This window comes from Puma concolor, chromosome A1 (assembly GCF_028749965.1).
Source record: "Puma concolor isolate L17-30 chromosome A1, mPumCon1.1.hap2, whole genome shotgun sequence".
Taxonomy (NCBI): domain Eukaryota; kingdom Metazoa; phylum Chordata; class Mammalia; order Carnivora; family Felidae; genus Puma; species Puma concolor.
The window spans coordinates 16,832,566-16,976,744 of NC_141667.1; the positions used below are offsets into that span (position 1 = coordinate 16,832,566).

The 144,179-nt window shown below is 35.6% G+C and overlaps 1 long non-coding RNA gene across 1 annotated transcript in view; it reads right to left on the bottom strand.

The window, feature by feature from the left end:
- Positions 1–139,875: 139,875 nt before the first annotated feature.
- LOC147584038 (uncharacterized) overlaps positions 139,876–144,179 on the bottom strand; it is a 6,716-nt gene continuing 2,412 nt past the window's right edge. Inside the window, exon 3 of the long non-coding RNA XR_015255103.1 lies at positions 139,876–140,098. This is a non-coding gene — a long non-coding RNA (uncharacterized LOC147584038). The remainder of the gene's footprint in view (positions 140,099–144,179) is intronic.

Below are 144,179 nucleotides of genomic sequence, written 5' to 3' on the forward strand. Positions count from 1 at the left end.
CTAACTCTAGAGCATAATCATTAAAATCTTAATACTGGAAAATAAAGTCTCTAAAATCATGTTCCCAAAATAGAAAAAATATTGTAGATACAATTATATCTCGTTAAATAAAGTTGTAAAATTAAGTGGACGTTGAGAGACTCATGTCACTCATTTTAATGTATTGATGAATATTTTTGATTTTCACTGGATGACAACTGAAATGGAGTGCAGATTTTTTGAAAGGGGTATAGAATGCAAACAGGTAGGACCATGGAGATAAATAATCTAACAATTATGTTTGTATTATGCCTAATCTTCTCTAAGGAAGCTAGTACAGGTTGTCAGATCTTGTTTCAAAAAATAATTCTCCCCAAAGGACACAAAGTTTCAAAATCACTTTGACAAGTTTTTGAAATGACTTGAAATAAATAAGATGCTTTCCGTCCCTTTCCATATTGCTTCTAATCCCTCTGAGGCTGTTGGTTCAAAGGCTCACATAAAGAATGATATAACAGCATCAGCCTATAATTATAATCACTCTTACTTTTCAATAATTTGATATTTCAAGATGCTACTGCCTCATTATCGAGTGTTCTCATTATTATAAGCTTAGTTGGTCTCCGACGGTAATCTTTTACTTTTAACAGCAATGGTTTTAGTCTTAGGAAGAGCAATTTTGCTAGATTTTTTTAAATGTTCAAAATTAATAAATAAGTCAGAAGTAAAATCTATTTATTTTGACTAAATTAATGTATCTCCTCAATTTACTTGGTGATATGACTATTTCGAAGCCAGCGACTATGCTTCAGTTCCTCTTGACTTGCTGCAATGATTTATGTGTATGCTAACACTAATTCATGTCCCAAAGTGACAGCTTGAAAGACTGCAAATGTTGCCCAGGTGGTTGATTATCAGAAAAGTTATTGAAATACATGAAGTTAGATATTCAGTGGGTGGTACCAGCAGGTCAGATACAATTTATCACAACTGATAAAAATGTCCTTGGCTAGATCTAGCTACATTTGTAGCGTCGGCCAATGAATTCCATATTAATGTGAAAAACAGGTGGAAGGCATTATTTCTCTGCTTTTGACCTTGGCTATCTGCTGCCCTGGTTGTCATTTTGTGAGTCTATGGTACTATCTCTTTCATTTTGGGGATATGTTTTGAATTGCAAAAGTTTTTAATATATTTCTCAAGTTTTCCATGATTATCAAACATTCACCAGCTTTGAGGTGAATATGTAAAGGGGATTTGGGGATTGAGTGATGAAGTGGAACATTGTCCTGCATAGATAATAATTTCATTTCTAGAAGATCACTTTTATAGTTAAAACCTACTTCGGGCCATGGCTAGATGTTTATTAAATCATAAGAAGGAGCAGTGTCCACATCTTCACGAGTTTGGATAGCCCGCTTTATGAGAGAACATGGGATCAGGTATCATGAGATGGTCCGTGCTTAATATTCAGAGGTATAACAAATCAGAAATTGTTTCGTGACCAGAAATTCTCTGAACTTATTCAAACCCTTCTTCATTCTTGCACTGATAATCCTGATTTCATTCAAGAGTAAAGGTTAACCATTTTCCAGTTTGTTGGCTGCCGACTATGACAAAAAGTTACTTTCTCAGGACCAGGAGAGACCATTTTCTGCTTGTGGCCGAAATATGTGACTGGGGCAGTATGGGGGGAAGAATTCTAAGATGGCCCACAGGATTCCTGCCCCTGGTGCAGGACCTACCCATGAGTGTAAGCTGGACACAAAAATGAGAGATAGTCACTCTGGTGATGATGGTATGTTATAGAAGACGCCATCTTAGCTGACTGAACAGAGAGAGATTTTCTTGCTGGTTTTGTAGAAGTAAGCTGCCATGTTCTGGGCCAAATGTCAAGGGACTATGGGTAGCTTCCAGAAGCTAAGAACATTCCCCAGGAGACAGAGAAAGAAAATGGGGCTATTGGTCCTATAGCCAGAAGGAACTGAATTCTGCCAACAACCTTGTAAGCCTAGAAGAGGTCCCCCAGGCCTTAGGAGAAAAAGAAAGACCCAGTTGACATCTTGATGTTAACATTGTAAGGAACCAAATGGATGATTAGCTAAAATGTGGGAGGCTCCTGCCCCAAGACAATTGTGAGATAATAAATATGTACTTTTCAAAGCTGCTAAATGTGGCATTTTGTTACTCAATAATAGCACACTAGTATAGGCAGAGACAGTAGTTCCACTTAGTAACTGGAGAACTAGTTAGGCTTATGAGAAAAAAAAAGTGTACAATGTTTTTACAACTTCAGGGAGTGCCAAGAGAGTCCGAAGTTAGTCTGACTTCTTAAATTCAAAGTTAAGAAATGCATACATAATTCTAGAAGAAAAGGTTGAAGGGAAGATTGTATTTTAAAGTTGGTCATCATAAATGTGTGTGAGCATGATATATATCACAGCGAAATTATTTTTGCACATTTTAATACAATTTGTAAAGGCTCATTGACCAAAATATTTTAACTGGATGCTACAATTAAAATAATTTACAGGCTTTGCTTGATTTAAGGCTACACTAATGCAAGGTCATTAATTCTTATAATTATGCTCAATACCATTTTTTATTACAAAAGAGAATACATATAGCACATGACTGTATGCAATTATTCTTTAAATTACTATAAAGAACATTTCACCAATGAGAGGCTGCTGTTTTATATTACTTGTATAATGAACAGGGTAACAAAAATAGTTTGTAATATTAAATAAATCAAGAAGATGTAAACTTAAAATGCTTGTGCTTTTAATTGTGTTTTCTATGTTTCCTTTTCTATATATGATTCCAGGAGCAGGTGCCAATGCAGGATTTATGCGTGAATACATTGTTCAAATCGTAGCCTCAATCAGAAAGGAAAGGGAACAACGATGCTGTATCGTCCAGTGGAAGAAAGAGCTAAAAAATCGACATCTAGAACTGATCTCCTATATGTTTTGAGGAAAAAATGTTTCCTTCAATTTTCTTCATGTATCCAATATCTGCGAGAGTTGCTAATCCATGCATGGAAATGCTTCATTTTGACTGAGCACTGTTTTGATTAGTTGTGAGTAGAATTCCACATTACTCAACAACTTCCAAGAAGGAAGATATACAAATCTTCGGGGAAATACTTTTCTCATTATATAGGAATTGCATGCAAAGCAGCATTTGTAACAGAAAGATCAGGTGCTAATACAATGTAAGGAAAACCTGTGCACATACCCTCCTGTTTAATAATTGAATACACTGTTCCTTTGAAGATTCCTTCTAACTATTCTCTTACACACTACATACCGAATTTCCCATTGCTTTTCTTTATAAATTTACTGTCCACATTTTGTATAGTATAATGCTTAGTTTTACATGTAGTTGGACTTTATGAATGGGATCATAATACATTTTATATGTATTTTTTTTTCAACCAAAAGTAGGTAGGACAAAAAAAAAAGTAGGAAGGAACAAGGTGAAATATCTAGCAAACATGATTGAATCAGAAGGATGTTCTGTTTGTCATCACGGCAATGAGGTTAAATCCTTGAAGCCCCAACTTCCTACCTTGGAGAGAGTTGTGGTAATCAGTCAAAATATAGCTCTCTCTCTACATCATCTATTTTTTATGTCTTTACAATTGACCTACTAAAGAAAGTTTTATTTTTTTATCAAAGTCAACAGAAAAAAAAAAAGCCATAAAGTAAACCATAAAAAGAAAAAAAAAAGTTAAAAAAAAAAGGAAGAAAGAAAAAAAAAAAAAGCCAATAGAGTAAATTAGGTTACTGCCCAGCATGTTTGGGTGGTGCAATGTTACTCCTTTGTATAGACAACTATGGATGACTCAAACCTGGGTTTTAGTTTCATGCTTAGATTTTAAAAAGCAACCCGATTTTCAAGTTCATCGAACTGGGTAAGTGGAAAAATCAACTCAAAGTAATCATCCATAGAGTCTTTAAACACATAAAAACTTTATTCATTTACTCTATAAATATCCATGTGTTCAGCATTGGCTAGATACTTAGGTTATACCGATGAAAAGTCACATTCCTGTCCTCAGGTAGGTTCCAACATAGAGTAGAAGTTGGTGAAATATGGCCCCTGGGTCAAATCCAGCCCATCACGTCTTTTTGGAAATGATATATTATTGTAAGCATCGATGATCATTCAACACATTATCTATGTCTGCTTTTGTCCTATAATGACTAGTTGAGTAGTTGTGACAGAGCTAATTTGGTCTGCAAAACCTGAACTATTCACTGGCCCTTTACTGAACATATTTTCTGACTCCTGATATAGAGTATAATCACTGATTAAATAAATATTCAAAATTCAGTTGATGTAATGTAGGTGTTTGAATGTGTTGATGGTCTAACTTTCCCACAAAACTGATGATTTCTTAGATTATCTCCCAACAAACTACTTATATTTAAATTCCTGTCTCAGGGTTGATTTTGGGAAAACCTAAACAAAGAGAGTAGGTATTAAGGTGGTTCTCTAGCCAACAGATTCTTCTGTGATTCAAATAGTGTGTCATTCTCTGATCAGGAATGGTAATGTGAGGGAGTAAAAACTCAACCTAATAAGCATGTGAAGTATTAAGACCCTCAGATATTGTGAATTTGGATGCAGTATAGGAAGATGGGTTTCTCTTTGGCCGTATTGAGCAGTATTGGAAAATGACAATTATAAATCATTATAAGGAGTGAGGATATAATCAGAAGATTCTAACTAAAATCAAAACCTTAAAAGAAAAAAAAAATGTGACAGGCTCAAGTTAGGCCAACTATCAAGTCACAGAATGTTGCTGTCCTATTTAAAGAGAGTTCCCTCTTACAAGTTAGCCACTTATAAAAGCAGATAAAATTTCAGCCCGGGGGAACATTTTACACTAAGGTGTTCACAGTGATAGAAAGAGGTGAGATCCTGAGACCTGAGGCAGGGATAAATGGGCAGATGCTTTTAAGAAACTTGAACCCACAAATTTGTTTGACTTCTCCAGGCAACAGAAGTGATGCCTCCACCTTGCTGTATAATAAAGACTTCCCTTTATCTGGGAAAAAGAAGATGCAACGAACTCAGAGGAAGTGCATGCATTACTAGATAATGTTTGCCCTCGGCAGTGTTTGTCTCACCCTATTATGTGTGCACACATCACCTGGACAGATGGCTCACATTAACTATCTCATTTCGCATCCCCAGTAATTCTGATTTACTAAATTGAGGTGCATTATAAATATGCATTCTAACAAGCTAATAGGTGGTAATGCTACGGATTCAAAGATAACGCTGTAAGCTACACCACCCTATACCAATACCTTGGATCAAGTCTCGGCATGGCTCCATAAACACTGGCCTTGCTATTCTAACAAAGGGATTATTCACCAAAGGAATTGCAGTACCTTCAGATGTATCGGCAGGCAAGAAGAGAGGTCTGCAAATGGATCATGAGGATCTTGGACCAGGGAGGGGGAGGATATTTTAAACTGATTAGGGGAGAGTTTGTTGACACCCAGGGGTACTCTCCCCATATTCAGGGTTCTGCCTTCTGTCAATGAGCTGATTCTACTGTGCTGCTAAAGCCGACAAAGATAGTCTTAACCTCCCCTTCATATTTTTTTTCTTTCTCTCTCTCTCCTTTTTCTTGTCAACCACTTTATTGAGGTATGATTGACATACCAAAAGTTGTACACATTTAATGTTTGGAGCTTGAAAAGTTTGGAGATAAGTATATTTCTGTGAAAATAGCATCACAATCTATGCCGTAAAAGTAGAGGCCTCCTTTAGGCAACAGGCTTGAACAATGGAAACCTGAGTAAGGTGACAGGGCCCACAGTGACCACTGGGCTGAATGCAAACAGGCTTATTAGGCGACTCACCTCGAAATATCTATAAGCCATAGCCGACCAATGGGCTACTTACAGCTGGGCACACGTGCCAAAAAAGTAAAATTCCATAGATTCCCATACATTCTCACTGCCCCCTTTAAATACAGCACCCACCCCCCCTCCCGTCGCCCCTGACTCGTGGCAGACAGTCTCTCCTTTGCTGTCCTGCCCACTGCTTCCTTACATTGTATTCAATAAACTTCTATCTCCTTTATTTTGCTTTGGGTGAATTTTTTCACCACCCACACTGGCCTGCACTCATTAGGTTCCCCCACAATAAACATATCTGTCACCTTTAGAAGCTTACTCTCACCCTATTATTATTATTATTATTATTATTATTATTCATGTCTGTGCTAAGAATACTTAGATGCAGAGAAAATATTTGGCAAAATGCAACCCTTTTTCTGATTAAAAAAAAAGAAAATAAACTGTCAACAAATTAGGTGTAGAAGAAACTTATGCACTACAATAAGAGCTGTATGTGAAAAGCTCCCAACTATCATCATACTCAATGATGGGACACTGAAATTTTTTCTTCTAAGACCTGGAACAAAAAAGCAGGGATGCCCACTCTCACCACTTCTATTTAACATTGTATGAAAATCCTAGCCAGAACAGTCAAGAAAAAGAAATAAAAGCATCCAAATTGGAAAAGACATAAACTATCTGTGTTTACAGATGACATAATCTTGCATGCAGAAAATCCTGAAGACTGCACAGAAGACAAGATAAAAACCGTTAGAACTAATACTTAAATTCATTAAAGTTGCAGGGTACATCAACATAAAAATCAGTTGCGTTTCTACACACAGTGAACAATTTGAAAAGGAAATTAAGAAAATGGCCCCATTTAAAACGGCATCAGAAGAATAAAATACTTAGGAATCAATTTAACTCCCCATCTCGATTTAACATAAGATAAGCTTCTTCCAGACTACAGGTCCCTGACCTAGCTTTTCTTAGGGCACATTTAAAAACCAGTTGAAAATTCATTCTTTGCCCCTTTGAGATCTAAATCATTTTGAAAGCTTCTTGACAGTTCTAAGATCCAGAACTGCCTTTTTTAAGGACCTGGGAGCTATCCCTTTGAATTATAATCATCAAGAAAGATAATGCTCCCCCCAACCTCTAAGTTTTTCCGTTTCTTTTTTTCTTCTTTTAGATTTACCCTCTTAGCAATGTTCAGGTATGCAATGCAGTTTTATTCACTATATTTGTCATGCTGTACATAACATCCCATGATTTATTTTATAACTGGAAATTTGAATCTTTTGATATAACTCCCCTTTTTCCCAGTCCCTAAGGAAGGGAGGAAACCTAATTTCCTGTAGTGGGCACCTTGCTCCAAAATATAAAACTGCCCCCAGTCATTAAGATGCAGTGTATCCTTTGAGTACGACCAATTAGCAAACACAAGTGGCCTAAGACCCTCCACCACTTCCCAGCTCTGAAAAACTCTCTCTTCCTTTGTTTCCATGCAGTTGAACTCAGACTGCATTTTAGTCTTATGCTCCATTGTGGCACCATTGAGTAAAGCCTTCCTCACCTGGTTAGCTTTTCCCAGGGCAATTTTGTTTTAACAAAGCTTAGAAAACTTAATAGCTACCGGCAAATTAGGTAGAGATTCCAAAACAGTCTAGAGTATTGAGGATGTGTTCAAAAGGCTCACCATGCTGGACATACTAAATGGATTAATTATAGAAGAACAGAGAATCTACCAGCTATCCCCCAAAGAACTCAGAGGATATTCCCTTCACCGAAGTAATGAGAATATGCTACCAATATGCAGGAGGGTTAAATCCCAGGAAAAAGTCAGGCTGCTGTTATGAGAAAGAAAGAAGAAAGGAAAGAAAGAAAGGAAAGAAAGAAAGAAAGAAAGAAAGAAAGAAAGAAAGAAAGAAAGAAGAAAGAAAGAAAGAAAGAAAGAAAGAAAGAAAGAAAGAAGAAAGAAAGAAAGAAAGAAAGAAAGAAAGAAAGAAAGAAAGAAAAAGAAAGAAGACAGAAAGAAAAAGTGAGTGTTGGTTATGAAACACAACCAATCTAATTTATTTTACCTTTGATTTTGAGCATTCCTGTGAACTCTATTTAAATATTTCACAATGAATGAAACTATAACTAAATATAAATAAAATTAATATTATTTTTTATATTTGTATTTTACTTATTTCTAACGGAGGCATAGCTTAGTGCAAATTTTTGAAAAATCGATGAAAACATAATCATGATTACATTGTGAAAGAATATTTTTTATACTAAAGATAAAAATTAGGATACATGACAAGAAAAAGACAATCATACTAGAGATAAAGGTTCGCATAGTTTCTATGACAAAATGTAAAATAGCTGTGAGCATCTTTCCAGCCAGCCTAAGAGATTGTCATGGGTCATGTTGTATTTGTTATGCAAAGTATGAAGTACATTATCTCCTGTGGGTGAGGGTATTCGTTCTCTATTGCTGTGGTAGTAAATTGCTACAAATATATTGTTTAAAATGACAAAAATATACTAACTCTGTAGGTTCGAAGTCCTAGTGGGCTGACTGGTGGTAAGTCTCCCAAGGCCTACCTTGTGTTAGGTGCCGGGAGCTCTTACCTCCAGGCCCTGAGGGGAAATCCACTTCCAAGATCATTCAGGATGTTTGCACAATTCTTGCAGTTTTTATTTTATTTATTTATTTATTTATTTATTTATTTATTTATTTATTTATTTTCTGGCTAAGTTCCTTGTTGAGTATCATCCAGGAAATTCCTTCTAACCATCTGCATTCCTGACCACTTCACCCTCTCTATCTCCAAACCAGCAGTGAGAGGTTAAGATCTCATGCTTTGAGTGCCTCGTAACTTGTCTTTGGCTGAATTTCTTTTGCTCTGCCTGAAGACAGTTCTCCATTTTGAAGAACCCTTGTGATTAGTTTGGGCCTAAGTATTTGTTCCAGGTTAATCTTATTTTAAGATCTTCAACTTTAATTACAACTGCAAAGTTCTATTTCCCCAGGAATTTAATGCATTCCAGGGGGGGCGCATTAATAAAGATTAAGCATCAAATTCTTGATTTTGGCTCAGGTTGGGATCTCTTGAGGCTTGAGAGAGAGCCTGCCTCAGGCTCCACACTGGGATTCTCCCTCTTCCTCCCCTCCCCCTCCTCCTCCCCCTCCCCTTCCCTGTCCACTCTTACCCCACTCATGGTCTCTGTCTCAAAATAAATAAACATTAAAATAAATGCATCCATGTTTTTTGGGGATTAGGGAGTGGACACATTTCAGGGGCCATTCTGCCTACCAGCGGGAGGAACTTTAGCAGAACAGAAAACTTTTCAAATGTGACTTCAGTGGAGTGAGTCGTCATAATCCCAGAAATAATGTCCTCACTATCTCTTATACTCTTCATGCAAAATTCATTTCCTTCTCCAAGTGCAACTTCCCATACAGTTTGATTTCATAACACTCCAGTGTTTGGTGAAGGAAGGGGTCTAGGGCCTTTAAGAAGTAAATTGTCTCAAGATGTGGCTGTCTGGTATACCTAGTCTTTAGAGCATTATCCTGAAATACTATTTTCGCCAACTAAACTTTTGATAGAAGCTACAATTAGGTAGTTGTCTTGAAAGTTTCTAAGGGCCTTGAATTGTGTTAATTCAGTATTAGATGATAGATAGATAATAGACAGATAAATAGATTTGCAAAATAGGTAAGTGGAAAATGAGCTTAAGCCTTTTCTGCCTTCCTTTGTCAAGAGACTCATGTAGCTTCTACGCCTCAAATATCAGGTGAGCTGAAAACAATGTCTTCTATATTTAAATTTGTTGCATTAATTCATGTATCTAAAGTACTTGCAGATCAGCTAATATTTTCCTTGAAATGATGAAGATGCCTCATTTTCATTCTTTCTAAATGTACTTCAGTTGAGGAGAGAATTTAGTATGCTGGGTGATATTTGTGGCCTTTCAGCAAATCAAGCTTATCCTGAATGCAATGATAATACCTACCCAGCAGGTATTTCTAAGTGAATACAAACAAAATTAACTGGGTGCAAATGTTCATATAATTATGGTTTGACATGATGTGAGATACAACTTCTTTTTCCTTGCTATTAATAGGCAGATTGCAGACCAGTTTACTGATTTCAAACGCACAATTAATTTTTTAAGCATTAAAGCAACCAAATTGGGTACTGGGTAGCTCATTTGGTTTAGCGACCAAATCTTGATCTCGGCTCAGGTCATGAGCTCACGGTTCTTAACATCGAGCCTCGAGTAGGGTTCTGTTCTGATAGTGCCTGAGCCTGCTTGGATTCTCTCCCTACCTCTTTCTTTCTGCCTCTCTCCAGCTGGCTCTCTCTCTCTCTCTCTCTCTCAATATAAATAAATAAACTTAAAAAAAATCCAAACAATGGGGCGCCTGGGTCGCTCAGTCGGTTGAGCGTCCGACTTCAGCTCAGGTCATGATCTCCAGGTTCCTGAGTTCAAGCCCCGTGTCTGGCTCTGTGCTGACAGCTCGGAGCCTGGAGCCTGCTTTGGATTCTGTGTCTCCCTCTCTCTCTGCCCCTCCCCTGCTCACATTCTGTTTCTCTCTCTCTCTCTCTCAAAAATAAATAAAGATTAAAAAAAATAAAAAAATCCAACGAAATCAATGTTTGAGAATGTACCTTTACATGTTTTGAAAGGAAATCTTTAATTTTTATTTTTGCATTTTTATTTTCCTTTGTGTACTAGCAATACAGTTTGAAATATTTCTTCTTCTGTTTAAATATATATTTTAATCCACATTTTGGTATTCTTATATTTATTTTTAAAATAATAAGGAGGGGCACCTGGGTGGCTCAGTCACTTAAGCATCTGACTCTTGGCTTCGGCTCAAGTCATGATCTCACAGTTTGGTGAGTTTGGGACCCACAACAGGGTCTGTGCTGGCAACACAGAGCCTGCCTGGGATTCTGTCTCTCCCTCTCTCTCTGCCACCTCCCCCCACTTGTGCTGTCTCTCTCTCAAAATAAATAAACTTAAAAAAATAAATAAGGAAACAATCTTGTACTTCCTGTGAAAATAGTGTATCAAATTATTAAATATATACACATTTATATGTGTATCTTTTTCAATATTTTCTGATACGCCAAATCTCATGACTCAGAATGAACTGAAAAATAAAAGCCGTTGATTACCATAGTTCCTTATTTCTACTTGCAAATTTGCAAACAGCAACGTCTCTCAGATATTTATTGGCTCCAAGAATGAATAAATACAGAATGTTAAGCTCCTGTAACTCACTTCATGTCCCAGCCACCCCAGCAGCTGTCATCTGTTACTCACAACTCAAGAATTCTAGCGTAAGTTTCTATGAACTGGATGCTTGTGTTGTATAAAATAATCGATGGAAAGAGCCCAGAGATGGTAATTCAAATATGTTAGGGTCTCATCTCAGCCCCTGACAAATGGGCTTCATTTTCCCCTTCCTCGCTGCAAGTAACAAAAGTATCCTTCAGGGAGTTGGGTTAAATGCTGCCTCTGGTCATACATTGGTGTGTACTGAGCAACTGCAAGGGAACAGCAACCTTATCTGCAGATGTGATTTCATGTTTTTAATGTGTTTGCTTCTTATTCATGTGTGCAAAGTCGCATTTGCACTCAAATGCATCTTTAGTTCTCATGATGAATATGGAGGCGTAGAAGCAGGATACTTGTCATAGTCCTTTTTTTTTTAATTATAAGGAAAATTTACGGTAGTATTTATTTGATTATTTATTTGTTTAGTATTTGTCTCTCATTTGGGATTTAGAAAGATAATGAGGCAGAATCAATAAGATTATATTTTTGAGGGAAAATGTTAATACATAATTTTTTTTTAATGTAGAAGCCAAAGTTTGGACTTGAAGTAAAATGTATTATTTGCATTACCTGGTTTCTGTATGAAAACACAGTACTAATCAAAGCTGTCATTTAATTGATCATTTAATTGATTGTCATTTAATTGATCACCTCTCCCCTGGTCTCAGTTTCACATCCATAAGTGTTGCTTGGGTCTATTTGATACATATGCAACTATTAACAATTCAAGAAGGGGGTTGATTAAAGCTTTGGGTTTAATAAAACAGTGAAATGAGTCATAATTGGCAACAAGTTTCATGTAACTAATAAGTTAAAAAACATAATGTATACATACATATATATGCATGTGTAATATAAATACATTATAAGATGGACTTACAAATGTCATTACAGTGTGAGACTAGATTGTAACTGTTTTTTGCCAAAAAAAAAAAAAAAGTAATAAAAAATTCAAGAATTTGGGAAGTCATGGGCCAGAGTATCACTCTCTTCTAAAGTCTCACTGCCATCTTTTTCCCATCACTCTCATTTGTATTCCTGCTCTGGTGCAGAGATTGTGCTAATCCAGTATATTATTAGTATGTTGACCAAATCTTTATTTCATAGTTTTTTTAATGGTGCAGTTTTCACACCAGCTACATTTTCTGAATGTTCATTCTGCAAAACATGAAGGATTCATGTCTATTTATCTTGATCTAGCCCTTTCTGTCTCTCTAGTACTGAGTAAACTTATAAAAATGCAGAATTTTGAAGATATGCTTTTCTTCAAATATGAATCCATCCTTCTAAAGACTGCCAAAATGACATTTTCTTTAGCATTTTTTCCCTGATGGATATAGTGTCTAAATCCCCCTGATTTTAAATGGAGAAAAATAACTATAAGTTAAATATTAACTGAGAGAAGCTCTTAAATTTATGGTTTCCTGGCTTTAATTCTGTTGAGATGTCTCTGGTGTTTCAATATTTAACAGTTTGAGTCACATAAAAGCATTAGGACAGACTCCAGATATATCTCACCCATTTCCCTTGTAATTTCTCCGAAACCTCAAGTTTAGGAAAAACTGTCAATAAAAGTGATATCATCCCCAACATTGTAAGTATTTTCTGACGGGTATGTGCATAGTTCAGCTCAACTCAGCAAGATGTATTATTGACTGTGCCCTACCAGTCAGGTGGGTGATAATTAGAGAACACAGAGAAAATTAGCTATACTTATTAGTCTTGATTTGTAGTTGGGAGGTGGAAATGTAGCCGCATAAATATGACGTATACGTCACTTTATGGGTGTATTTGCTAAATGTTATAGTGGTGGAAGAGGAAGTTTTAAATTTGCCCTAGGCTGTGAGGATATTAGTATTGGTATCTGAACAAGCACCAGGGAGTTTTCAGCTGGTTATGGCGAGGGTGATGCTGGCAGAAGAAACAGTACTGTCAGAGAGCTTTCCAAATGCACAGATCCTTGTGATCTGTCATACACATATAAGAGGAATGAGAAAACTAGTCTGGAGTCAGACTCAGATCTATTTATACACCTGAACAAAAGAGTTTCTAAGGAGAGGCACAACAGTGTAATTTGTTTTAGAAAGAATTAGGGATCTTGAGTTGGAAGATAAACACTTTGGATTGGAAGGCTATTGTAATAGTCTAGCATAGGGATAATGACATGACCTTGGGCGGAAGTTGTGAGAAAAGAGAGATACGTGTACATGCGTACCCTTATATACAGACACTCACACGTTGTTTTATATGATTTAAAGATTCTTTTGGGGGTGGGATGCAACTCCCTGGCACTGCATAGATGAAAGCAGAGCTCCTTATAATTCAGAAGAAGAGAAAGCTGCCAGGCAGGGCCACCCGGGAGGCTGTGCCTAGGCACGGGGCAGTAGAGGCAGCTTACATATGGCAAGTGGAGTGGCCTCGGCGAGGTTTCTCAGGCTTCCCGTGGATTGGCTAGTTTGAGTAATTGTGTGGGTTCCAGGGCACAGGGGCTGGGTTTGGCACTGGGCAGGTGCACGGTGTGGCTCAAAGGGGGAGGATAAGAGAAGTGTTTGGGGTGTGGACTTAATAGCTGCTCAAGGAAGACCAGCCTCTAAGGCCGACCCTCCAAACTAGATCAAGACGGCATTTAGAAAACAAAAGAAAACTAGATTATGCTCCTCATGAATATTTCCCAACACATCTATGTCTTGTCTTCTACGTCCAAATTTCTACAATCATCTTCATTCCTGGAGCAGTCGTTTACAGACAATATTTCTGAAATTCTGGGGCTAAGAAGGTTCAAACGTCTTTATTACGGGGATTTATGGGCACTGTACCCACTAGATCATATTTAAGTAATTTCATTTTCTCATGGAAAATGTATTCACGTTCATCACACAAAGTTTTGAAAATTCACATTGGCATGAAGAAGAAAAGAGAAGTCACTAGTAATCATAGTATCAAAAATAACTCATGTTAGCGTTTGTGTATCTTAAACCAATAACTTGTGTATCTTTTGGGTTTTATACTTAAATATATAATTTATCTGTATGTCAGTTCTACCTCAAATGAGAACCTTACTAACATCAGGTTTTATAATTTACCTTTATCGCTTAATGATACATCATGAATATCTGTTCATATCCCTCAATATTACCTTCCTACCTAATTTTAATGGGTGTTTAATACAGGAATGGGTCATAATTTATATAATCTTGTGTTGTAAATTCTCCCACAGGTATCTCTGAACATTCTTCTATGAGTAAATGCCTGCATTAAAATAGTTTCTCTTTCAAAATAAGGTCTTTGTAGATGATCAAATTAAGATGATGTCATTAGAGTGAGGACTAATCCCTATGACTGATATCTTTATAAAAGGGAAATGTTGGGGCACCTGGGTGGCTCAATCAGTTAAGCATCCAACTTCAGCTCAGGTCATGATCTTGCCGTTCATGAGTTTGAGCCTCAAGTCAGGCTCTGTGCTGACAGCTCAGAGCCTGGGGCCTGCTTCAGATTCTGTGTCTCCCTCTGCTTCTTCACCTCCCCTGCTTGCACTCTGTCCCTCTCCCTCTCAAAATAAATAAACATTAAAATCAATTTAAAAAGGGGGGGATGTAGACACAGGGAGAATGCCAGATGAAAATGGGAATAAACAGTCACAAACCAGGGAGCGCCAACCATTGTGGGCAACCCATTGGAAGTTGGAAGAGTATCATGAAACAGATTCTCCTTCACAGGTCTCAGAAGGAATCAACGCCACCTTGATTCGGGACTTTGTAGTCTCCAGAAATGTGAGAAAACAAATTTCTGTATCAACCACCTACTAGTACTCTGTTACACTAGCCCTATGAAACAAATACAGGGGCTCCTGGGTGGCTCAGTTGGTTGTGTCCGACTTCAGCTCAGGTCATGATCTCTCGGTTTGTGGGGTTTGAGACCCGTGTCAGGCTGTGTTGCTGACAGCCTGGGGCCTGCAGCCTGCTTTGGATTCCGTATCTCCCTCTATCTCTGCCTTTCCCCTATTAGTGCTCTCTCTCTCAAAAATAAGCATTAGAAACTAAATAAGTAAACAAAAATGAAACCAACACACCTTATTTCTCATGTTTTCATCTATCAGCATTCTCTACAAAGGGGACCAACTCCCTTACATTTCTGGGTTGCATTATTGGCCCCATGGAGGCTACTCAGAAAGTTGAACTTCAGGGCATGAAGTGAGACATGTCACCTAAGCTTGGAAGTTGTAAGGACATTTTGCTAGGCCACTCACAGACTGATACATAAGAGATAAATGGAGGACTTCAAGGTAATTGAAGAAGGCACCCAAAATATGAGTCCAATTCAAAGTCTAAATAGAGCTGATAAGGAACACATGGAAGGCAGTTTATTTAAGAATATTTTAGGGAATGTTAACACTGTTCTTATTGTCCTCTCCATTTTTTCTTTGAGTAGTATTAATCATGTATAAACAAAGATCTTGTAATGTATTCAAAACTTTGGAAAATGAGGAAAAAGCTTTCTGATTGAAATAATTCACCTCACACCCAAACTCTCCAGTATAGATATGATCACTAACTGATCATTTTGTCCAATGAGGAGTAATAACTTAAATTAGATTTCAAAAACTAATCAATAATTAGATTTCAAAAAATTAGATTTCAAATGTAAATTTTAAAAAGTTTACATTAACAAATTTGTCCAAGTTGTCATAATTCAGCTCTTTAATTAGAGATACAAATGATTTTAATAGCCAACTAAAAGAAATAATATTTATCAGGAGGCATTGCTTCATAAAAGATAACAGTTCATCTATTCAAATATTTTATTTTATTTGTGAGACTATCACTGTAGAAAATCTCACATTTTCATCATACAAGACAATGCAGTCTTGTTTTCCCTGAAGGACCATGTAAATTTTCACTACTTTATAATATATACGGTCATATGTTTTTGTTTTCTTTTTTGTTTGTTTGGTTTTGTTTTGTTTTTGAAATTTGAGAATAAAATTAGAGCAAAATATTAAAAAAAATATTTAACTTCTCTTTAGGTACTCTTAATAGTGTAAAGTATTTTGCAAATCTAAATTTTAGATATCACATGTGACAATTCATATTTGTTTTTATTCCTTCATAGTTTTCTTCCGTATTGTTAATTATACTGAATGACATAATGCAGAACTTATAAAATCGATATATATTTGGCAAACACAATATTGATTACCCAATTTAATTAATTTTTCAGAAGTTATCATGATTGTAATCATAACCTTTGCCTTCAGAGTAAAAGAAATATTATAATTTCTAAAATATGTATTTCTTATATGAATGTAATGATGATGTTTCATTTAATATTACTATTTCCATTATAGTATGGTTTTCTTACAAAGTTTACATATGTCATTTCTTTAAAACAGCTCTATTTATTATTAATATCACAACACTTTAAGTCAATAATCTTATTTGTTAATATTGGTTTATTTCTAGCAGCATCCATCACTGTTTAACAGTCTGTTGGAATGCTGCAAATTTATGAATTTATATTATAATAACTCCTTTTGACAACAGAAAATTCTTTTTTTTTAATTTTTTTTTAATATTTATATGAGAGAAAGAGAGAGAGAGAGAGACAGACAATGCATGAGCAGGACAGGGGCAGAGAGAGAGAGGGATGGAGACAGAATCTGAAGCAGGCTCCAGGCTCTGAGCTGTCACCACAGAGCCCGACCTGGGACTCTAACTCACAAGCCTTGAGATCATGACCTGAGCTGAAGTCGGACACTCAACCAACTGAGACACTCAGGAGCCGCTGGAAACAGATAATTCTTAAGGTGATGCTTTGTTACCTATCATACAATAGAATTTTTACCTACCATTTAAGATTTACATTATTGTTTTGAGATCAATTTGAAAATAGTATATACCATATACATATACATATATACACATATACAAGTATATGTGTATGTACATACATACAAATATATATATATACATATACACATATATACATATATATGTATATATGATCTTTTATAGCGATTCTTTTTTTATTTTTTCTTTCTTATTTTTTATTAGTTTTAATTTTATTTAAATTCAAGTTAGTTAACAGTGTGATAACAGTTTAAGGAGCAGAATTTAGTGATTCATCACTTATATATAACACCCAGTGATCATCCCAACAAGTGCCCTCCTTAATGCCCACCACCCATTTAGCCCATCCCCCAACCAGTACCCCCTCTGGCAACCCTCAGTTTGTATAGTTTGATATTCATTGATCTTTACACAGTAATGTAGGTTATCTTGCATTTACAGGTGGGTATATGTGTATGTGCGTATGAATGTGTGATTTACCATGAATGCATGTTCTATAATTGCAAAGACAGTATCAAAATATATGGATTGGGTTTTGAAGCATGGGGGAAGTGAAATTGTAATAGCAAGTAATGTTCACTAAATAGTCAAATATCAGCTCTCTGACTTCTGAACATACAATAGAATTGTACTTCCTAATTCCCATGAGAATGAGTGTGGCCACATGATGAATTCTGATTTAAAAGTTATAAGTGACTAGAACATCTCACTTACAGGACAAAGCATTTACTACATGCATGCATGCATTTACAACATGCAAAGCATATACCATAGTATCTGGCAGAATTTGCGATGTGGTGGCTATATAAGTTCAAATCCCTAAATTACTTCAATGAACAGAGCTACCAGCTGATTCATCCAACGGACAATGGTTTTGTGGCATGAGAAAGAAAGAACATTTGTCATGTTAAGAAATTACTGTTTTATTCAGAGATTGTTTATTATTATCGAATAACCTCTCCCATCCAAACTTATATAATAATGTTTATCGTTTTCATATGTAAATAGTGCATCATTAATATGGCTATTTCCTATGAAAAAAGTAGTTCAAAATTTAATGTGGTATTCTTCAGTTCTAAAAAATAGAATTAAAAACCATACATTGGCCTAACAAAACATTGCTCACTTTTTTTGTGTTGACTCTGGAAAAATATCGTCAGTCCCTTTATGTCCCAAAATAACAAGGTGAAAAGGGACTTGGTGCCTCTGGAATTAGCTCATGAAAATGCAGAAAAAAACATAAGGGTTACACGAATGAGGACACCATCCTTTTAAGACATGACACAGACAGGGGCGCCTGGGTGGCTCAGTTGGTTGAGCGTCCTACTTCAGCTCAGGTCATGATCCTGCACTTTGTGGATTTGAGCCCTGAGTTGGGCTGTGTGCTGAGAGCTCAGAGCCTGGAGCTGCTTCAGATTCTGTGCCCCCCTCTATCTTTGCCCATCCCCCACTCGCTATCTGTCTCCCTCTCAAAAATAAATAAACATTAAAAACTATTTTTAAAGAAATAACACACACAGTCCCAGTAAAATTATAATGATGTTGCTAGTAATTCTGAAACCAAAATTTATATTTATTAATATTTAATATGTGCCTGTCTCTCTAAGTGATATACAAGTTGCATCTCATTTGATTTGATTTTTACAACAACCTTGTCATATAAGTACTCATATTGTCCCTATTTTTCAGGTAATACAAGTAAGGTTTAGAGAGGTGTTATGGGCTGAATTGTGTCCCCCTCAACTCCATATGTTGGCATCCCAAACCTAGTATCTCAGAATGTGACTGTTGTCTGGAGATCAGGGCTTTAAAAAGGTGATCAAGTTAAAATGAGAGTCAGGGTACAGCTCTTATCCAATATGACCTTCGTCCTCATAAGAAAAGAAGAACCACTGGGGATGTAGGCACACAGAGTAAAATGCCATGCGCGGAGACCATGAAAAGACCTCTAGCTGCAAGCCGAAGAGAGAGGATTCAGGAGAAATCAAATCTACAGACACCTTGATCTTGGACTTTTATCCTCCAGAACTTGAAGAAAGTAAATTGTTGTTTAAGCCACTCAGGGTGTGGTATTTTGTTCTGGCAGTCCTAGTAAACCGATATAAGAAGTAAAGGTGATTTGCCCAAAAGTCACAAAAATTTGAAGTGACAGAGACATTGCTAACATCGGAAGTGTTAATGTCAGAGTTTGTATTTTTCTGCTCTGCATTTTTTTTTCCTCTGTAACAATTGTTGGTCAACAAAATAATTGCCATAAGCCTGTTCCCCCACGTTACAATTTCCAATTTAGATCACTAATTCATCCCGGACATTTGCTGAAAACACAGTGGACATCTGAATTTGAATGACTTAAGTAGCCTGGTTTATTTAATACAGGATCATCCGTGTTACTCTTCCAAATGGATAAAAATTCCGTTAAATGAGGAGAGTAAGCCACTGAAAACTCAAAACAGCATACATGGAGAGTTTCCAAAGATGATTAATTTTCATGTAAATTTATAAAATTTAGAGCATTAATATTTCTGTTCCAGTGAAGAGTCGGCTCTCGGTTTCAAATCGCTTACCTGACAACCTCCAAACTAAGATGACCAAATTACTACATATAAGCAGTTAAAATAGAATCTTACATTGAGGGTCATTGCTTTTAGTTCCTGTCTAATGTTAGCACATCTACAATAATTTGAAAGTCTTTGGTTACATGATATATCATTAATAATAAAGAGTGTGTGAGAGCTCAATGACAATTACAAATATTTCAAATTTATATTCTAATTTTGTATTACTGATAGCTACATGCTATTGGATCCATTTATGTTATTGATGTTTGGTTCATCATTTTTGTCATAAAGTAGAGCTAAAGGAAAGCAAAGAGTCACTCTACCGTGAAAATATTTTCACCATTCCCTTATAATTGAGTATCTGTCAAAAGCAATTTTGTGTATACAGGAAGCTACTGTAACAAAAATTTACTTTTGGTTATCCATACATAAACCACTGTTCCAGTAAATAAATATAAAAGAAACATAGCAATTTCCTAGAAGGGCAAATATACCACAAATTTAGATATTGGATATTGTTGGGAATATTGTGTCATTAATTAATTTAGAACCCCAGCCGTCTGTCAAATGAATTTGAAGATGTATTATTACTTACAAGTTATTGAAAATTCAAAATTCTTGTACTGAAGGTGATTTCCTGGCAGTAGCAGCAGACTAGGGAAGGGAGATTCTTAGTGTGTTCTCTTTCTTTTACTCTTCCTTCCATTTGGCTTTGGACCTGCAGGGAGAAAAGAGATTCACACGCTATTTATCACCTCCCTAATGCTTAGGAAAGTAATGGCAAAATCATGAGAAGACAATGTTAACAAGATGCTTTCAAAATATAAAACAAGGCTCAAATTTTTGCTAGTATGTTTTTTGTCTCTTTGTTCTTGGCCTTTTCCACTTCTTCTAGAGGAGTTCATTCTAGAGAAAGACAAAAACGCTATGATACCACATAAATGTATGACATAGTATATTATAGAAAGAATTCTTTCATATTTTGTACTTTATTTGAAGAGGAATCAAATGATAGACGGGTAATGATATATGTGTGATCATGCTATGTCATATTTACATGGGCAAAATAAACTTCATTTTTTGTTGTCTTTACCTTTCACATTTAGGTGCTTATATTTATTTGTTGCTAATTTCTAAATATTAGATGACTAAAACATGAAAATCATCTCAAAACTATAGCGAACAAGTAAAACTGGTTAAAAGAGAAATGTGAGATTTTTTTTATTATTTTTTTTTAACGTTTATTTATTTTTGGGACAGAGAGAGACAGAGCATGAACGGGGGAGGGGCAGAGAGAGAGGGAGACACAGAATCGGAAACAGGCTCCAGGCTCTGAGCTGTCAGCCCAGAGCCTGACGCGGGGCTCGAACTCACGGACCGTGAGATTGCGACCTGAGCTGAAGTCGGAAGCCCAACCGACTGAGCCACCCAGGCGCCCCGAGAAACGTGAGATTTAAAAGACCAATTGACTTTCCTCCTTTCTCTCGTTAGCACTTTCTTTTCCATGAGTAAAGCAAGACCGATAGCTGGTATATATCAGTGGTTCTCAAGAGGGGACAATTCTGTCCCCCAGGGTACATTTGGAGACATTTTTTTGTTCCTACAACTGGAGGGGATAAAGGCTGCTATCGATTTCTAGGTTGTTGAAGCCAGAGATGTTTAATATCCTGTACTGCACAGGGCAACCTCATAACAAATTATTGTCTAATCCAAACCCTGCTATACAACCCTCCATTCTTTCTTTCCAGCTACTGCATGCATACATTTGCACATAAATGTTTTGTTCATCGCTGCACATCCAGATATAAAGAGGTATCCGGCACATGGCAGGTGTATTATACCTAATTATATTCTATCTGTATGAATGCTACTCAATCTTTAAGATTGAAAAGATTATTATATTTTCTGGGCACTAAAGCTACTTAACTAAATGCCTCTTTTGAAAAGAAAAGAAAGGAAGAAAGAAAGAAAGAAAGAAAGAAAGAAAGAAAGAAAGAAAGAAAGAAAGAAAGAAGAAAGAAAAAGAAAGAAAGAAAGAAAGAAAGAAAGAAAGAAAGAAAGAAAGAAAGGGAGAAAGAAAGAAAGGGAGAAAGAAAGAAAAAAGAAAATAAACAACAAAAAAACCTCAAGTCAATTTTGTAAAATAGTTATCTCAGCTTTTTAGGCATTCAACATAGCGAAAAGACTCAATAGATTTTAATTTTTTATAAAAAAGACTCAGCTTTGCTGTGATTTCTGAATTGCTCTGTCAGTTCTGAAATGTGTCAGATATATGGCTCACACTAGATCATTTCTGCCGGGTTCCAATAGTATTGTACTCTGTAATCAGAATGCCTGAATTCCACAGTATTCATTAATAACCCTCTCCACCTCAAGAACTTGAGAGAGATGACAGACATCTCATGAGAATGTTGTATTGCCCTGAACAGGGGCACGATACATGGGGAATACACGAATGGAAATAGAAAGAACAGAGAATTGTTTTTGGATCTGATGGATGCTCTGGTTATAGCTCATGTGCTTTCTCATAACAAACTAATAAAGCTTATTTTAAGAAACCTGCGGTTCAAAATTCTGTTTTGTTTTGTTTTGTTTTTGTTGTGTTTTGTTTTGTTTTACCTTCACACTTTAGTTTCAGTCCTGTGAGTACCTCCTATAATATTCAGTAAAAAGCTAACTTATATTTTCACATTAGAACTATTGTTTGCAATGTACAGTTATAATCATTTTTTTGTTTCCATCAACATTCCATATGTACTGAATTTGACACATGGGAAATCATGCCTTTTTCATTTTTTAATTAATGACCTTTCCAGACAAAAAGTAAGGACTTTTGACTAATTATAATTACATTTCAATTACACATTTTTAATCTGCTATATAGTACACATCTTTCATGGCCTGAACCTGCAAGAAAAAAGAAAGAAAGAAAGAAAGAAAGAAAGAAAGAAAGAAAGAAAGAAAGAAAGAAAGAAAAGGAAAGAAAGAAAGAAAGAAAGAAAGAAAGAAAGAAAGAAAGAAAGAAAGAAAGAAAGAGAGAGGAAGGGAGGGAGGGAGGGAGGGAGGAAAGAGGGAAGGAAAGAAGAAATAGAAGAAGGAAGAAACGGAGGAAGAAGGGAAGAGAGGGAAGGAGGGAAACAGAAGAAAATATATTTAATGAGAAAGAGAAGGTAACAGAAGCATATATATACATATGCACACATCTCAACACTGGTAACATTTTGAGCTGCGTGTGGTATTAAGTTTTGAAATGTACATCTTGTTCTCAAAGAACAGTAGCATTTCAGCAGTTATTACTGTTGGCCAAAGGCTTAAATACAGCTATTTCTTGCTGAATCACAACTTCCAATGTGTGTCACTAAATCCATTTGATAGCAATTTAGTGGTCTAATAGTTTCTACTCATGGTTACCAACTGCCTGATGTGTGATGGAGGTAGACCATGAATAAAATTTTACCCATCACCATGAAAGAAGAAAATGAGGACAAAATCACAAGATTCCCGTGAAGCCAAAATGTTTAATTTGGAGCTAATAGTTTTACCTGCTTTTACTCTTTTGACATTTTATAATACCGAAACGTCTTGTATATCATTGGTGTGTTGGTATTCTACTGTGTGTACTTGTGAAAAACATAGATTGCATACCTGTATTGGTTCTTTTTTCTCTTTAATGTTTATTTTTGAGAGAGAGACAGAGAGGGAGACACAGAATCCGAAGCAGGCTCCAGGCTCTGAGCTGTCAGCAGAGAGCTCGATATGGGGCTCGAACCCAGGAACCATGAGATCATGACCTGAGCCAAAGTCAGACGCTTAACTGACTGAGCCACCCAGGTGCCCCCATACCTGTATTGGTTCTTACAACTCTTGAAAAATTATGCTTTGTGATACTTAATAATCCATTAGGCCATAGTTTCTCGGTAAAATATTCCAGGACACTATTTTACACCTCATTTTTGTCTCAATTACGTACCATGTGTGAATCTCACTGTATTTGAATAGATTTATTCAGCCATTGCAGTTCTAAAGAAATGACCCAATTTATAGTGCTCATTTTTAATACGAGTGACAGCAAAAGAAAAATAGTAGACCGTGTTATAATTCTATTCTGTTCATTAATGCAGGCTCATGATATAATTAGTATTCTGAGCATTATTAATTAAGTAGATGCTGGATCCTGGGCTCAGATTTGAGTTGAGGTACTAGGAGAAGAGAAGGTAACTTTATAAATAATAGTACTAAATAATATTCACAGGAAGTAATTTTACTAAGGTATTCCTGAAATACAACTTGTACTTTTCTAAGACATTTATTTCCTATATCACGCTCACCACTCCAATTCTCTACTTTCCTCTTGAGTAGCTGAGCTATATTTAAAATATTAATATTATCAGATTTTTACAATTACTTAAAAAGTGGTATTATGTTCTGTTATATAAGGGAGCCAAAGATGGCCTCTTTGTATTGATCCGAACCAATATTGGTCCTTTCTTTCTTTCCGGTAGGCTAAGACTCATTTGCTCAAAAGACTACTGCTACCAAAGTATATAATTTTTATGCGTGCAAATATCTCAAAAACGGTTCAAACAAGTTGATTTACAACTATTTAGATCCCGCCTGTTTGCATATCCCATAAAATCTCAGTGTCTGCTGACCCTCACCCGAGACTGTCCTTTGGAGCTCTCTGACCCAAATTCTCCCTGATCTTGTGCTGAATACATCACCTAGACATAGTAGCCTCCTGTCTGGTTCCCCTCTCCCCCAGAATTCTCTCACCCTCTTCCCCTTCTGGGTGAACCCCTCCCCATTTCTAGTCTCTGGTTTGTCTCATACTCTTAGTAATATCTCCTCTCATGCAACCCTGTCCAAAACAGGTTTTTGTTTGTTTGTTTGTTTGTTTGTTTGTTTGTTTTTTGTTATTCTCTCTCCCAAAAAAGTGTCTACAGTACTTGCTATTGTGGTCACAGTTTTGTCTTTGATCAGCCCTTAAATACCTTGAACTCAAACCCCCTACATCTTCATAATTTACACTTTGCAAAACACGAGGCAGTAAAACATAAAGAATAAAGAAACATATGAGCTTTGCAGAAAGTGAGATCATTTGTTAGATTTTAGAATCTCTGAGCCTCAACTGACACCGATTTTTTTCTTAAAGGAGCAGGCATTAAAATAATGAATGAATCAGGGTCTTGTGAAGATTACATGAATCTCAATTAGGGAATGTATTTTTCAAGTATTTATGTGTGAAGTGTGTGGTACACAAATGGTTTACAAATGTATAATTTAATTTAATCTCTATCCTAAATTTGCCTCTTATATATTCAACTTGTTATTCAACATATTCATTTCTATATTGAATAGGCATTTCAAACTTTGGATAAACAGAATTGAATCCCTGCTTTGCATTCCTGTTCAGTCAGCTTTTTTTTTCTTTGTAGTCTTAACAATTTCTGAAAATTATATCTTGCACAAGGTAAAATGTCGGTGTTATTCTTGACTCCTTTGTCACACCGCAATTAGCCAATCTTGCTTATTCAAAAGGTAATCAGAACAGGACCCTTCTGAGTAAATGCACTTTTAATATCCTTCTAACATCATTTCTCACATGGTGTATTAGGTCCTTATTGCTACTGTAACAAATTACCACAAACTTAGTGACAAAAGTAACAGATGCATTATCTTACAGTTATGGGGCTCTCTGGAGGCTCCGGGGAGAATCTGTTTCTTTCAATTTTCCAGTTTCTAAGGTCACCTCTATTCCTTGGCCCCTTCCACCATCTTTAGAGCACATTATTCCAACATCTGCTTCCATCATCAACCTGTCCTCTCACAGACTTGAATTTCTTGTTTTTCCTGTCGTTATAAGGACCCTTGTGATTACATTGGGCTCACCCAGATAATTCATGTTCATCTTCATTTCTCAGCATCTTTAACTTAATCACACCTGCAAAGCCCATTTGTCCACACAGAGCAACATGCACAGGCTTCACACATAAGGACATGAACACTCTGGGGCCTGTTATTCAGCCTGCCACACGCGGATGTTTTAATAGTTCCCATATGTTCTTTCACCTCCTATCATTGTCTCCTATAGTCTCGTCTCTTTATGGCAGTGATAATGATGCTTTTAAATTACAATCATGCTATGGGGCACCTGGGTGGCTTAGTCGGTTAAGCATCCAGCTCTTGATTTCAGCTCAGGTCATGATCTCCTGGTTCTTGAGATCGAGCCTCCGTCGGGCTCAATGCTGATAGCAGGGAGCCTGCTGGGGATTCTCTCTCTCTCTCTCTCTCTCTCTCTCTCTCTCTCTCTCTGCCCCTCCCCACTCTCCTGCATGTGCTTGCTCTCTCTTAAAATAACAACTTAAAAAAATCACAATCACGTAATTCCACAGTGTTCAAATAATAACAACTCCTTCTCAGCTAAGTTGAAATAAGCTAAGATTCTTACCATGGCTAAGGCCCTGCTCCTCACCATCTCCCTGTGCTCGCATAGTGGTCTACTCCTCACTCTACTCCAGCCACACTTGAAGCCACCTCTTCTCCAAACTAGGGACACTTTCTCTTCTCCCTTCCTACAGTCCTCTTCCAGACTGACACGTGATTGAGCCCTCAACTGTCACCATTTCAAAGAGAACCTTCCTTACCTAAAATAGCAACACATCTCCATTCTTGGACTGCTTCGTGATGCCTTTGACTTCTTGATGCCTTTCCCAGGATATTTAACTCCATAACACTTATCACCAGTTAAAACATAGTTGTTGTTATTTTTGTTGATTTTGCATTTGCTTATTGTCAGTCTTTCCAGCTTCCTCATCGTAGGAGAAACATTGTCAATACTGTTCACTGCTGTATCCCAAGCACTTAGAACAGGCTTGGCATAGAAAGACACTTGATGAATATTAGTTGAATGACCGAAACATTATTTATTCCGTTCTTAATATCTACACGGCCCAAGTACTTAAATGCAATCGCGTTGGTACAATGTATTCTAAAACCCAATATGGTAAGAAATAGGAATTATTGAGCAACCACTCATTACTCTAATATCTCATATCCAAACATTCCTCGTGATGATATTAGCTTCCTAGGGCTGCCCTGATAAAGTCCCACAAACTTGGTAACTTAAAACAATAAAATTTATTCTCTCACATTTCTGAAGGCTAGAAGTACAAAACCAAGCAGACCCATGCTCTTTCTGAATCATGTGCGGGGATTTGTCCTTGTCTCCTTATGTCTCTAGTGGTGGCTGTTAATTCTTATTGTTCCTTGGATTGTGACTGCATCACAATCTCAGCCTTTGTCATCACATGTCCTTATCTTCCACGTCTCCATCTTCTGCCTTATTATAAAAATAGAAGCTATAATAGGTTAGGGGCCAACCCTACTTCAGTAGGTCCTCACCTTAATTAATTATACCTGCAACAATCCTTACTCCAAATAAGGTCAAATGTGAGGTATGGGGAGTTAGGACTTCAACATATCTTTTTGGGGGGGAGACAATCAACCCATAGCAGTGGTTTTAGTGATTCTCAGTGTATAAACCACTATTTTTAAAATTTTTTTTAATGTTTATTTATTTTTGAGACAGAGACAGAGCATGAACGGGAGGAGTGTCAGAGACAGAGGGAGACACAGAATCTGAAGCAGGCTCCACTCTCCCAGCTGTCAGCACAGAGCTCGATGCGGGGCTCGAACTCGTGAACCTGAGCTGAAGTCGGACATTCAACCGACTGAGCCACCCAGGCGCCCCATATAAACCACTATTTAATATATACCAACTCTGCATATTTTATCTAATTAGATATTAAAAAATTGTTCTTTTTATTTTTATCTATATTTATAGTGTCATATTTAGGAAAAGATATTGAATATTGAGTATGGTTCCAGTCATTTAAGTTATTAAAGATGTTAATATTATAAAGTCATCTATCTATGATAAAATGCATTGCATGCTAATGATAATCTAATTTATGTCCATTCACTACTGCTAAAACCAAATAGATCTTTTTTAAACTTTATGCTAATAGCAATTTAATAATGAAATGATTGTTGCAATTAATAAATATGAGGTATTTAGAAGTAAAAGAATTGCAAATGTATGACATTTTTGTACATGAATTTGGAGAGTAAAGATTATATCTATATCTATATCTATATCTATATCTATATCTATATCTATATCTATCTATCTATAATTGTATTCTAAATGTAACAACTTATCTGAGGAAAAAAAATCATCATTACTAATTTTTTTTTTATTTGCCTTAGGTTCACATAAGCAGGAATCTCTGTGGTTCTTTATCAAAGGCCTTGGCTTTGCTTGTGATGGTTATAACAATAATCAGTATATTTTTAAATTAGTTTTTTATTGCCTGATATTTGTATACAGGTTGAGTCAGCATAAAAAAAAAGAAGTAGCAAAGTTTAGTCATGATCTTAATGACTAAAATGATTGCAATTTAATCCACGAGTATAACATATTATTATAATAATTTGAACCAACTATTTTATTCTCTTCCAGTGAATTTTAGTCATACGAAAATGAAGAAAGATATACACATCAAAACAATTAATAAAATAGGACTTTGCTCTAATAGTATGCTACATCTAAAATTCTAGTCTCATAGACCCATTCTATTTCTCTTCTCTTCAAGCTGCCTCTTGCTCTTTTCATTTGCAGTAAAATCAGGCACCTTATTTCCAAACAGTTCTTGTGATTCACTCATTGACCAAACAAAAGGAATACTCTTAATAAGCTGGTAGGGGAGCAAGGGGTCATGAGTCCTTGAAAAGATACATGATATAAAACTATGCTGCACATATATTCACTAATGATTTGGAAGACACAGGGGACTTACTTATTTGATTTGTGAAGGTTTGAAACTGAGAGGATATAAATATTCTGTAAAATAGAATTGGCTTCTAAAAATATCTGAATAGGTTAGTATGAGAAGATGTGTTTTAATAAGAGTAACCTAAAATAGACTTACATGAAAGGTGGTAAACAGTATTCTTGAAATTAAAATCCTAAAGAAGTAATTATGTATGAGTTGTGAGAAGAGAAGAGATACTTAAGTGAAAAGGCCATCCGATTCTTGACTATTTGTTTAAAGGAATAATGGTAACATTGTATTTTGTGATTAAGGTAGAGACATAAGTTAAATGAATGACAATACTTTATAAGAGAAGGAAGGAAGGAGTGGAAATAAATGTAACAAGGTAACTGCACCAATGTGAAGAAGTATAATTAATATGAAGATAGATTTGGATGAACTAAAAATGTACATTGGAAATTGTAGGCAAATTAACATTTTTTTTTCTTTAAAGCATCATTGATACCCTACGGGAACAGGTAAAGTAAAAACATGTAAAATGCTCAATTAAAACCCAATAAGTCATGGGGCACCTGGGTGCCTCAGTTGGTTAAGCATTTGACTCTTGATTTCAGCTCAGGTCATGATCTCACTGTTTGTGGGTACGAGCCCCACATCAGGTTCTGTGCCAACAGCGTGGAACCTGCTTGGAATTCTCTCTCTCCCTCTCTTTCTGCCTCTCCCCCATTCATACTTGCTCACTCTTTCTCAAAAAAAATAAATGTTAAAAAAAAAAACTTAAAAAAAATCCCAATAAGTCAGAGCAAGAAAGGGATCGAAGAATAACAAAGAGCTAGTGCAGGGGCGCCTGGGTGGCACAGTCGGTTAAGCGTCCGACTTCAGCCAGGTCACGATCTCGCGGTCCGTGAGTTCGAGCCCCGCGTCGGGCTCTGGGCTGATGGCTCAGAGCCTGGAGCCTGTTTCCGATTCTGTGTCTCCCTCTCTCTCTGCCCCTCCCCCGTTCATGCTCTGTCTCTCTCTGTCCCAAAAATGAATAAACGTTGAAAAAAAAAAAATTAAAAAAAAAAAAAAGAGCTAGTGCAAAGGGAAGAAAACGATTATTAAAATGTTAAGTTTTTTTTTTTTTTTTTCCAACGTTTATTTATTTATTTTTGGGACAGAGAGAGGCAGAGCATGAACGGGGGAGGGGCAGAGAGAGAGGGAGACACAGAATCGGAAACAGGCTCCAGGCTCTGAGCCATCAGCTCAGAGCCCGACGCGGGGCTCGAACTCGCGGACCGCGAGATCGTGACCTGGCTGAAGTCGGACGCTTAACCGACTACGCCACCCAGGCGCCCCAAAATGTTAAGTTTTAAAACAATTATATCAAGAGTTACTTTAAGTAGAAATGGTCTAAATGTCTAAATCAAAAGATAGAGCTGCCTGCCTTCATAAGTCCTTCAGATACACCAAAAAAACAAAAAAACAAAAAAAACCCAAAAACCTGCAACAAACCTTCCCTAATTAAGTAAAAATGGTTTCAGCCTAGATACTAGTTATTTGTGCTCCTCTCTTGACTCATTGATAACGTAAACGGTTATTTTTGGTATCATGTCATCTGCAAATAATAGCTTTACTTCTTTCTTACCAATAAATAAAATGCCTTTTATTTTTTGTTTTCTGATTGCTGCGGTTAAGACTTTCAGTACCATGTCGAATAAAAGTGGTGAGTGGACATCCCTGTCGTATTCCTGATCTCAGAAGAAAAGTTCTCAGCTTTTTGTCATCAAGTATGATGGTAGCTGTGGCTTTTGCTTATCATGCTGAGGCATCCAAGTTGGTAAAGAAGTACAACATTGTTTGCGGATGGCATGACAGTATATATAAAAAACCCTAAAGACTCCAGGAAACATTGGATGAACTTACAAATAAATTTAGTAAAGTTGCAGGATACAAAATTAATATGCAGAACTCTACAGCATTTCTATATTCTAATAATGAAGTCGCTGAAGGAGAGATTAAGAAAACAATCCCATTTACAATTGGGACTACACCAAAATAAAAAGCTTTTACACAGCAAAGGAAACCATCAACAAAACCAGAAGGCAACCTGCTGAGTGGAAGAAGATAGTTGCAAATAATATATCCAATAAGGAGATAATATCCAAAATCTATAAAAAAAATTATATAACTAAACACCAACTGCCCCTAAATAATCCAACGAAAAAGGGCAAAGGACCTGAATAGAAGTTTTTCAAAAGAAGACATATAAATGGTCAACAGATAAATGAAAACATACTCAACACACTAATCATCAGGGAAATGCAAACCAAAACCACAATGAGATATTCCCTCACACCTGTCAGAATGGTTAAAAGCAAAAACAAAAGAAACAAGGGTTGGCAAGAATGTGTAGAAAGAGGAAACTCCATGCATGCCATGTATCATTGGTGAGAATGCAAATTGGTGCAAAAAAGTGGAAAACAGTATGGAGGGTCATAAAAATTTTTAAATGGAATTACCATATGATCCAGTATTTCCACAATAAGTATTTACCTGAGGAAAACAAAAACACTAATTTGAAAAGATATGTGTACCCTTATGTTTATTGCAGCATATTGACAATAACTAAATTATGGAAGCAACCAAAGTTGCATATATCTATGTGTATATGTGTGTGTGTGTGTGCGCGCGTGTGCACACACACACGTGCGCGCGCACACACACACACACACACACAGTGTTCAACCATAAAAAAGAATTAAATTTTGTCTTTAGCAACATGGATTGACCTAGAAGGTATAATGTTGAGTGAAATGAGTCAGTCAGAGAAAGACAAATAAGTGTAATTTAAGAAACAAAACAAATGAACAAAGAAAATAAGAGACAAATACTAAGAAAAAAACAGACTCTTAACTATAAAGAACAAACTATTGGTTTCCAGAGAGGAGGTGGATGGGGGGAATGGATGAAATAGATGAAGGGGATTAAAAGTACCCTTATCTTGATGAGCAACAACCAATGTATGGAATATGAAAAATAAATTATGGTTAGGAAACAGATTTCCAAATTTAATGGTGTTCAGGAATTTTAGGTCTAGACATTAGTACTATCTTTTATTATTCTTAGATTGCCATTGTGCTTCTGGACTAATATGCTATATTTGGTGATACAGGGTCTCCTTAATTAACACTTCTGATTATTTTAAACTTTTGTATAATTTACAGTGTTGCCTTTGGTAATTAATTTCAAGTGACAATATTCAGCAACATGAAAAATACATGCATGATCGTTGGATCTTTTATCTGTTGGATGGGTTAAATGTAAAAGCAATCTCTTGACTAATCCCATTATAGAGAGAAATAAGAGATATACGTTTATTGTGTGTAGAAGATAATGGGAAATGGTACTTATTTTGAAATTTTTATGAATCTGCAATATTCACAAAGCATAACATATTGAAATTTCAAATGGAATATTTGAATAGAATTGAGTAAAATGATTACTAGAGGGACTTCATTTTCTAAAGTGTGAGTCACAAAGGGTGATATGTCAGAACATGAAAAATCACAGTGTACTTCAAAATATCCAAATATTGAATGTTAAAAATAATAAATTTATAATTTCTTTGAATTTAAATGTTTTTTTTTTGTTATTTAGAGAGAAACATTTTTCATTTATTTGGATCATGTTACTACATGATATTTTTGTAAAATCGCAAAGAACAAACTTTTGGGGACATTGTTGTTATTCAGGTTAAGATAGTAAATATCCAGTCCTTAGCTGTAGTTGCCAGAATTTTCTTAGATTACTTGTTGTGAAGAAATTCTTACAATTATTTGTTGATACGTGTTAAAACAATATATATCTGTCTTTTTATTTGGATTATTTTTGGACAAATGCAATACTTAACCTCAAAAAATAAATGAAGATAATGGATTAATTGGTATCATGATATTGAATATTAATCTTTCATTAATAAATGACAAAGATACTTATACTTCTTTAGCACTAGTTAAATAAAAATCTCCACTAACCCAACCATAGTTAATGATGATGGAAAGATAACATGCAAGCAAGAGATTTCTGTATGCATTCTTTCTAGAAGCTAATAAGCTGTTCCATAAAGAACCTGGAAAGCAATTTTAGCAAGCTTCCAAACAGCAAACAAAATTAAATTTCATTGTTATATTTCACTAAAATAAAGAAATATTTATGAGTATATTATGTCTTTTATACTAATCTCTTAGTCAATAAGTATTCTAGCTTAGTGGAAAAAAATAAACCACATAAAATCTCCATGCTGCATGGAATTCACTAGACACATAACCTGATGTTAATTTTTAAATTTTCATAATGATTATAATAATACAAAGCATGCAATAAAACAAATACCTACAATCTGACTTTCAAAAATAAAGTGCCTGCATTTAAATGAGAAAATTAAACTGTTTGAAAAGAATATTCACTGTTTCTTTTGAACTGTGTTTTGTCAGGAGAGTTAGGTGAGAAACAAGTTTTTAACTATAGCTAACACTTACCATCTCTAACTCTGTGTGTGACCTTCTCTTGCTTTTCTTTTGTACATCTACAAACTCATTAAATATTCCTAACTGTATGATGTAAATACTTTCCATCTATTTCACAGCTGAGAAAACTGAGACCCAGAGAGGCTAACTAACTTGCCAAAGATGATGGGCCTGGTGAGTGTTAGGACTGAGCATGCAGATGTGTTTTCAAATTTTTTAATAAGGAATGCATGAAGTTTATTATTAAATTATTATAGAGTTTATTATTAAAGTATAATATTAATGTATTATTAAATTAAATCACAACAATTAAATGGAAATGTTCATGCCCACATCATAAAAATGACCTTTCTACACACACTAATAAATGATACAAGAACTAGATGCAATTTTATATTAATAGTCAAAACCATCTATCTAAGCATTGTTCATGTGACTTCCAAAACTATTGCATCTAAAACATTTTGTGATTGAAATCCACCAAAATCATATTCAGTAATGACCAGAAAAATCAGAACACTAATATATCATTAGCATAATCAGTAAGAAACTAGATTACCCAAGTATTCAGTATCTAATGCAATGTCTTCTGATTTTATATATTAAAAAATCTGGAATTTGATGCTACTTGAATCCTGTTTTTTGGTAAGTAGTTCTGATTACTGAAACATCTCTGAACTTCTATATCCTTATCTATAAAGTGGATTTATTAAGACATACAATATAGGATTGTGAGAGGATTTAAAGGGCTTTAGAAAAACACCTTTAGCAGTTCATGATGCATATCACTTGGTCAATAAATGCTACCTTCATTTATAGCCTTGGTCTGGACAGTAAAGGAAGCATCTCTATTCATAAGGAAACAAGCCCGAATTTTCACAAATATTCTCAACATCTATCTAACTACTTACTTTAATATTAATTTAGTTTCTATTACATTTTAGATAACCATTTCACTTATATCACAAATATATTTAAGGTATTAATTCTTCAAAGAAAAAAAAGATAAAAATTCAATACATTTACAACTTTAATTGCAATTATATTATAAATGTTTTGTTTACTGGATTGTCTTTTCTTATGAAATCACTTGCTAAATAATATTTTTAAAAACATTAAAATAAAAATTCCAGATCTCATCAACCTAACACAACCAGGAAAGATCACAAATGCTTATGTCAAATATACTTGAATTCACTTGTAAGATTCCATCACTAATGACGGGCAACAGAGCCCAGTGCACAAAAGTGCAGACTCTGGAGCGCTGGGCTGTGTGTGTGCAACCATATCTCCACTGTTAACCAGATGACCATAACCAAGTTGCTTGAACTCTCTTCCCCTCAATCTATTCAACTTTTACACCAGCCATAATCAAGGCAACTATTTTTTTTTTTTTTTTTTTCGTTAACGTTTATTCATTTTTTTGGGACAGAGAGAGACAGAGCATGAACGGGGGAGGGGCAGAGAGAGAGGGAGACACAGAACCGGAAACAGGCTCCAGGCTCTGAGCCATCAGCCCAGAGCCCGATGCGGGGCTCGAACTCACGGACCGCGAGATCGTGACCTGGCTGAAGTCGGACGCTTAACCGACTGCGCCACCCAGGCGCCCCTCAAGGCAACTATTAAGAATATTTTGAGGTGGGGCGCCTGGGTGGCTCAGTCCGTTAAGCATCCGACTTCAGCTCAGGTCACGATCTCGCGGTCCGTGAGTTCGAGCCCCGCCTCAGGCTCTGGGCTGATGGCTCAGAGCCTGGAGCCTGCTTCCGATTCTGTGTCTCCCTCTCTCTCTGCCCCTCCCCTGTTCATGCTCTGTCTCTCTCTGTCCCAAAAATAAATAAACATTGAAAAAAAAAAAGAATATTTTGAGGTTGAATAACATCCATGAGGAACATGAAATAGTTTTTATAGGGAAATAAAAATGCAATAAGTTTAAGTTAGTATCCAACTGGCATGTGTCATTGGGTATGCTATCTACATGATCTAATTTTCATTTTTCTTCAAGTTCCATGTGTGTGGAAAACTGTTCCTTCCCCAAAAAAGTTGTTTCACATAAAAGAAAGATCGTTTTTCACTGCACTTCTTGCTTTGGAAGAGAAACAGAGCGGTAATTCAGGCAACAAGCAATTGTTATTATTTTTCTACTGTCTTTAAAGTACTGGATTCACCATGTGAGGATCGAAAAGTTTTCCTTAAGATCATCACAGTCCAGTTGCAAAGGCAAAACATGTGTACATAATAATTAAATAGCAATACGAATGCTTAGTTAAAATGTGACATTATACAAGCTAATAAAAATAATTGCCAAGTAATAAATAATTGGGAAGAAATTTGTTATTCTCCTGTAAATCCATCATGAATTGAAATTAATAAGGAAAGCTTCACAGAAAAATTTGTATCCAAATAATAGACAAAGAGACGTTGATTTTTAGTTTTACATGTAACATGAACCATATTTGATATGAATTTTCTATTTTTTTTAATTTTTTAATGTTTATTTGCTTATTTTGAGAGAGAAAGAGACAGAGCAAAAGAAAAGGAGGCAGAGAGAGAAAAGGAGAGAGAATCCCAAGCAGGATCTGTGTTGTCAGTACAGAGCCAAACATGGGGCTCAATCTCACAAATGGCGAGATCATGAATTGAGCTGAAATCAAGAGCTGGATGCTTGCCTGACTGAGCCACCTAGGCCTTCCTTTCTTAATTCATCAAAAGTTTGTTCACTATTAACACTTGAAGAGATGGAAAATAAAATGACATGTGAAAATACTCTTGGGGATCGAATTTCAAGTATAAACTGGTGTTGGGGCAATCTTTAGATTGAATTGAATCCTCTAAATCATGGGATTCGATGGGTTAACCCTTTATGATTTTATTTTATTATCATAATAGAGACCTATTAAGCCACTATACTTAGAATCACAAATAATTGAATAAAACTCATTATGCTTCAAAGTAAGTAAACGTAAGTACTCCTTCCTGATTTGTATTTTTATACACATACCAGGAGAACAATGGTCTTGTTCAAACAACCCATTCTGGGAAAGCCTTTGATAGATCCGTTACTTATTGTTTGATGGATTAAGCCTCAAAGATACATTTATTAAAACCATACTAGGTGCCACATAAGGACCAAGGAAAGCCATTTTTTTGGTCATAAATAAAATGTTTCCCTCCTTATAATTCTCACTTGGTATCTTCTGTCTTCCTTCTCACATCATCTGCTTCAGTAAGTGGTACGTGAATAATCATTTAAGCAAAAGCATTTATATTACTGGAGGCTGAAGAATAGATTTGAGTGTATTAATTATCAATTATGATTTCCATTGCTGAAAAAAGATTTAAAGTAAACTCTAAAAGAAAGCTTTCAGATTATATTTTCTTCTTACATAGCATATCATTTAAATCATATTCCTTGATTCAGTGAAAGGACTAAAGATAAGCAGATTATCTTGTGACTCATTGAAGGGTATTCAGGTTAAGTATTTTTCTGATTTGTACGTAAATACGCACAAAGTCATGTTTTATAAGTAGTGCTTTGAAAATGATTGCTATTTTAATGCATTGAATGTTTTCCATTACATATTTGTAAGCTTATGTTTACATATACAAAATGTATATGCATATATTTGTACATATGCATGCATTTTATTTAAGAAAGGCAGTATTTATTTATGATTTATACATGAATTTGATATAATCTATGGCAAAGTTCATTTTAAACTTTTCCAAATGTGTAACACAATGGAAGTGATCCAGAGAAAATCTATACTCATTCATATATAAATCATGGAGCTGCCAATAAAAGTCAAAATGTGGGTGGAAAAAGTGCACTTCTCACTGTAGAAAAGATTTATTCAGGATCTCTAGGGCACATTATAAACCACACATTCTTCTTGTCATGTGTATGTAATATACCATATTATATATGAAATTTATATATATATATGCATATATAAGGTTTTATATGTAAATGATATATAGGTTTGCTCTTTTATCTGACAGGTAGCATTTATAGAATTAAAACTCCACAAGGGCAGAGATATTTGTCTATTTAGTTCAATGATGCCTAGGACAATACTTGGAATATGGTCTAACTCAATAAATACTTGTTGAATGAATTAATGATGAAATATGAGAATATGCCTTGCTGATTCCTAAACAGTACAAAATAATCTGGTGTCATAAAATTTGGGAAAGGAAGAGAGGGATAGCCACCATTGTATTCAAATATTGTAGCGTTCTCTCTAATGTATTAAAAACCAAAGAAACTGGTAGTTTTCTGTGGGAGTGCCAGAAAATGCAAGGTTTTAACTCTGATAGGACTTTAAGGACTTTGTAAAAAATGGATGGTAAGAAAAGAAAAGCTACCATTCTTACAAATCTCATAAGCATAGAACATGAATATTTTATTTCTTTATATTTTATTTTTTAATGTTTACTTCTTTTAGAAGAGAGAGAGAGACAGAGTGTGAACAGGGTAGGGGCAGAAGGAGAGGGAAACACAAGATGTGAAGTGGCTCCAGGCTTTGAGCTGTCAGCACAGAGCCCGACGCGGGGCACAAACTCATGAACTGTGAGATCATGACCTGAGCCAAAGTCAGATGCTTAACCGACTGAGCCACCCAGGTGCCCCAGAACATGAATATTTAAAAAAAAAAAAAACTTGTTAGAATTGAAAAATAAAGTGGTTTGAAAATTATAAAGCTTTAATGTTTTTAAACAAAGCTCTATATGTTTGACTTCTTGAATTTAAGACAAGCCTATGTATTAATTTATTAAAGTACAATTGAATTCTTACTCTTCGTTGATACTTATAAAATAGTAAGAAACACAATTGACTATAAAAGGAAAAGTAATTAACATAAAATAAAAAGAAACAAAACATTACTTTACACAGACTATATTTACATAGGTTATCACCTGGTGAATCCATGTAAATTTTTTCCTCACTTTCTATTGGTTTCACCATAAGATAAGCGCATTTTATGGTACTATATCAAATTTGTGTATATGTGTGTATAGGAAAGGGCTGTGTGGTTTACGTAGAGAAAGCACCAGAGGTGAAGAGGTCAACGTTTGTCTTTCAACTCAAGAGCTGAAGTTGCTGTTTTCTTCTCCCTATTATCCCAAGATTCCTTTTCTGACACAATCCTGATGAATGACACAAGTATATCAAGAATATTAGCCCTCTGGTAGTTCAGGCCTACATGAACCTGGACCTAGGCTCAGACTTAGATTGCACCTGGCCCCTCACTTCCCTTTCAGTTCTGGCTTGAATCCCTCTATATGCCTGGGCTACTCTTTTACTCCAGAGAATTGAGCACGTCTCTGAACTTTAGACTATGTGAGAAAGTTATTGAAATTCCAGCAAGTTTTTATCTCTTCCCTCTCTTAGATTGTTTTTTTTTTAAGTTTATTTATTTATTTTGATAGAAAGAGAGAGTAAGTGTGGGGGGGGGGCAGAGAGGGGGGGGAGAAAGAGAATCCAAAGCAGGCTCTATGCTGTCAGTGCCAAGGCTGATGTGGGGCTTGCACTCACAAACCATGAGATCATGACCTGAAATGAAATCAAGAGTCTGTCTCTTAATGGACTGAGCCCCCCAGGTGCCCTTAGATTCTTGATGACTATTCTTATATTCCCAGGACCTGGTTGTTTTGTATAGAATGCATTCTTAAAAACATTACTACTGGCATACATTTATAAATCATTCATAAATTCTACCTATTTGGTTTACCCACACTGATAACAGATCTTAGGAAAAATCAAAGTGGTGTTTGAATGTTGGATTTCCTGACTTTAGGCTATAAAACCAAGCCTGGTAGGTTTTATCATCCTGCTTGCCACCCCCCCCCACCCCCTTTTCCTTCTCTACCCTAAGGCTTGTTACTGAGTTTAATCCATACTTTGAACATGAGAAAACTCAAGACATGAAAAGGCATGAAGCTTATCAAAAGGAAAGAAAACACAGCACTTGATTAGAGAATGCATATGCGTGTACACATAAGGAGCAATATAAATTGGATGGGATAGAGATAGAATAATAAAGACAATTTTTAAATAGCCCAAATTGTATCCTATCAGCTGATAATTTATAAGTATTTTAGGTTCTGGAATGAAAGAGTAACTTGGGTAAAATATTTTTCTCTACTCACTGCATTTTCAAAAAGTAAATAAGCAGACATTTTTTGAGCAGAAGGACCAGATGGAAAAGGAAATGGCTGGAGATAAAAATATCAAGTAGGAGAGAATGATATCAATCCCCAGTATCAAGCAATCGATTTTGAGTAGAATGGTTCCTCTTGATTTAGGTACGGATATATAATTCTAAAAGGCATATAGTAGCTGGTAGCCTGATAAAGGAAATGGCAAAGTAAATAGAATTAGCAAATACTGCTCCATTGTTCCTAGAGTAAAAAACAGGGTTAATATCCTGCAAGCTCTGGTCACATTTTTGTTAACCAATCAATATATAAACTTGTTTATGTGTGTCTCTGTTATGAGAGACCTTACTTAATATATAGTTCTTATAAATAATTAATTGGATACAGTGTTTCCTTATAATAATACAACATAACCTTTCTCTTCTAACATTTTCCTGACCCACTAAACTTTTTAAATTAGTTATCACTTTGTGAAGTCACAAATATAGAGAGTCAAATATTTTCCTCTGAGAGTGATTTAAAAGAGATATTTTTTCCACAAAAATTGGAAATTTTGCTTTAAAAATCCCAGAATCTATCTTTTCCACAGCTTTATCATGTACTGTAGATGCTACTTTAGCATTTTCTAGAGCAGCCTTATATACAGATCAGCAAATCTCCTTCCTTCTTTCCTTCCTTCCTCCCTCCCTCTCTCCCGCTTTAGTTCTTTTCTTTTTTCTTTTCTTTTCTGTTCTTTTTTTTCCTCCTTCTTTCCTTTCTTCTTTTCTTGCTTTCTTGCTTTCTTCTACTTTTTCATGTCATCGATTCATTATCATTTAGCTCACAGCCAACAGCATGGTAAATAATGCCTAAAGCATCTTATCTAACACACATCTTTTCTCCATAAAGCACACCACAGTCTTCTTCTGCTTAGGAAAACACAAGACTTTAGCAGTATGCTTGAGGGTCATTTTAAACAGCAAAGTCACCAATAAAAATCAGAAAAATATGGGAAAGTGGCATTAAATAGATCACAAGAAGGACACTTTGTTTATAGCATGAGAGTTGAAACAAGAAGAGAGAGGGTTGCCTCCCTGGGAGTGAGGACTTAGAGAGACTCTGAGTTTTTGTTTCTGTCTGTATGTCCTCAAATGACTATGAAAGGTCTATTAATATTGATTTAAGGTTTAGGGGAGCCTGGGTGGCTCAGTCGGTTAAGGGGCTGACTCTAGATTTCTGTCCAGGTCATGATCTCATGGTTCGTGGGTTCCAGCACATCCGGCTCTACGCTGACAGTGCAGAGCCTGCTTCGGATTCTTTCTCTCCCTCTCTCTCTCTCTCTCTCTCTCTCTCCTTCTCCTCAGCTCATGCTTTCTCTCTCTCCTCTCTCTCTCTCTCTCTCTCAAAATAAATAAATAAACTAAAAAAAGAAATAAATTTTTGCAAATAGGGAACTCACAAACGGTGAAGATTGACTGTAAATCAATCCGTATAAAAGATGGCTGGCTGAGACACACGACTTGGCAGCGTTTCCAAGGTGCTGTCCTGCATGAACACCTGCTTATGGTTAGCTTCCAATTTTTAGGGAAAAGTCTTCATTATCAGTGTAAAGACATCATTTGTACTGTGTCATTTGTTATCTTGAATTTTTGTCATTCTTTCTTTTGATTTATGAATGCCAGTTAGATTAATTTCATCTTTATAGACCTAATTTGTTGTGAATTATTTGGCAAGCCACTTGATGACAGTGATATGTATGTATATACAGAGTGTTTTTACTGTAATTTTCCAGTAATTAGGCTTTGAGACATTTATTTATTGCAATTCACAAGTGAATGGCCCTCATTATTTTCTCTGTGTTGTAAAATGTATTAGTTATGTGCTTTCTGGAACAATGTTATTTTAAGAACTAGCATGTTACTTATTAATGCAATTATATAAACTCAATGTATTTTAGAGCATTACTTCAAGGCATAAAATTAAATACACCTAGTCAATTGCTTACTTTATAAAGTGAGCATATGTTGTTAGAAACTTGCTTGTTGTATATTATTTTGCTTCTTTCTAATTTATGATAGTCCTTCGTTTGCTTCAGTAAAATTTTAGAAAAAAAAGTAGTAGAGTATGTACATTGTCTACAGCTGATGAGACCACTATTAGATCTTTGATGTAAGTCTGTCCAATAGAAATATCATTACCTTAGATTTTAAACTAGTCAATATCCCCCAAAGTGATATTGATCTGTCTTTATTGAATGCTGGCATGGTTATATGTGGCCAAAACATATTAAAAAAGCAGACAAAGCCGAAGTATATAGAAAAAAAAAAAAAAACAGACAAGAATATACAGAGGCAGATGTGAGAAAAAATAATAACTTGAAAGAGTAGGTACCTTTTATTGTATATTGAGTGTATACTTAATAGTAATTACGTATTCTAATTACTTTGGAAATATCAACTCACTTAATACTCATAATGGCAATATGAAATAGTTCTATATAACTTCCATTATACAGATAAAAAACAAAATACAGAGCACTAAAAGTTTGGGTAGCTTGCCTGACATCACAGCCCTAGTAAGTGGCAGAGTCAGAGTTCAAGACCTTGAAAATCTACCTGCAGAATCTGTCATGAAACATTATATCAGGCTGCCAGCTATTAATCCCTCAGGTCTTAGTTTTATCCTCTGTTACTCATATATGCTTGTTTGACCTAGAGTCTTCCAAATTCCGGAAAACTTATGTTTCATTACTAGGGATTTCCTTAAAAACAAAACAGAAACCTTTATTTTCTTATGGTAAAGAGAAGCACCGCCTTCCTCCAACATGGAAAAAGAGGGAAAAGTACAGAGCACATTGACCATATTTTATAAGATATAAGATTACAAGGTACCTTTTGACTCTGTTAGTGAATATTCACCATTGAATACTATGGAAGAGAAATAGCATGATTTATTTAGAAATATAGATTTTGTATCTGTTTTTTTGTTTCCTTTTGGTTTCAGGAAGAGAATTCAGAGAATCATCACTTACATGTAACATCCAGTACTCATCACAACAAGTGTCATCCTTAATACCCATCACCCATTTAGCCCATCCCGCTACCCCCTCCCCTCCAGCAAACCTGTTTGTTTTCTATAGTTAACAGTCTCTTAGGGTTTGCCTCCTTTTTTCTTCCTGTCCCCTATGTTTATCTATTTTGTTTCTTAAATTCTACATATGAGTGAAATCATGGTATTTTTCTTTCTCTGACTGACTTATTTTGCTAGTAGTCTCTAGCTCATCCACCTAATTGCAAATGGCAAAATTCATTCTTTTTGATGGCTGAGTCATACTCCATTATATACATACCACATCTTCTTTGCCTATTCATCAGTCAATAGACATTTGGGCTCTTTCCATAATTTGGCTATTTGCTAATGCTGCTATAAACATCAGGGTGCATGTCCTCCTTCAAATTGGTATTTTTGTATCTTTTCATTAGTTTTATTTTTAACTTTTTGAGGAAACTCCATGCTGTTTTCCAGAGTGGTTGCACTAATTTGCATTCCCATCAACAGTGAAAAAGGGTTCTCCTTTCTACGCATCCTCACCAACATTTGTTATTTCCTGTGTTGTTAATTTTAGCCGTTGTGACATGTGTGAGATATCCTATTGTAATTTTGATTTGTATTTCCTTGGTGATGAGTCACATTGACCATCTTTTCATGCATCTGTTAGCCATTTGTATGTCTACTTTGTAAAAATGTCTATTCATGTATTTTGCTCATTTCTTAACTGCGTTATTTGGTTTTGTGTGCTGAGTTTGAAAAGTTCTTTATAGATTTTGCGTACTAACCTTTTATCAGATATGTCATTTGCAAATACCTTCTCCAATGCTTTGGGTTGCCTTTTATCTTTGTTGATTGTTTCATTACCTGTGCAGAAGCTTTTTATCTTAATGAAGTCCCAATAGTTCATTTCTGTTTTTGTTTCCCTAGCCTCCCGGATGTATCTAGTAAGAAGTTGGTATGGCAGATGCCAAAGAATTTGCTGCCTGTATGCTCCTCTAGGATTTTGATGGTTTTCTGTCTCACATTTAGGTCTTTCCTCCATTTAGAATTTATTTTTGTGTATGGTGTAAGAAAGTAGTTCAGTTTCATTCGTCTGCACATTGTTGTCCAGTTCTCCCAACACTTTTTATTGAAGATATTGTCTTTTTTCCATTGGATATTCTTTCCTGCTTTGTTGAAGATTATATATTGGCCATATAATTGTGGGTCTCTTTTTGGGGTTCCTATTCTGTTCCATTGATCTATGTGTCTGTTTTTGTTCCAGTACCATATTGCCTTGATGACTACAGTATCAGTTTTTAAGACATAAATAGTTCATTCCTGTTTCCTAAGTAAAATAAGTTGCTGAAAAAATGTCCATGTATGAAGAGGTTGATTATAGCCTAAGTGTAAAATAATCATCTTTCTAAATCTAAAGTCATGTGGACTGTCTTTATCCTATTATTGTAAAGGGAGTTAATTTTGGAATACTTTTTTTTAGGAGAATATAGAAACCAGTATGCTTCTGCAAGGTATTAACTGGAAGTTTCCATGATTTTACTTAAAAGAACATATAGGCTATTTTTATAGAATAAGAAATGATTTGAGCAATCTGCGGTATTTCTCACTCTAATTATATTTGTGTTGCAAAAAAAAAAAAGTGAATAGTAGAGCAAAACAATTGAATTATCTGCATTATCTTACCCTTAGGAAAGGGCCAATTTGTAGTTCAGTGATTTTTTTTTCCTACACTGTTTAATAAACAGCGTGCACCCTCAATGTTAATGTTTAGTATTTCTGAGGGGTGAAACCGAATACATATTCCAAGAATTTTAAATTCACTACCTTTTATTTCCTGATAAAGATCCTAAGTAGAAAGTTCATCTTACAGTACATAAAATGATTAGTGAAAATATGCATTAATTCGAAATATCTAATGCTTCATGATTCCATGGTTAGATCAGATCGACAGAATTTGGAATATATGAGGATCATTAAAACTCAGAAATTACTTTTTATCTAAAATGTCCACAGACAGAAATCTAAAGCCCCTTACCAACTGAAGGCAGGTTGAATACCAATTTATGACTTGATTCTGTCACTGATGTTTGTAATCCAATTTTTTTTTTTTTTTTCGTCAAAGACAAGAATAAACAACTACTGGGTTCTTTGTTCTGCCCTATGCCTTTAGGCTCCATCTTTGAATACATATTTAGAGCTGAAAAGCTTTCAAAATCACCTTCAAAACTAGCCTAAGATGGATCTTACGCTGGTAAAATAACACCCTCATTTTCTCTAATTTCATTCTTTGTGCCTCTTAACTGCTAAATTTCCAAAAACAAAAACAAAAACAAAAATCTCATTACTTTTATATCCTTGAACTTCAACTAGGCCATTTCAAACACTGAGAGGTCCTGTGCTTAAGTTTTCATTGCTATTCATCTCAACTCTTGCAGCACTGGGTATGCAGAAATGTTCATACACAGGGTGTTTCTGCACCATACTCTCTTACTTCTCTGGCCATCTCATTCCACCGAACTGCTCAAGGGAATGATTGATTGTCTTTCAAGTAACCAAAACCTATTTGATGTGCTTAAGCAAAAAGTGAATTATAGAGGAAAATGAGGAAAATCATCTTCTTCTGATTATCACTGATTATCACTTACACAATGGTCACATAAAAGTCTCTTGAATGACTTAACTGGTAAATATTAAAAAAAAATTGGAACAATTGAAATTTCTTAAATAATAACCTTTCATTTATTCTTTTTTTTTCCTATTTGATTTGTAATTTCCTTCTCTGAGAATTACTTTTCCCTGAATATGTGTGTTATTTCCTCTGATTGATCTATCACCCCCTCTCAAAGTGATTTGCTCATGTTGGAGGTTATTATTCTTTGTTTCTATATCAGCTCAAATGGCCTTAGGTGTGGTTTTTGGCATATGCCCCTACACCCCCATGAATTTCAATTTACTCCATATTGGAATCAACTGGGGAGATTTTTTAAAAATCCCAATGTCTAGGCTTTTTATACCTACTAAATTGGAATTTCCATGGCCTGGGATGGAGTGGTGAGAGGAAATGGGAATATACATATATCTAACTCTTTAGGTAACGCCACCATTTGGCAAAGTTTAAAACTAGCTCCCTTTGTGGTCACAGTTCTATAAGTAATTAAAGGTAAATTATCTTTCTTCCAGAGAACAAGTATTGCCAAAGAAAGCAGGGTATCAGATCACTGTTGATGTACCTGGAGGAATTTTTTTTTTCCATTTGTAGGTCTCAGCCTCAGAGAGCAGTAAAAATAAAAACATTTTTTCATGCTGTTGGTCATTTGTTTGGTGATTTTGAGATGTAGGAGATTGGACATACTAATATAGAGCCTATACACTCACTCACCTACTTGAGAACATAGGTCTCTTCAGATAAATGTCTTATAGATTCTTCCACTTCCTGATTCTCCCATCTGGTCTCTCTTAAACTCTTCTCCAGAAATTCATGTGACCATTTGAGATCCTTAGAACAATGACTGCTTTACAGTAAGCCTCCCATATGCCTCACATCCGTTGGACTTAGAGAGTGATAGATCTTAGAAGACAGTGGAATGGAAGGGAATCAAGTTCTTTTCACCATTTTCCCAGAAATCATTTCCACTGCTGTATTTAATATCTAAAATTAATTGAAGGCATTTTACAAATACCAAATCAAGTATTTTGTTCAAAAGTATGCTATTAATACAAAAGTAAAAATGCAAATCACTGTTTGATGGAATTAAAATAACCAAGCTCAGTTTGGTGATCAATTTGATGATCTCCAAGCCAATGATATTCTGCATTGTGGAGGATTATATGGCTGTCTATAGCACACAATATTTATTCCATAAGATGTTTTCTTTGTCCGGTGATGTCACCTTATTGAAATTTATGACATTTTTGCTTGGTCAATTAATGGATGTACAGTGTCTGGGTAACCTATACAATTTTTTAGAATATATATTAATAATCACTTATAATTTTATGTCAATGGATAACTTTGAAACTCAAAAGGCTTTGCAAATTTAAAGCAATATATATCAGATGTTAATGTGAGTATTTTTATGCTTGAAATTAATTCAATGGTGCAAAGAAATGTAACTAGGTAAGTTCAATTTATACGCAAATGTTGAGTTACCAGAGTTTTGAATGGGAATGATCAAATTTGAACATATATCTAATTAGCAATGGCCAATTCCCTGGCATCACTAAATCTTAAAAAGTAATGTGGGTATTAGAATAATGTAGTGTAGTTGGTAAAGTTTCAACTTGAAATATATAATTGTGATTGCATTCCAAAAATAAATAAATGAAAAGAAACCATGGAAAAAATAAATCCTATTAATAGTTATTTCCCAAATTCAAATATTGCAAGCAAACAAAAATCTGTCCAATGACTTTCTTCTCATTTTAAAACCTTTAGAGTGGATTGTAAGATTGATTGTTAATCATTTAATTATTGCCTTTTACAAATATATTTTATAAAACTTATTTTAAATAAATATAAAAATTTATTAAATATATATCTTACATACCATTATATCTTACATTAGTTTAGGATTAATAGAAATCTTCAAGTCCTTGAATTAAGATAAAAATAGTTTAAAACTCTTAAAAATTTGGCTTTAGGACAAGAGTCTCAGTCTTTCACTTGATGAGTATATTATTTAAGTTAATCTATTTGTCTTGCATTCCTTCTTTAAGATAGTTTATGTGTTTTGAAAAGTGATCAGCAGTAGCCAATTGTTTGAACTTAATTTAATTTTAACAGATCATTAATTTTTTAATTTTATTTTACCCCTTATATCGAATTGATATTTATAATACATGATCTAGTTTTGAATTATAAATAAAAGGGCTCATTTTCATAATTTTTATTTGAATTAGCTCTAAGAATATTGATTTCATTCTTATATCTCATTGTGTATTGCTTATAGAATATTGACTACCTCTAATGGCATGGCTTAGTGTATCAAATATTTTTAACACTTTTGGTATGCTATTAATTAATAAATGCAGGAAGCATATTAATATAGTGGCATATATATTCTGGGATCAGGTTTATTGGTGTATTATATACTATTTAAAATTTATGCTTCTGACAGAGAATATTAGGTTCCTGAGGCACTAATACAGGTACTATTATATGTAGAATAGTAAAATTATTTTAGTGAATTTGGATATATAGGTTATGAAATTGGGAGAATGAATTTTTTAATGTATTTATTTTTGTTGAGAGAGAGAGAGAGAGAGAGAGAGAGAGAGAGCATGAGCAGGAGAGGGGCAAAGAGAGAGGGAGAGAGACTCATGAATGTGGGGCTCAATCACATGAACGCTGAGATCATGATCTGAGCCCAAATCAAGAGTAGGACACTTAACTGAATGAGCCATCCAGATGCCCCAGGAAGAATGAAAATTTTCACCTCCAATTGTTTGGCAGCCAAAAGAGCTCATGCATGTAATGATGCTAAACTAGCGCAGCCCTTTGTAGTTGATTTAGGATTACGCCAGTATTTACATAAATATATGCAAAGAAAATAAACTAATGACAGGATATATTTAGAATATTACTAAGGGTGATGAATGAATTTATGAAATAGTGCAATCTTTATAATAATTATTTTCTTTGATACGTTCACATATTATATAATAAAGTACATTTATATGATTGTAACACCTATGGAGAATTATCAGTGAAGAATATAAGAGTGACTAGATTTGCATTTTAGAAACTTATCTTAATAAAAGTCGAAGGGAATAACTGGGGCCTGGGAATGCTCTAGAAAAGAACATCTATTCAGAAATTTTGCCTGCTTTCTAGGCAAAAAAAAAAAAAAAAGATTAAGGATGTACAATAAGACAAGGACAGTTATTTATTTTTAATAGCTACAGCCAACAACACTGGTGTTTGGAAGAATATAAGAGAGGAAAGATACCGTGATTGCCTAAGGTTTTCTATTAATTGGAAGTAGATTCAGCATGAAATGTGTTGAATTAAAATATCTATCAAATACATAGGTTTTAAAGTATTTACTATAATTTTAAGATTGTTTTATGTTTTGTATTCCAATAGCATAATTAAACCTACCTTCAGCTATTTATCCAGCTCAAGCAAAAGGATTATTTTAGTATATACAGATTCATTATTGAGTTCAGATGAAAGAGAAACAAAAGACTCTACATGTACAGCAAAATAATGCCCATAATTGTCAACATTTCCTGACCTTAGATGAAAACACAGTTCTGTATCTATTCTCTTGAAATTTCTCTAATGAAAAATTGTCCATACTTTGTATCACTGCCAAAGATCCTAGTTCAACAAAATATTTTTAACTGCCACCTAGGCCTGGTTATTATCTGCTAATCTCTTCTTAAATTAGGTATCAGAACCAATTCACTATCCTTTACATACTTTATTCTAGCTCAATTACTTGCTTGTCTCTTATCGTATTAACTTAAAAGCCACTTCCTATAATTCATTAACTAATATACTTGGGAAATGCTGCATTTTAAAATCTTGTCTTAGAGATTCACCTTACATAGTGCCACATAGTAGCATGGGAAAGAATCTGTTGAGTGATTTTTTTTTTTAATTTTCTTATTGTAAAAATTTTAACTTTCTACATCAATGCATTTTTATATATGCATACCCTTATATAACCAATACTGGACCAAGCTATAGAGAATTTCCTGAACTCTAGAAAGTTCCCTAGTCCTCCGTCAGTTGGTGTTATCGCTCCCTCCCTTCCAGAAGGTCAGCCATCATTCAGACTTTTATTATCTTAGATTGAGTTTGCTTGTTTTGAATTGCATATAAATAAAATCATGCTGCTTTGATTCTTCTATCTCTGATTCTTTTTATTGTTACGTATAGGAGATGGAGATTAATTTATACTGTGGCAATGAAATTTCCCATTCTAATGTATATGATGAACATTTGGGTTGGTTCAAATTTGGCTGTTAAACACTTTGCCGTGGACTTTTTTGTGATTTTGGCGGACTAGTCTGCATTAGTTTCTCTTATGCATATATCCAGGAGTACGATTGCTGAATCATAGCTAAGGTTATAGGTAAGCTTGGGTTTGGTAAATTCTGCATTGGATTTATTAATAACTTTTTTTTAATGTTTATTTTTGAGAGATAGAGAGAGACAAGAGTGTGAGTGGGGGAGGGGCAGAGAGAAAGGGAGACACAGAATCTAAAGCAGAATCTGATACAGAGCTGTCAGCACAGAACCTGATAGGAGGTTCTAAGTCAGGAACCGTAAGGTCATGACCTGAGAGGATGTTGGATGCTTAACTGAGCCACGCAGATGCCCCTGCATTGGATTTATAAATCAATTTGGAAAGAACAAAATTCTTACTGATATTGAGATTTCTTATGCATATTAATAGTGTATTTATTCTGTTTAGTTCTTCTATTTTTCTTCAGTGAACTTTGTAATCTTCCATTTAGAGGTCCTGAAGATATTTTGTTAAATTTATTGTATTTGTTTTTTTAATAATTTTTTTGTTTTTAATTTTTTTAATGTTTATATATTTTTGAAGGAGAGAGAGAGAGAGAGAGAGCGAGCATGATCGGGGGGAGGGACAGAGAGAGAAGGAGACACAGAATCTGAAGCAGGCTCCAGGTTCTGAACTGTCAGCACAGAGTCCAATATGGGGATCAAACTCAGGAACTGCAAGATCTTGACCTGAGCTAAAGTTGGTTGCTTAACTGACTGAGAGACCCAGGTGCTCCTGATTGTCTTTCATTTCAAGATCAGATTGCAAATGAAAAGTAGACTTAGCACTATGAGGTCACTAAATAAGAATCCTCAATGGCCAATACCCAACCCATTGCAATGAGATATCCAGTGACCAATCATGTCACTGTGATTGGATCATATCCAGTGACCCTGCACAGGAAACCTCTTAATTCCTCATCAATAAAATTCCCATAGAAAATTCATTATCTATTATTTTTTTTTTACATTATTCTTTATCCTCCATTGTCGTTTATTCTTTATGGTGGGTATTATCATTCATGTGGAGAGTTTGAATTAAAGAAAAAAAAAAAAAAAGGAAAGTCTCACTTTATGAGCCCGACAGAACACGGCAGAGGCAACTGAAAATTGTCCATTAATGTAAGCATGAATGGATATGTTGTCACTATAATACATACTATATTCTAAGTGTCTATATATTTTAGTTCTCTTTTTAGCATTATAATATATTGAGCTGTTTTGTTTAAGTGCATAAGATGGGGCAGAAAGTTAACTTAATTTTCTTAAGCATGTAGCCAGTTAAATCAATAGAATTCATTGAGTATATTATTGATATGAAGTTATAATATCTACTTTATGCCAATTTCCCAACAATATAGACATTTGTGTCTGAACTTTAATGCTATTTTTATTAGTATGTTTTAAAATATATCTTGACAAGGGTGTCTGGGTGCCTTAGTCAGTTAAGCTTCTAATTCTTGATTTTGGCTCAGGTCATGACTTCATGGTTGTGAGATCGAGCCCCTCATTGGGCATTGAGCTGATATGGAGCCTGCTTGGGATTCTCTCTCTCCTCTATTTCTGCTCCTCCTCTACTCACTCTCATTCAAGTTTTCTCTAAAAAAATACACAAATAAATAAATAACCATTTAAAAATAAACAAAAGAAATATATTTTGATAATTGTAAGGAAACCCTTTCCTCATTGAGTGCTTTTATTGCTAAAGATAAAATGAAATTTTCTAAACTCCAATGAATTTTTCAACAGACTTAAGTTACTGTGTCTATATGGTATTTCATTTGAAGGCCCTATTTACGTTGAGATGCATAGCTCTTTAAAAATCAGATAAAGTAAAAATTTTAAAAAAGAAGTTAAAAAAATAGATGAAGAATCTTACGGATTATGAGGTTTTTTCCAGAGAATATTATAGACAATACTGAATAGTATAATCTTGCTCTGATTTACTCGACTGATATGTTGTAATTAGTTCATCTCTGTGGTCTGAGAATTGGCCAATGTCTTCACTGTATCAGCTACTAAAGGCCTCTCTGGTATTTATACCTGGGTGCTTTCGCATAAGCCCCCAGGGTGTTGGTTCTTCTCCCTGAATTTACTAATTGTCTATGGGAAATGAGGACCCTCTAAGATTTATGCACCACCTCCATTTTGGTCACCAGCTTTGATCCGTCTGCCTCTTATCTATGGAATCACCTCACCATGCACTGCAGCAATCCCAAGGCCAACGCCAAGATTCTTCATTCTCAGATGACTTCAGATCCCTATCCCTCATGCCCCCTCTCCCCAAGTTTATTATATAAGAACTTCTAGATCATGTCTATACTTTGTACAGGGCATGAGAAAACAATTAAGGACATTAATTTAAGTTTTTCTATCAGACCTTCTGCTCCAAGTAGGAAGTAGAACTAAAGTTTCTCTACTTTTCACAATTCCCCACCAGTAACCAGCAGGTGTGTTTGTACCTCTCCATGTTTTCCCCTCAACCAAACTGAACATCCAGAAAGTAGACATGTTAAATCTCTGGAAAAGGACCTTTGTTTTCCCTTTCCAACTTTCTCCCCTCCACCGGGCCACCAGAAAAACATTTTATCCCCACTTCCTTTCCCATGGAAAAGACCTCTATGCCACACTCTTCTGCTTCCCTAGTGATATCTACCTTATGCTTGCCTTGGGCAATGATGGTCCAAGGCCTCCAAGGACTAAAACTTTTGCCAAAAGAAAAAAGAAATGCATTAGAAATTACTTCAAAAATTAAATTACCATTATTCCTAAAAAAATGAAATCTCAGTACTTTTTAGAATTGATGGGTTCAAAGTGATAAGGGAAATATAAAAAGAGCAATTTAAGGGTCACCTGGGTGGCTTGGTCCATTAAGCATCCAACCTTGGCTCAGGTCATGATCTCACAGCTCATGGGTTTGAGCCCCGCATCAGGCTCACTCTCTCTCTCTCAAAAATAAATAAATAATAATTTTTTTTTTAAAAAAAGGAACAATTTGAAGCAATTTTCACAATGTCACAGTCACTCATTTCATTCCTTTTACACGTCCACTTTGATTTCTATTTTATAATGTTTCCTTCTCATTATTTCTGTATTATCTTGAATTAATTATTCAGATTAGTGTATTGAAAGCTAGTATGAGAAAATATTGCAGGCCAAGAAAAGTGTAATTAAATGGTATTGTAAAATATGAGATTAAAGCCACTTCTCAAAATGATCAAGTTATTTCAGATATATGATTTTATTTATTGTGATTTATCAGGTGATATGTAGTTGCTCTGATTGATTGATTGATTGATATTAGGGTGTTAAGGTAATAGAGAAAGAAACAGTAAGTTGATATTTGTAGAACCTCAGTTAAAATACTTGTGGAAACTCAGTTGAATTTTTTTTTACTCACATTCCAAAATACATTCTAGATATTAAATGATAAATATAAATATTAAAGCAAATATATACAGTTATATGATCTTGACTAGAAAGTGGTTGCTAAGCAGAAGATAACAGATAAATTAAGATAAGAAATACATTACAGATATAAATAATATTGAAAATGCATTTTATATCAAATGAGGCATAATCAGCATAAAAGAAAACAATATATAATATATATTATAGACAAACACATATATATATTATATATATAATATATATAGTATTTATTTAAATATTTAGCTTTTTTTTAGCATTTATTCATTTTTGAGAGACAGAGAGAGTCAGATTGTGAAGGGGTGGGGAAGGGCAGCGAGGGAGAGAGACTGAAGCAGGCTCCAGGCTCTGAACTGTCAGCACAGAGCCCTATGTAGGGCTCGAACTCACTGACCATGAGATCATGACCTGAGCAGAAGTCAGATGCTCAACTGACTGAGGCACCCAGGCGTCGCTGTATTTATTTAAAAGTTAAAAATCACATTATATTCCCCAGTAGAAAAATCACTTAATTTTATGAACACAGAGATGCAAAAAAAACAGCCAAATTAATACAAAAGATATAAAAAATTCACCAGTAATTATAGACAGTATGATGGCAGAGATAGTAAAATTCTCTCAAGACACTGAAAATATGAGAAATAAGATAATTTTAGGATATTAAGCTAAAGTGCTAACAGATAGCTTTAAAACAAAAAGAAACAAACAAACAAAAACAGTTGGACCTGGTCTATATTGGATGTATTTACATACATAAAGACAAGAGTATATTATAAAAGCGGCTACTTAGCTATTGTAGAAAAGACAAGGAAATTTATAGAGCCAAATATTGATAGTATCAATACAAGTCTTCCTAAGAAGAGAATGATGTTCTGTATACCTGATATGTTTACATCTTTTATTATCTCAGGTTATGAAAATGTCAGAAACATTGCCAATAAAAGAGGGATTAAATCAGGTCCTATTAATTTGAATTCCTACTCAATTTGCAATCTGCATCAAATTAGGTTACACATATAGAATGTCTACATGGGGTCAAATGCCTTGTTGAGCTGCTGTCACTGTCTAGTATGTTCGATAGTTCTAGGTCTGGCAAATTATTAAATTGACATCCGTAGGTGGAATATCGTAGAGAGACTCCTTGGCACACTAGAATCCCATGTCTAATAAGTTCAATGACACTACTTGGATTGATTCTCTGAGTCAGTAGCTAAGGGCTTAACCCAGTGTAGGGTTGATGTACCAAGATAAATGCACCCTTGGCGGAAGTGGTCAAGACAATCAATCACTTAATCACCTCTCCTGCTCTGCAGAGTGTTCTTAGAGTAGGCGAAAAGCATGCTCTTTCAGACATCCCACTAGACATGGTTACTAGGAAAAGTGTGGTGAAAGAGGCAGTCTCATCCGTGCCCTTGGGAGGAAAATTATTGGGAGAAAATTCTCCATAAGTGTCTTATATTCCTGGACATCTTGTGAAGAGGGATTGACAGAGTGAAACAGTACACAAGAGTCAGAGAGGGAAAGTATTGACAGAATGAAACAATACACGAGAGTCAGAGAGGAAAAGAGAGAGAAGGGTTTGGAGCCAAGATGGCTGCCAGAAAATTGTAGCTTACCAGTTGTTGCAAAGTGGCGGAAGGCAGATTCTCTAAAAGCAGACAGGTAATTAAAACACCAGATGTGGATGTGTGTGGCTCCTCCTTACAAGACGTCTTTCTGTGTGCATTTTTGTTTTTTGTGCATTTCTTGATGTCTCAGCCCAGCTGGATGTATACAGTTTACTTCATTCACCTAGTGTTTCTCACAGATGAAGTCACACATAAACATGCAAAATCTGTATTATGCTCGAATTGGCTGATATATTAATTGGTAAAAAAAAATTGTTTTTCAAAACAAGTTTTCTAGCAAAAGAAGTGTTGAAATGTCATCAGACAAAAAGGATCAAGAAAAGAATGTTGATATACTTGTACAAAACCTTCACCATTGCTGAAAGGAGGTATATTCTGAGTGGATATTAAATCAAGGTGGATGCTTCTGGTAAGGTAAAACTGAGGGGATCTGAACAACTAAAAGCAGTAGCACATTCCAGAGCAATATTGTTCATAGAGCCTGAGATGGAGAAGCCAGCCGCACTTTAATAAACAACATTCATTTTGTACTTTTCTATTTAACTACCATGGTGGAGAGGAAGGTTAAGATGAATAAACTGCACCATTTTGTTTAAAATTTGGAAGGAAATTATATACAAGAGTTAATATTGCAATAAGTTAAAGTCATATGATATTCACTCAGAACTGTCATTTATTTTTTATTAAACAATATTTATAACACTAAGCCAAATTAAATTTCTCAATGATTAGCATGGATACAGAAATGTAATTTCTGCTGCTCGTTGTTTTTCAAGGTACACAAATAATCTCTGAGTTCATGTCTGTTTCAGATTTAAAGTAAATACCAAATTTCTGATAACTTTAATGTGTTAATTCAAGGATCTTAATTTGTCAGTTAATAATCATCTAACACATAAATTGATAAAACAGAAGCTACAAAAGAGAAAAGAAAAAAAGAAAACTGAATGTGATACCGTGACTCATGATAATTTTGGCTATCTCTACCATCAACACTAATTTTAACCTAAAAAATCTATAGTTGACATCCGCTTAATTCAACAGTTAGTACCAGCCTTTTTTTTTTTTTTTTTTTTTTTTTTATTTACTTAACAGTGTCCAGTTGTCCTCAAATACTCTGTGAGATTAACTCCTGTTGTAAATCTGCTGAGATTATATAATGTGAAGCCTGCTGTTTCAGTTAACAATCACTTGCGGGGCGGGGGGATATTGGCACTGGTTTTGGTCGTTCACACCTAGTACATTTCACTTCAGTTTCAATTTCGTTTGGATCTGCGTGAGTTTCAAACCAGGTAAAAAATCATTTCATTATGGCCCAGCAGGGACACAAAATAATTTCACTGTAGCCCAGCTGGTTTGAAAAATGCAATGACTGGAAATCAGGTAAGTTTAACATGTGGGCAACTTTGGAAATCAAAGCTTCACACATTTCTGATTACATTTAAATTAGGATTCACAGTAAGGTCACAAGCTGTACTCAATTTTAATGATCATACTGTAATTCTGGAATGATCTCAAACTTATTGTTAGTAGTACTGGTTTGCCAGCGTTACTTTCCATCAGCCTTACCTGTTGGGAATTAGGGGGCGGCGTAGCTTTTCATGGTCCATATTCTTAAATCTTGAGCACAAAACATGGAGAGTACAATCCATTATTGGCCATGTCACTCACAAATGCTCCCTCAGTATATGTTGATGGCCTGATGTCTTCACTCTAAACTTAACAAAATGTTAATAGCTGTGAGATTTTGATTATTTTTCTTGTTTTACAAGTTTGTGATTAGGGCCACAGCCCTTGAAACAAATATCTTTGTCTTCCCTCTCTTCTTTTTTCCCTCTACTGCTTTCCAAATCATATGAAAATCACGATGATAAAATTAAACACACATTTAACATAAATCCACAATTAATACACACTTTTATACACTATTAAGTCCCCATTGTATTTAAAGGAGTAAACAAACTGATGTTAATTTAATTTGACCTACCTTTCCTCTTTTGGGGAGTAAGAGATAAACATATTAATTTCATGGATCCTGTAACAGGCATAATTGCTAGCTAGATTTACATTTCCCAAAAGCATTGAAAATTAAGATGACGGTGGGAGAATCTAGGACTATCATTTTTATTCACTTTGTTTTTCTAAATTTATACTAATTCATTAAAAGAGCTAAACCAAGCATTGTCTTTAAACCAATTATTTGAAACTCATTTTATAATGTGTTTTACACACAAACCATAATTGAAGAAAGCAATTTTCTACTTAAGAAAGGCAAAATATGTCCCCTGTTATCTAACTATAATAAAGGTCACAATCTATTTGTTTTTAGCCCATTCATATCACCAAGCTGCCTTAGACTATTTTCCAGGTCTTTATGTATCTGTCTCACACTTCATAATCTCCAAACTCTTAAATTTTAATTGTTACGTGGATTATTCTGTAAAATTACCAAATTTTCAGCTAGTCTATTTTGTCAAATCCAAGTCTTAACTTTTTAAGAGTAAATATTCTCTGTAAAATTCTCAACTGCTTTTTACCCTTACTGTGAATCAAAATCTCGCTTGTTAATATTTCCTTGTCTCTTCCTGCTTCAACATTAATTCAAGACATATCCATTCAGGGCCTACTGGGTTTCAAGCACAGTTATTAAGTGTTGGACAAACAGATGAATATTATAAGTCCCTGTCCTCAAGAACATAACATCTGGGTGGGGACAGAGTGGGAATCATGTGTCATACGGTGTCATATGGAAGATAATTTTAGCACTGAGTTGAAAAAAGACTGTCACCTTCAGGAGCGACTTTCTTATCTGCAGAAATGAACTGCATTTTACACTGGAATCTCTGAGTGACCAGTCCCTTCCTAATTAACTCATTCAGGTCCTTGCTCTTTCCAAGAAAATGTCAGCACTTTAAAATTTGACATTTTCAAGGAACCAGAGCATTTTGACATCATATCAAATTTATGTTAATTAAAATTAGTACCCAAAATGTCACAAAGATAAGTGGGAAAGAAGTATCTACTTTTTTCCCTCAGTTGCAACAAATGGTTTAATAAAAAAAAAAAAACTAAATAAATAACTGTGGATAAGAGATTGTCAGTCACTGTCTTTCATTTCCTTAAGGATAGGAATGGAGGAGGCTAGGGCTGCTAGGGTATCTTTAATGGATCAGCATAAATTAAAAATAAATTTCGAAATATAATATACAATTGCTACTTTTGACTTTTACCTGGAAAGAACGTACTAAATCACAAAAGAAACGCATAAACAAACAAAAAGGCTATATCTCAAAGTCAGCCTGAATATCGAAAGAAAAAGATTAGAAGGTCATAATGTCAAAATGATCAGCTGGTTTATAAATTGGATGCATTTATTTGAATGACAAACCCATTATATTTTTCTTATTTCACTTCAGACATGTGAAAATATATTCAAAACCCAGCAACAAATGGCATATTAGGATTGAGGAACTCTTATTTAGACCATGAGATAAACTATGTCAGCAATGGAGGTGGGAAAATAAGGGACGAGGATTTTGAAAACTACCCATCCATAGGGCTGTGGTTAATTGAGTCATTGTTGTTTTCATGCAAGAAAGTTTCATTTTATGTTCCTTTCACATACATCTGCCCTTATAAGGTTTGGAGATACGTACACACGTGCACAGACACATACACATACACACATATGGCACTGTTTTGGAATAACTAGATCATAATCTCAGCAGAAACCAAAACTGTCTGGCACTACATTTTAGTCTAAATTATATGATCTCTGTCAGAGTATGATTACTATCCACACTTTATATCTTCTTTTTTTTTTTAATAATTTATTTTCAAGTTCACACTTTATATCTTAATGAATTAACCTAATGTTTCTCATTTTTTCTCACTGACTCACATATATTCACTTATTCATCCTTCAAAATATGTCAAAATAATTTTCAAGATTGCCTTGCTTTGAGATAGGGAAATTTCTTCATCTTTCAGAAACTGATACTAAGAAAAAATAAAAGGGGACTGTAATAACTCTTGCAAAGAAATCGAATATGATAAACTTACATGAATAAACAAAGGAGATATAACAACATCTATGAGTTATTCATAACTGGATTTGCAGTCAGCATGATAGGTGGAAAGAGGAAAGTTCATTAGTAAGAAATAAGGGTCTTATGTCATGCCGTTATTTGCAAAATACCCCATAATTTAACATAGTGAAACATCATAGGATGGCCATGCAGATTGACTGACAAAGTGCTATTTCACAGATATGTCACTTGACATTGATAGAACCTGTACCTTAAAGAGACGCATTGGTATAAGATAATGAAATGAAGAAAAAGATGAGGCTTCTAGATAGGCCAAGCCAATGAAATACCCCAACAATGTCTTTCATAATGTAAAAAGCATGTGGAATTATCTAATTGTGTATTTCATAAATTACAGAGAACACATTACTGAATGTAGCTTTGTTAGAAGACCAGAGCTATTCCCGCCACATGTACATCTACTGGACAAGGCAGAACACTCAGTATAAAGTTCATAATCTCTTGATTTCAAAATAAAATAAAACCTGAATAGGATTCAGGTCTGTATAATCTAGCACAGATACTAACTCTCTATGGAACTTAACCACTTTGCGTTCCCTTTTGCCATTCTCTCTTCTATTACTGTTCCTCTTTCTTTCTTTCTTTCTTTCTTTCTTTCTTTCTTTCCTTCCTTTTCTTTCTTTTCTTTCTTTCTTTCTTTCTTTCTTTCTTTCTTTCTTTCTTTCTTTCCTACTTTTCTTTCTTTCTTTCTTTCTTCTTTCTTTCTTTCTTTCTTTCTTTCTTTCTTTCTTTCTTTCTTTCTTTCTTTCTTTCTTCTTTCCTTCTCTTTCTTCTCTTTCATTAGGGATCATCCTCTTTCTACTCCACTGTCTCCCCTGGATCCACAATCTCACCCATGAGACCCTGACTAATTTTGGGAATGGTAGTCCCCTAGTGAAGGATTGACATTGATATTTTATTGGTACACTGGTGTATTACATGGACTATCATGATGGGTGTTGACTATGAAATGATAGTGATATTTGGGAATGTGAACAAAAGTCTAGATTCCCATCATCAACCATTATAACTTAAGGCAGTTTTTGTTTGATTTACACAGCTATTTCTACATAGGCAATTTTCATCAGAAACGTAACTGTAATGCAAAAACATTTGTTGTTATTCAATCACCGGCTCTGTTTAAAATCAAACAAACGGCAGTCTCTTATTACCAGGTAGTTTATTCAATTCAGAATAGGTGTGAGTACAAAATGACATACTCAGTCCTCTGCCTAGAAGACATATTTATAGAAATGACACGTTTTGGGGCGCCTGGGTGGCGCAGTCGGTTAAGCGTCTGACTTCAGCCAGGTCACGATCTCGCGGTCTGTGAGTTCGAGCCCCGCGTCAGGCTCTGGGCTGATGGCTCAGAGCCTGGAGCCTGTTTTCGATTCTGTGTCTCCCTCTCTCTCTGCCCCTCCCCCGTTCATGCTCTGTCTCTCTCTGTCCCAAAAATAAATAAACGTTGAAAAAAAAAAAAAAAGAAATGACACGTTTCAAAATCAGTGTGAATATTAAGAATAACAATTAAAAACTTACAAAAAATTAAGAATAGAGTTTTTCATAGTATGAGTATTACCCCTAAATGATTCCATTAGAATTCCCTGAGGTGCTTTTTCACATAAACAGATCCCTGGGTCCCATTATACACTACAGAATAATAGTAACTGGAGGAGAGGCCAGGCCTGTAAACCTGCATTTATAATGGTCTTTCCAGATGCTTCCCATGCACTCTAAACTGAGGATAACTGTATTACAGGAAGACTGTGGCTTCCTTTGCAACCTAGGGTTAATCAACAGTCAGCAGGCTTGCAAAGTTCTAAAATGTTCATGATAACACCAGTGTCAGACCCTGCTGGTTCATGGGTCGAGGTCCTCATTGGCTACAAGGTACTCATAGGACTGAGCTTGCAAGTTTAGGGTATCATTGCCTATGTTATAAATGTTGATAGGTTTCAGCAGGAGAGCAAAAGTTTTTGAAGCATTTATCTAATATTATATAAAAAGTCTTATTTGTTTTCCTTGACATTTTCTGTTTTCGTAGAAATTACAGGAGTTTCTCTCTTGAAAACATTCATAGTGTGATCTAAATTAAGCTTATGAATGACTAATGCATTAAATGCCTTAGTAACACTTGCTGAAATAGTTGTGGGAATTCAGAAATTATGTTTCAAATCTTCAAAAAATATACATTACATTTAGATGAGGTTCACACCTTCATTCAACTAAATAAAAGTATATATTTTCCACAATAAACAAATTTCCAGAAAATTTCCACACCATGAAAAAATACATGGGTAAACACAGGAATTTAGATTTCAATTTTGAAAGAAAAAAACGATTTTTATCTAAGTCATTTTGCTCTTGAAGTATTGCCTAGACTTGTCTTTCTCCTATTAAATTCAAAACCTGTGCAGGCTAGGTTTATCAGTTATCCAGGCCAGCTTTTTGCCTTTTGTAATTTTCTCACTGCTCATGTTACAATTTATATCTCTTCTGCGGGTGGCACCTGGGCAATCTTTTTTTTTTTTTTTTTTTTTTTGAGAGAGAGAAAGAGGGAGCATGAGTGGGGGAAGAACAGAGGGAGAGAGAGAGAATCCCAAGCAGGCTCTGTGCTGTCAGCACAGAGACCCAATCAGGGATTGATCTCAAAACTGGGAGATCCTACGGCGCCTGGGTGGCTCAGTCGGTTAAGTGTCCAATGACTTTGGCTCAGGTCATGATCTGTGGTTCGTGAGTTCGAACCCCTCATCAGGCTCTGTGCTGACAGCTCAGAGCCTGGAGCCTGCTTCAGATTCTGTGTCTCCCTCTCTCTGCCCCTCCCCCACTCACACACTGTGGCTGGCTCTCTCAAAAATAAACAATACAAAACATTAAAACAACAACAACAACAACAACAAACTGGGAGGTCATGACCTGAGCTGAAATCAAAAGTGGGATGCTTAACTGAGTGGGATGCTTACCCACACTGAGCCACCCCGGCACCCAGACACTTGTGCAATTTTAAAGCAGTTCAGGCAATTCCTCTCAGCTGTGTCTCCAGGGCCTCTTCCAAATCTCTAAATTTGATTGGATTCCATGGTTTCTTTCCCATTTCCTCAATTCTCTGTTTTTCACCCATCTTGACTAATTATTTTCATTGATTTCTCATGTAATGATTTGCCAAGTTTTCCAATCTTGTGATGTTTCATTTTCTTAAAATGCATAGTATCTCTTATTGTTCTTCCTCTACCAAGGGTCACGGGTCAATTCCCATACTTGCAGCCCGACCAAAGAAAGATCCACTCCGGAGCACAAATAGCCTGTAATGGAGATTTGCTTTAGAGATAAAATAGAAGACAAGTGGACAGAAGATATTAAAAACTTTGTGGGTTTTTTTAAAAGTTTTATTTATATATTTTGAGAGAGAGCGAGCGCACCCCCATGCCCATGAGCAGGGGAGGGGACGAATCCCAATCCCAAGAAGGCTTCATCCTGTCATCAAATAGCCCAAATCAGGGCTGATATCACAAACCATAAGATCATGACCTGAGCTGAAATCAAGAGTTGATACTTAACCAGATGAACTACCCAGGGGCCCCTGTGGGTTATTTATTTATTTTTTCTGGAAATATGCTACTCTTCCTTGCGAGACTTGTTAAAACATAAATATTTGTGAAAACATTTTTTTTTTCTCTAGCAACAGATCGGTGCTAACTAAACATGTTTTATTTTGTCACGCAAATTTGGCTGTACTTTCCACTTCTTGACAAACCCGTTGGGCTATCAAGAAATGAGCACCCCACTCTTCCCACTCTTGCACAGCTGAATAGCCTGGCAGTGAAATGAAGACATGTATTGCATTTTGCAGTCCAGTGAGCTCAGTAACTGCTTAAAAAACAAAAACAAAATCTTGGGAAAAAACGATTCTATTATTCTATCAAGATACAGAACTTACACAACAGGGATACTCCTAAGGTACTGTCACCAGCTTGTGGAGTTAAAATTCTATGAGAATATTTATATTCAGCTAGTTTGCAAAATAAATGAAACTTCTAATAAAAGCATCATGTTAATATTCTGTCAGTCTATAAGCAAGATTTCAGTGGAATTGCTTTATCTAGTGCGTAGACTTTATACATGACTAGTATGTTTTGAATAAAAGACAAAGAATCATGACTAATATAAAAATGCATATTCAATATAAAATATGTTCTTAAGTGCATTATGGACCACTCGTCCTAAACTCCTTAGCCGATAAACATTGATTAAATGCCTCCTATGAAAGGTAGATTGCTAGGTACTGGTTGGTGTTGACCTTATGAAGCTCAAATCCTGTGTGGACAAAGAAAGATAAATTAAAAACCACTGTACAGCATGCTAAATGTATTGAAAATGGACTATCCATGGCGACATGTAAGCAGAGAAGACATTTGTTTAAGTGTGTTTGGATCTGGACAGTAGGAAATAACTATCCCTGACTCAGCAAAATTGAGCCACGATTTAAAGAGTCAACAAGTTGTAAGGAGAAGAGATGGGTTTTTAAGAAGATTCTATAGTTGATAAACTGTCAAGGAGTCACGTAGGTTTTGATACACAGGTAACAGAAAGTTGTGTTTTGCAGCTGACACACAGAGTGTTAAAAGGATTTCCTGGTGGAAAGTAAAGGTGGGTAAGCCATTTGGAACTAGATTTATAAAGACTCTTTGTGATATATGAAAATTTAAACTTAGGTCAAGAAAGATTATAAAATACAATGTTAATTAATTAATAACATTTTTGTTTCAGGAAGCAATTCTTTTTTTTTAATTTTTTTTTTCAACGTTTATTTATTTTGGGGACAGAGAGAGACAGAGCATGAACGGGGAAGGGGCAGAGAGAGAGGGAGACACAGAATCGGAAACAGGCTCCAGGCTCTGAGCCATCAGCCCAGAGCCTGACGCGGGGCTCGAACTCACGGACCGCGAGATCGTGACCTGGCTGAAGTCGGACGCTTAACCTACTGCGCCACTCAGGCGCCCCCAGGAAGCAATTCTTAAGCAATGGGGAAGAGCATATCAAAGGCATGACGATACTAGAGCAAAAGAAGATTGCTAAGATGCTTTTGTAACAACACAAGCAGATCATTATTTTTTAAATTCTTATTTATTTGTGAAAGAGAAGGAGCGTGAGTGGGGGAGGGGCAGAGAGAGAGAGAGACACACAGAATCCAAAGCAGGCTCTAGGCTCTGAGCAGTCAGCACAGAGTCCTACGTGGGGCCGAACTCATGAACTGAATTCATGCACCTTGAGATCATGACCTGAGCCGAAGTCAGACGCTGAATTGGCTGAGCCACCCAGGTGCCCAGCAAGCAAATTATTTTTTAAAGTGAATTAAAAGAATAGCAAAAAGAGGGAGGCAGAACTGAAACATAATTTAAAACAATATATTACTTCATATTCTACCAATCAATGATGACTCGAATGGATGAAAAATAAAAAAATAAGGAATGACTAAAACACTTTAATTTTTAGAGAAGTTGAGGAATGTTCTATATGCCAGAATAATGGAGAATAAAGGTATTGGTGATGTGTTGCCTGCGTGTTTGGGTAGCAACCATTCCACTCCTTCCTGTAAATCCGTGTTTGTATCATAAGGCAGTAGAGTCTGTCTCCTTTCACACTGAATAGTCTGATTTTGTAATTTATGTTGGCCTCTACAAGAATTATATTTAAGTTTTTCAGAATTTAAGTTAAAAATGTACAAACGGAAGATAATAAATATATAATAAACAGATGAGTCCTGACTTTGGATTTCATCTAATGTAATAACTCTTTTCATTTCTTGAGGTAGTTGTTTTTTCATCATTGATTTTCTTGCTGTACCCTAGACTAAATAAATTAACACTTAGTGCTCAAATTTGATTGGATTCCCTTTCTGGAAGGATTAAAAATATTTCTCCATTTATAATTAATATCAGCACATCCCTATGTCCTTTCTACATAAATTATTTGTACCTCTAGCACATGGTTTGACATTATTGCCTTGGGTTATAATTTATTATTAATCTTTGTAACTATTCTGTATATTACATGATCTGTTAAGTCTAGGATGAAGATTGCTACAGATTTAGTACATTTCTTTGCATATAGAATTGAAATAAGTACTTACAAATAGGGAAACTATATTAGTAATTTATTACATTTAAAAGGAAATGATGCAAATAAAATTATACAACTTTTAAGTCTATTTTCAAAAAATAGATAAGAACAGAAGAGTATTCAGGAAAGAATAATTTTGTTACATCACAAAAACTAAATCTGCAAATATAAATCTTGGAAAATGATTAAAAGTAGAAACTTGGAAAAAATAAGATACTTCTTTTGCTTCCAAATGAAGTACTTGTTAACTTTTTAATATATAAGATTTAAAAAATTGTTAAAATATATATATATTTTTAATATATGAATGTAATGTAACTTTCAGTGTAAGGTAACTTTTCTTGAAGTTGGTGAATCTTAACTGAAAATAAAGTAGTTGTAAAAGGAAGGGGAAACAAAGAAGGATATTGAATCTCAGGAGGGAGACTTCTCTTCTTAAATCCATTTAAGATATCAGATGAATATTCATAATCAATATTTGGTCAAAATTAAGAATAGGCCTTATTAAAACAATTGGAAACTAGAAAATTTTATATTGTTAAGAAGTACTTCTATTGTACCTAATTTATTTTTATCAACTTTATTGATAAACTGCACCCATTTAATCTACACAGTGTAAGTGTTTACGAATGCTTAAACTCAAGCATCCACAAAAAGCCATAAAGTTGGATAACATTTCCACTCATAACAAAATTTCATCATGCCTATTTGGGGAAACTCTTCCCTATCTCAGCCTCAGAATCTACTTTCTATCAAAGCTATTTTGCGTTCTTCAACATTCCATGAAATGAAATAAAACATTCCCTCAACATAATGCTTTTGGAGATCATACATATTATTGTGTGTATTAGTGCTTCATTAATTTTTTTCTTCCTGAATAGTATTCCATTATAGAGCTATTCAACATTTGCTTTATCCACTCATCTGTTTACAGATATTTGAGTTGTTTCCAGTTTGAAGGCATTTGTGGATAAAGCTCTGTAAATATACATCTATAAAACTTTGTGTGAACATATTCCTTTTTCTCTTTAGGGCAAATACGTATTGATGCATGGTCAATGATAGAAGACACTGTCAACTTATCTAACAAAGTAATTGTAATGTAGTTTTCTCACCGGCAGCATATCAGTGATTCAGTGGCTTCACATCCTTATTATCTGCAGTGTCATAGTTAGCTCAGGTCACTGTAACAGACTACCATAGAGTTAAACAACAAACATTTATTGCTCACAGTTCTGGAGCCTGAGAAATCCAAGATCAAGGCACTGGCAGACTGCATGTCAGATGAGGACCTTCTTCCTGGTTTGCACACAGCTTCTTCTCATGTGCTCACATGGTGAAGAGCAAAGAAAGGAAGCAAACTCTTTTTTATCTGTTCTTTTAAGGGCACCAATCTCATCATGAGAGCTTTACCCTCATTACCTAACTACCTTCCAAAAGCCCCGTCTCCAAATACCATAACAGTGGAATTAGAGTTTCAACATATAAATTTGGTGGTGGTGGAGGGGGGGGGGGACCCAAACATTTGGCCAATAGTATGTGGTTAACAAAATTCTGAGATTTCCCTCAAGATTCCCACTCACTGTGTGCAACCCCTACATAATCCCTTGGGCTGTGAACATGGTTTATTTCACTCCAGTGATTAGGTTATGTTAAATGGTATAGTTTTGACTCTAAAGGAGATGACTTATATTGACTGGGCATCATCTAATCAGGTGAACTAATAAACGTGAGAGGGATTTGATCCAAGGGAGATTCTTCATTGTTGGATTGGAAGATGAAGTGGCAAGAAACGTGGGCAGCTTACAGGACCTGAGAGCAATCCCAGCATATAGGCACCATGGAAATGGGAGACCTCAGAGACGAATTCTGCTGCAGCATGTAAGCTCAGAAAAGGACCCTGAGTTCTACATGAGGACAGACACCCCTTAAGATGGAACAGAGCACCAAGCTAATCCTTACTCAAAATTCGGACCTATGCAAACTGAGAGTAAGTGTCTGTTGTTTTATTTTACAGCAACAGAAAACTAACACAAAATTTGATATACTCAGCTTTTAAAGTTTAATCAGAACATGTATAGGGCAGTGGTATATCGCTGTAGTTTTTATTTGAATTTCCCCCAAAATCAATGACATTGAGCATTTTTCATGTTCATATAGATTATTCTTATCTTCTTTTCTGAGATGCTTCCACACATTTCTGGGCATTTTATTGGGTTGCTTGCATTCTCTTCATTGAGTTGTAAGAGTTCTTATGTAGTATGTCTGGCAAGTTCCTATTCCAATGTAGGTATTGAAAATCTAAAATTTTTGTCTTCACTGATTTCTATAATATAGAATAGATTATTGTAGCTTTGAATTATGACTTCAAATCCAGCAGTGTAAACCATTATTCTGCTTTTTTTTAAAAATTGGTTATTCTAAGTTATTTTCCTTGTAACAGTTTAGAAATACCTTCTCAGTTTCGACTAAATAGAATTTGGGATTTTTATTATAAATATTTTGAATGTATAGACAAATTTAGGAAAAAGTGGCATCTAACAGTCTGAATCTCCCAATCCATGGACAAATTAATTTTGGTCCTTTTCAATTTTGTCAGCAATGATTTGTAGTTTTCAGTGGTCAGTGCACTTTAACGTACTTAAACAAAATTTAGCTTTTTTTTTTTTTTTTTTTAAATTTATTTTGAAAGAGACAGAGACAGCACAAATGAGGGAAGGGCAGAAAGAGAGGGAGATTCAGAATCCCAAGCAGTCTCTCTACCATCAGCACAGAGCCCGATGTAGGGCTCAAACTCACAAAACTGAGCTCATGACTTGCACTAAAATCCAAGAGTTGGATTCTCCACAGATTGACCCATCCAGGTATCCCTCTTTAACCTACGTTTAAGTTACTTCTAAGTATTTCATATTTTATATCCTATTGTTAATAAGCATTTATCTTCCATTTTCCAAGTGTCTGTTGCTTTTTATAGAAAAGTATTTGATATATTAATGCTACACCCCTCAATATTACTGTGATCAATTTTTGATGTATCCACTTTATAAAGTTGAACTACAGCATTTTCTTTCTAGTTTGTTTCTGGCCAGGATAAATGAGAAGGGATATTCTTTTGTGAAAGTTGAAAGATCGAAGAAGCCAAGAAGAGGTCATTTTGTGTCACACATTCACCTTCGTGCAGTTATACAGTCACATGCTAACCTAGGTGCAGCTGTGAAAGGATTTTGCAGATACGAATAAAAGCTCTAATCCGTTTACTTTACATTAAATAAAAGAGAGTTTCTTATGGGTTGGCTTGAATTAACAAGTTGGAAGGACTTTGAAAGAAGTCTTAGGCCTTCCCTGAGGGACAAACACCAAAATAGCAACTGGCTGTTTTCTGGATCTTCCCATCCTGCCTGTGAAAAATAAGTTCAGCTCATGCCTATGGGGTTTCATCCTGCTCCTGGTTTCCCTTTCCTTAATGAAAACCCCAGGCACTTCTAACTTGTTCAGCCAGCCACCATATTCTTTTTAATGAAAACCTCCATTTATACACACATACATACGTATATACATAAAGATACAGATAAATAATCAACACCTTGTAAAGTTAATTGAAGTAAAACAATTTAAGATGCAATACCAATCTGTTATGTACCCAGAATGTTAATGCAAAAAAAAAAGGCATAATAGTGGTATTGGTTTCTGACTTCTAACAGAATTTGCAATGCGCTTTGAGAAGCATAATTGTTTGATAGTCATATTTGGAAGCCAGAATATGCAAGTAATTCTGTTATATAAAGAAAAGCGTCACAGAGTCGGATACTTCCATGCCTGTCTCTTCACATATATGAGGCAGTTCAATTATTGTAGTACTTTCCCCTGGTCTTTAACATAAACTTGCTGTGATGTGGGTTGGATTTTATTACAGTTTATGCAGGAAATGTCTAATTATAAAAGTGAGGAATAAATAGTGTTAACATTTTATAGGATTGTAAACAAAGCCTGGAACAGTAGCCAAAGGCTATGGTAGGGCTTTCCTTGTGTTCTCAAGAAATATCTGTCCCACATAGACACAGTATACCCTTCACCTGCCAAGGATCCCCTTATTTCAGGGGCAGTTCATTAAATTCCATTTCTGAGATAGGGTGGAGAAAAAAATGCTTTTGTATATAAAGCTTTTGGACTTTTGCTGTTTAATATCCCACATTTTTAATTTTGCAGGCAACCTGGTCTAATGGCTATCTGATGGTTCTAATTCAAGCCTTAAACTCCCATGGATGAGACAATGAAATGACTTATTTTATGTCTAGAAGTTAACAAATGTTAATTATGAAAGTAACACATTTTTACTTAAAATGTTTTAAGGTTAGTTCCTCTATATGTTTAGGATTTAAACCATATGTTTCTTTAAAATTTTTTGAAATATTACATCTATGAGATTTAATAGCTTTATTTTCCAACATTTTCTGTAATGTTATATCTAACAGCTCAAGGTAACTTGAACTGACACTGCTTTCAACTATACTTTGCATTGAAAAATAATCCATTTGGAAGAAAAAATTATATTGGCTCTTAAATTCAATGGTTTCTTAAATCTTGGAGGCTCATTTTTCTTCTTCTCTCAGGGATTTGGTGGGGGAGATTTCTATGGAAACAGTGAAGAGATGTTCTTCTCATCAGATCAGTTTCAGCTTTGATCTATCATTAACAAAATGTTATTGTGCACAGATAGCCAATGAGAAGGAACAAAATGGTAATAATTCCCTTTAGTACAAAATGTGTTTCAAAAGAACTGTGCTCAAAAGGCCATTTTCATCCTAAGGTCATGTCCATAAAATACACATCTAGACAATTTCACCTTAAACATACTGAGAGTGTCTCAGCACTTTTATTTCTAGTCAAGACGCTCTAAAGCAGAATGTGTCTAGGGCCAATTGAACAAACGAATTGGTTTGACTTATCTAACTTCCTAAGGAAACTTCTAGTCTATATTCAATATCATCCTAAAACTGTGCTCTGTTCATATGAAGCTTGAAAATCCCAGATAAGTCCTTTCGAAACCTTTGGATAATCGCTGCCCTTTTTGTAACATCTGTTTTCTACCTTTCGTGGTTCCAGTCCCCCTGTATGAATTGCTCATGATTTTGACTCCCTTCGTGTCAGTAAACATTATAATTGGCTCTTAGAGTTCAGTGATCGAAAGTCAAATTTTCATAATGGATATTGATGCCATAAAACAAAGCCATAAATAGTCTCGATAATCTACAGTTTCACAATGTCATTGCTCTAACACATAGCAGTTTAAAATATTTCGACATGAAATCAGGATTATTGAATAATTATCCCTCTCCACAACATCAGCATCATGTTTTGGTCTTATTAACATTTGTAATGAAGTATTTATTCATGGCCAGAGACTCAAATAGGCATCTGTTTGATCTCAAGAACAATGACCTATTACCATAATTCCAACTGCCTCTAAACATTTCAGAGTTTGACACACCTATTTTATATATCAGAACACAGTTACAGAGCGTTCAATTTTTGTGCCTAAGATTATGCATCTATCTAGTCAGGACCCAAGAGTAGAACCACATCTCCGATTTTGAAAGCTTAGGATTTTAATTCCTATGAGATTTTCAAGTACCCGCCTCATGTCTCTAGACACAGAATACTGACTTTCATTTTTCCTCTACTCTAGAATCCTTTTGAATTTTCCTTTTATTGTCCCTTTTTATTATTAAAAAAAAAAAAACGACACACACACACATTGCATTATTCTATTCTGGAGTACATCCCTAAATACCCGTTGTAGAGATTGCTGGCAATTCTCACCATCTTCTCCCCCCACCCCACTTTTTTAGTGAGAACTTCCACAATATTTAGCTCAACAAGTGTCCACTTAAAAGAAGACTGAATTTCCATGTTTCTCTTGCTGATAATCGTAGTCATGTAATTAAGTTCAGAGTAAAGATATCAAAGTGATATATGTGACTTCCAGGAAGTATTTTATTAAATATTTATTTTATGTATTTTGAGAGCACATTGGGGAGGGGCAGAGACAGAGGGAGACAGAGTATCCCAAGCAGACTCCTTGCCGTCAGCTTAGAGCCCAATGTGGGGCTTGAACTCACAAGTCATGAAATCTTGACCTGAGCCAATACCAAGAGTTGGGATGCTTAACCAACTTAGCCACCCAGGTGCCCTTCTAGGAATTTTCTTTTTAAGGGAGCTACTGTGCCCTTATTTTGCCCTTCCTAATTTCTCTTGGATGTAGATGTGATGTAGGAGCTTAAGTGTACAGAAATTTTTGGATCAGGTAGTAACATCTATGAGAGCGGGATAACAACATGATACAAAGAGGTGGAATCTCTGGGTTTGGTGTTTTTGCTCTATAATTGCTGCGCTGTTGACCATCATACTTCGCTGATGTGGGTTGGATGTAAACTTCCATCTTGCTTTTAAATACAAATGTGTCTTTGTTTTTGTTTTTTGGTCAGATAGCTTGGGCAATGTAGTCAGTCCCCTATTGGTGGAGAGTGCGGACTGACCGACTACTATGACTGTCTTGCTACTTGGGGAATAAAAAGACTAAAGCTTTGAACTATTTGAGTATTTAGCCAGCATTTAAAGTTCTGAAAACCATGATGGCATCTGGAAGGATTTGACTGAAAAAGGAATGCATAAGTAAGGAAGAGAATGCTGAAGTTTTAGTTTACCTTTTTACGTAGAAGAAATATTTTGTATTTTGATAGCTTACATACATATAAAATATGTGCTTATAATAAACAGATTCTGTAAAATACAAAATGATAGCACCTAATCATGTTATATATATATATGTTGTCTATACACACACACACAAACTTGGTATATATATCCACTTTATAATTTTAAATATATAATTTAAAATATATGCTTATATATACATATGTATACATTTAAATATATATAATTTTAAATATATAATTTATAGTTACATATGCATGTGTATAGATTAAATATATATTATATATATATATTTAATTTAAATTAAATGTTTAAATATTTAAGTAGATGTGTGTGTATGTGTTGTGTTCCCTTCATGATATTCTGTTATATGACGTGTGGATGAACAAAAGTGTAAAATTCATTGTTGGACATAGAATTTCTCTCTTTATTTAAAGATTTTCAGCACAGGGGCGCCTGGGGGGCTCAGTCAGTTAAACGTCGGACTTCAGCTCAGGTCTCGATCTCGCTGTTCCCGAGTTCGATCCTGTGCTGACAGCTCAGAGCCTGGAGCCTGCTTTGGATTCTGTGTCTTCATCTCTCTCCGCCCCTCCCCTGTTGGTGCTCTGTGTCTCTCTCTCTCTCTCAAAAATAAACAAACATTAAAAAAAATTAAATAAACATTTTTAGTAAAATTGTCATCTGGAAATTATCACTGTGAAATTTTTCAATCATTTGTATGCATTAATCTGAAGTTCTGTCTACTGACCACTTTTGGCTAACAGTGTTTGAAAAATAATGTAAGTGATAGGGTCCCATTTTCATGGAGTCTTAGCTAACATGTTCAAGCATTTCTTAAGGAGTTACAGGCATTACCTAATTGAACCCTCAGGTTGGTCATGTGAGAGGATTTTTAGCTTTCCCATTGTATAGTCAAAGAAGCTGAGGAACAGAGAGATTGACTAATTAACCTAAAGTCACAGTGATAATGAATAGTAAAGCCACTAAAAAATTAGGATTTTGAAAACTTTGGAAGGTACCTGCAGGTCATTTGAAGATAGCATTTAATATATTCCCTAAACCTCATGACTACTTTCTTTTAAATAATTAAATGCTATGGTCTTTGTGTTTATAGATTTTGTCTTAACCTTTGGCAAAGTCTCATTTTAATGTACAAAATAGGAAAAATCAAACCAGGTACAAGTATTAGGTGTTTTGTAGTTGGTTGACTAAATATATCTAGAACGGTTACTTTTTTTTAAAAGGAAAAGTAATATGATTCTGGGTTCTATAATTGATACTCTACTGAATGAGAATTTTATCAATTATAAAAATATTAGGGCTGCTCATAAATATTTTTGTCTTAACTCTTTTCTTAAAATTTGTATTGTTTATTAAATGTTTAATGTTTATTTTTGAGATAGAGAGAGAGAGAGGAAGAGAGCATGAGCAGGGGAGAGTCAGAGAGAGAGGGAGACACTGAATCTGAAGTAGGCTCCAGGCTCTGAGCTGTCAGCACAAAGCCCAATGCGGGGCTCAAACTTGTGAACTCTGAGATCATGACCTGAGCTGAAGCCAGACGCTTAACTGACTAAGCCATCCAGGCACCCCATTATCTTTTTTTCATTCTTTCAAAATGATAAGATGACAGTATCCCACCCTGCTTAAATTTAGATGAGACTATATCACTTGTTTTTGACCAATAGCATTTCAGCAGAAGGGATTTATGCAAGGTTCCTAAAAAGGCTCTCATGAGCTCTCTTCGTATGAGTCATACGAATCACTTATGGAGATTCCATAAGCTATCTCCATAAGTGACTCTAAGTCTCCCTTCCTGACCTATATTAAACATTGAAATTTTTATGTTTGGGAGTATTTATTACTACAGTATAGTTTATCCCCTCCTAACTGATACACATGACACAATAGAACATTTGGCTTAGAAATATATAGAGATCCTTACTAAAGAAACATTGATAATACATTAAATGATGAAAGTAGGATTCTAAATCAGGAATTTACAATCATATATTTTTAATGAACTTGATTAAGGACTTACAGAAAGCTTGGCACTTGAGATTTAAAAAGAAAAGAAAAACACAAAAAGACATAAAAATTTCAGCTGGAGAAGCCCACTTTAGGGGCTTTTAAATGAAAACATCTTGATGGAAATCCAAGATGGTAAGTGTAAAACTACAGTGTGGGGTTCAGAATTAGACAAGCACAAATCTGACTAGATGGCTTTATTAATTTTTTTAAAGTTTATTTATTACTGTGTGAGAGGGAGAGAGTGTGACAGGAGAGGCAGAGAAATAGGAGAGAGAAAATCCCACACAGGCTCCATATTGTCAGTGCAGAGCCCAAAGGGGGGCTCTATCTCATAACCCTGAGTTCATGACCTGAGTTGAAATCAAGAGTTGGATGCTCAACCAACTGAGCCACCCAGGCACCCCTGGAAGATTGTAATCTTCAAAAGAAAATAATTTTCAGGAGACTGCAGTATCTGGAAACCATTTTAAATAAAGGAAACAATAAAGGAGTGGGATGTTAAGTTTGAGGAGAGGATGTGTAAGGTACCCCTGTGTTTTACTATTCAGAGGGATTTTGTTGAAGAAAAATAAATGGAATAGACTTATTTTGCTTTTGTTTTTCAAAATTTGGAGGGAAAAACAGAAAATAAAATGAGAAACTATTTAGCTCAATAAAATGACAGGTACTTTAACAATCAAATATCTAATAATAAAATAATGTCTCATAAGTTACAGGGACCTTGTTTTCTGGGACAGAGCAAGCAGAGGCCGAAAAGAAACCATCAGAAATGTAATTCTTGCAACAAGTGAGAAAATAGTCTAAGAAGCTTTCAGTTTTAACTGGGAGTTTGTGAACTCATCGATAATTGAAAATGTAAATAAATCAGTTAAATGATATCATTGAACTGCATCAGGTATTAAAAAATATTATCTAAATCTTATATGCTGAATTTAGGAAGAGATACTCTATCACCTTAACCAACTCACCAACTAGTGACTGTGTGTCATTAATATACTTCCTGTAGTTGGCATCTTTAGTTAATGTATTTTACATGTTATTAAGGAATACTTCTGAATCAATCACTTCTCTTCTAAGACTACTTACCCTACCAAATGTAACTTGAATGTTATATAGATGATTTTCTTATGATTTTCTTATGATTGGTTAATCAAAACTGGGTGGACTTCTGGTCTTCATTCTAAATTAAATTTACTTCAGCATAAAGTGGGAAGTTGAGGCTTACAGCTTCCATGAAAATGCGCCATGCAGATCTTCCTTGGTAGTGGAACACAGTTGACGGATGGCTCTAGATGAGTTCTCGAATCCCCCACTACAAATGATCTGAAGCCACATTGTCCCACATGTTCCCAGCTCATGACTGGGCACAGCAAGGTGTTACTGCAGGTTTATTCTAGCTCAGCATGAGAAGGTGCATTTGGTCTCAGAACTTCCTGTTGTCCTGGCCAAAATATGGTATAAATTGTGCTGTCTGTGACTCATTTTACCACAACCTCCCTCCCTCCTCCTTTCTTTACCCAGGGTCAGGAGTGTATAATGGCTGAAGACCTTCCCTGCATATTCCAGCTTCCTACCATCATCTTGCAGAGTGTTTTTTCTTATAAATCTTCCACACACCTAATCTCATTTTGCCAGATGCAATGTATCACAACTTTACCTTTTTTAGATTCAGAGGAAAATAAGTGTGTGTGTGTGTGTGTGTGTGTGTGTGTGAATATTTATGTATGTGTATATGAGAATATATATGTATATGTAAATTCTATTTCTATATTATTTATATATTCTATAAATGTATACAATTTATTATATATAATTCTATTATAGGTAAAATATAGTATTATCACTACCAGATCACTAATGGCTCCAAATTTATAATTCATAATGCTTAAAATGTGCTTTACAGAATATTAAAAATAAAAGCCTTGAAAGGAAAATATAAACACTGTTTATAGAATTCCAATGTATAAAATGATATTTGCATCAAATATTTATATGGACTTTTTCTCCTATTTAGAATGCAGCAATGTCTCAACAGAGTTATAGAGGAGAGAACATTCTTATTTCTGAAGAATTTTGTTTTATTTGAAGGCTGAATATTTGGATATATCTGAAAATATCATTTCATATCCCCTGTCCACATAGGCAAAATGAATTTGATTTTATATCCATTTAAGGAGGATATTGAGTTAAACCAAACTAAAGCAAATAAGATAAATTTTAAAAATCAAATTCAGAGAAAATAACATATAGGTCTATTACTTCTAAAACCAATCACTGTTTTATATTTTACTAGAAGCTTCTGTTTATTATTAAGTCAATTATTTTGGGAATAGGAGATAGTGTTTTTGTTTGTGCTGCATTCATATTCCCTATTGAGAAAAGCTGAGGACAAAATCCTGGTACTCTGCCCAAAGTTGGTTAGTTAAACCTGTGTACTTGATCCAAGGGACCACTAACTTACTGGCTGGATATTGAGTAGTTTGGCAAGAGACTTCTGCATAAGTGGAATGACAGTCTTTTGGTGAACTAATCAGAACCCTGATTGCCAATACAATGAACAGGGATTTTGTTATGTTCAGAGCTGTATCATTTTGCCTTAAAACAATGCCTGGAAAAGAGTACATTTGTTGAATAACTTAATGAATTCTAGGTAACTTGGATGTAGGTATAAGAGAGAGGTAGCAGTCTGTAGGAGGGACAGAAGCTAAAAGATGAATTAAGATGATACCTTTAACTTGAAACATGAGGCATAATCTGTACATAAGTTGAAGACTTGAGGAAAAAGATTGTATGAATTAGATGAGGCAGGGCTCTAGAGAAGAGGGAAAAGTTTGATTGTGATGAGTAGTGTTCTAGAAGCAGAGACTGGGAATAGCCAAGGCATGGGGAAATAGCTTGAGGAAAAATACTTACGATGGTCAAACTAGCCATTTCTAAAAAAACTATTACTTTTATTAAACAAGAATCAGTCCTGATGAAAAGAAAGTAAATTGAAAAACAGAGAAAATACAGCGGAAATGCAAATCTCCATAGACATTCATAGAATGAATGTATCCAATTACAACTACTACTTTTAATTTTAAAACATAATAGGGATGCCTTGTCATTGTTGCAAAGACAATGGTCTATCTCAGTCCAGCCTGGTTTCTTTCCTTCCTGAGCACCCTGTGTTTTCTTATCCACAGTCACTGTTTTATGATCGGCAACATGTAGGCTGATTTTCATTTTAAGCCCTTTTGGACGCTTGCAGAATCTTTGCCTGGTAAATTTGGAGAGATTTTTCTTTTCTACCCTATGTTCTGCCATGCTTTAGCTACTGGTTGAATTAGTTAAACACGGCAAGTATTTTGCCTGTTTGTTTCACTGGGCAGTTCTCTCCAAAACCTGAAACACTGTTGTCTTTAAACTGTTGCTGAGACATTGCCACCAAACACTGAGGAAAATAATGACATTTATATTTGATGCTTTTTAAGGAAGTGTCCCTTTATTGTCAAATTCGGGTGGAAAATATCCCCTATGATTCTTTCTATTTAATATCAGTGACCATCTTTCTGACAACAGATTCTCAGCCTACCTCCTAATATTTGTAATGTACAATACAAAAACAAAAAACAAAACAAAAAAAAACTCAGCATTCATGTCTCAAGCCATCTCAGGTTGTATAGTGTAGGGAAAACCAATCCAAAGTTAAGTTGACGTTCTATACTGAAGAGGTAGAAAGAAGAAACCACATTAATGGAAATGGATATATGGCTTTGAAGAAAACTCATACCTACCTAATGAACTCTGAACTCTTTCTCTATTCCACCTCCCTTATTTACATTAGCTTTTTCTATCCAAAGGTAGGGACTAACCTTATGACGCTTACTTTCATTCATAACAGTGATCTTTTGTTTAGATGGCTTACTCATGTTGCTTCATAGTATATTCCCAAGTGTGTTATTGTCAATCTCTCCTAGAGAACTCGGGCACTGTTTCTACATTTATACTTGTGTATTATTGTTTCATTTTTTACTTAAGTCTCTAAATGTTTAATATTTAAATGATAAAATTTTTTATATATCTTCATTGCCTTGGTTGTTTACATAGAAAAGTACACAGATGAATCCCTATATTTTTGCTTATCACAGCATATTACCTGGCAAGTTCCCAAATTTCTCTGTGTTATTTTTAAGGACCAGAATTAAGTAATAAAATAGAAAAAAAAATCAGAAGATAAATTTTCAAAATTTCATTACTGGACTTTAATTGGAAAAAATACAAGTTTAAATGAATACCATAAATTATCCTTGGAATCCTTACCTCTTTCTTCTGCCAAATTGTGTTTGGAACATTTTTACAAAATTAATTGTACAAGCTCTTTAATGAGTATTCTTGTTTGCAGCTTGTCATAATTTTTAGAGGTCATTATGAGTTTGTCATGTTATTTCAATCACTTATTTGCATATAACAAATCTGTTATTTGTAAAATTTCATAAAAATGAGGACATTAGAATTAAAATGAGGACATTAAACTTGGTTTCTTGAGAGAAACAAGTCTCATTCTTCATGAATGAGTTGCCGGTCTCTGTATAAGTTTCTAAATATTTTTATTATAAAATAGCTGTTTTGATATTAGTCATTCATAAATATTAAATATCATTGATTATTGATTGTGACATTCTAATGTTTGGAAATTCTTTAACAGAAATTGTCAGATAGTAGCCACTATTTTGATAACTTCAAACTGAGATATACAGTTCTTTGATATTCAAACCAACAAAACAACAATTTTGAGGAGATAAAGAAAACACAGAATGACTTGGTTGGGGTTATCAAGAACATGTGTAAAGTATGATTAATAAAATTCATGTTTATAAGTTACATATATATTATACATAGCCATATCTTTATCAATATACACACGTGTGGGTGTGCATATATATTTATCTTAATTCCCAATCTCTTCACTTATTTCTTCTATAGGACAGTATTTAGAGGTGAATATTCATAATAAACTCATGCTTGCTTGTATGTAAAACCTAGGATTGTAATAATTCATACACATACTTTTTTTTATTTTAGAGAAGCCCAAGAAACTTTCAGATGAAATCAATTATTCTTTGAATGTGTCAGGATAATTTACATTGACATTTTCATGAAGGATATTGCAGGAAATTCAGGTATAGTGTTTTCTCACTATTTGCATGTGTAGTCACTTAGTTATCATCTCAAAATAAATTCTTTTGTGAGAACTTGTATTGCTTCCAGAAAACTATATAATAGTCATTATATTTAAGGGTGTAAATTTGTGCAAAAAATTCAGCTTTACAGAAAACATACTTTTTCTTAATATTGATACAAATTTCATGAGGGCAAGATTTATATAGTTGAAAAAAAAGTCAAAGAACTCACATTATATTTCAAAATAGACCTTGACTGGATGACAAAAAATAGGCTTTGCCCAGATTGAGTTGATTCTTAAATAGATTAGGCCCCATACCTTGTTTTATCGCAACCAAAGCAGGTGGAGAGGGTGTTGATGATAAAATCCATTGGGCATCTGGATTCTGAAAGGCAATTAGAATTAGAAAGGCAATTGGAAAGTGAATTAGAATACAGATAGAAATAACTTTAAATAGCTAAGTATTTGACGTATGCATTTTCATTGCTGCAGTAATAAATTCCACAAACATGGCAGCTAAGATAACACAAATTTATTATCTCACAGTTCTAGAAGTTTGAAGACTGACCTGGGTCTCACTGGGCTCAAATTGAGGTATTGGCAAAGCTGTATTTCTCTTTGGAGTCTATAAAGGAAAATTTACTACTTCAACTTTTCCAGCTTCAGGAGACTACCTTCATTCCTTAGCTCTTGACTCCCTTCCTCCACGAAAGCCAACAAAGTTGCACGTGTCTGACCATTCTCCATGGTCACATCTCCCTTTCTGACCACAGTCAGGAGAGAATCTCTGCTTTAAAAGATCTGGGTGATTAGACTGTGCCCACCTGAATAATCCAGGATAATTTCCCCATCTCAAGGTATTCAATCATATCTACAGAGTCCCTTCGGACATGTCAGGTAATATATTCACAGATTCTAGGGATATCAGTACAGACATTTTGGGGAGTCATCCTTCTGTCTACCACTGTGTGCAATGTCAGTAATATTAATTACAGATTCACAATAAGATCTTTCCGAATAATATTTAAAAATACTATATTTTCTAGAAGAGTAAAGTCATAAATATGAATAGTTTAACCATGGTTAGGAAAAGTGGGTGTGTTGGTTTCAACATGGTAGCCACACACTATATATGGTTTTGGCAGCTATGAAATAGGAAGCTCAGCCAGCAGTCGTCGGGAGTATGCACACCTTTGCCACGGGCAAATAGGAAATTCCAAAGGGTATAATCCAATGATCCAAAAAAGAAAACTTCTACATAAAATATGAGAAAAATCCTATCCCTGGGCATGAAATCATTGTCTATGATAAATCTAACTCATTCTGGTGGTTAAAAACATAGTGTACTAATACGGTCAAACGCTGACATTTTTTATGTGAATACGACAATGAGATTGTAGCAAAAAGAGGTTTGGAAAGGGAATTGAAAATCCAAACTTGCCACTTTCTGAAATTATGACTATAAACAAATCATTTAACCACCTTATCCAGAGCTGACTCACAGAATGAGTTTCCTAGGCTCATGAGTAAAGTAATAAAGTAAAAAGTAAAGTAAAGTAAAGTAAAGTAAAGTAAAGTAAAGTAAAGTAAAGTAAAGTAAAGTAAAGTAAAAAGTAAATTATAGTAAAGTGGTAAAGACTACTTTACTCAAGCAGTCAGAGAAAAAATGGTGTTAAAAAATGATGAGATCAGGTAGTATCATAGTTTTTGTCCTCTCTCATCCCTTCTTCACCAACTTTATTAACTGTTTTGCTTTTGCTATTTATTATCAAACACTTTCCTACACAACATACAATTTATAGTAACATCGGAATGTGAAATTTTTATGTTAAACTGATATTAGGAATTAGAATCCAAGTAATTCTAAGTGTGAACAAAGTACTTAGGTTTCCATAAGTCTTTAAAATTTATCATATATCCTTCATTCAAATGATATAATTACATCCAAGGTGGGAGAACTGCATTAATCAGCCTTTTTTCTCCATTTGAGAGTGAAGAGTGATTAAAAAATTGATCACCATATAAATGCTAAAATTTATTCTTCAGATTTATTAGGTAGGAGTATTATAATCATGTAAGATTTGAAGAAATCCAATTCCTTATGGTATAATAAAACTATCACAATAAGCAGATGGAGAGCCATGATAACCTTGGGGAACAATTCAAATTACTACAGGAATGTAAAGGTTTTCTTTTTTTTTTTTTTTTTTATAATGTCAAAAGGCAAAGCGTAACTTAAATTTGTTTGATTCTACTATCATATATTTAACAGTAGTTAAGTATATATGTCTACTCAATTCTAATTTTACCTCTTTTTAATGGTCACTTAGGAGCTATATTTGTTATTATAATTTAATATTTTAGCTCACTGTACCATATCAATCTGAAAATACAGAATCAAGATTTGTAGCTTCCTTAATGATTTGATGATTAAATGAAAACCTACCACTTTCTTATGCTTAACAACTTTTTTGGAGATTTTTTTTTTAATTCTTCCTATGAATAATTCAGAATCTTTCTCTCCCTTTTCCAATCCAGGCATAGTGATGTAGTTATTCCTCTGCTGACTTGTTATTTTTGAACTAACTTTTCCACTGGGAAATCCTGTCAATAGAATTCTTAAAAGGATTTGTATTAAGCCTTCCACAGATACTCTGATTTTAAAATCATGTCTGAGTAAACAGGTGTTATCAGTGTAGTTAAAATAAAATACTACTATAAATATGCCCAGCCATGTAAGCCAATTTGCTATTCACTTTAGAGGTGATGTGAAGGTCAAAAAATGCTTGGCACTATGGTTTGGGATAAGGATTATTTGCGGGTTATTTATCCTCCAGAAGCAGAGTAATACCTACAGAAAGATTGTGTAATTCTTTAAAAACTGCCTCAAAGAGTGCCTGTTTTACATTCTCATTTCCTGTTCCCTTATACCATGTACATGCAGAATCATTCCCTTTTTATTATAGAGCCTATTATAAGGCCAAACCATAATTTGTCTTTACTTTTTTTGGAGTTTTTATCTTGATGGTTATAGCCAAGCTATCTGTTGTAGTTTTAAAGAAATGCTCTAATGGTAACTTCACAAGCACTTTCAATAATTCTCATGATATCTGTATTAGGTAGATAAAGGCAGCCGCTGACAGCTATATATGATAACCAGGAACTTCATGGTCATACCCATGTGCCAGGTGATAGACAATTACAGAATGTTCGTTTACATTGATGAGCATTGCTCCCATTACATACCAGTGGTTCTCAACTGCCAATCAGAGTATCCAGGCAAGATATTTTTTTTTAAGTTTATTTTTATTTTGAGAGAGAGAGGTAGAGAGCAAGCGTGGAAGGGGCAGAGAGAGAGGGACACAGGATGCAAAGTGGGCTCCTCGCTGTCAGCACAGAGCCTGATGCAGGCTCGAACTCAAAACCCATGAGATCATGACCTGAGCCGAAATCAAGAGTCTGACACTCAACCAACTGAGCCACCCATGTGTCCCTGGCCTGGCAAGATTTTTAAAAGTACAGATACTTGGGGCGCCTGGGTGGCGCAGTCGGTTGAGTGTCCGACTTCAACCAGGTCACGATCTCGCGGTCCGTGAGTTCGAGCCCCGCATCGGGCTCTGGGCTGATGGCTCAGAACCTGGAGCCTGTTTCCGATTCTATGTCTCCCTCTCTCTCTGCCCCTCCTCCGTTCATGCTCTGTCTCTCTCTGTCCCAAAAATAAATAAACGTTGAAAAAAAAAATTTTTTAAAAAATAAAAAAATAAAAGTACAGATACTCAAGTTTGTACCCGGAAGTTGTTCTCCACTACTCCCCTGCTCTAGTGACCCAGGTAAAAATGGACCAAAGAGATGGAGTGAAATATCAACGGCCACAAAATGCTAGTGCCTGGTTGATATAACTGAAAACTGGTTCCTATTGAAAGTTGTAAACAGAGTTAACATTTTGAGACAAGGACAAAGAGAAAGCATTTATTTAATCCAATGAGCAGCGAGAAAAATGAATGAGTATTGCCCACTAGACTATGACCTTCATGGAAAGGGGACCTTTAGGAGCATTTTAAGTGTTTGAATAAACAAACAAACAAACATTTGTTCTTACTCATCCCAGCTTCAATATGTTGTGATGAGTTAGAAAGGGAAAAAAAAAATGTTACCTTTTCCACTCCCAAAATAGGCTTAAAAATGACAATAATTAGCACATTTCAATGGCATATGGTAACTTTCACAATAGAGGAATGAAGAATTTCATAATAACTGGCAAAAATTCTATACTTAAGAGAAAACTACTACCATTGCTCCCTTATATTCTTTATACCAAATGACGTTTTCATTATTCAATACGAATAGCTGATTTCACAGTTCAGATGTGCAGTCAAAAATGTTGTACCTGAATCTACAAAGTCTATATTTCTGTGAAATACTTCGTATTAAAAATTTCATCAATAACAGCAGAAATTATATGAAATGGGAAAGGATTTGTGGAAAACATTTAAACGTTGAACTAAGAAAATTACATTAATTCTAATGCTTTGTTGTATATTATGAGTTGGATCATATACATTTGAGACTTTTGAGTTGTTAGTCTGCATCTCTAAAATAGGAAAGATATTACCTATGTGGATGTGTCATTCAAAGGATCAAAAATCATGAAATAAAACAACTAGGTTTGGGAGCCCAGGAGTCTTTCCAGAGACCGGTTAGGAACTTTCAGGACAGTCAGATTGGTAAATGAATTATGAAGGTCTAGGCTGGAGGGAGGTGGAGACAAAGGATTCACAGGCATTCAGAAGGGAAGCTAAAGGAAGGATTGAGATTTGTTTGTTTTAGTGTTGGTGAATTCAGTACTGCTCTACTATGTTCCCTGTTTCTTGAAAATCCCAAGAGAAAAACAAATGCCTTTCACATTTTCTCACATCTTAAAAGTGAAGACTGGGGTGCCTGGGTGGCTCAGTTGGTTAATAATCTGGCTTTGGCTCAGGATATGATCTTGAGGTTCATGAGTTTGAGCCCCTCGTTGGACTCTCTGTTGTCAGTGCAGAGCCACGTTTGGATCCTCTGTCTCCCTCACTCTCTCTCTCTGCCCCTCCCCTCCTCCCTCTAAAAAATAAACACTAAAAAAAATTAAGATTATATTTATTTATTTTGACAGTTGACAATGATCTGTGACAATTATATCTCAACAAAAAACTAAAAGATTTTTTTTCAATATGTGAAGATTATTGTCAAATTGGTTTCCATACAACACCAAGTGCTCATCCCAAAAGGTGCCCTCCTCAATACCCATCCCCACCCTCCCCTCCCCCCCACCCCCCATCAACCCTCAGGCCCCCCCTTTTTTTTTCCTTCCCCTCCCCCATGGGTTTCTGTTAAGATTCTCAGGATCCACATAAGAGTGAAAACGTATGGTATCTGTCTTTCTCTGTATGGCTTATTTCACTTAGCATCACACTCACCAGTTCCATCTATGTTGCTACAAAGGGCCATATTTCGTTCTTTCTCATTGCCACGTAGTACTCCATTGTGTATATAAACCACATTTTTTTCATGCATTCATTAGTTGATGGACATTTAGGCTCTTTCCATAATTTGGCTATTGTTGAGAGTGCTGCTATAAACATTGGGGTATAAGTGCCCCTAAGCATCACTACTCCTGTATCCCTTGGGTAAATTCCTAGCAGTGCTATTGCTGGCTCATAGGGTAGGTCTATTTTTAATTTTCTGAGGAACCTCCACACTGTTTTCCAGAGCGGCTGCACCAATTAGCTTCGCACCAACAGTGCAAGAGGGTTCCCGTTTCTCCACATCCTCTCCAGCATCTATAGTCTCCTGATTTGTTCATTTTGGCCACTCTGACTGGCGTGAGGTGATATCTGAGTGTGGTTTTGATTTGTATTTCCCTGATGAGGAGCGACGTTGAGCATCTTTTCATGTGCCTGTTGGCCATCCGTATGTCTTCTTTAGAGAAGTGTCTATTCATGTGTTCTGCCCATTTCTTCACTGGGTTATTTGTTTTTCGGGTGTGGAGTTTGGTGAGCTCTTTATAGATTTTGGATACTAGTCCTTTGTCCGATATGTCATTTGCAAATATCTTTTCCCATTCCATTGGTTGCCTTTTAGTTTTGTTGGTTGTTTCCTTTGCTGTGCAGAAGCTTTTTATCTTCATAAAGTCCCAGTAGTTCATTTTTGCTTTTAATTCCCTTGCCTTTGGGGATGTGTCGAGTAAGAGATTGCTACGGCTGAGGTCAGAGAGGTCTTTTCCTGCTTTCTCCTCTAGGGTTTTGATGGTTTCCTGTCTCACATTCAGGTCCTTTATCCATTTTGAGTTTATTTTTGTGAATGGTGTGAGAAAGTGGTCTAGTTTCAACCTTCTGCATGTTGCTGTCCAGTTCTCCCAGCACCATTTGTTAAAGAGACTTTTTTTTTTTTCCATTGGATTTTCTTTCCTGCTTTGTCAAAGATTATTTGGCCATACATTTGTGGGTCTAGTTCTGGGGTTTCTATTCTATTCCATTGGTCTATGTGTCTCTTTTTGTGCCAATACCATGCTGTCTTGATGATGACAGCTTTGTAGTAGAGGCTAAAGTCTGGGATTGTGATGTCTCCTGCTTTGGTCTTCCTCAAAATTACTTTGGCTATTCGGGGCCTTTTGTGGTTCCATATGAATTTTAGGATTGCTTGTTCTAGTTTCGAGAAGAATGCTGGTGCAATGTTGATTGGGATTGCATTGAATGTGTAGATAGCTTTGGGTAGTATTGACATTTTGACAGTATTTATTCTTCCAATCCATGAGCACAGAAGGTTTTTCCATTTCTTTATATCTTCTTCAATTTCCTTCATAAGATTTCTATAATTTTCAGCATACAGATCTTTTACATCTTTGGTTAGATTTATTCCTAGGTATTTTATGCTTCCTGGTGCAATTGTGAATGGGATCAGTTTCTTTATTTGTCTTTCTGTTGCTTCATTGTTAGTGTATAAGAATGCAACTGATTTCTGTACGTTGATTTTGTATCCTGTAACTTTGATAAATTCATGTATCAGTTCTAGCAGACTTCTGGTGGAGTCTATTGGATTTTCCATGTATAATATCATGTCATCTGCAAAAAGTGAAAGCTTGACTTCATCTTTGCCAATTTTGATGCCTTTGATTTCCTTTTGTTGTCTGATTGCTGATGCTAGAACTTCCAACACTATGTTAAACAACAGCGGTGAGAGTGTACATCCCTGTTGTGTTCCTGATCTCAGGTAAAAAGCTCTCAGTTTTTCCCCATTGAGGATGATGTTAGCTGTGGGCTTTTCATAAAGGGCTTTAATGATGTTTAAGTATGTTCCTTCTATCCCGACTTTCTCGAGGGTTTTTATTAAGAAAGGGTGCTGAATTTTGTCAAACACCTTTTCTGCATCGAATGGCAGGATCATATGGTTCTTATCTTTTCTTTTATTAATGTGATGTATTACATCGATTGATTTGTGAATGTTGAACCAGTCCTGCATCAAAGGAATGAATCCCACTTGATCATGGTGAATAATTATTTTTATATGCTGTTGAATTCGATTTGCTAGTATCTTATTGAGAATTTTTGCATCCATGTTCATCAGGGATATTGGCCTGTAGTTCTCTTTTTTTACTGGGTCTCTGTCTGGTTTAGGAATCCAAGTAATACTGGCTTCATAGAATGAGTCTGGAAGTTTTCCTCCCCTTTCTATATTTTGGAAGCTTGAGAAGGATAGGTATTATCTCTGCTTTAAATGTCTGGTTGAACTCCCCTGGGAAGCCATTTGGTCCTGGACTCATTTGTTGGGAGATTTTTGATAACTGATTCAATTTCTTTGCTGGTTATGGATCTGTTTAAGCTTTCTATTTCCTCCTGATTGAGTTTTGGAAGAGTGTGGGTGTTTAGGAATTTGTCCATTTCTTCCACGTTGTCCAGTTTGTTGCCATATAATTTTTCATAGTATTCCCTGATAATTGCTTGTATCTCTGAGGGATTGGTTGCAATAATTCCATTTTCATTCATGATTTTATCTATTTGGGTCATCTCCCTTTTCTTTTTGAGAAGCCTGGCTAGAGGTTTATCAATTTTGTTTATTTTTTCAAAAAACCAACTCTTGGTTTCGTTGATTTGCTCTACAGTTTTTTTAGATTCTATATTGTTATTTCTGCTCTGATCTTTATTATTTCTCTTCTTCTGCTGGGTTTAGGCTGTCTTTGCTGTTCCACTTCTATTTCCTTTAGGTGTGCTGTTAGATTTTGTATTAGGGATTTTGCTTGCTTCCTGAGATAGGCCTGGATTGCAATGTATTTTCCTCTCAGGACTGCCTTCGCTGCATCCCAACGTGTTTGGATTGTTGCATTTTCATTTTCATTTGTTTCCATATATTTTTAAATTTCTTCTCTAATTGCCTGGTTGACCCATTCATTCTTTAGTAGGGTGTTCTTTAACCCCCATGCTTTTGGAGGTTTTCCAGACTTTTTCCTGTGGCTGATTTCAAGCTTCATAGCATTGTGGTCTGAAAGTATGCATGGTATGATTTCAATTCTTGTATACTTATGAAGGGTTGTTTTGTGACCCAGTATATGATCTACCTTGGAGAATGTTCCATGTGCACTTGAGAAGAAAGTATATTCTGTTGCTTTGGGATGCAGAGTTCTAAATATATCTGCCAAGTCCTTCTGATCCAATGTATCATTCAGGGCCCTTGTTTCTTTATTGACCACGTGTCTAGATGATCTATCCATTTCTGTAAATGGAGTGTTCAAGTCCCCTGCAATGACCACATTCTTATCAATAAGGTTGCTTATGTTTGTGAGTAATTGTTTTATATATTTGGGGGCTCCCATATTCGGTGCATAGACATTTATAATTGTTAGCTCTTCCTGATGGATAAACCCTGTAATTATTATATAATGCCCTTCTTCATCTCTTGTTACAGCCTTTAATTTAAAGTCTAGTTTGTCTGATATAAGTATGGCTACTCCAGCTTTCTTTTGGCTTCCAGTAGCATGATAAATAGTTGTCCATCCCCTCACTCTCAATCTGAAGGTGTCCTGAGGTCTAAAATGAGTCTCTTGTAGACAGCAAATAGATGGGTCTTGTTTTTTTTATCCATTCTGATACCCTATGTCTTTTGGTTGGTGCGTTTAGTCCATTTACATTCAGTGTTATTATAGAAAAATATGGGTTTAGAGTCACTGTGATGTCCGTAGGTTTCATGCTTATAGAGATGTCTCTGGTACTTTGTCTCACAGGATCCCCCTTAGGATCTCTTGTAGGGCTGGTTTAGTGGTGACGAATTCCTTCAGTTTTTGTTTGTTTGGGAAGACCTTTATCTCTCCTTCTATTCTAAATGACAGACTTTCTGGATAAAGGATTCTCGGCTGCATATTTTTTCCGTTGATCACATTGAAGATCTCCTGCCATTCCTTTCTGGCCTGCCAAGTTTCAGTAGAGAGATCGGTCATGAGTCTTATAGGTCTCCCCCTTTATATGTTAGAGCAAATTTACCTCTAGCTGCTTTCAGAATTTTCTCTTTACCCTTGTATTTTGCCAGTTTCACTATGATATGTCGTGCAGAGGATCGATTCAAGTTACATCTGAAGGGAGTTCTCTGTGCCTCTTGGATTTCAATGTCTTTTTCCTTCCCCAGATCAGGGAAGTTCTCAGCTATAATTTCTTCAAGTACACCTTCAGCATCTTTCCCTCTCTCTTCCTCCTCTGGAATAACAATTATGCGTTTATTATTTCTCTTTAGTCCATCACTTAGTGTTCTAATTTTCCCCTCATACTCCTGGATTTTTTTTATCTTTTTCTCAGCCTCTTCTTTTTCCATAATTTTATCTTCTAGTTCACCTATTCTTTCCTCTGCCTCTTTAATCCGAGTAGTAGTTGTCTCCATTTTATATTGCAGTTCACTGATAGCATTTTTTAGCTCCTCCTGGCTGTTCCTTATTCCCTTGATCTCTGTAGCAAGAGATTCTCTGCTGTCCTTTCTACTGTTTTCAAGCCCAGTGATTAATTTTATGACTATTATATTAAATTCACTTTCTGTTATATTGTTTACATCATTTTTGATCAGTTCATTAGCTGTTGTTATTTCCTGGATGTTTTTCTGAGGGGAATTCTTCCGTTTCGTCATTTTGGATAGTCCCTGGAGTGGTGTGGGACTGCTGGGCACTTCCTCTGTACTGTTTGGATAACTGGAGTTGGTGGGCGAGGCCACAGTCAGACCTGATGTCTGCCCCCAGCCCGCCCCTGGGGCCATAGTCAGAATGGTGTGTGCCTTCTCTGCCCTTCTCCTAGGGGCCGGATTCACTGTGGGGTTGTGTGGCCTGTCTGGGCTACTTGTACACTGCCAGGCTTGTGGTGCTGGGGATCTGGCATATTAGCTGGGGTGGATAGGCAAGGTGCACATGGGCAGGAGGGGCAGGCTCAGCTTGCTTTTCCTTCGGAGATCCGCTTTGGGAGGGGCCCTGCAGCACTGGGAGGGAGTCAGACCCATCGCCAGAAAGGTGGCTCCGCAGAAGCACAGTGTTGGGTGTTTGAGCAGAGCAAGCAAGTTCCCAGGCAGGAACCGGTTTCCTTTGGGATTTTGGCTGGGGGATGGGCGAGGGAGATGGCACTGGCGAGCGCCTTTGTTCCCCGCCAAGCTGAGCTCTGTCGTCCGGGACTCAACAACTCTCCCTCCTTTTGTCCTCCAGCCCTCCCACTCTCTGAGCAGAGCTGTTAGCTTATAACTTTCCAGATGTCAAGTCCCGCTGGCTGTCCGAACACACTCCATCCGGCCCCTCTGCTTTTGCAAGCCAGACCCGGGACTCTGCTTGGCCGGCAGGCCGCCCCTCCGCCCCGGCTCCCGCCCGCCAGCGTACCGCCTCGCCGCCCTTCCTACCCTCTTCCGTGGGCCTATCGTCTGAGCTTTGCTCCAGAGACTCCGTTCTGCTAGTCTTCTGGCGGTTTTCTGGGTTATTTAGGCAGATGTAGGTGGAATCTAAGTGATTAGCAGGACGCGCGGGGAGCCCAGTGTCCTCCTACGCCGCCATCTTCCCAGGATCTAAAAGTAAGATTTTAAATAAATTATGTAGATGAGGCAATGCTTCCGTGCAAAGGAGTTTAATGTTTATTTATGTTCTTAGGAAAAACAACATGTCAGGTGCCTCTATTCCATCCTAGGAGGTGGGAACTAAACACCTAGGACTATATTAAATCCTTGAAGAGACAGGTTAGTACTGAAAGGAAAGTGAATGCAGAAACTGATGGCTGGTGGAGAAGCCCTTCCCTTCGCGGGACTCACATTGACAACTATCTAGGGTCAGTCAAGTGTGGCAGGGCATAGAGAAAGGACTGTGGTTAGTCTGTCACCTTCTCCCTAACCACCATTGCCACTATTACCACAACAAAGATAACACACCAGGAACCATGAAGAACACAGGTACTGACAGCAGTCATATATTTATGAGCCGCTTGCTTCTGCCTGGGGACAAGAGCCTTCCCTGGGCCCTGTCACATACATTGCCCCAGGGTCCCTATCAGTTTGCTCTAGTTAAGACCAAGATCCTTGCTTGGCAAACTGTGATCTGTTTTCTATTATCAGAAGTTATACTTTTAAAGTAATATTATCATAGCAAATGCATTGTTTCATATGAAAAGTTCTATAAAATACCCAGAAAATAATTATATAACTGGAAAAAAAAAAACCTCCATAACCAGTCTGTGTGTTCAAGAAAAAGAGCATTTCTTATAGCTGTTTTCTTCAGGAAAACACAGAGCACTCTGACAGAAAAATGCCTGTTTCTTTTTTTTTCAACGTTTATTTATTTTTGGGACAGAGAGAGACAGAGCATGAACGGGCGAGGGGCAGAGAGAGAGGGAGACACAGAATCGGAAACAGGCTCCAGGCTCTGAGCCATCAGCCCAGAGCCCGACGCGGGGCTCGAACTCACGGACTGTGAGATCGTGACCTGGCTGAAGTCGGACGCTTAACCGACTGCGCCACCCAGGCGCCCCAAAAATGCCTGTTTCAAGACAATCAAGACCATCATGTAAAATTGTCATTGTTACTTATTCTAACTGGAGGTGAAAGGTGGGATTAGTGGATTTTCAATTTTAGCATTCTCTCAAAAGCACCCGTGGTCAATCTTTAATAAGTACTCTTTGGTTTAGTGATATATTTTCTTAATCTGACTGTAAGTGATCATTTCTCCTTAGAATTTACTCTGACTTTCAAAATTGCTGCTTCTGACTCAGACAAAATATATATCTGAGAGAGAAAAAGATTAGAGATATACAAAGATCTCTCAATAACATAATAAATTTTAGAAGCCTAAAATGATTATAGCACTGTACAGGCATTATTTTCCCTTGTATAGAAAATTTTGAGGCTAAAAGCACTTTCATGATGTGCATCTAATGTATCTATCATTGTTTTGATGGATGAATTTAGGCACTACTCAGTACTCAGCACCATCAGTATGTGGCTGCTTGGAGAGGGCCCTTGTTAGGCAGGCTCAGTTCATCATATGTTGACATGGATTTGGGGAGACTCTTCAGTGACATCGATGGGGAGCACTGGTCCTTCAAATTAACATGTTTGATTTTTTTCAATATTAAATAAAGAAGTGATGGTTTATTCCTTATCTAAAAATATTATTTTCAAAATTAAGATCTTTAAATTGGATTCTTGATCATCTTCAGGTTGGGAGTAAGTATGGGTGTCCTGACTCTAACTTACTAAATCCCACTAAAATTCTTTGTTCTCATACTCCTTCTCTTCCTCTGATGACCTTCTTGCATTTCTGACTGGGGGAAGTAAGAAAACTTGAGAGCTTTATTTGGAGTACTGGTTTTTAATTATAATAGGAGTTCGAGGCCTGCGTGATCTCTTCCCCATCAGCAACCCAAAAGGTAGAATCTGGGCCTTTACTCTGGTTTAACTTCATAAAACAAATATGGTTTCTTTTCTAATCATTAGCAAAACTATGCCATCCCATGATGTCTGATTCATTTAAGGTGATTGAGTCCCTTGTGTTTTTATCCTGGAACCACACTCTGTTGACATTTTTTCCTTTATCTTTCATTATGTTGCTTTACCCCACCCCCTGTGGCCAGACAACATGACATTGATTGTTAATTTATGAGCATAATAGGTGTCATGGATTGAACTGTGTTCTCCAAGAATTCATATGTTGAAGTCCTAACACACTATTATCTCAGAATGTCACCAGCTGGAGAGAGTCTTTATAGAGATGACACAGCAAGACGTGGTCTTTAGGGTTGGCTCTAACCCAACGTGACTACTGTCCTTGCAAAAGGGAGGCAATTGGAGGCAGACATGCACGTAGTGAGAATGCCACGTGATGGTGGAGGCAGAGACTACCGCAATGAATCTGCAATCCAATCAACACCAGACTGTCATCAACCACCAGAAGCTAGGGGAGAGGAATGAAACAAGTTCTTACTTACAGACCTCAGAAGGAATCCACCCTGGTAATACCCTGACTTCTAGAGAACTGTAGTCTCAGGAACTGTGAGACAAGAAGTTTCTGCCATTTAAGCCACTCACTTTATGGCATTTTGTTATGGCGGTCCTAGCAAATGAATTGCATTAGGTGATACAAATCCTTTATTTCCTTTATCCTTTAGCTGAACATGGAGATTTATAAAAATCAGGGATGTGTAATTGATGGTATTGTAAATATTCACCAGGCAACATACTGAAAAGCTCTGAGTCATTTTAACTTTAACTGGATGGATGGATGGATGGATGGATACGTGGATGGATAGATAGATGGGCATACAGACAGATAGATGAGAGATAGATATTTTTGTTTCTTTTTTACCACCATTTCCAAATGGAGCCTTTCTAATCTCCATAAGGAATTAATGAGAACACCAAATAAGGTTGTCCATCAGGACAAGTGTTTGGCAACATTGTGACCAACAAACATAGCATCTACATGTATCATCTCTAATGGCCTGACATATTCCCTATCTGAATATCTCTCAATAATTAATCATCTTGAACAAGTTCCATTCTTAATATGGTAGGATGATTAAATTCAGAATTAACATAGCTGCAGTTTTAAATAAAAGGCATTATTATCCTAATGTTTTTAAATCGTCTTTGGCTCTGTAAGGACTCAAAGGCCTCATGATTCACTCTCAAGACAGTAGAATAGTGTTCTTTAAAAAAATAGCATCACACCTGGCTCAGAAGCATGCTAATATCCGAAGAATATTCAAGAATTACTAATACATTCTGCCAATCCCAGAACAAAGGTTCTCCTCTTTTCTTATGTGAGATATTTTCTTTAAAATTTTTGAAGTTTATTTTTGAGAGACAGAGAGACAGCATGAGCAAGAGAGGGGCAGACACAGAATCTGAAGCAGGCTCCAGGGTCTGAGCTCTCAGCACAGAGCCTGATGTAGGGTTCAAACTCACAAACCATGGGATCATAATGTGAGCCAGTCAGACACTTAACTGACTGAGCCACCCAGGCACCCCTTAAGTGAGACCTTTTTATTCCTTCTTCCATTTCACCCAGCTCTGTGCTTACCAAACGGACTTCCCTCAAAACCTCAACTTTCTTCTGGGTCAGAACAATTGGCTCACATTATCTATGGGAATAACTTTTACGGAAACAGTGTGCCATCAATTCTTTGGGCATGCAGGTGCACTCAGAACAAAATCAAACGGCAGAGCATTGGTATTTCTGTGTTACACTACAGCCGGTAATGGATGTTGACATTTTCTTCTACTAGATTTATGTCCCAGTTTTGTTCTGTGGCATACAGTTTACCATGTGCAAACACCTCTGGGCTTTGTCTATTTTCTGGCCACAAATAAAAAGGTACTTCAGGTATACATGTTCCTTTTATTTATGATGACCCAGATCAACAAAATCTGGTATGTAAGTGGTCTATCAGGTCTTGGTAATTCCTTTTAATTTTTGTTGTTTAGCCTCTCCCAGACGATGCTGCAAGAAATAGCGACAGGAGGGAAGTTTGTTGTATTATCTAACCTAACAAAAATACTTATATCATTTCACTTTTAAGAGGCGTAGATTTTAGTGGGCCCGTTTTTCAAATTAAAAATATTTTGTTCTATTTCTTGCAAATGAGGAATTTTTACACCAAGAACTACATGGGATTTTATTAATCTTTTTCTTTTAGCTAATTGAAGTGATAAAGTACCTTATTTCCTGGGCTATTTAGGAAGGTCTTAAGAGAAATTTCAGTGTTCTAATTTTGAGAGTGAGGAAAGAGTTATGTAATGTTGCATTATTTTATAAAGCATCCTCTAAGGTACTTCAAAAATTGCCAGTGAATAATTGAATTGACTTTTTATTTTTTTAATTTTCTAGGATATTTTCCTCTGAACATATCTCAAGTCTCCAAAATGTATCACGTTTACATATATAAGCCCATTCATGTAAGTATATGAATATTCATATATGTACACATATATGTATGCATATAGGTATGCATATAGGTATGCATATATGAACACACATATCTGCACATGTTTATATCCTTTTCTACATATTATAAATGTGTACAATATGTATACACCTAAATATATATAAATTAATGTATATAATAGGTCTAGAATTTATCATTTGGCAATCACCTGTAGGCAAATCCTTCTGAAAAAAATATTGTGTGCTACTTAGGAGCATAGGGTTAGAATCTGACAGCTTCTAATACTAGCTTTCATAACTACTTGTTATGTAATCTTAGGCAATTTATTTAATTTTTCTGAACATTTTTTGCCACGCTTATAATTGAGGAAACATATCTATGGCACATTGTTGTTGTGATGTTTAAATACAATGATGTTTACATAGTGACGAGTATGAGACCTTATACACAACAAATGCTGAAAAATGTTTTCACTTTCTTTTGAAATTGTATATTATGCATATTTAATACAAAAGGCGCTTTATGAGGTAAGATCAAATAGACTAGAATATCTGAAAGATAGGATTTTGTAGATACTTTTCTCAGTTTTGCTTTTGGTAGTTTATTTACTTATTTATGTAGATGTATATTTATTTATTTATAAAATATGTATAAAGGGAAAATTACAATTGTCCTTTCCAACATCATAAAAGTCAAGCATGAAATTAATCATATCATAAAGCATCACTTTGAACTGAGATGCCAATTAAATTTTAAAATGTTCCAAAATATTCAAACCTTTCTTGGTTTCAAGTTTGTATCATACCTATAGAAAAAAAGTTATGGTATATATAATCATTAAGATTTTAAAGTCAGTTATGATATTAATATTTTTTGAATTTGGAGATAATTCTTTGATATGTCCTTATACATTGTTATCTGTATAAAGGGGAACATGTTGCCACTTGGAAACAGAATATGTTTACATGACTATTATTATTATGGTTATTTCATGAGAGAATTGCAATTTAGCATCTATTAAATGTTGTCTATGTATTTTCTAGAACTTCCATACCAAAATACTGAGGACCAGGTGGTTTAAACAATAGCAATCTATTTTTGTATAGTTCTAGAGGCCAGAAGTCAGAAATCAAGCTGTCAATAGGTTGTTTTTTTGTTTGTTTGTTTGTTTGTCTTTGTTTTGTTTTCCTCTGAGGCGTCTCTCCTTGGCTTGCATGCAACCTCCCTCTCGCTATGTCCTTACATGTTTGTTTATGTGCACATATATCTGGTGTCTCTTTCTGTCTGTATCCTAATCTCCTCTATTTATAGGGACACAAAATATATTAGATTAGGGCCCACTTTAATGAGTCCATTTTAACTTAATTACATCTTTAAGGATCCTGTCTCCAAACATGGTCACATGCTAGGGTACCAGGGTTAAAGCTTCAAGAGATGAAATGAGGAGGGGACACAAATCAGTCCATAATACATTGGCTTTTTTTTTTTTTTTTTTAGTGTTTGCTTTTTTTTTTTTTTTTTAGTAGAGACAGTATCAATTCAACTTGGAATCTTCATTTTTTTAATGGAAAATGAGCAGAATGGTACTGTATTTATACAAATGTAAAATAATTTTACTTATCTCTGCATGTGAATATTCGTGGGCACCCACATATATAAATATATAAAAACAAAATCCATAAAGTCACCGATTATCTAAACACATGTGCTTTCATGTACTTAAAAAATTGTCTTTAAACAAGCCAGAAAACATAATTTTATTATTTCAGTATGGAGTTCGACCAGACTGCCAGTGACCCACACATAGTGTGATTTAAAATTATTTCAGACTCTGTTTAGTGCCAGGATATTCTTTCCTAGATATGGAGGTCCAGATAATCCCCAGCAGATAGGAGAGAGGGCATGACATAGAAATGGATATTTGTGCTCCCACCCACCCCTATATTTATGAACAAACTTTGAGAGGAGACTCTCCCACATTAATTTTCAAGAACAGTTTATGTTGACGTATAATTGATATAAAAGGGAGGCTGGAAATACTTAATGTATAAAATTTGATGAAGTTTGGAGATATGCATAAACCTGTGAAATCATTACCACAGTCAGGGTGACACATGAGATCAGTTTAGATGTGAGGACACACATAGGCTAGAAATGAAGGGATACAGGGACTGCACGCAAGTGGTGAATAAGAGAACAGGGGTAGCTAGCTATACGTACACCAGACAAAATAGACTTTAAGTCAAATGCTGTCACAGAGACAAAGAGAGTCCTTCCATAATGTTAAAAGGACTTCCCTCATTATTGAAAGCAGGATACAGAAATGAATAATTATCTGGTGGACCAAGGACTCAGACTTAATATAAACAACAACAACAACAACAAAAATTTGATGGATTGTTATCGAGCAGACCCTGAACATATGAAAACTTCCAGGGATCCTGATATTTGTCTTGGGCCTTTGGGCCTGGAGAGACATCACTTTTGTTACCAGGGGGAGTCACTTTTTTGATTATACTTTGCTTTTTTTCTTAAGCTCCAGGAGAGTTTTGTTTAAAAATTGCAGCCAGGTATAGGCTAAGTTCTGATCAGTGATGGAAGTGACTTGTGTCCAACTTTGGTGAAAAGTTGGTATGAAGCAAAAGAGCACAATCTAGGAATCTATTAAAATATGGGTATTGACCCACAATGTGTTGAAGCAGTGCCGAAATAAGGTGTTCTGGCAGAAGAAACAAGCAAACACCTGGGTAGATGTTATGATTGTGCAAATATCATGCAGAAATTCTCAGAGATCCCTTTCAGAGAATTTAATTTAAAAAATGGCAATTGATTATGAGCTCTCAAATTTGTTGTAATCTGGATACTAAAGTAAGTAAATAAATGTATATCTATATATCTATATCTATCTCTCTATCTCTATCTCTATCTATCTCTATCTCTATCTCTATCTATCTCTATCTCTGTCTCTATACCAACAACCAAAACCTGGATAACTCCTAAACTGAAACTTAGAACAGCCTTTTTTATAAGTGTTTTTCCACTATGATAATTAAAAAATAATATTTCCTTTGAGATGTACTTTTAATGTTTCCCCAATGAAAATAAAGGAACCATAAAAGAGAAAAGAATCTAGCACATGTAATTTTCCATATGAAATCTAAGGGCTAAGTGCATTTATATGTATATTGTGTACCAGAAATTCGTCTCTGTATCTGTCTTTCTGACACACACACACACACACACACACACACACACACACACACACACTGTTAACTCAGAACACCTAATTTATAAAGGTATCTTATGTTATCATCATGTCCTGAAAGTAAAAACACCATTAGGTACAGAGCCCAGCTTACAAGCCATCTCGATGGCCAGACCCTATTCTCATGTTTCAAAAATATCAAAATAGAAGGGGATAAAGAAACCCATCACTTGCAGCAAGTCTCTAACACTGAAAAGCTAAAATATAAGCATATCTCAGAAATAGGACTAGCCCATGCTTTACTAAAAATCTATTCCATTATTAAATTGGGAATAGTAAATATCACTTGATCATATTCAAACAAGGCACATTCACATTGCTTTACTTATAATAATCCTATGTCATTCATAGCTAAAATATGTGCAATTTGTTCTTATAGATATTTATATCAGTCACCAACTACTTGCTCAGCTGTCAGCTGTGTTAAAGAAAAATATATCATAAAGACCTCCTTAATTTAATTCTAAACCTTACTGTTTTCCTGAAAGTACTTGCTAGAGTACTGGGTTCCTGGGACAAATAGCCAATAAAAACTTTCTAGGTTTTGGAAGGATCAAAATACTATGTTATGTATCATAGTCTAAAGAGAAATGAGGGCTGTGACGTTTTCTTCACTATTACAAATCTGTTGCCTTCCAATTATTATTCTAATAAGTCATTAAAAAGGTATTTCAGTCTTTGCTATTATGGTAGAATTTATTATCACCATTGTTTTGATGTCTCATGGACATGACTTTGGAAGTGTAACTATGGCCTTGAGATGTCTCTTCATTTCTATTTAGTCAATAGAGACCAAAGCCCTCAGACACATTCAGGGATCCAACACTCGATACTTCCAATGGGTTAGAAGCTCTATTACGAAGAAATAATCTTTTAGCTCCATTCCCTGCAGCATTTTGGGGTCCTGCTGCTTCATGAGATTTTCTCTAATGTAACCTTTCAAAGTCAGCCACAAAAGCTCTTATTCTAGATCATATTGGCATCTGACCTTTGTAAACTTACACACAAGAAGAAAATAGGAGAAAGGAAGATGCTGAAGGAGACACAGTTATCTATTTCAAAATGCAGCCATACCCACAAGCTATAGGGATATCGTGACCTATAAAGTTCAGAGCTGTGTTGATTCTTTCCCAAAATTACCCACAGCTATTATGGTTTTCTGCCATCACTAAAAATGTCATCGTTGAGATAAGTGCTCCAGTTTGAGAAAGTAGAGGATTTAACAAGTAACTGATATGTAAAAGATTAGGGGGAGGGGGAGTGTGATTCGATTACTGCCATTTCAAACTGCTAATAGGCCAGATGATAAGACATCTTATTCTCTCTGAGACTCTATCGTTATTCAGACACTTCTGATAGTGTTTTATTTGCATGTATTTCCTTTAGATACAATGTTTTTTTTTCCTTCTTTTAAATTGGCTCTGAGATGGCCAATGTCCAATCTAATTATGTGATAATAAGTGTTAATGACAGTATTATCAGATGATAACTGGGCTTCATTAATGTGTCTCATTATGATTCTCAGTCCCTTGTGGAAGGTTGTGAAGAAAGGACCTTGGGTGTTCCAGATTATTTCTGAACATAACTGTTATAGATCCATAGCCAGGGGGAAAGAACATATCTGTGACATCCTAAAACTTTTTCTCTAAAAATTTCACTATATACCTTCAACATAATGAAAAAAAAAAAAAAAGTAGCTCAAAGTCCTGACTTGGCAAATAATGTGATAATGTGTAAGATCATCTGAACTGCAATTCTTGATATATTTTGGAAGGAGTAGATAGGAGTCCATGTAGAAAATAGCCAACAACTTGATTATCTATACTCAATTTTAAATTGTTTAGACAGAGGACACACATAGAGTGTTTGTAAATTTTTAACAGGGTTCAGCTCCACTAATATTAATACTCAAATGGGTATTATCAAGTTATGATTCAATTCCACTTTAATTGTTGATCATCCAGTTACTTCTTGTAGTTTCTATTTGAAATAAATGTGTGTGTGTGTGTGTGTGTGTGTGTGTGTGTGTGTGTGTGTGTGTTAGGTATATATTGGGTTAATAATTAAATAGCTGTAGGGGCGCCTGGGTGGCGCAGTCGGTTAAGCGTCCGACTTCGGCCAGGTCACGATCTCGCGTTCCGGGAGTTCGAGCCCCGCGTCGGGCTCTGGGCTGATGGCTCAGAGCCTGGAGCCTGTTTCCGATTCTGTGTCTCCCTCTCTCTCTGCCCCTCTCCCGTTCATGCTCTGTCTCTCCCTGTCCCAAAAATAAATAAACGTTGAAAAAAAATTAAAAAAAAAATAATTAAATAGCTGTAAACAAAATTGAGCTAAAACTTTTTTTACCTATGAACAATAATCTGTCTTTAATCTATTTTTTTAATATGGGTGAGATATATTTGCCCCACGCTTTTAAAACTAAAGAGGTTTGAAAAATAAATCTTTGATAGGCAAACAGAATACTTTGTCCTGGGAAGAAATGAACCTTGTTGAAAAGTGAACGCAATTAAATCATCAAAGATATCACAAGGGCTCCACCTTAAACAAGATATTAAATGGAATGTGTCATTACATTTTAAAATTAGGGATTGGCTTGAGGTTTATATTTGTTTTTGTGAATGGATTTGGTTGTTTTCTTATATCTAATAAAATATTTAAATCAGTGTTGAACATTCTTAGGACACAGGGAACAATAGAAATCAAGACCCATATATGTTTCAATATTTAAAAGTTATCAATCATGTTAAGCTGGTAAATGAAGTTTGCTTTATCCACTCATTTTGACAAATCTGCCTTCTTCAGAAAGGCCAGGTTTAAATTAAGATTCCCAGATAGATCCTCAAAATCCAGCAGCAGAATATGGGGATATGGGGAGAGGTTGCCTCCTGCCATTGTCCCATAAAAGGCCTTAGTGCACACATTTGGGTAACTCAGTTGACTTATCCAAGCTTAGTCTACCATTGTGCTTCCTGCAAACAACTTCCCATTTCCCTGATGGCCTCTGTTCATACACAGAAAAAGCTGAAGTGCACCTGAAAAAGCTGAAGGAGAGAAATGCAGTCTTAGAGCCCTCTGAGGATGGAATTCTTGGTCTCTATGTACCACAGCATGAACTAAAAGGTAGGAGTAAAGTGGATGCTATCAGCTCCAACTAATGCCATTGCCTGGGTCTTGTGAACTCCTTGACCTATAGGGAAGACCATGGCCCAAGGAGGGGCCCTCTGTAGCCCAGGGTCCAGAGCAGGCTATTCTCTGGCTCATGTTCATGGCATTACTTTTTAAAATATATACTATTGTTACTTGTTTCTTGCCATGGTGTGATTTCAATAATACTGCTATATTGGAAGTATAATGGACTATAGAACAGAGGGATCACTCTTCAGCATATATCCAATGGGAAAAATGACTCTACTCATAAAAAGTATTTAAACCTAGAAGTCCCATCTCTATTCATGAAAGGACACTGAATTAATTCCATGATGAAAAAAAGTAAGTGTAGTGTAGTGGTCAGGAAAAAGACAAATAAAGACAGACAGCAATAAGCAAAGAAAGGAAGACATCAAACTCCCAGTAACCTTTTAGGAGGGAAATTAAAATTTCCATAGGAATCAGTAACTAAAGAATAGAAATTTTGAAATACAGTTAGAACAGGTGCATGTGAAATAACTAAAATTTGACAAAAATATTTTCAATGAAAACAGGAACTCATAGGATACAAGGAAACTGTGTGTCCAGTGACATTATTGATGGGACAAATGTCATTTCATTAGGCAAACTGATTAATACCAGTTCTTTAGCCTAAAGAGAGCTAGAGACTGATATCAGATGGCCCAGTGTAGCATTTATATTTCATTACTGGTCAATTACATAGTTTTCAGTTCAGATTATAGGTTCATTCACATCTGAGTAGATACATTTTATATATTTATAAATATATAAATACTGAACCAGAAAAATAAAACATCTTGCATCCAGTGCAGTTATTTACTATTTGGATAAGACGGTCATTGTATGTCAATTGCTATTGAGATTCTTCATGCAAGATTTGTTGTAATAAGGTCAATTGTATAGCTGAAAACAAAGTCTTAATGAATTATTTGTAGACGTGTGTGCGTCCTGCTACTCCGACAATGCGCTACAGAAGTGAATATTGGGACTTCATATGGAAAATTACAGAAATGTAAATTGCTAATTTTAGATTCAATCAATTTCTAAATATTATATATTTAAAGTTTTTAATGTTTATTTATTTATTTTTTTTTTTTGAGAAATAGAGAGAGACAGACCATGAGCATGGGAGGGGCACAGAAAGACAGAGAGAATCCGCAGCAAGCTCCAGGCTCTGAGCTGTCAGCACAGAGCCCGATGTGGGGCTTGAACCCATGAACTATGAGATCATGACCCGAGGCAAAGTCGGACGCTCAACTGACCGAGCAACCCAGGTGCCCTTAAATATGATATATTTTAGATAAACCTTAACTCTCGGCCTGAGTAGAACATTTCTCCAATGCAAGAGAGATGACTTTATATGATTGTTTCCATGTACAAAAGAAAAATTTCTATGTTCTTGTTATCCAGATACTCTTAATTCCATATAAAATCTTTCTAGAAAAAATAAAGAGAAATTAAGCTTAGACAATGACCATGTTTGGGGCTGAAGTCCTTTAAGACTCACTAGTCACTCCATAATTCTTTCTTCAAGAAAAATAAAATCTGTAATAAAAAGTAAATAAAGCTGAGAGTTCCTATTGGTCTCAAGAAAGTCACACAGATATCATTATTCACCTTTTCCTAAAAGATATATTTTACTTATTACAAATATGTGAAATACACAATGCTTACAACTTTGTGGTGAGGTAATTAAAAAAACTTATCTGCTTAATGTTTCAAGTTATTACTAAAGTAGAAACCCCCTTGAAAGATATCAAAAGATGTCCATGCTGCCCAGGATTTTGATTTGTGAAAAGTTATAAATGTGCAGAAAACATGTTTTACTTTTGCAGATTAAAGGTTGTTGAGGCACTTGGGTGGCTCAGTCTGTTCAGTATCCAACTCTTGATTTTGGCTCAGGTTATGACCTCACCCCTCATGAGATTGAATCCTGCATCAGGCTCCATGCTTACAGCATGGGATTCTCTCTCTCCCTCTCTCTGCTTCTCCCCTGCTTGCTCTCTCTCTCTAAAAATAAATGAATGAACATTAAAAAAATAAAGTTTGTGGGCAGAAACCAGGGTCACCTCCTCTCAAAAGGTGGGGCATCTATAATCCCTCACAGGTACGAGAAGGGAAAGTCACACACACACACACACACACACACACACACACACACACACACACGGCTAAAGTCAGCATGTTAAAATTAATGTAATTATTTTTAGTGCAGAAATATGTGTTTTATTTTATTAGGTTTATTTATTTATTGAGAGAGAGAGAGAGAGAGAGAGAGAGAGAGAGAGAGAGAATCCCAAGCAGATTCTGCACTGAAAGCACAGAGCTAGACCCAGGAGATCATGACCTGACCCAAAATCAAGTCAGAAACGTAACTGACTAAGCCATCTAGGCATGCCAGAAATAGGTATTTTAATTAATTAATTATTTTTGATATCTTGGCTTCTTAAAATGTGTGTATTGTTAATTATTTTAAAGGAACAACAAAAAAAGACAAGCTACCTTTGTTTTTGGCAGGTAGCTCCTATAGCATCGATAAAGGCATGGGAAGTAAACACAGAGACTCTAAAACCCCATCAGATGGCGGGCAGGGAGCACAGGGTCATACTGTGGAGAGGTGGCTGGAGCTGTGTAAGTTGCAAGTACCCTTAGTGAGAGAGATGCTGCGTAATTCTCCTGTAGTCAACCAAACTCTCAGCCGCCTCATTCTGCCAATGAAGAAAGGTGAGTTTCTCCTCCTGGGGTTTCAAAATGACTTTACAGGTGGAGATGGTTCATCATGCTCTCCTTCTTGCCCCCTCCCCTGCCTCTCCCTCACCTCTGGGGGCAAGAAAGCACAGCTGGTGGAACTGAGAGCTCTGAGACCCCATTCCCTCCCTTGCCTTGTGATGGAGAATGGCGTTCTGGCGGTGCCTTGTAGCTAGAACAAAACTACATCTAAAATTCGAGAGACTCTGGGGTGCCTGGGTGGCTCAGTCAGTTAAGCTTCCGACTTTGGCTCAGGTCATGATCTCCCGGTTCGTGAGTTTGAGCCCCACATTGGGCTTTCTGCTGTCAGCATGGAGACTGCTTCAGATACTCTGTCCCTGTCTCTCTGCCCCTCCCCCACTTGTGTTCTCTGCCCCCACCCCACCCTCTCTCCCTCTCAAAAATAAATAAATATTGAGGAAGACAAATATCATATGACTTCACTCATATGGGGACTTCAAGACACAAAACAGATGAACATAAGGGAAGGGAAGCAAAAACCATATGAAAACAAGGAAAGGGACAAAACATATGACCTTTAAATATGGAGAACAAGGGGCGCCTGGGTGGCGCAGTCGGTTAAGCGTCCGACTTCAGCCAGGTCACGATCTCGCGGTCCGTGTGTCAGGCTCTGAGCTGATGGCTCAGAGCCTGGAGCCTGGTTCCGATTCTGTGTCTCCCTCTCTCTCTGCCCCTCCCCCGTTCATGCTCTGTCTCTCTCTGTCCCAAAAATAAATAAACGTTGAAAAAAAAATTAAAAAAATATGGAGAACAAACAGAGGGTTACTAGAGGGGTTGTGGGAAGGGGGTGGGCTAAATGGGTAAGGGGCATTAAGGAATCTACTTCTGAAATCATCACTGCACTTTGTGTAACTAACTTGGATATAAAATAAAATAAACAATAAAAAAATTTTAAATTTGAGGGATGATGGAAGTTGAGTGAGGAATCAACCAAATTCATTAGTTTCTCATGCCTTTCCCAAAACAGGTCAGATTAGTTATAGAAAAAGCTATTTGAGGAGTCCTCATTTTGTCTTTAAAAGGAAGATTGTTTAAACTAACAGTGAAAAGTTCTTATCTGACAGTGTTTTTGGATGTTATGATAGATGAAAATGGTTCCAGAAAGTTCATGAACTATCCACGGTCCTCACCATCTCTGTAAGAAGGAAAAATTGATTAATTAAAGGATGGCTGATCATAAGAACATATTTTGATGTCTGTGTGGAAGTTATTTTATGTGTTAGTAACTCTTTGTTAATGTGGGAGAATGCCTCTTTCTGACTGACTTGACATTAAAGTGTCTATATTTCTATAAAAATGCTATGACCTTTAGCAGCATGATATGATTAAAGGTATTATAAAGTGATTTGGGTTAAAAAAAAATGGGCTTTTCAGAGTTTTAGAACAGGTACCTGGTTCCAAAAGTCTATTTCCATATTTCAAGCACAAAATTAAAAACACTTAAGTCAGGTATAAGCCTTTCTTTGGGGAAAAAAAATAAACACATACAATCAGATACACTCACACATCTGATTTTCTATTCTTTTTTCTTTCAGAAATAAATAAATATTTCAAGATTAAAATTGTAGGCAGAATAAGACTTGTGTTAAGTATGAAAAAACTCAAAAGTGGTGCCATCAATTTGAAGTTCCTCATTATTCTGACAAAGCCAAAATATGATTACTGTTTTAAATCAGTATTTTAATTTTTAGCACTTAAAACAAAAGAGAAAAAAGTCACATTTGTTCAACTGTCCTGGAAATGGGCAGTACAATATAATCATTGAAAACATGCCAAGGATATAGACCAGGGGTTGGGTCATTAACACATTTTCCTGGGAATAAAAATTGAAAAGGATAGAAAACCAGCTTTTAAATGACTACTGCAGTCCCAATTTCTGAGCTGAGATGAAAAGAACTAAAATATAAACCTTATACTTGCTAAAAAGTATATATTATTTTCATATATATGGGAAATACATATGTGAATATATGCACATATGTGTATATGTATGTATACATGCAGATATAATGCCAGATTTGGTGTTCTCAATTTAAAAGAAAATAAAAATGCAAGTTATAAACACAGACATTTTAGTATTTTGCTTTGTAGGATTTTTCTGCTTGGAATGGTGAAATGTATTTTTGTAAGATCCATTTACTTAAAATATCATATTGCTTTTCATCATGGTAATTGTGCAGTTACCACAAAAACAAAACAGAGTCTCCAGTAATGGCTTATTTTAATCCTTTCAAAAGTTCAATTTTTATCCAAGGCAAAAATGGCCAGATTTGTTGGGGCTGCATCTTTCTAAATATCTGAGTAGAAATAGTAAAGTCAAGTCTGTAATGGCGGCAGATCTCTACCCAAGTGGGAAAGAAGAAAGTATAGCAAAGAACAAACGGAACTAATTTCAGTCTTTCCTATGTGTGTAGTAAAATATTTGGTCCTTCTCAGAGAGGTCTGCCTTTGCCCTCAGCTCCTAAGTGTAAACTAGGTCAGAGTTCATAAGGAGTATTATATAATAGCTGAGCATTTCTTAAACCTCAGCAAGAATAATAATTAAAACTGAACCCACTTAAGTGGCCATCCAACCCTAACTAGGGTTTCTTTCTCTCTTTCTCTCCTTTTCTTTCTTTCCTTCTTCCTTTCTTTCTTTCTTTTTTAATATTTACTTATTTTTGAGAGAGAAAGACAAAGAGAGAGAGTACCTGGGGGAGGGCAGAGAGAGAGGGAGCCACAGGATCCGAAGAAGGCTCCAGGCTCTGAGCTGTCAGCACAGATCCTGATGCACGGCTCAAAGTCGAGAACTGCGAGATCATGACCTGACTCGAATTCAATCATGACCTGAGCCGAATTCTGAAGCTTAACCCACTGAACCACCCAGGCGCTTCCTACCTAAGGTTTCAATGCCCTCCTTTTCTTTTTTCTTTTTTTTTTTTCTTTTTTTAATAATACAGATTTTCTTCACATTTTGGAAACGTGGTTTTAATTTCCATTGTTATCAGTTAAACAGCTTGAATATATTGACTCAATATGCATCAGGAATTTCTACCACTTAAAACTTTGACATATTGAATATAATTTTACTAAGTAATCCGAAAAAAATACTAGTGTCAAGAATTTACATAATATAACATATTTTTGTCTGGTAACTGGTAGCAGATGATGGAATTGAACACCCTGTCATTTCTGCAAAGTTTTATTTTCTAGAAGGGCTATACTGCACAGTAGTTAATATCTTGAAGAATAGAATTAACCTACCTGCATTTGAAAGTATGCTATTCCACTTTCTGGGGGGGGGGGGGGGGGGAGGGAATCTGAAGAAATTACTTAATTTGTGGGTTTAACTTTTTGCCATAATATCTTACACATTTGCTGTGAAGTGAGGTACACAAAGCTAACATATTAATGTTCTTAAAAGAGTGGCACTCTATAAATAAGTATTATTATTATTATTTATTATTTAAATGCATATTATACAATTAATATTAAATATGAGTATCTGATATGGAAAATGGAAAAATAAACAAACACATAAAACAAAAGTCTTATTTTTACTTGAAATATGTTTGACTATTCCTAAAGTAAAGGACAGTGTTAAGCAATAAAGTATATTTTTGAATCCCAGATGGAGGCATGGCAAATAACTCTCACATTAAACAAATGGTCTGCCTGCACATTTCAAGAGTCAGTTTTTCAAACAATAATCTCTGTCTATTTTTCACTGGTCTGATTGTCAGGAATATTTTAGAGGGGGGCTTATCACAAGATATTCTATTATATTCTCCTTTTGTTTCCCTTCTCTATACAGCTAAGAGAGAACACTAGAAGAGAATAAAAAAGGAACTATCTCACAATAAAATAACATAAATCACATAAATATTTTAGGTAAAATATTTTAAAATATGATTTTAAATTTTTAGTCATCAATACAGGCATAGATTTATATTTTAACACCAATACATAATAAATGGCTATCACTGGGCATGGAAATAGAGAAGCCTCAGGATCTATATCTGCTGGAGAAAACATAAGGTCATTGAAGAGATTAAATTATACAACCAATCTGTAGCACTTAAAATATTACTTGCTGCACAGAAATTGTTCAATGACTTTCTATAGTTATTATTACCATCACCACAAATGCTATTGTGAAATGCAGATGTGCTTTTTAAAAGAATAATAAATTAGATAGCTGTCATCAGTAGAAGTATCTTCCATTGAAATAAATTTTCCTTTTGACTGTGTAGTATAATTCAATCCACGCAAAATTCTTTATCTTTGTAATTAAAGAGAAGAAATGAAATTGAATTACAATAAATTAGTGGTTCCAATTATTTACCTATTTCTCTACTCATGTTCTTTGCCATAGATTTTAGAGACCGTTTACTAACCTAGGGTTTCAAGCAAATTCCCTTTTACTCAACTTTTGGATCAGTCATACAACTTGCTTTGGCCAATAATAGGGTAGCGTCTGATTCAGGAAGAGCATTCAAATGTGCTTGTGAATTTGGATGTGCCTACTGTGGCTTCTATAATCGTCCTTAGAAAAGTATGCCCACCCTGGTTCCTAGTATACGGATACGATACAAATATAACACTGTACTAGCCCTAGTTCATAGTATAAGGATAAGATACATGTAAAACTGTAAATTAATTATAAAAATAACTTATTTAAAATTTTTAAAGTAAAGAATAGGAAAACAATTATATATATATTATATATATTTATATACATTATATATATATTATATATTATATACATATTATATGATTATATTTATATATAATGATTATATAATATATATTATATGATTATATTTATATATATTTATATTTATATATATGTATGATTTAAAAGATAAGATACACAGAATAAAACATCACTTGTCCAACTAGAGGCAGAAGAGCTGCTCCAACTTAACAGCAAACTTGTGAAAAATACATGTCCGCTCTTTTATGCCATTGAGATTTTTAAATTACTTTCTTATGCAGTTTGACTAATAGAGTAGTTAACAATAGCATTTAACAGTTAACTTTCCATGTCATCTCTCTCTCTCTCTCTCTCTCTCTCTCTCTCTATATATATATATATATATATATATATATGTCTTCTGCATGCTGCCAATGCAAATATTCACAAATGTAAATCTGTTTTTTAAAAAGGAAAGCAGGCATGACCCTGAAATTATAGCAGTAGCCTGACATTTATACCTCCAAACAAGACATATTAATATTAAAATATAAATTTCCAAGAAAATTACAAATCACCTCTTCAATGTGCCAATCTTAAAATTTTACACACACACACACACACCCACGGCATCTCCAAAGCCTATCTAAAGCAGTGACATGTATCAAAACACAAATAATCACTAAAGGAGATGTGGAAGAAGTTCTCGATTTTAATTCTCTCCGCTGGAGATTGTTTGAAACATTTGTAGAATTACTGGCTTTAGTAAAAATGGGGTAAATATGGAGATTCAATGAATAATGAAAGTTCCCAAGGCAAGAGGTGGGAACCACATGCTTATTCATTCTTCTTTTTATATCACCTAACTTAAAAACATATATTTTGAGAAAAAAGCAGTATTATATCAACATATATTGCTTACTGTCATTTCCTCTCCTAAATGCATTCAGAGTCAAATTTCCACATCACCCTTTTAACATTTTATTTTCAAATATCTATATTTTGCTTTCCATTCTGAAGAAGGTAATTTATAAAATTTCCTAAGAAAATAGATGGCTATAATTTTTAAAAATATCAACTAAATTTGACATTCCCTAGAGGAAAAATATCAATTCTGGAAATATTAAACAGGACTAGAATTATTTAGATTCCTTAAAATTTGTAGTTTGAAACATACATGAGTGCCGAAAAGAAATTCTCCAGCTAACATGTTGCACCACTTGGCTGTCTGGTCTGCAAGGCAAAATTACTGAGTTTCTTTAATAGGACCCTCACCTGAGGTAGTATGAAGATTAGGGTCAGTCCATTCCCCAAGTTTCACTCAATTCTAATGTTTATATTCAGAAATATGTATGGAAAAAGATGTCAGAAGCACTTTAGTAGGCTGAATAGTGGACACCCCTGCCAAAATATATCCACCTCTTAATCCCAGGAAACTGTGAATATATTATGTTACATGGAACAAGGAATTAAGTTTGAAGATAAAATTAAGATTTTAGAAGCTCCTGGGTGGTTCAGTTGGTTAAATGACTAACTCTTGATTTCAGCTCAGGCATGGAGCCTGCTTGGGATTCTCTCTCTCTCCCTCTCTCTCTGGCCCTCCCCCACTCATGCTTATGTGTACTTTCTCTCTCAAAATAAATAAGTAAATGATTTTTAGGAGGACAAAAAGGTTGCTAATCTACTAGCTTTAAAATAGGGAGATTTTCCTGGATTATCTGGATGGGCACAGTGTGTTCACAAGAGTTCTTAAACATGGAGGAGGGAGGCAGGAGGGTCAGTATTAGAGCAATGCAATGTGAGAAAGGATTTGAACCTGTCATGCTGGCTTTCATGATGGAAGTGGGGCATGACCACTAGAATTCAGCCAGCCTCCAGGAGCTAGAAAAGGCAAGAAAAAGGATTCTGCCCTGGAGCCTCTAAAAGTAAATGCGGCTCTGTGGACATCAAGGTTTTAGCCAAGTGAGACCCACTTGGGACTTCTGAACTCCAGAAATGTAAAGGAATAAATCTGTGTTGTTTGAAACCATGGGTTGTGGCAATTTCTAAGAGCAGCAATAGAAAATTAATACTACATTGATCAAATGGAGATATCACCATGCACAGTATGATATAGCGAGTTGCTTATGTTTGGGTAGAGGAACCAGCACAGAGAAATCTCTGTGGCACAATCTTCCTGACATCTAATCTTCATAGCAGTAGAGAGTTTGACAAAATGGGAAAACCTTGTGGTATCATTGGAATTATTCTTGTCTTTAGGAAGATGTGGTGGCTTTTAATATCAAGGATCAATGACATTTTAGCATTGTAACATAGATTAAAGTTTCTCCCTTAGGAGAATAACACTAGGAGACTTAACATATTGATTAAATTCTAAGAGTTTGAATTGTTGACTTCCTAAGTACACTCTCAAGTAATCCTTATGTCATGTAATGTAGGAGATCAAAAGTGTACATATTATTTCATTGTTTTTAAGGAGAGAGGGGTGCCTAGGTTAAGCATCTGACTTTTGATTTCAGTTCAGGTCATGATCTCACAGTTCATGAGTTTAAACTATGCACCAGGCTCTGTGCTAACAGTATGGAGCCTGCTTGGGATTCTGTCTTTACCTCTCTCTCTGCCCTTCCCCCACTCATGCTTGCTCTCTCTCTTTCTCAAAATAAATAAATTAATTAATTAAAAACAAAAGATAGTTATAAAAAATAACACTTCTGGCTTTTCTAGGGTTCTGTTCTTATTGTTGCTCTACATTCCACATGAGTCATTGGAACTCACTGACTGTATACAAATGTGTTTGTATATGTATGTGGCTATGTGTGTGTGTGTCAGTGGATGGGAGTACAGGTACAAACTGGCAGATTTTAGCTAAAAGTAATAAATGACAGAATGGGAAGCAATTCCCCAGTGATGGAGAGATCAAATAAATACTGCCCAAGATGGAGTCTTGAAGGTGAGAGAAGGAGAAGAGAAGAATCTGCAGGTATGGGAGATCATTTCAAATCTGGTTGGGCCAAATCCCGCAGGAAGCGTGATGTGCTACAGCCCTTGGATAATATTTAGGGGACCAAGACCACGGAGTTTGTCATTATTTTTTGTCTTCATCTTTAGAAGAAGAATTAACAGTCCATTACTGGCTTTCATGTTGGAGAGGGTGCATGACTCATGGCATCCAGCAAGCTTCCAGAAGGTAGCCTTTCTGAGGACCTTCAAGTGGCATATTCCAACTGCAAGTGGAATCCATACCAGCTACATATTTTGTAAGGACCGGTTCAAAACAGGAATGTGTAAGTCTCTTTGTCAAATATATATATATATATATATATATATATATATATATATATATATATATATATTTATATATATATATATAGTCAAATATATATATATATATATATATATAGTCAAATATAGATAGATAGATAGATAGATAGATAGATAGATAGATAGATAGAATTTCAAGACGGTGAGGGCAGGACACTAAAACCAGTGTGAGACTCTTCCAAGCATAGGATCCTATGCAGGGTCATATACAGATGAAGGTCGCAAACTCATGAAGCTTTCCCTGACGGGAAATGTGTGTCGGGTGGTCTAAAGTGAGGCTGAGAAAGCTTGAAATAGCTGCCTCTCCTACCTCTACGATGTTCCTTTCCTTCCCCTGTGGCACCTGGGGAGAGAATCAGTGCATTCTGACACAACAACCTGGAGGATGGAAGGTACTGAGAATGGTGTGTCCTTTCCTTTTACCGGGACACCTGGGGAGAGATTCTTACACACTAGCGTTCTTACACACTAGCCTTGGGGTTGGAAGGTACTGAGAATGGAGAGGGGTCTGTTTCATTTTCTAAGGGTGTAACTATCGTGTGAAGTGGCTGTAACCCACAGCTGATTCTCTGGTATGGGAGCAAAAGCCAGATGCGGGTGCGTGGGGAGTCCCAGAGGGAAAGAATGGGTAGTGAGCCTGCAGTCGCTGGAGGACAAGTTGCCCATCCATCCCAGTCTTTGCATTACCTTCTCCCCCAGCATGCTTTCACAGATATCGACAGTGAAGACAGCAGAGAGGTGCCCAGACCCAGCTGACCCGCTCAGAATGCCATAAAGTAATGCCCAAGATCTTTTCCAACAGGAAGTGGAAAAGCAAAACAAGTGGGTGGATGTGTGGGGAGATGAATTTCATTGAGGGTTTATTGAACATAAATAAATTTTCCTTTTTTTTTTTTTAAATGTTTGTTTCTTTTTGAGAGGGAGGGGGCAGAGAGAGAGGGAGAGAGAGAACACCAAGCAGGTTCCTCACTGCCAGTGGAGAGCCTGAACAGAGCTTGACCTCATCAACCGTGAGATCATGACCTGAGCTGAAATCAAGAGTCTGGTGCTTAACCAACTGAGCCAATCGGGTGCCCCAGACATGAATAAATTTCAAAACTTAAACCAGAATTGTGCATGTAGTTAGACATGGAAACACTCAGGTTTTTGCCATTACAAAATAAGAGTGAAATACATTTGGTGAAAGAAAATTAAAATTGTATTTTTGAATACATGAAACTTATAAACCACAAAATTTGTATGTTTTTGTTGTGAAAAATATAAAACAATCATAATTCTAATAAATTTATGAATTAAGTAAATACTATATATTTTTAGCTTGCTTAATTTGCTAAAATAAAATATCAAAGAGTAATCATGTTTGAAAAGGGAAAAAATGAGTAAATGTATTTTCACATTTTCAGGTACAATATGTTATAATCATATACTGACTTACCATATACTACATATTTTAACAATATTTTTAACTTCTCAGTTGTGCTGATAAATGAAAGGTTATATAATCTGAATGGTGCAATCAGAAAATTCTCAAGCAACAGAACATAAAATGATGGGCGAGATTCAATAAATACCCTTCTTAAATCAATTCTTGTCATTTCAAGAAAGTAAGGACACAGCGAAACTGAAAACTAAAGTTGTGTGAAGATTTGATGCTTTATCTGCATTAGAGTGATCTCCCAGAAATCAAGGAATATGATATTTGTAGCTGCATAAGGAACGACTAATAGATACTGAGTTCATTCCAAGTGGGACAAATTGAAACCCAGAGTTCCACACAAAGATGGGACCCTTGAGAAATTATTGCAAAGGTAAATAGAACACAGGCCTAATAAAACAAAAAAGATACTGAAAAAAAACATGAATGTCTTTATTTTCAGTCCTTCAGAACTTAAAATCACTCACAGAGGCTTGTAGAGAAATATATTCTCCTATAAGGACCTGGTGTCCCACAGGTAAAAAATTTACATGAAAGGCTATTGATGTAGGACTTCCGGATGGATAAAATGAAGAGCCCAGCAGACCTTCTCCCCAGAGAAACAACTATTTATTATTTATTTACATAAAATACACTAATTTAACTTTCTGGAGATTGACCTCACGGTATACAGCACAGAGAGAAACGTTATTAAAAAAATCTACTAAATATTGCTAAGTATAGCCTGCCAGCCACAACCTGTTTCCTGTCCAGTTGCCCAGAGTATCCAACCTCTCCTCCAGAGACTCTAATATGGGTGGGAATAGTCAAGCAAAATGGGGCCCTCTCCCTTTCTTTCCAGTCTGACACTAGAGTCTTACTTTAGGAGTGACAATCGGCTGGCATCTCTTACCTCCTCTCATGCCATACCTCTGCCCCAGTCCCTGTTATAGAAAAGAGATTCTGTGTGGGTGAGGCTAAAAGACAAATGGTCTTTTTCCTACCCAGGGCCTATTAGTAGAGGAGAAACTACATCCCCAAGCCAGAAGGGCAAGACTCCTGGAGCCCTGATCATCCCTACCCCAGCTTGCTTTTAGGGAGCAGTTCTGACACTGAGAAGAACAACCTGAGGAGGTGAGTGTCTACTTTCCTCCATACCAAGGATGCCTGCACAATGAGCAGGGGTTTCACTCCACGAGAAGAGTCAGTGGGAAGAAGAGATCCACAGCTCTGCCAGAAGCGACTTTGTTTGGAACAAAGCATGAAGAATGCTGGACCTGAGGACACTGTCAATAGCAATGGCGGCCTTGGTGAAGGGTAAGTAGAAGGTAGCTTCATGATGGTGGCAAGAAGTGAAAGGAGAGAGTAGCCAGAAGTTCAACAGAGAACGAAGACAACCAAGGAAAAGCAATGTTGGATAGTATTAAGGGAGCCCTCACCCCTGGGGTTTGGGGAAACTATGCATGGGACTGGTTGACAGCATAAACACGCAGGACGCACCAAGCAGAGAAGGACACAAGATAGACCCGAGAGCGTTTCCCACGTATACACACATCACTAGGACCTCCAGCAGAACTGCTGATAACACACGATCTGAACCCAAAAACAGCTCTTAGAAAGCCAGACTTAAAAAATTAAATTCTACCCATCCCTGACAGTCAGATTGTGCATGTTTAAGGCTCCACCTCAGGAGTAATCAGAGAGCAAGTCTCCAAGACAGAAGTCACCATGAGAACATGAAACAAAAAATATAAACTCCCTGGACAGAGGTGACATCTGCAAAGCTGCACAACCAACCAATGGTAATGACGAAAAATCTTCACTGGCTAAACATTTTCACCAACAGGGGCATATGCTAACCCTGTGGCGACACCCTAAGCAGCCAGATAAAAAGAGGGCAAAAGAATTATCTGAACAGAGACATCAGAGGCAGTACTAAGCAAGAGAAAAATACTTCCCAGAAATAGTTCGAACAAGTCACTTAAAAATAAATTCAAAAATTTTAAAAACTTAAAAAGCAACAACAACAGCATCAACCAAGGATGTTGGTTACCAGAAGTTGACTTCGGAAATGAGTGGGTGCCCTGCCAGGGGCTATAGAGCAAATGGGGTGTTTCTGTGTGATCTCAAGTGGTCAGAGTAGCCTCACTACCCCACCCCCACCCTACTCACAGCACTTTATTTAGTTCAGCAAGAGTCTATGTCCATGGAAACTATGAGGGCGGATTTGGCTGGGAAAAAAAAAAAAAAATTGTAGGTAATGTCAATGTTTCCGTGTTGCTAAAAATGGCCTGATGACAACTTCCTAGAGGGAATGCTGGAAGAAAATAATTCTCAGCCAACAATTATCCACCCAAATAAATCAAGCTTGAGGGAAAAATTAAAATACTAAATAACAAGAGCAGAGAGCCCAACACTGACCGACCTTTAGTGAAGGATTTTTTTTTTTTTTTACATGATACATTTCAGAAAGTAGGCCTAGATCCTACTGTGATGCGTCAGAAGGATAGGTGAGATCAAAAATTGGCAAAATTGGTGGTGAATCCAAACAAGTGTTAAATCATAAACAAATACTTGATACTGGAGGTTTCGGGCAAGAAAGATGGAATTCAAATATACAACACAATGCCATGTTAGACGAAAGACGGCCCAGAAGACATGAAATATTAATAATATTTTATATTGCTCACAAGGAGAACAGAAATGTATTATTATGGAATTTTTTCAGTCAAGTGTATATGTCAAACTTTTCAATGTGAAAATGATCATTTAAAGTAGAATACTCAATTTCATCAGTAAAAAGGAAAATGAAAAACCAAAATTAAGGTAAAACTTCATCAGTATAACAAAGGAAGTTCAACTTTATAATAATATATCTATAGGAAATATAAGTTTTAGGCACATATAAAAACATAAGCTACGGAACATTTGAAAGGCCAACGATGTCACAATGGCTTCATTATTTTAGCCATGTATCTTTGGTCTATGTCCAGGGTCGTGAAACTAAATCAAAAAGGAGCTGAATTTAACAATAAGGGATGTGTCAGACATCAACCGAATTTTTTGTTTGCTATAGGCCCTGACAGCTATTACTCAGTTACCTCTTTTTCAGTATTTCTTGAAGCTGGTTTTTTACTTTCACTTTAGTGAAAATTATACATTGATTTTGACTCTTTGAGAGATGAATTGCAATTAGTATTTGATGACTCACTGACCCCCTGTAAAGAATTCATTAAGCAGATGGTACAGGGAAACTTAGGGATAATTCAGTTCACATTGTTCCAATTTGCCACATCCTATTTTAAACCATGACCCACTTAAAGATGATTGAGAAATGTCTAACAGAGCCATTCACTTTCCTTATTTACTCTCTGAAGAATTTAAAATGACACAGAAAAAAGTGTGTGCGATTTTTCAATGGCCCTAAAAATTTCCATTGAAGATCACAGAGCCTAATCAAAAGAAATTTCTTTTATGAATGTGACTGCAATGGATACATTTTTCTCAGATGCCAGTCAATGCTAAGTGTCATCGTTATTTGGATGCTCTGATTTAAAGAAATTGTTTGGGACTTCACAAACTTTATCATATCTACTCAGAAGCAAAATAATTTATAATTGAAAAACCTAAAATATGTTGACCCATATTACCATATAACAAACCAGGGCTTTTTGGGTTATGTTCTAATTACCCAGATTTTGAAATTGAATATTTGCTCACAGTGCTTTATTTTTTGCTGTTAAGCAAAACTAAAATGTGGAAAAAATCAATTTTCAGAATTAGTTTTAGTTTTCCCTACATAATACAGCCATACTGTATTTTTTTTTCACATGTAGCTGGAAGTCTTTGGGTATTTCTTCATTAACTTCTAAAATTCTCTTCTGTATACACTGCTAGAATATATGCAGTACATTGACAATAGAAGGCTTAAAAACAAAAGAAAAAAAAAAAGAAAAACAATATTGTTCTGGCTTAATTTCAATCTACAGAAAAGAAGAATGACAGTTCCAAAGACTTCTACTAGGCCCTTCTGGGTCCAGTGTGACAGTTTGATATGCTTGTTCACCAAATCTGCCTAGGGACCCAAAGGCATTTGTATACACCATTTTTGCTCTATCAGCAAATGTTTCAAAAGATAGGCTCATTAATCCAAAACTGTAACTGCTGTTTTACAACCTGCTCCCGGAATCTGATTTGAAGTAGGTTACTGCAGGTTGTATTCACAACAAAAGGAAGGCGTAACTTAATGTTCACCAATAACGGGAACTTTAAATAGAAGACAGCATAGGCCCTCTTTATTAGGAAGGAAAGGATCTACTGAAAATTTGACCGAATATGGCTTCAGCAGAAAGGAGTTTCTCTTGCAAGAGAAGTCCACAGGATTAAGGCAGAATCAGCTTCTCTGTCTTTCCCTGATTTAAAATTTCAGCCTATTGAATTTATCCCCGCTCATGCTGCTTCCTGGGTACCATAACCCGGGTATCATCATGTATCACATGCAGGCTCCAGCAACAAAAGGGTCAAAGGACAAGATGCTGTGGTTATTTACTGCCATGTAATGAATTAACTAAAATTTAATTGTTAAATATTATTTATTATTATCACTACTATTATTATAACAAATAATGGCTTATCTCTCAGGAAGCACAATCTGTGCTAAGCTCACCTGAAAAGATCTGCTGTTCTTGAAAACTGGAGGGTCAGCTGGAGACTCACCTGGATGATATCTCTTCCCTCTTCCTATTCTCCCCGCCCTTAATCCGGGTGACCCAACCACTCACCTCTTCTGCCTGGTAGAAAAAAAAAAGCATGACATGGTCATTGAGGTTTTTCAAGAGCTCAAGTGCAGTAATTGCCAAGCATTCTAACAGTTACAGCTAGATATCTCTTCTGTAGCTTTCTACTCCTAAACGTTACCCCAAGCCCATCTCAGATTCCAAAGGAGACATACAAGAATCAAATACCTCGAAAAGCATAGTTCATTTGGGGCTATCATTTAATCATGGTATAGGTCAGCTGGCCCCTAACAATTCGTATTTCTCCTCTATTTAAAATACATCCTCAGGGAAGCCTGGGTGGCTGGGTTGGTTAAGCTCAGGTCATGATCTCAGGCTTCATGGATTTGAGCCCCGCATCTGGTTCTGCACTAACAGCTCGGAGCCTGCTTTGGATACTCTGTCTCCCTCTCTCTCTGCCCCTCCCTGCCCTCTCAAAAATAAAATACACTTTTCTTCCCCACTCCACTTCTGACAACCAGATGCCTCATTTCATCATGGAAGTCAGGTTTGAAAATCGGGCTTTCATCAGGTGCATTTGTCCAGAAGGATCTTCAGCTGCTGGAGAAGTCCATCTGAAGTCCTTTAGACTAAGTAGACAAGTTAACTCACACCCAAGCTCCTATGCAGTTTGCAACTTTGAGGCTAGAGCAAGGAAAGCAAGACACTTTCCCAAAGGGAGAAAATGAGAGGCACAGAGCAGGGACTTGTCACTTATAATTCTGAAATCCAATTGGGCCCATGTTGCCAGTTGCTTGATTAGGGCTCAGTTTTGCTCCAGGTTTCTGGAACACTCTGAGTCCTCTTTCCTTTTTCATAAAAAATCTTCCACTTTTTCAGCTTGTTTCTTGCCTGAGAAATTTGAACACTTTGAAACCTCTTTATTCTGGGATATTTTTTGTTAATTTTTTAAAGCTTATATAACTCCTTTATAAAATTATGTGTCTCTTAGACCTCAAATAATAATTTACTCCATTAAATAAAAGCAACACAACATAACATCTCTGTTCAAGACATGCCCGTCTACTTTGGACTGCAAATCATGGTGCCTTAGTGTAATGCCAGCAAGATTCTTAGGTAGCTATTATCTATGAGGGAGTGTCTAGGATGGATAACTTGAAGATTTTTTGAAAAGTTTATTTATTTATTTTAGAGAGAGAGTAAGACGGGAAGGGGCAGAGAGAGAGGAAGAGAGAGAATCCCAAGCAGTCTCTGTGCTTTCAGTGTGCAGCCTGACGTGGGGTTTGACATGGGGCTTGATCCCATGACCGTGATATCATGATTTGAGCTGAAATCAAGAGTGGGACATTTAACCGACTGAACTGTCCAGGCATTCCAAAATATTTATAAGTCATTTATTTTCTTGTTGAAAGTGTCTATGAGGCATCCAGTTGACATTTTCTGATTATCAACAAAGATTAAAAGGACCATGCTGTGACTTGAGGCTACTTCTAATGGCAGCGCCCTGGATTTAATATTGTTTTAGTGACATTTCTTACTGTGAGACTCTTTTGTCAAGAGAGACTGGGGATGGGAAACAAGTTTATTTGTGAACCCAGTAATCCCTGGCTTCCTCTTATTTCCCCTAAATTATGCTTTAAAAATGAATGCTTCCTTCCTGAGCTCAAAAGATTTTTTTTTTTAGTATTTTTTTCTAGGTAGTGAAAAGAAGCCAGTGGGCACTTTCTACGTTCTGTCCGGAAAGCGTATGGCCCTATCCACCGGTTCCATATGACGACTTTTCTAGCTTCAACATTAATGCAGGCAGCGGTTTTTCTGATTATTCTGCACTTAACTCAGGTCCACTTAGTTAAGGTCTGCACTAGCAATTTTCTGTCTTTTCAGAGTTTATTAGCTGTTTCCATGAGGCCTTCAGATCCCCGCTCACTACCCAGTTTCAAAAGCAGTGCCACAGAATGTTAGGTTTCTGATACAGAAGCATCTCCCTTCCAGGTAATGATTTCTATTGCGATTGTGTCTTCCAGTGAAATACACCATATTGACATTTGGTGAATTAAATAACAACCATCTCATAATTGTTCACGACTATGTAATATGGGCTGGGCTCATCTGGACAGTTATTCTTTTGTCTTGTCAGTGGTCACTTGTATGCCTGCATTGTTCCTCCTGGTTGTAGGGAGTAGGCTCTCTTCCCATGTAATCTCAGGTCCTCTCCTTTTCCACCTAAGTGCTCTAATTGCTTTCTCCATGGGGATCCTTCATCAGAGTTGGAGGACCTCTTACATCCTTAAAGCATGAAAACAGCACCTGACAGGCCTTCTTAAAGCTATCCCAGCAACTGGTACAATATCATTTTCATCCCATTCCATTGGTTAATACAAATCCTGAGGTTAGCCCAACTTCAGGGAGAAGGAACTAAACAAAGCACAAATACCAGGACACATGGTTAATTTGGGTAAAAATTTCAGGCAACATCTAATCATAGGCAAACTCTAATAATCACCAGTAGTGGGAACTTTAACTATAATACACTACCAATACATTGTAGTATGGAGGGATACAACCTACGGAAAATCAAGTAACAATAGCTGAACTAAAATTTCCCATATAAACAAGAAAGGGCCAAGGGAAAGAGTATGGGCTTGGTGTAGAGTCTCAATGGTGATTCATGGAACCCGTTTCTTTGTCTTCCCAGCAGGTGATTCTCAGCAGGTTGAACTTCATCTTCATTCTCACTACCTAACGATTGCCAAAAGGCCGATTGATCTTCATGTATCAAGTCTTTATGCCGCGTGGAAAAGCTGTAAATGGGACAAAATGGTTCTGTGAGCCCAGTTGTTTCCATGAGAAGAACAAAGCTAGGAGATTTCTACTTCCTTTTTCACCAAGCAGAGTTATATCATAGGGCTACTCCCAGCAATATGGGAGATAATGCACGCTAGAAAAAATATTGACCATTTGGTACGCAAAACCTATAACCCTAGGGAAAGTAATTTTCAAAGATCAGGATTTGAATGTGTGTTGTTTGCTCGTTCTTAGCTCCTTCAGTAAAAGCATATAAAATAATTATAATACTGGTTGGAAATGATCAGTGTGCAAACAAAGGTAGAAGGAAATACTGCTCTGGTAACAGGGCTCTGTCTATACCCTATTGTCTAAATTGCCTGTGCTTTCAGGAATTTGGGGTCCTATAATGTTGGAAAAATCAACTATTGCTGTACTCTAAATAACAAAGAGAAACTATCATTTAGTGCCCTTTTCAAGAACGTGAAATGTTCTCAGACAGATAATGTGAGATAGCTCAATGACAAAGATCAGATATAATATATTGCATTCACACCAGTAGCAACCTATTGGCCCTTATTCAAATCAGTTATATTCTTCTGTCGAGGCTCATGACTGTCAAGCTACAGAAACTGCATTTCTTGGCCTCTCTTATGGCCAGGTGTGCCGCATGACTAAGTTCTTAGTAAAGGGATGTAAGTAGAAGAGATATGGGCAACAGCAAATACATCTGAAGTATGATTGCCCATGAATTACTCTTTCTTTACCTTGCTCCCAAATGGAAATGGTGATGAACCCACGAAATCTAGCTTTGTGCTGAAGATAGCAAAGCCAATTTGATTCCTGGACTCCTTTATGGAGCATAGACTTCTTGGATTCATGATGTAAGTGGGGAATATACTTGTATTGTGTTCAGTCATGGAAATGGTGGGGTTTCTTAGCTTTAGCAACTTACCCTTAATTCCAGGTAATAAAAATTGGTGTACTGGAAGGCTTGCTGCCTGCCATCAAAACCTAAAAAATGTAAAATTGATATTGCAGTCAGGGTGAAGGTGGAATATTTATTTACAATGTCACCTCTGGTAACTGGAAGAGCAAAACAGTTTCCTAACGAGACTACAGCTCTAAGAGAAGCTGTTGGAAGGAGCCAGACTGTGACCATGTGTTAGCTGTTTATTGCTGCATTTAGCTAGCTTATTTCAAGAATTAATGACCTAAAGCAAGAAGTAGACACTTTTCAAGCAGAGATTGAAGAGAATGGAAAGAGTTCAGAAAGGTGGGATATGGCAGGGTTGGAAAAGCCAACTGCTTTATCATCCCAACAGTAGGAGATAACCCTGCTGCTCAAAGCCTTTCTGAACAGTGCCCATTAAGAATTCTCAGCCCAGCAAATGAATCTATAGATGATCTGTACCCATGATCAGATTAAGGGTATTGCTTTCCAAGTGGGCTTATTGTTTTACATGGTTTTATGTTTTCAATAGAGCCATCATTAAAATGAGCGCATGACGCTGGCTGAATAAGAAAACCACTCCATGTGAACAGGTTTAATATTTATTTCCGGAAAGTAGACTTGGATGTGGTTTCAAACACATGGAAATGGCTGGAAGCAATTAGACCAGAATCTTACTGAGCTTTTTAAAGAATTGTTTTACCAGGAAAATCATGTTTAGTCTTCAAAAACTCTCTAGTGCCCAAATCAGTAGGAGTAGAAGCAGGCTATAAAAGCTGCTGTGCTCCTGAGAAAAGCAATCTCTTTAATATCCATGCAGATGTGGCCAGGGTGGTGATACAGCAAGAACACATTTTTCAAAGGAAAAGCCAAGGGCCCCAAAGGACAGAGTGCAGGAAATTCTTCCCAATAAGCAGAAATGAGTTCTGAGAAGGAAATTTACTCTACTCATAGGACAGGGAGTCTCTATAGTTTTTACCTAACAAAATATTGCTGCTCTGGCTGCCTGGTCATTCTTCCCTTTTCTAAATGGAAGATTTTATTATAATTACAAAAAATTTTACTCCAAGTAACTTATGCAGGTGTTATGAATGATAGGTATTTGGTGAGAAGACGGTACCCAAATATCTTAGTATTGATCTGGATGCAATGACTGAATGGGATGATGGGGTGTCGTCCTAGTGAAGTGTATGATATCTTCTAACATTTCAAAGAGGGTTATATATGGATACTTGTGTGGCAGATTGTGAAAGAGACAGTTATGTATTCTTTTTAGTAATAACTACCTCTTCCCCTAAGGATTTAGCTGGCATGTGTCACCTAGGTGTGGATATTTTACTAAATTCCAGTTAATGGAATATGCACAGACATCACATCTTTTCAAAAAAAAAAAAAGTTGCTTGCTCTTCACATTCTCTTCTCCCCCTTCTGTTGGTTCTGTTAGATTGTATCTTTCATATGTGGCACATAGATAAATGACCCATCCCTCATGCTCCTCTAAAAATTTGATCATCAATTCTCCCAATGCTTACTGGATTCTATGCTCCCCCTTTATGAATCTGATTTGAGATGTGTGATTATCCTGACTGATGAAGTATAGTAGAAGTAAAGGTATATGAACCCTTTATTAAAAAAAAAGAAAGAAAAAGAGAGGAAAAGAAAAGAAGAGAAAAGAAAAGAGAAAAGAAAAAAGAAGGGAAAAGAAAAGAGAAGAAGAGAAAAGAAAAGAAAAAAGAAAAACAGAGCAAGAAGGAAAGAAAGAGAGAAACTGCCTTCATTTGCCATTGATTCTGTGTCTAGAGTTTCCATTTTTAGAACCTAACAATCATGCTGTGAGGAAGTTCACATCACATGGAGACACCATATATTCCTATTCTTTTCAACAGCGCTAGACAAGTTCTCAGAGGACAATCTGTATCAATTGCTAGTTATTCAAGTAATTCAAGATGCTCACAAGTCAATGTTGGAATAAGAAAGGAATTTGAACCCTGTATGATCTTGAGAAGTAGAAATGCCTATTACTTTGGACTACTATCCTTCCTCTTGAACTTTAGGAGTAATAAATAAGTGTTTATCTTATTGGAAACACTGGATTTTGAGATATCAAATACAGTGTTAGGCTATATAGTGAAGGCTGAAGCTTTCATAGCCTGACTGCTGCTGACAGGTTTGGGAAACAGTTTTGCCCATACACTAATCTATACCCCCCTGCCTTACAATGATTATTTAATTAGTTAGCAACTACTCATTTGCAAATTAATTCATTCAACAAATATGTATTGACACCCTACTATGTTCCACATAATGTTCTTGCTGCCAGGAAAACCATAGAAAACAAGTCAGATGTGATCGCTATCCTTGTATTACTTTCCTATTGCTGCTATAACAAATTCCCTTAAACCTAGTGGCTTAAAACAACACAACCTTATTGTCTTATAATTCTAACAGTTAGAATTCAAAATTCAAGATGTTGCCTGGGCTGGATTCCTTTTGGAGACTTAGAGAGTAATCCATTGCCTTGCCTTTTTTATCTTTTAGAAGCTGCCTGTATTGCTTGGCTCAAAATTACGTCACCCAATCTCTGGTTCTGTTTGTTGCTGCTTCTTTCTTTCTTCTTTTTTCTATCTTCTTTCTCCTTCCTCCTCTCTTCTCCTTCTTCTCCTCTTCCTCCTCCTCCTTCATCCTTCTTCTTTTTCTTCCTTCTTTATTTTCCTCCTCTGATCTCCTGCTTCTCTCTTAGTAAGAACCTTTGTGATTACATCAGGCCCACCTGGATAATCCAAGATAATCTCTCCATCTCAAGATCTTTAACTCAATAATATCTACAATGTCCCTTTTACCACAAGAGTTATTCACAAGTTTCAGGGATTCAAACATGGACATTTTGGGGAACCCATTATTCAGGTTACATAGCCCCCATGGAATATACATTTTTTTAGAAATGCTTAAGCGATCTTTATTGGAAATTATGCTTTATAAACTTTGCATCATAACTGCCCTGACTTTTTTTTCATTAATGTTATTTTAGTCTATGTTCTTCATTGAACAGTCTCACTAAATAATTTTTGGATGTATCTTTTGGATAAAACTTGACATAGCCAAAGCAGTTTTCCATTCTGTATTCCTTCCTTTAAGAAGATTTTTATTTCATAAATAAATTAATACTTTGTCTTCCTGAGGTGTCTGGGTGGCTCAGTCAGTTAAGCATCTGACTCTTGATTTCAGCTCAGGTCATGATCTCACAGTTGGTGAGTTTGAGCCCCACATCAGGTTCTGCACCAACAGTGCAAACCTGCTTGGGATTTTCTCTCTCCCCCTCTCTCTCTGCTCCTCCCCTGCTCTCCCCCTCTCTCTCAAATGAACGAACTTAAAAAAAATACTTCGCCTTCTGTAAGGTAGATAGAATATTGAAAACAATTCATATAAAGAAAACATTATATAACTCTTAAGTATAGTTCTGTTTTTCTATGTGCTTAAAAATGTCATGGTGGAAGATAAAGGTAATTTTTACCAATTTTCTCAAGATAAAATCTAATTTATGAACCATGCTTTTCTGGCAAAAGAACATGTAAGGTATACTTGAATTTTCAGCACTGAAAGTGTACGGTAAACAGCAATGTTTATCTTGTTTCTCAGTGGGAACAAATATGGGGAACAAAGCATTTATATAGTCTATTTGTGTAGAAGAGCATCTTTTATGTTTCCTAAAGGACTTCAGTTTTGTATGGAATTCCAATAAAGTCAATGATAAAATCAGTAATAATTTTAAATAATTTGGATATGAGGGAAGAAATGATATGATATGATATGATATGATATGATATGATATGATAGAGCAATTACCAAAAAAAAATCATGTAGCATTATCAAGATCCAGGATAAATCTTCTGATATATAAAGTCAATGGCTGAGTAGTTAATTTGTCATGGAGGGAGAAGCTCAATTGTCTCTCTACCCCCCTTTTTTTTCTCATTTAAATTAATGTAGGATATTTGATTCACTTTAATCTGTAATAATTAAGAAAAAAAAAGAGAAGCAAACAAAGCAAATCTTATTAGGTTTATTAGTATTGTATTTGTATTGATGCTTTATGGAACTGATTCAAAGTTAACTGGAAAACTAAAAATGAAGTATTAATTTCTGAATGTTTTTTGATGGTGAGGAAATGGAACATTCAGAAATGAAGGAACAAGGTGGAGATTGTCAGGTGGGACCATTTCAAAGATGAAGTGGACTTTGGCAATGAATTGTGGCAATAAACAGATAGAGAGAGTTGATTAAAAAAAGGTACTCATCTGTTACTGTAGTAGTATTTGTATAGATCCTTTCTTTATCTTCTTATATTGTGCTCCTTTACTAGCCCCAATCATATCATAATTTTCTTAATTTTATAACCTATTTTTACTAATGTTTCATTGTTTTGATCACATTCTAAATCACATTTTAGATTTAGTAGAATTATAAAAAAGTCGTCAACAATATTATCATTAAGAATATTATTATTAATGGATCAATTAAACACAAAGATAATTACCCTTGGGGGTTATAGTCAGGTATAAAAGACCATGTGTTCATTCCACATGGGCAATAGAACATCATTGTATCTTAAGAGGCAAGAGTCAAGTTGTCTCAATTTATAATATATTAAAAGTGGGACAAGGGGGTTTCTCCAAAAGTGGAGCCACACATTTCTATTGTAATTTTCTTGTCTCGGTAAAATCATTATGAAGTAGAAATACTGTTCTTTATATTTCTTGTGCTTCTATGATAGAATTTACATCTGTTTTTTTTCTTTACGAGTGTATCCAGCAAATCTCCTCTCAGAATGTTATTGAAGCGTGAAATCTCCATATACACATTCATTATTTTTAGCAATGACCCCTGTTCAAAGGAATGTGCTGAAGTGTTTAGACCTTTAAAATATGATTATTATATAAAGGGTTTTTATCAAGCAAAATGTGTGAAAAAACGTTGCAAGTATTTATAATAAAACAAATTTGATTCTGTGCAAAATCGTACAATAAAGGCAAGGATTAATGTAAATCTTATTCTGTATTATCTACCAGGGATATTTTCCTAGCACCAATTAACCTGAAACTGTCAAATTCTGTTGAGTTGGTCTAAATTAGAAGATTGTAACTGGGCCATCCCTAATTTTAATTTATATTAAATATGATACTGCAGGACATATTTCATACAAGTTTACTTGTATTTATGTGTGCTCACTATGGAGAAAATCAACAAAAATCTTAAAGTTTTTAGAAATATACATAATGTGAATGTTGGAGAAATATAGAACAAATAGCCTAGAAAAATCAGGAAATTAAAAAAGGGAAAGAAATTACATATAGAAGAGGAAAGAAAGTATAAGACAGTTGACTATTTTTAACACAAACTCAGACTCTTACGCATGTTTACATTTTAATAAAGTGAGCTGTTGTCAAAGAGATGGGAATTGGTTTATAATTTTACTTCTTCCCTTTATAGTCCATTTACTTTTCCAAGTTAAGTACAATTTTCTCTAATCAAATTACCACAGTTTATAGAACAGGTTTTCCCCTTATTATAGCAGGGTACTTTATTATTAAATTGGAGGATTTTTTTTTCCTAATTACCCATAAGAACCAGCTGTCCTTGGCAACAAACTCTTAATATATTATTTAAGTTACTTAAATGAAATGCTATCATAATAGCAAAAGGGAAATTAAGAAAAATAGAACCCCTTTGAAATTTGGAAAATGCAGTTTCTCTGAAGCTTTCAGGAAAAGGTTTTATCCATATTTAATTTCTTCTTCTCTACTCCTCCTCTTCCTCCTTCTTCTAACTATCATTTGTTAAATGAAGTTTATCTGTATCAATCTCATTTGATAAAAAGGAAGATACAAGTATTTCTCTTTGAAAATGATTATAATGTAGCTAATGTCATTTGATAAAAAGACAAATATTCAATAGACACAAATTCTACTAAAATATGAAATGTATTTTGTTATTTTAGATATCCAATTGCCAGTGCTTGAAAAATCTGTTAAAATTTTTCCTTGAATTGCTTATAAAGATACAACAAAAGGATCGAAAGTGGCTTTTTAGTTTATAGAGGAGAGAGGACAGACAATATGCCAAGATCTAGAAATTGGTTACTGCAAAAGGAAAGTTATATGATTTAATCTAATGTTAGTGGAAAAAGATTAAAAAGTGAATTCTTGGACTACATTTTATTTTCTACATACCCTGCACTAAAGTGACTTCAGTGAATCTTTTTTTTTTTTTTCCAGTGAATCTTAAACAAATATATTTCCAAAGAATTGAAGAAGACTTTATATACTTACATTCTCTATCCCTAAATTCTCAACTTATTGGTTGCATTGACTAGAAAGTAGGGAGATATTCATCATTTCAAGAAGAGATTTCTTTGAGCCACCCACACCTCAATACATGTACGTCTCACACATAAATTAATATTTTTTCTAGATCAGCCTATAACTTGGAATCCTTAATTCCTGTGACAGGATGCTTTCTTAGAATATTTATTTTATTATGGGAATCAATCTGTCTCCATATACACAGGAAATAAGCACAGGATTGGTTCTAGTAGAGGAAAAGGTCGGCATCAAGTTTTACTAATTTTAATAATTATATTGGTAGTATTTTCATCACCACAATAAACACCAAATCACCATGTTAAACATCTTACTTGTGTTGATTTACCATTATGACAATGTTCTGAATATATGCTAATATTATTCCCATTTTATACATGGATAGAACGAATTACAAATATTTAAAGTCATTTGTTAAAATTAATAGAGATGCTTGCTTTTTGTCACTTGTATTCACATAAATGAGTCCAACCTCAGTTCTTACGTTTTTAAGTAATGTAATAGCAGTTTTCACAACATAATAGGGTGTTTGTTAATATTACAATGACTCAAAAAATAAAATTGTGATGCCTCTATTATTTTCATATGCTAATAAAAATCTAATTTACCTTAATTAAAAAAAGTAATTTGATGAAAGTACCTACTAAACAAGTTAAATCTTAATTTTAGAGCATTAAAATTTTGCAAATTCCCAAAGCTACTCAATTTGCAGAACTTTTTCTACCATGCAATACTCACATCTAAAAAACAGGGTTTCTTAACTTATTTGGAATAAATATTCTATGTGACGAACTTCCAATGAGTATGTGATTGAAGACATAAAATGAACTAAAACATATTGAATGTAATTTTTTTTTTTAATTTTTTTTTTTTTCAACGTTTATTTATTTTTGGGACAGAGAGAGACAGAGCATGAACGGGGGAGGGGCAGAGAGAGAAGGAGACACAGAATCGGAAACAGGCTCCAGGCTCTGAGCCATCAGCCCAGAGCCTGATGCGGGGCTGGAACTCACGGACCGCGAGATCGTGACCTGGCTGAAGTCGGACGCTTAACCGACTGCGCCACCCAGGCGCCCCGAATGTAATTTTTGATAGCAGAACATATGTGTATATGCTTTCTTACAGAAGAAACAAAGGTGTATGTTTCAAAATGCATGTTTATCAAAATGGCACAATAGAGTGATACCAAAAATATTACAAGCACATTTTGTTTTGTAGAAAATGATATGTAAATGTACCGAGAACATTATATAAATAAGGAAATAGCAAAGCATATACTCCTTAGAGCCCTGTAGCTCCTCGGAATTGTCGCCTCTGGGTGGCCCCATCCATCTTGAATGAAGATATCACGGGAGAAAAGATGCCCTTTTCCCTTGACCATGAGAGTTTCTATCCTCACCCACCTAACTCACTGTTCTGGAGACTTTTGCTTTGTACTTGTTCCCCCCATAAGGTAAAAATAACAGTGGAAATACAAAAAAAAAAAAAAAATTCTCAGCACATTTCTGATAATTTATTATGAAACAGATATTATAAATATCTTTTCCAGGAACATCCTTTAGCAGGCCGGGTCTTTAGACCAATGTGTGGTTTAGTCTTGCCCAAACCCTGTTGGTATTAATGCTGAAAAGTAATGGAGATGGGGCGCCTGGGTGGCGCAGTCGGTTAAGCGTCCGACTTCAGCCAGGTCACGATCTCGCGGTCCGTGAGTTCCAGCCCCGCGTCGGGCTCTGGGCTGATGGCTCAGAGCCTGGAGCCTGTTTCCGATTCTGTGTCTCCCTCTCTCTCTGCCCCTCCCCCGTTCATGCCCTGTCTCTCTCTGTCCCAAAAATAAATAAACGTTGAAAAAAAATTAAAAAAAAAAATGAAAAGTAATGGAGACTAGCCAAGTTGAATAGTAGAGAAGGATTTGAATGACTGGCTCCCCTCAAATCATATGACATGACCTTGCATTACATAGTACGTGAAGCTTTGAATGGTCTTCAAGGTGAATCTGGAGCAGAGTGAACTATTCTAACTCAATTTTAAGTTCAGTAAAATATGAGGAAATGATCTATGAAATGAAACTTCTCGGTCCTGTCTATTTTAATACAAAATGTTAGAAATAAGTTATTCATGGTTTCTGTACTAAAGTCATTGTATTCTGTTCACACCATTGCATATATGTTATTCCTCTACTTTTCATACCATAAGTTTATAAAGTAGATAATGAAACTCATGAAATTAAAATCCTAAATTTATTTTAACCCTAATTCCATAACTACTAAATTATAATAACCTTCCTTACTTTCTTAAACTGCTTTTCATTGGAAGCAGGTCCAGGATACATACAAATAACTCCAGTGGGTATCCTTCAATTCAGAATAATGGGGACTGTTTTATATATATATATATATATATATATATATATATAAAATCTCCATATATAAAACTTTTCTTAAACCTCCTTTCTCCTGCAGGTGCCTATGATTTTTTGTTCAGTAAATTAATACCAGGGTGCAGGTGGATGCTTCTGGAGATGTTAATCTTCGATATCATTAAAGTGTGAACCTAATAAGAGAGCAGACCTGTTGTTCAGAATGGGCTTACATTAAAATGTGCATAATTGTAAATTTGGATACAACAAGGGGCTGGATTTGGGAGGTGAGCAACAGACCGGAGAGAATTTAAGCATGCCTTTCAAAAATGAAATGACTTACAAATTGTAGATTAGTGTATAAAGTATAATCTATATACAGAGAGCATAGCAAAATAGTTAAGAGCGCAGGTCCTGGTGCCAGACTGGGTTTGAATCAAGATCCAGAACTTTCAATAGTGTACCTACCTCTTTGTTGACTCATTATCTTCATCTATAAAGGGTAAATAATGATTTCGCCAGTTTATTGAAGTTCTTATGAGGAGATTTAATGTTAAGAACCCACAATATTATCTGTGCCTAGCAGTGTTAGCAATACATAAATGTTATATATGGTGATGAGGGAGCTGTTGAGTAATGTTCTCAAAATAAAAAGTAACATATACATATGAACACATATTTGGAAAATGTGGTTTCTTCCCCTTCTGCTAATTAAAATATAAGTTTTTTACAGTTGCTATTCACATTTTTAAAGCAGGTGCAACTAACCTTGCCTTTGACCGTCAGAAGTGTTTTGTGACATGAGGTTCACTTGAACACTGTTATGCTAAGTTTTCAAACTAAGAAAGATGAAGATCCTTCAAGTATAGATCTTATTTCAGTTTAGTAACTGATTTCCTCATGTTTCATCCTTTTGCTTTTTTTTTTTCTATTCGGTTTGTTACCCAGACTTTAAGTAGAAAGCGTTCTCTCTTCTCTGTCATCACATATCATCCTTTTATTTCAAGATTTGCTTCTAAATAAAATGATCATTACCAGTGATGAAATTTTCTATATTCACCCTAAAAGATAACTTGCCTTCCTTCTTTCTGTCCTTCCTCTTTCCTTCTTTTCCGAGGGCCAGCTCCAAATGGTTATCCTCCAAGCAAGTCAAACTCAGTGGTCCAAACTAAAACTCTATCACATTTCTTCACTAAATTTAACTCTCATATGGAGGCCTTCACTTTATTAAATGGCACTGACTGCTATCTTAAGCATCGTCATCTCTTCCAACATCCATCCACTTACCAATTCTAGTCAATTATACCTCCTAGATAACTTTGGGTTCTATATTTTACATTCCACACCAACCACTGAAGTTCCACATCAGACAATGATTACCACTAAATTGGATGATTTTAGTGATGCTTTAAACTGTTTGTCTGCCTACTTCCAATATTTTTTTACTATACTTCGGTCAAAATGTAAAATATTTTTAATATAAATTAAAAAATATATAAACCATACTTTATTATTTCTAAAATTAAATCACTTAATGGCTTCCCATTGTTTTTAGGGGAAGGAAGTCTACTTAACAATTGGTTTCTGGATCCCATCTACATCTTAGCATGTTTTCTGAGCCATCTCACTAACTCCTTTTACTGTGTGATTGATTCATCTAGTATATGTCTGAACATTGGTATCTATAGAGTAACTTATGGGTATTCAGAGAACATATAGACAAGCAGTATTCTGCATAATAAACAGAATATCTAAGAAATGCCAACAAAGTAGGCTCATTTGGTTAACAATTAAAATTTGTCTAAGTTGGAATTTATGGCTATTTATCTCTGTAGGTCTGTTCACTCAACTAGTTGTGGAATTATTCCTTTTGTGTGTGTGTGTGTGTGATAAAGACCCCCTCAAATACATTTGTTATTTGTACTTTTCTCTTTATATTCTTGGTTACATAGAGTTAATTAAGCTTCTGCTTTAGTTTTGAGATTTCAATTTTCTTTAATGCTCATGCTTACTGATATCTATCTTGAAGACCAAGAGACAATGTGGCTTCTTCTGCAACTCCTAAGACCAATGAAAACGTGCAAGTTCTATCCAAATCTTTCACTGCTTCACTTCACTCATCCATTCGGGAAATGTTCCTTTGTTGCTTTCTATGTGCTATACATTATAGGTGCTGGGATAGAGTAATAAATGAGTCTAAATTCCTAATATCTATGAGTACACATTAAAATAGCAAGATATGCAATGAACACATAAGCAAAAAGATAATATTTTCCAGATTATGAGAAGTGCAATGAAGAAAAATAGCATATGATTAATAAAAAATTAAAATAATTAATAATAATGAATAAAAATGGAGCATCTGGGAATCTCCAAAGAATTGATATATGAGGGAATACTATCCATTACACATACATACATTCAACAAATATGCCAACATGAGTTTCTCTTGTTCTCTATCCTCTCCCACATCAAATCTCTCCATGCAGCATTTAGGTTTACCCCATAAGTGACTGCAATTCTTTACATTTTCCTTTTTTTAGAACTTCTTGATTAATAATTCTGAAAAAAATAGCATTAATGACATTTCTCCTAGATTAAGCACTGGCTATTCACTACTCATTTCTGGGAAACTGCCCTGAATAACTTTTAATTCATTTAACTCCACAGTGAAGGAAATCTCACTAAGAATTCTAAATAGCTTTTACCCCATGTCAGTCAAGAATGAATTTTGAAAATAAAATATTATTTACATTTACCACCAAAAAAAATATGATAAACAATGTATTTGTTCTTCAAGTATCTATCAGGCATAATCCTTTATATCTTTTTTACCTACCTAATTTAAAAAGTTTTACAGAGGGGTGCCTGCGTGGCTCAGTGGGTTAAGCATCCAACTTCAGCTCAGGTCATGATCTCATGGTTTGTGGGGTTGAGCCCCGTGTCGGGCTCTGTGCTGACAGCTCAGAGCCTGGATCCTGCTTCGGATCTGTGTCTCCCTCTCTTTGCCCCTCCTCTGCTAGTAGTCTGTGTCTCTATCTCTCACTCTCTCAAACATAAATTGAAACATTATTTTTTTTTAAAGTTTCATACAAGAAGAAAGAGAAAAGTGTGCTGTAAAATCTCCAATACCCTGGATACAATATCTAAGATGCATATCGACTTGATCTATGTAATCTATTGAACCAACAATTTAAAAGTCAGAGGAGGAAAAAAAAGCTATAGAAGGTAAAAAAGGAATTAGTTTTTTTAAAAAAGGCAATCAAATCACAAATGCAAGCAGAAAATTAACATTTATATTACTCTCTGTGTTCCAAAAAACATTCATAAAACATCCTATTTTCATTATTTTTCTTAGTGTTTTGTTACTCTCCACATGGGTACAAAGACATTGTATTCAGTTTATCTGTCACAAAACACAAAGGGATTTTAGGTGTTAAATAATTCACACGAAGCCTGGAGCTCACAGCTGTATTACCAGCAGCTTCGCCAAAAACAGATATGGCCATTTTTGAAATCAGAAATCACTCTTATTGGGTTTTCTCTAGCAGAGAGAATTCACAGCATTTAGAGAAGTTCCTGTGACATCAATTAGCATATTAAAATCTATTTTACTGTCGGATGACCCCATACTATTGCAGCAGAATTGGTGATAAGCAAAGCTGAAAAGTAGGAGAAGCTATACCTCCTAATTACGTGTAATAACTTTTTAGGGGCCTTTCCTTTAGATGAACCACAAAGGCCTTTGTTTTTGATAAAGGAGACATTCTCAGCATCCCTGGGAGATTTCTGCCTCCTTGATTAACAGTGTTAAATATTTCATAAAGACCAAGACAGATAAGAACCAAATGTGCCCATTGGATTTGAAAATCAGGATAGCACTAGTGATATTTTCCAAAGTATATTTAATGAAATGAGGGAAGTAAAACTAACCTAGGAAAATTAAGCTGAAAAAGTCTACAGAGAAGTATATTGTGTGAAAGCAAGACTGTGGTTTATAGTTAAGTTGTTTAAACCAAGAATGTATCTTGGTGGTTGGATTCAGAAGCAAGCCAGGGGTTGAAGGTTACAAGAGGCACATGATAAATGAGATCCTTTTGGAAGTTGGGACATTGAAGCATTATTTCAAAAATGAGATTGTGATTGAGTCTGGCGATAGTAGTAATTTCCAGAATAACCCAAGTAAAAATAAGTAGTATGTAAAAAATACATTTTGCCAATATGTCAAATTATATTTTTCTAAGAAATGAACACTTGTGTAAGTATATTTAAAGAATTTTTACATATAACAGAGATTAACTTAATAATACTAGTATATCAGACAGAACTTACAAACAGAATTACTAAAACTTGAATATATCATATTCTATATTATTTTTTCTCACAAATATAATTTAAACAACACATTGGCAGCTTAAACATATTGTTTTCAAGGAGCAGTGAAAAACAACATCAGCAAAAACAAAGTCTAGTTCTAGAAAAATCAGGGGGGAAAGTTGCTGCAACGAAAGTAAACAGGACCCAGTGTTTCTAATTGTTTTCTAATGTTTCTAATAAATATGTACATTTTTAATACTCCCTACACCCAACACAGTGCTTGAACTCATGACCCTGAGATCAAGAGTCTCATGGTCTGATTGAGCCAGCCAGGTACCCCAAGACACTCTCAAAACAGTAGTAACCTCACAAAACTAATAAACAACTTGCTGGATTCCTGTTTTCAGATCTGGAAAGTAAACTTTGTTGCAGGCCCCAGTAGTCCCAATAATAGAACAAAGGTGTCGGTTTTACGAAAATACTGACCTCCAGGTCAGTAAGAACTAACACCAGATACAAATATGATAAGATTATATCAAGACCTAAATGATTTTATAGTTATTGTAAAAATCATGGGGTATGAGTGAAAATGATTAATGAGCACAATTTGGAGATTAATTTTCTGCTGAAGGTTAAAAATATTGGAACAAATGCTTGTACAAATTGTTAAATATATTATAAATTACATATCAAAGTATGTAGTTAGAGACGTAGATGTATGTACTTATAAACGAGATTTGAGTAACATGCCTTTTGTTTTCTGTTTCTCCTGTGATACCATGAATATAGTATTTGATATTTTACTAAAACTATGCAACTATCGGGAAAATTGCCACAATTACATCAAATATTCTTCTCAAAGAGCTACATTAAATTTATTTCTAACATTTTTCTTGAATTATCTTAAGGGTAGCTAAAAGATGGGTGAAAAAATAGTGACGTAAAAGCAAATAAATGTTGAGTAATGACTATGATTTATGGCAAATACAGTTTCCATGAGGTAATAGTTTGTTTCTGTCCTCAAGGGGCTCAATAGCTACTAGTCTTAGGTTGTTAGGCTATTGATCACAGCTGTACATTATCTTTTTTGTGCCTCTTGTATCCTTATGTTTGCAATTGAACAAATTATTGTTTTGAAAGCAAAACGCTTTAGGTTAGGAAGATGGAATAACATTAAACATTGAGTGATGATCTTCCCATAGTGCAAATTTACTCTACATACACGACAAATAACTACAAAATTGAATCCTATTCAAGTATTTGTTGATTGAATTAGTGTTATTCATTTCCACTAAACACATTATGAATTTGGATGAATAAATTAAGCTACAGTCATAAAATGGCACGTTGTACTATCAACATAGTGTGAAAGAATAAAGTTCATTATCATCTTAAAGGAAACAGAAGGTCTCCAATCAGTTTACATAATAGGATCTGGTTTTACTATTAGATGCATCAAATAAAGTCTGAGTCATTACTGACTGATCAAAGGTAAAACATATTTGCATTAACTTCACGAAGTAACAAACATTTAAAAAATCTAAATCCATAAGCTTATTAAAAAAAAAGAAAAAAATGTCAGAAATAGTTCCTTAGAGTTTGAAGGAATATAAATAAAAGGGGGAAAAAAGGTTTTACAGGTACAGGAGAATGTAAAATAAAACAAAGCAATGACAAGACAAACAAAGAGAATGACCTCCCAACCAAGGAGGAGGGAACTATGATGGAAGTCAGGTCATTCGGAAGAGATCTAAGCTGATGCAACAACTCTAGATGGGAGGCGGAAGCCCCCTGTAGTCAGAGGGTAACTAATAGCAGAATTGCAACTGGCCAGTGTGTCAGTCATCCCATCTCTCTCTCCCGCTTGTGTCCCTTAGGGTGCTCACGGGCCAAAGTAGAACACGCCATTACCGGGCTGCCTAGGACATGCTGCTCTCTGCAAATTCATGAGTGCTAGGGGCACAGGAAGTCTTGCACCCTGCAGGTACACTAGCAGAACAACACCAAGATCTGCTCCTCTCCTACCGATAGCAAAGAATCAGACCTTACATGGAATGAATGAATGAATGAATAAATAAATAAATAAATAAATAAATAAATAAATAAAATCAGAGAGCCCACCATCATTGAACAGGATGTTTGAATCAATAAGCAGGATAAAGACTAAATAATTGATGTAGTAAATGAGTTAATTACAAAAAATAAATTAATAAATTAATTACAGTAAAAAAGAAATTTTTGAGAGGGTATTAGCTTTATTAGAAACACTTCTGGAGATGGGGGACCTGGGTGACTCAGTTAAGCAACCAACTAATGGCTCAGGTCACAATCTCACACTTCATGAGTTCAAGCCCCAGATGAGGCTGTGCACTGGTGGTGTGGAACCTGCTTGGGATTCTCTCTCTCTCTCTCTCTCTCTCTCTCTCTCTTTCTCCCCCCCTCCCCACTTGTGCTCTCTCTCTCAGAATAAACAAATCAACTTATTTTTTTAAATAAATATTTCTGGTGATCTTGGAATTTAAAAATTTCATCATCTCAATGAAAAATAATGAAATGGATGGGTTGAACAGCTGAACTGACAGTTTTGGATGAAAATAGTGATTCAAAGACTGAACATAGGAATTTTTATTAAAAGCTTAATAACATAAGAATATACATTAAATTTTTTTAATGTTTTATTTTTGAGAGACAGAGAGAGACAGAGCACAAACAGGGGAGGGGCAGAGCAAGAGGGAGACATGGACTCTTAAGCAGGCTCCAGGCTCTGAGCTGTCAGCACAGTGCCCAACGTGGGGCTTGAACTCATGAACCAGGAGATGATGACCTGACCCAAAGTTGGATGCTTAACCGACTGAGAATATATATTAAAAAGAGAAAAAGAGAGGAAAATATAAAGATTTAGAAATCCTTCCTTCTTCCAAGGAGCAGTTTCAGAAGGAAATAACAGAATGAAGGAAGCAGTATTTTTTTTTCAATTTTTTATTTAAATTCTAATTATTTAACATGTAATTTAATATTGTTTTCTCAAGTAGAACTTAGTGATTCATCACTTACATACAACACCCAGTGCTCATCCCAACAAGTGACCCCCTTAATGCCCATCACTCATTTAACCCATCCCCCACCGACCTCCCTCCATAAACCCTCAGTTTCTTTTCTTGTAAAGTCTTTATGGTTTATTTCCTTCTCTCTCTCTCTCTCTCTCTCTCTCTCTCTCTCTCCCAGCCCCCTCTCTTTCCCATATCATCTGTTTTGTTTCTTAAATTCTACAGATGAATGAAATTATATGGTATTTGTTTTTTTCTGACCAATTTATTTCACTTAACATAATACACTTTAGTTCCATGCATGTCATGTAAATGGCAAGATTTCATTCCTTTTGATGGCTGAGTAATATCACATTATATGCATACCACATCTTCTGTATCCATTCATCAGCCAATGGACATTTGGGATCTTTCCATAATTTTGCTATTTACTGATAATGCTGCTATGAACATTGAGGTGCATGTATCCCTGCAAATCAGTATTTTTGTATCCTTTGGGTAAATACCTAGTAGCACAATTGCTGGGTAGTAGGGTAGTTCTATTTTTAACTTTTTGACGAACTTCCCTAGTGTTTTCTAGAGTGGCTGCACCAGACAGTATTCCCACCAACAGTGTAAGAGGGCTCCCCTTTCATCTTCCTCCCCAACACTTATTGTTTCTTGTGTTAATTTTAACCATTCTGACAGGTGTGAGGTGGTATCTCATTGTGGTCTTGATTTGTGTTTCCCAGATGATGAGTGACGTTGAGTATTTTTTCATGTGTGTGCCAGCCATCTGGATGTCTTCTTTGGAAAAATGTCTGTTTCTATCGAGGAAGGAGTATTTTTTGAAAGTGAACTATCATAATTTTTACGATCTACTCACAGGGATTTGGCAATTTTTACTTCCCTTAATTGTGTTTGCGTTGTTACAAGCAATTTTTGCAAGCACAGCGTTTTTGTTTTGTTTTTCCATTTCCATTTTGAATCATAAAATGACTTTAAGTGATGAACATCTAATATCAGTTAACGTTCATTTTTAATGCTATCATCATGTACGTAAATTGAGTTATATGTATGATCAATAGCTATGTTGTATTCATAGCTAAGCTACACATAGGCAGCTGCATTGTAACTCACTCCCTCGTCTGGCAGTGTGTCTGTTTCACATTGAATTTAAGGTACCTACAATTTTCATAAAAGCTAAACTTTTAGATAATATTATTTAGAATATAAAAATGATGATGTCCATGATAATAATGTTAATAATAGGAATCAACACAAGTTAAAAACCATGATATCTACTCTGTAAAATAAGAAATGCTAGTGTTTATTGGGAATCAACCAGGTCTGACGCTAGGTGAAGCAGCTTAACAGCTCTCATTATATCAATTTATCTAGGTCCTGCAGGAAAATATTTTTAAATTTCTACCAACAAGGAGATTTGATCGTCTGACATTTGCATCATCTAAGGGCTAGACGTTTCGTTTCTGTAAATGAGTTTGCAGTTTCCTTATTCAATTGAGATTTGGATTTTTTTTTTTTTTTTCTCTGCACCAGCCCACTTACTAACCTCAAGTCTAGAGATAGTCCAGCTTCAGAACTCGCCAGAGCATCAGTGGAGGTTTCCTTCAGACTGTATCACACCTCCTTTTCCCTTTGCTGTTCCTGCTTCTCCCCTCCAACAATTGTAGATGCCCGGAGCACATCCTAAGAAACTCTTGGACGTTTATCTCTTAGAGTAGGTTTTCCGGGAGAGTTGATCTGCAATGTGTTCCAGAGTGAACAAACAGTGTATACAAAGCAATAGAGGCATAAAAACAATTGCAGATATAATTCTGAGGCAATCCTGCCCATGTAATTAACACCCAGGTATGCTACATGCGGTACATCAGGGAAAAAAGTAAAGACCCAGTTTTAGAGAGAAAGGTGATTTTCCTAGAAAGAGAGAAATTTTAAAAATAAGCTCTAATGTCGAATGTGGGAAAAGTGAATTACAAAAATCACATTTATATGTAAAATCTTTAACTACTTTAATCCTCACATGGGTTGTTTATGGAATATTATGTATATGACATATTTTATTATATCTCTTTTAACCACATGACATTTACCTATCAATATAAATTGCATAGAAAAATTAAGATGCAAAGACTATTATTAGGTTAACATTAATGGTTTAACAAATCATTGTAGGTTATTTAAAATATTACAGTTGCTCATAAAACTCGAGGGATTTTAATAAATAATACAGATGATTTTATGTCTACATTAATGCAATTACATTAGATCAACATAAAATACAGGAAGGAGGAAGGAGACAGTAGACTCATGGAAGGTGGAGTTAAGAATGTGAATGAATTTCTTACCTAGTTAAGAATTCCTCAGGATCTTGAGAAAATGGGAAGAGCGCAAGCATAGAATACAGAGTAGGTCTAACCCATCTGCTACACAATCATGTGAATGGAGCAAATGTAGAAAATTATTAAAGTAACTATTGCACCACGTTTAACGCAAAGTATTTAGCTTTAAAGCTTCAATGATTATCATCTCACTAATGATCATTTGCTTAACATTTTAGAAGTTAATTACTCATAGAACTTCTCTTTCAGCAAGATGATGCAAAAGACAGAGAATAAAATACCCTACAAACGCATGCAGGCAATCTAATTGGCTTCATATTATCACAGTGTAGAGATCTGACTTTTTTGTCTTTTTGTTTGTTTTCTTTTTGTTTTTTTAAGTAATGAAAGTTAATGGGTTTCCTCTGAAAGGTTTAGCCATTGCTGGCACATGGTTCCTGAAAGTTTTCGTATATAATCCAATTTGGACATTTCTCCAAAAACAAACAAACAAACAAAAAAAAAGTTCTGTCAGAGTACAATATTAGATAAAATAACTTTTTGTGTCATTATTAAATATTGTGTTCTTATTCAGCTCAATAATAAACAAGGTATTAATCAGAGAGTCCCAATACAATTACCTCTTTTTTCATTTGTGAGTTAATTCCTTAAAATGTCAAGATAGGGGTGCCCGGGTGGCTAAGTTGGCTGAGCATCTAACTCTTGATTTCAGCGCAGGTCATGATCTCAGGGTCCTGGGATCGAGCCCTGCATCAGATTCAATGCTGAGCATGGGGTCTGGTTAAGATTCTCTCTCTCTTTCCCTCTGTCCCTCTTCCCTGCTCCTGTTTGTGCTCTCTTGCGCGTGCTCTAAAATTAATTAATTAAATAAATAAATAAATAAATAAATAGATTAATAGACAGATAAATAAATAAGTAAATAAAATTAAAATGTCAAGATATTTATTTTCTGGAAAAACATAATTTTTATTCATTCAATCCCATCAAAATCATGGATTAAATGTATAGTATGGGGTTTCATTAGTTTCCAGACTCGCAGACATACATAGAATTGCACTTCAAAAACAGGCACGGTGAAACGACTAAATTAGACCAACAAAATGTCAGACAGAAGATTTTTAAGACCATTTACTATGTTTCTATATATCTTTTGTCCACTGTCCTGTAGCAAGCACATGGAATAGACCCCCTCTGCTTCAGGATAGCCAGTGAAGAATTAGTTTTGAAAGAAATGTTTTATTGCACATTGTGTTTCTTGCGAACCTATGGCTTCCATATAAACTGAACATAGATTTTAGGAATACAACAACCTGATAAATCACGATTGTATTTTGCTTATTCAAACTTTATGCAAATTTGTTATCCTTCTAAGTTGCTACACTCATATTGGTTCTATGTGGCATATGTTTGTCTCATTATGGATCCTGCCTTCCTGTGCCTGAATTTTTATATAATAAAATAGCTATTAGTATATAGTATTTTTAGTTTCTTCTTATAGTCCAATGACAAGATAAAATTGGTTTCATTAATTAATTGGAAGTTTGATAACTTTGTCTATATTGAACTTTGTCATGTTAAGGGGAACACTGACTTTTTTTTTTAATTAAAGAGGTACAGTTCTGGTAAATTTGAGCTCCAGTCTTTTTTATATAATTCTCTATTAGTCAAGTGTTTCTCTGTCTGTCTCTCTCTCTCTCTTTATATATATGAATATATATTTTTCTGTCTCTCTTTCTCTGTCTCTCTCTGTCTCTCTGCCTCTCTCTGTCTCTGTCTTTGTCTCTGTCTCTCTCTCTCTCTATATATATATAATATAAAAGTATATATATATATACTTTTTTCATATTGCAATTTTAACATTTGTACTGAGTTGTACTAAGTATGAATAGAGAAACCACAGAGGGATGAATTTAAATGTTCATATTGACACATACTATATAACCTTGGAAATTTGCTTTTCTTTTCTTATTCAATGTCAGTTTTATTGTTTTAAAAATATGAAATAATTCCACATTTATAGGGTTTCTAAATTAAATTAGATTTACACACAATACAAAGTGCAAAGGTTTACACACGGTCAGTATAAAATACATCTATACGCACATGCGTACATGCACAAATAAATCAATTCACAATATTCTGATATCCAGGTCCAGGTGTCTGAAATGTCCACTGTGTCATGGAAAAGGCTCTCACTACACATGGAAACTCCAAATGGTATTTTGAGTTTAACTGCATTTACATTAACTTCAAACAGGAAGAAGATCCTGGCTGACCCCTGCTCATTGCTTTCCCGTGGATTCCTTTGGTGATTACTCATAGACTTGGGGAATGAATGTAATGGTTTCCAGAATGAGCCTGAAACATACAGTAGTTGAGCAAAAGTCTATTGACTAGAATGTTTCCAAACCTTAAAGCCTGGAATAATGCTTTCCTACCGATTCAAGTCAGAGACTTCTGAGAAGGACCGTTCTCATTAGGGAGCGGTCTAGGTGCAGTTCAGGAGTGCTCAGCAGGATTCACTGAAAGCACAGCCTGCTGATCGAAAAGCAATTAGCATGCTGGACTGTGATAATTACCCGCACTATGGGAAGCTTCTCCCAGATAGAGCTTCCACGGTGCCTAATAACAGGACTCTTTAAACGGTGATATATTTTCCTAGACAAGCCAGTGTTCTCATATCAACCTTGTCACTTGTATCGGATGGGGAAATAAATAAACATCCTCACACATTTTTTTTTTTTCCTTTCCAAAGTATAGCTCACTGCTGTTCTGACAACTTGTAATGTCACCTGAATGTTACCTTGAATCATGATTTAATCAGCCGGGGCAAAGCAACATCTCATTTATTTCTCCTGTTGTATTTATTTATTTATTTTTTGTTGTTGTTTTGTTTTGCCATGCAATGATTGCCAAGAATAAAAATTTAAATGGAGTTCTGATTAAAACTGAATGTGGAAGCAGATGGAACAGTTGTGTGTCTAGCATAATTCGCTTATTACAAAAGGTCAAAGTGACTCAAATTTCTATTTACATGGGTAAAAACAATTCTGGGACACAGCAGAAGCCACATGATAATTTATATCAGTCATCAAAAATCAATTCTTTCTGAATAATCAATCCTTAATGTTTCGTTCTACTTATGCTTTTATCATTCATTGGAAATTATGTAAGATAATTAAAGATAGCATCATAGAAGCTAGATTGAGAACTTTTATTATAAAAAAAACAATGAAGACTAGAAGAACAGCTCTTCTCTAGGAAAACTTTAGGCTCATAAAATATCTTATAGTTCAGTTCTCATCCGTGTTTATTATTTTTTTTCTTCTACTTTAGTTCAGATCTCTGTGGATATTTACAAATGGCATCTGCTAACCAAATTTTAACCTGACTGAAAGCTCATATTGGAACAATTACCATGCTTTATTCTTTGCTGATTCAAATTTCGGTTGCTAAAATGAAAGGATCATTTAGATACATCTTGAAAAAATTGTAGAGGAAAATTCGCACTGATGTATCTATGTTGAGTAAGTCGATGATGAGTAGAAAAGTAAAACAAAACAAAACAAAACAAAACTCATTTAGCAATTCTTCCCCATCCCCCAGGGAATTTTATATTTTATTTTATTTTATTTTATTTTATTTTATTTTATTTTATTTTATTTTATTTTATTTTATTTTATTTATTTTTATTTCATTTTATTTTATTTTATTTATTTTTATTTCATTTTATTTTATTTTATTTTATTTATTTTTATTTCATTTTATTTCATTTTATTTTATTTTATTTTATTTTATGTATGGATGTACAATATAGTGATCCAACAATTCCATATATTACTCAGTGCTCATCACAATAAGTGTACTTTTCATCACCATCACCTATTTCACCACCTATTTCATCCCCCCACTCACTTCTCCTCTGGTGACTATCAGTTTGTTCTCTATAGTTACGAACTGTTTTGTTTTATTTGTCTCTTTTTTTCCCTTTCTTTGTTTTGTTTTTTAAATTCCACATATGAGTGAAATCGTATGGTATTTGTCTTTCTCTAACTTATTTCAGTTAGCATTACACACTCTAGATCCATCCATATTGTTGGGAATGGCAAGATTTCATTCTCATTTAATGATTATTAATTTAACATTGGAACTTTGGTTTTTTATTAATTTTTAAAATGTTTTTATTTTGTTCATTTATTTTGATAGAGAAAGGAGATGGGGGTGAGGAGGTGGAGGGGGGAGAGAATCCCAAGCAGGCTCTGCACCATCAGCACAGAGCCTGACATGGGGTTCCCATTCGCGAACTGTAAGATCATGACTTGAGCCAAAAAATCAAGAATGTGGCAATTAACTGACTGAGCCGCCTAGGTGCCTCTGTTTTTTATTTTATTTTATTTTATTTTATTTTATTTTATTTTATTTTATTTTATTTTATTTATTTTATTTTAACGTTTATTTTTGAGACAGAGAGAGACAAAGCGTGAACGGGGGAGGGTCAGAGAGAGGGAGACACAGAATCTGAAACAGGGTCCAGGCTCTGAGCTGTCAGTACAGAGCCCGACGCGGGGCTCGAACTCACTGACCGCGAGATCATGACCTGAGCCGAAGTCGGCCGCTTAACCGACTGAGCCACCCAGGCGCCCCTCTGTTTGTTTATTTTAAATGAACATTCCCACCAAAATAGGAATAGGTTTTCAATTCATTTTTAAATGCATTATATTATAATAGGATCCATCAACAGATTTATTGGTTATACTGTATGTTTTCCAAATGATTTAATTAAAAGTTGCTTATTTCTAATAATAACAAAATAATAGTAATATGCCTACTGCATTTTAGGCGGTGCATACAGTGTATAAATTACTTCTCTTTATCTCTTTTGACCCAGTCAAAGAGTACTGTTATCCCCATTTACAGACTAAGATACTGG